Raw genomic sequence first — 144,179 nt, forward strand, 5'->3', positions numbered from 1 at the left:
TCTACAGCCATGACTGCATCGGTGGCTATTGTGTTATATAAAACGCCTTGTAAACTGACATGATGAATTCCAGTAAGTGCCTACTCAGTTGTACCAAGATGACACAACTGCCAAAGTGTTCCATTTTACCTTCTGCAGAGGGAAAAGTGATCTAATTTTGTAGCTGTGGCATTAATCAACAAGGAGATTTTTATTTTATTTTATTTTATTTCTCCTTTATTTAACCAGGTAGGCTAGTTGAGAACAAGTTCTCATTTGCAACTGCGACCTGGCCAAGATAAAGCAAAGCAGTTCGACACATAAAACAACACAGAGTTACACATGGAGATAAAAGCTGGCGGTCAATGTAGTGCCTTAATGTCAGTTAATCTGCCGAGGCCTGGCTGTCACTCGGTCACTTGGGGCTGGCTTGGGCCATAGGCCAATCAGGTCACACTCCACCTGATGTGATTCAATGAAAAACGCAGGGATTTGCCTGAGCTTTTTCCTCTTCTTCAACAAATAAACTAAACCGACTCAAATAAACCACTATTTGTGCTGCCCCTGAAAAGCCGAGTTACAGTAAAGAACCTGTGATGTCACGACCTGCCACCGATTTACACTAATCCACTCAATCCAGGAGGGAGACTGACTGGGCTACAACCAGGTCACCAGTGACTAGGTGTTGGGGACAGAGGGAGACTGGGCTACAACCAGGTCACCAGTGACTAGGTGTTGGGGACAGAGGGAGACTGGGCTACAACCAGGTCACCAGTGACTAGGTGTTGGGGACAGAGGGAGACTGGGCTACAACCAGGTCACCAGTGACTAGGTGTTGGGGACAGAGGGAGACTGGGCTACAACCAGGTCACCAGTGACTAGGTGTTGGGGACAGAGGAGGTAGTGCTCTTTCCTCCAACTGACAGTAGACTAATATGAGAATGGTACAGTTTGGCTATAATGTAATGTGTCAGCACTTTGTGTGACAAAGGGAGAAGAAATGGAGGGAGGAGGTTGCTTGTCATTTCCTCATTGCTGTCATTGGAGCACCAGTCTGCTCACATCAGCCTCATCAGTATTTAGACCTCATAATATGTGGATGTGTTATTTGCTTTGTGTAAGGATGGCTAGGACAACAGTGACCTGTGTATTCTGCAAGTAGGGTCCATCCATAGTTTTAAACTTTAATAAAATATACAATTGAACAAACATGACCAATATTCAGAAAAACAACAACCCCAAACAGCCATGTTATTACTGCCACGCCTAACTTTAGTGTACTCTAAAATCTCAATGTTAATCATGTAAGCTGGCTAATGAATTGATCCTACTATGTGAAATGACCATACTGACCACTGACTAAGGCTGAACACAGTGATGAAAGCAACTAATACTGTTACTGCCCCCTGCTGATACGAAGATGAACATTTGGCCAGTGTGATGTTTGTTACCTCTTGGATCAGGCAACTATAACACCACACACTACAAAGTGAAGATAATATCAGTTAAGCGTTGTATTATTTGGTCTGACAGGGACCGGACGACACAGATGGATGACATTATGCAGAACATGTAAAACAACATGGCATCAAGCTCTATGTAAGTTCAGACTGTGAGTACTGGTAGTGGATGAGAGCAGGAACCGAGTGGCCTCATCGCCCAGGACCTCTCCCCTCCTCCTGGGACTGAACACTGAGGAGGACGGGTCCATGAGGGAGACCGCCACCTGCCCACACCCACACCCTCCATCACCAGGCCTCCCTGCACAGACCCAGCCTACCTCCCCTCACCCTGCCTGCCAGCTGCCTCCTCAGCAGGTGCACATTACACACTAGGAAGTGACAGAGGGGCAGGCAGACCAGTGCAAAGCCCAGCATACACAGAGAGGCCACTATGGGAAACCCTCCAAAGTCCAGAACCTTGTAGATGTAAGGCTTCCCAATGAGGTTGGTGTAGCCAGCCAGCCAGTAGGCCACAGCAAACAGGATGTAGAGGCAGCTAATAAGGAGCTGGTAGAGATAGTGGGCAGGTGGCCGGGCGCAGCTGATAAGAGGAGGTCCAGAAGGGCCTGGGCAGTGTTGCCGATGTGCATGTTGAGGTTGAAGGGGGACAGAGGGTGGTGCTCCATGGGGGAGTCGAGACTCCAGTAGAGGAGGGACACAGTGAGGCAGAAGGCACACATCAGGCTGTGGAAGAACCACTGCAGTCTCAGGGAGATGGGGAGGGGGAAGGGACCTAAGGGCTCTGCTCCATTTCCACGCTCTCTAGTTTGGTCCCCTAAGAATGAAGAGCAAACATCAGTCAGTTCATTGTTTCGACCAGTAAATTCAAATGCAGCGTTGGCAGCCATATTACCTCCAGGACAGGTCTTTCTATGGTACCTGAAGTGGCACCTGACCAGGAGCGTGGCGCAGGACAGGTTACAGGAAACCACTAGGTGGTAGACCACCATCAGGCAGTCAGTCAGGTGGCTGAAGAAGATGAGCCACTTGGGATTGGAAAATGGCAGGCCAGAGTACATACACCAAATCAGGGTGTAAAGCAACATAAACATCCTATACAGCAGCCAGACCCAAGGGACTACGTCCCACTGTGGAGAGAAAGGGACTAGAAGACAGAGAGTGAGTAGTCTAATTTGAAACACAAAGACTACACCTGTTGCCCTTGGACAAGCTCGAAGACTCTAAGCCTACTCACAGAGGAGCATTATGTGGTGGTGCTGTGTCAGTGAAAATTAGACTGAGTAAATCAGTATGACTGACATCTGTCTGTCTGTCTGTCCATACAAACCTGTGGCTGCAGCAGGCGCTCAGGTCTAGAGAGAGAAAGGCAGAGTTCGGTCAGGTTAGCTCCTCCTTGATCTCCTCCTTCCAGCATCGTGTCCAGCTCAAACCCATATGGATCAAAGTAATAACAGGACAACCTATGCAGAAAGAGGATCAAAGGTCCCTTAAATCATCAACTCAAACAAGCCAAGGAGTGGTTTGATGCAAAACAGATACAAATCAAATCAAATCAAATCAAATGTTATTAGTCACATGCGCCGAATACAACAGGTGTAGACAGTACGGTGAAATGCTAACTTATGAGCCCCTAACCAACAATGCAGTTAAAAGAAATTACAGATAAGAATAGTAAATAAAAGTAACAAGTAATTAAAGAGCAGCAGTAAAATAACAATAGTGAGACTATATACAGGGGGGTACCGGTACAGAGTCAATGTGCGGGGGCATCGGTTAGTTGAAGTAATATGTACATGTGGGTAGAGTTATTAAAATGACTATGCACAGATGATAACAACAGAGAGTAGCAGCGATGTACAGTATAGTTTTGAATGTCCCGTTTGTAGTTTAATCTTCCGCATAGGTCATCAATTTTATTCTCCAAAGATTGCACGTTTGCTAGCAGAATGGAAGGAAGTGGGAGTTTACTCGATCGCCTACAAATTCTCAGAAGGCAGCCCGCCCTCTGGCCCCTTTTTCTCCACCTCCCTGTCACGCAAATCATGGGGATCTGGGCCTGTTCCCGAGAAAGCAGGATATCGTTCGCGTCGGCTCGTCAGAGTTGTGAAAGGAAAAAAAGTATTCTGCCAGTCCGTGGTGAGTAATCACAGTCCTGATGTCCAGAAGTTATTTTCGGTCATAAGAGACGGTAGCGGCAACATTATGTCCAAAATAAGTTACAAACAACGCAAAAAAACTAACAAAAAAACACAATCGGTTGGGGACACGTAAAACACCTGCTTTCTTCTCCGGCGCCAATCACACACCAGGTCTAGTCTTAACTATGTTTGCTGTCAGTATTCAGTGCTCATGACTTGGCCCAAGTTGAGACATTCCTGCCACCTTGGCTATTCCTGCATCATCTAATGAGTTATTACACTGATCTGTGTTACACTGTGACTGTTAAATCCAATATTAACCTGGTGCAAAACACAGACACACACATGCTTTTGACTTTGATGAATTGATTGTGGATATAATACTCCTAGTCTATCAAGAGGAAGCCAGGTGATATCACATATATGTATAAAACATCATTGTCTCCGGCATCAGGAGCCTGCAGAAATAGGGCTTGATTGTATGCTTAAGCACCAATGTTGCTGTTCCACTGCTCTCCATAAACTTAATCATGTGCATCCCACACCTGTATACATTCAAGGGAACCTCTATGTCTAGTAGTCCAACACCACAAAAAACAGGTTACAGTAATATCAACCACTAATAGAAAACAAGAGTTTTCCATTAGTCAAAACATTTCCATTAAGCACAATTTGTCAAACCCCAATGGAGGAATCACACCTGTTCTGGTGGGTACACTCAAAAGCCAGGTGAGGTGAGAGATGTAGTAGTGAGGAGTAACGTTGTGGTCAGGGATCCAGCACACAGTCCCAGGAGGAACAGCTCAGTAATGTCCAGTGAGTCAGACAGGCTCTGTGGAGGGGCAGCTCACATCACAGTACTCCTCCTAAGAACTCAAACTGCCTTATTAAATCATAGTGCCTATTTAGTCGCTACACTGAAGGAACAATTTAAAGCTCTCGAGACATAATGCAAAGGATTGACTATAGTGCTCATTGGCATACTGTAACTTGCAACATCTCTTCATGCGTCTGATTTGATTCTGTGAAAGGCATAGGATTCATCCCTATCCTTGTAATGAACAATATGCTCTAACATTTAAAGACCAGAAAACAAAAAGTGCAGTTCTATATGGAAGCACGCGAGTACACGTCAGGTTTAATTCTGATCTCTTTCAGATAAACAACTAGAGAGAAGCTCAGCACAGCCACATCTGTATTCTGTACAAACGTATTAACTATACAAACTGTACAGAATGCTAACGACAGCATTTTATACTGAACAAAATTATAAGCGCAGCATGCAACAATTCCAAAGATTTTACTGAGTTACAGTTCATATCCCTAATCTATGGATTTCACATGACTGGAAATACAGATATGCATCTGTTGGTTACAGATACCTTTAAAAAATGGGCCTCACAATGGTGCACCTGTGTAATGATCATGCTGTTTAATCAGCTTCTTGATATGCCACACCTGTGAGGTGGATGGATTATCTTGGCAAAGGAGAAATGCTCACTAACAGGGATGTAAACAAATTTGTGCACTACATTTGAGGGAAATGCATGTGGAACATTTCTGGGATCATTTATTTCAGCTGATGAAATATGGGACCAACAATACATGTTGCATTTATATTTTTGTTCAGTGTATATGGAAGGGAAAAAAATACAGTAAATGGACAAGAACTAGCTTGGCCTGTGGTTAATAGAATGCCTAATATCTTCATTATTTACAGCTGTTGTACATGGCCACAGAAAGGAAGAACAAATAAAGTAAACCAAATAAAACACTTAAATAACAAATGTACATGCTCCTCTTGTTCTTATCATTTTTACAGTGGTGGGGATAATGGGCAGGTAACAAGGGCATAGGGCTGAGGAAGGAGGGGACGGCTGTAGTCCCTGTTCATGCAAGCTCTATGAAGTGTGCAAAGATGGCCTTGAGTACGGTGTCCTTGTAGGTGTCCGATGCGAGGAGTTCGTAGTTGCTTCCCTTGGTGCCCAGGCATGTGCCCTTGGTCCGTAATGATGCCTGTGGGGAGAGGGCAAGAAGACGCTTATTAAAACAGACAGATTGGGATCAGGCACCCCTCAGGTACACCTGCTAATTGGCCACACATACAAACTCAACACACCGCCACACACCAACCCCATCTGCCAGGAAACAGCCCAGGGACATGGAACTACAGGCCATCTTTGCAGGTGAAAAGGCCTCTATAGTTTCTAGTTTTGTCTGACAGTGATGGGTGCAGTGATGCACGGCTGGTTGCGGCCCTGGCCCTTGCCCTCTTGCCAGCCCATTGCCTGCAGCATCTTGTTCCCAATGTTGTCATTAGTCAGACCGTCTTTGTTGGGCTGCTCGTAGTTCCTGTGTGTCAGGTGGTTGAGAAGAGATGGGAATTAATCAAATTATATTAATGAAATGTAATTCAGTTAGTTCTGTTTAATTGAATTGATCAAGGCTATAGTTGGACAATAACATATGTTAGGGGAATATGAGACCCTGCTTTTGAGATGGGGGGGACAGGAGGCTGATAGAATTTCTTCTTCTTGGGCACTGGTGGTTCAGGAACACCATACTTATCCCTTCTTTCAGCTGCTCTGTCTCTGTATTTCAGCAACACAGAGAATCACAGAATAATATCAACATGATACATCTCAGAGGTGTCATTGAATATCTCAACTTTCTAAAAGTCTCCCTGTGAATGGTAGAAATCTTCAAAGAGTATAGCCCACCTCTATATCTTTTCTCTCCAACTCCTCCAGCTCGGCATCCGATAGTTTGGATCGTCTGTGAATTTCCAAGTTTTGCTAAAACGATGAACAGAATAAAAAGGTTAATACCCCCCGGGAACTATGCAATTCACACATTTAAAAGGCACGACTAGTCTTGGCATGAAAGTGCAACAGAATGCATGTTCTCACCTTGTTTATGCTAAAGGACAACTGCATACCCTGAGCAGATGGCAGGGCTAAAAATAACCCAAAATATTTCCACCCAGACTCATAGAGATTAAAGTGTCATCCTGCTGCTTGCCATCCTGCAGGTCTGAAGCTGTTGGTGCCGCAGCAGGGCGTCTTCGCTAGGGAACTGCTTGAGACAGAGCAGACAGGCCAACTTCCTCCAGTCTGTCAGCCTGTCTGACCGCTCATCACCTCCAACTCCCTGATCTGGGTCTGCTGCCTCCTCTGGGTCACTGTCCCCACTGTAAACTGCCACCAGGCTACTCTGCAATACACACACAAACGTTTTACTACTAAGTGAGAACCATGCTACAGTACACAAGCCACTGGAGAATCGAGGGCTGGGCTTTCCAATAGGGCTAGATACACAGTAACAAAAAATCTCACCACAAGATGGCCTCCAAGGAGCTAAAAACACTCCTAATCCAAGCTGCAAATATATTTGTTTGCATCCTAAAACGCTTCATTGTCATTTAAAGGCATCCGCATGCTTCCCAGCCGAAACAGCTCAGAAGAGTTTGTACATATATTATAATGACATTTTGTGACGTTTTTGGACTTCGGTGAGGGATTTTTTCGGCTGTTCGGGGGCACAAAAATTGTTCTGGAGGCAAGTCGAAGTTCCAAGCCACATTCTACGCCCCTTTGTCAGTGACTGGTCAACAGTAGGGATTCTTCAATAAAGTCATTGTTGTCATTCAACAAGAGATGACTCGTTTTCATGCACATTTTTTAATTGAGAAATACTGCACCAAATATCTTAGTTAGATGTAAAATTGCGCAACTAAGATCTCCTCTGCAAAAACGTAAAAAATTATGACAGATTTCTTGAGTTATCTAAAATGAATTCTGACTATTTTGGGAAGTGTATACTGACTACGGTGTTTCAAAATGGATGAACAGTACTATTGCAACTTTTTTCTCATTTTAAGGGAGTCATGCTGACGCCTTAAGCCTCATCCTTACCTTGGCTGGGGTCTCTGGCTCTCCCTTCTTCACCAGCTCGTTCTTAACCAGCTGGGTCTCAAACCCTCCACCATGCTAGAGGAGCAAAACACACAACAGCTCATTGACATCACTGACACACTCATCATCGTATCAAACAGGTCATCATCCTTCACTGATCCAGGAACTGCTGCACCTTGACATAAGGGTTATAATCATAAGTCACTTTTTCTCAAAGAAGGTGGAGAAGCCTGTATTGGCAGCGGCAGCCTCTCTCCTGTCCTCATCCCTGTCCTGACCCAGGCCCTAGAAGCTGCTCTTGAAGCTCTCCTTCTGCTTGTTCAGTCTATTGGCCCAGCGCTCAATGTCTTTAGCTATCTGAGATGGTAGAGAACACTTACTATTCTGTAGCTCACTATAGGCACTAGTGCTTCAGTATGGGACTTCCCCCTGTCTGTCTGTCTGTCTGTCTGTCTGTCTGTCTGTCTGTCTGTCTGTCTGTCTGTCTGTCTGTCTGTCTGTCTGTCTGTCTGTCTGTCTGTCTGTCTGTCTGTCTGTCTGTCTGTCTGTCTGTCTGTCTGTCTGTCTGTCTGTCTGTTACCTGCTGGGCAGACTTGCTCTTGGGCTTGTCCTTTTTCTCCTTGGATTATTTGCTTGATGAGGCTTCTGAAGAGGCCTGTTCTCAGATGGAGTCTGCAGCTGTTGTGTGGTTTCTGCCGCTGCAGGGATGTAGGTTTGTGTCTCACTGTTCCAGTACAGGTACTGTTGGGTCTGGGAGTTGTAGTAGTACTACAGGGAGAAAGATATACATAATATATGATATATTATTCATGATCCATTTTCTAATAAAGCAGAAGTCTGTTAGGGTCATAGTACAGAACTGTCTGTGGATTGAAGTAGTACCCAGATGACTCATTGTATTGGTAAGCGGAGGTGTCAGGAACAACTAGTTAAAAACAACAACAACAAAAAATGTGTATTGAATCTCTGGGTATTCAATGTATGGTAAATTAGGTTCAAACATAATAGGGAATATGGATTCCCATCTTACCAGATGTGCTATCGGTGAAGTGAAAGAGGCAACTCCGGTGGGGGCTGCCAAGGTGGCTGCTGTTTTAAGTGAAGAGGTATCAACGCCGGAACTGGCAGCCTGTGCTGCTACATCAATCTGCCTAATTATTTGGTGTATTTGTTGGCGGGAAAACACCACCACCAAATGTTCAACTTGCTGGACTCATCATTATTGTGACAACACACAGTATTTCATGTACATCATATAGACTGAGCAGCATGTACATAACAAGCAGCATGAATGTTGATGTGAGCCATTAAGCCCTATTTGTATGGCAGGCTGGCTGAGGTGATGCTTTTAGACCTGTGTGGTCTGGGACTTAACCACACCTGCTTCTGTAGCGATCAGGGCCTTCACTCCTGGTGTAGCTGCCATTAAGATACACACACCATGTTAAGTCCACCATATCGATCAGACAGTTTTTGCTGTCTAAACTGTCAAAACTTGAATTTCTGGCAGAATAAGACATGTAGTTCATGAAATTATAAAGGCAATTTAAAGAAAGAAATCCGATTCATAAAACAAAACCATTGGTTCAGTCCATTGTCTACAAATGTATAAAAAAATGTAAAAACTGAAATATTACATATACATAAGTATTCAGAGGGGTGGATCAGCTTTAATATTGCGGAAAGATTGTTGCTTTCATCAATGTAATTGTCTGCATCATTTCCAATCCCCCATATATTTTTTGGGGTAAATATATATATATCCATATACATACATACCCACACACATATATCCTGGTGTAGCTGCCATTAAGATACACACACCATGTTAAGTCCACCATATCAATCAGACAGTCTGAGTCACTAGTTATAGTGTTAAGATGGACTGTGTAGTAGACATGGGTCTAAATGGATTTCTTTCCTCCTAATATTCAGTCTCCAGGAGCAGGAACACAGACTGGTCTCAATAACTAGACGTAACATAGTAAATATAAATCCGGGACACTCGAATTAGCTATCATGTGCTTTCATTCTTAAATATATATATCCATATACATACACATTCTTACATATTCACATACACATACGTATATCCATACTTTTTTTAGAATATACCTTTATTATTCCCCGCAAACCTACCACCCCTCCCCCAATTGGAGTAAACTAATAAACAATAACACTTAAGCTTCTACCTTCAATTTATACATTATACATTTTAAAGACACAATCTATTTTACAATAGTTATATTTTGTTTGTTTTTAGTCCTTCCTCTATTTCTGATGTCCATCCAGTTTGATTTCTATTTGTAACTGTGCTATTTCACAAAATTTCTGAACATATATACATTTTAAAGACCCCGTATGTTTTACATTGGTTATGTTGTTATTAGTCCCACCCTTCAGCTCCATTCAACCCCTCCCATCTATATCTTAACACCATCCATTTTGGATTTCAATTTGCCATATATTTTTCAAATGTGCTGTGATGCTTCACAAAAGTACTGAACCTTTCTATTCTCATAGCATCTACAGATTGTAAATTAAAGATAAACATTTTGGCGAAAATAATTTTGATATTATTGATTGGCTATGACTTTTCAAATCACCCAGTATTGCTATCTGCAGCGTTAGTTACTCAATACGTTGTTGAAGTACCTTTGGCAGCGATTACAGCCTTGAGTCTTCTTGAGTATGACGTTACCAGCTTGGCACACCTGTATTTGGGGAGTTTCTCCCATTTTTCTCTGCAGATCCTCTCAAGCTCTGTCAGGTTGGATGGGGAGAGTTGCTGCACAGCTATTTTCAGGTCTCTCCAGAGGTCGGGTTCAAGTCCGGGCTCTGGCTGAGCCACTCAAGGACATTCCGAGACTTGTCCCGAAGCCACTCCTGCGTTGTCTTGGCTGTGTGCTTAGGGTCATTGTCCTGTTGTCCTGAACCTTCTCCCCAGTCTGAGGTCCTGAGAGCTCTGGGGCAGGTTTTCATCAAGGATCTCTCTGTACTTTGCTCCGTTCATCTTTCCCTCGATCCTGACTAGTCTCCCAGTCCCTGCCACTGAAAAACATGCCCACAGCATGATGCTGCCACCACCATGCTTCACCGTAGGGATGGTGCCAGGTTTCCTCTAGACATGACGCTTGGCATTCAGGCCAAAGAGTTCAATCTTGGTTTCATCAAACCAGAGAATCTTGTTTCTCATGGTCTGAGTCCTTTAGGTGCCTTTTAGCAAACTCCAAGCGGGCTGTCATGTGCCTTTTACTGAGGAGTGGCTTCCGTCTGGCCACTACCATAAAGGCCTGATTGGTGGAGTGCTGCAGAGATGGTTGTCCTTCTGGAAGGATCTCCCATCACCACAGAGAAACTCTGGAGCTCTGTCAGAGTGACCATTCGGGTCTTGGTCACCTCCCTGACCAAGGCCCTTCTCCCCCGATTACTCAATTTGTCCGGGCGGCCAGCTCTAGGAAGAGTCTTGGTGGTTACATACTTCTTCCATTTAAGAATGATTGAGGCCACTGTGTTTTTGGAGACCTTCAATGCTGCAGAAATGTTTTGGTAACCTTCCCCAAAAGGGTACCCCAGAGCTCTACGGACAATTCCTTCGACATCATGGCTTGTTTTTTGTTCTGACATGCATTGTCAACTGTGGCATCTTATACAGACAGGTGTGTGCCTTTCCAAATCATGTCCAATCAATTTAATTTACCACAGGTGGACTCCAGTCAAGTTGTAGAAACATCTCAAGGATGATCAGTGGAAACAGGATGCACCTGAGCTCAATTTCGAGTCCCATAGCAAAGGGTTTGAATAATTAATATTTTTAATACATTTCTAAAAACCTGTTTTCATTTTGTCATTATGGGGTATTTGTGTGTAGATTGATGAGGGGTGAAAAAACGATTTAACCAATTTTAGAATAAGGCTGTAATGTAACAAAATCCAGAAAAAGGAAGGGGACTGAATACTTTCCGAATGCACTGTATATAGGACCCTCAGCTCTCAGCAAATGGTCACTTATACAGCAAATACACTGCTAAAAAAAATAAAGGGAACACTAAAATAACACATCCTAGATCTGAATGAATGAAATAATCTTATTAAATACTTTTTTCTTTACATAGTTCAATGTGCTGACAACAAAATCACACAAAAATAATCAATGGAAATCCAATTTATCAACCCATGGAGGTCTGGAGTTGGAGTCACACTCAAAATTAAAGTGGAAAACCACACTACAGGCTGATCCAACTTTGATGTAATGTCCTTAAAACAAGTCAAAATGAGGCTCAGTAGTGTGTGTGGCCTCCACGTGCCTGTATGACCTCCCTACAACGCCTGGGCATGCTCCTGATGAGATGGCGGATGGTCTCCTGAGGGATCTCCTTCCAGACCTGGACTAAAGCATCCGCCAACTCCTGGACAGTCTGTGGTGCAACGTGGCGTTGGTGGATGGAGCGAGACATGATGTCCCAGATGTGCTCAATTGGATTCAGGTCTGGGGAACGGGCGGGCCAGTCCATAGCATCAATGCCTTCCTCTTGCAGGAACTGCTGACACACTCCAGCCACATGAGGTCTAGCATTGTCTTGCATTAGGAGGAACCCAGGGCCAACCGCACCAGCATATGGTCTCACAAGGGGTCTGAGGATCTCATCTCGGTACCTAATGGCAGTCAGGCTACCTCTGGCGAGCACATGGAGGGCTGTGCGCCCCCCCAAAGAAATGCCACCCCACACCATGACTGACCCACCGCCAAACCGGTCATGCTGGAGGATGTTGCAGGCAGCAGAACGTTCTCCACGGCATCTCCAGACTCTGTCACGTCTGTCACATGTGCTCAGTGTGAACCTGCTTTCATCTGTGAAGAGCACAGGGCGCCAGTGGCGAATTTGCCAATCTTGGTGTTCTCTGGCAAATGCCAAACGTCCTGCACGGTGTTGGGCTGCAAGCACAACCCCCACCTGTGGACGTCGGGCCCTCATACCACCCTCATGGAGTCTGTTTCTGACCATTTGAGCAGACACATGCACATTTGTGGCCTGCTGGAGGTCATTTTGCAGGGCTCTGGCAGTGCTCCTCTGGCTCCTCCTTGCACAAAGGCGGAGGTAGCGGTCCTGCTGCTGGGTTGTTGCCCTCCTACGGCCTCCTCCACGTCTCCTGATGTACTGGCCTGTCTCCTGGTAGCGCCTCCATGCTCTGGACACTACGCTGACAGACACAGCAAACCTTCTTGCCACAGCTCGCATTGATGTGCCATCCTGGATGAGCTGCACTACCTGAGCCACTTGTGTGGGTTGTAGACTCCGTCTCATGCTACCACTAGAGTGAAAGCACCGCCAGCATTCAAAAGTGACCAAAACATCAGCCAGGAAGCATAGGAACTGAGAAGTGGTCTGTGGTCCCCACCTGCAGAACCACTCCTTTATTGGGGGTGTGTTGCTAATTGCCTATAATTTCCACCTGTTGTCTATTCCATTTGCACAACAGCATGTGAAATTTATTGTCAATCAGTGTTGCTTCCTAAGTGGATAGTTTGATTTCACAGAAGTGTGATTGACTTGTAGTTACATTGTGTTGTTTAAGTGTTCCCTTTATTTTTTTGAGCAGTGTATATCATAGGTCAGTCTCTGAAGTCATTTCTTTGTTAATTTGGGCTCTGATCTCCAAGACAAAATCTAGACTTGACGATTGTTAAAGCAACCTGATTGGTCTCTATACATCAGGTAGCATCTTGCATGTGAATAAACTCCACGAAGGCGAAACCTCTGCTTATACCTAGAGACAGCATCCAAATATAGATGGGAGTTGTGCTTTGGAATAACATTCATACTCTGTCACAATCTGCTTCACAACTCATTACACGTGAAACAGTGGGATATTTATTTTGAAGAGGGAAGATGACAGTGCTTGGACCACACTTGTATTATTGCGACTCAAAGATGATAAGATAAAATGTGATGTAAAATGTTTTAACAAACAGGGACAAGTTCCCACCCTCACCTGGTCTCACAATCTCATCTAAAAACAATCCACAAAACAAAAGACCCACTGGTTTAGGTGTGATGAAGGTTCCTTTGCTATGGCAAATATGATTGATATCGTAGACATGGTGGCGTGTGTAGGGTGGTGGTGCGTGTGGAGCTGAATGAATCGGAGATTCCAGACAACAACTCTCACATGTCCTCTTCTTCATCAGCCGGATATCCACAGGCTGGGATCCCTGCAGCTGCTCAAGAGCAGCCCAGATCTGAAACACAGGAGGGGGACTTTCAGTGGGCCATAGTTCACCATATTCAAGAGAGGTCACAGTCCACAATGTATGTTTCTTATTTTACACATCAATACAGCATATGGCAGCTCTTTTAAGCATGTATTATTAGTAGTTAAATCAACGTGTGGTTAGGAATATAGATGACCTATACACTAGGCTACCTGGGCGGCAGGGTAGCCTAGTGGTTAGAGTGTTGGGCTAGTAACCGAAAGGTTGCAAGTTTGAATCCTCGTGCTGACAAGGTACAACTCCGTCGTTCTGTTCCTAGGCTGTGTTGAAAATAAGAATTTGTTCTTAACTGACTTGCCTATTTAATTAAAGGTAAAAAAAATAAACCTACATCTTCCTCTTTGATCTGGAGGGACAGGCCTCTGAGCATGATGGCCTTGCTCTCCTCCTCCCCTCGCTCCATCTTGTTATCTTGCTGTTGATAATCGTCATCAGACAGATAGCCATCTTCAGACCTGTCACTGTTGTGATGCATTCGCCCTCTCTGCAAGAAGAACAGTTGTCAACTGAAGAGGGCATGCAAGACTACATAGGGGAACGACAACAACTCTTCTTGGAAAACAGCCCGCTGCATTTCAGATGTTGTTTTTTTATGAATGCATGCCCAAGGTCAATAAAATCTCCATGAATGGAACTAGATTCCTCACCTCAGGGTTGTCTCTATCTCTGCACTCATCATATCGGTCAGTGTCTCTCATCACTCCAGCTATGATCATAATCCCACTCTGGGTCTCTGTCCAGTCTTTCATGCCACTCTGGGTCATCTCGCCACCGGTCTGACTCTGCCCTCCCACTACGCTCACTGACCTCCCACTACGCCAGGCCTTAGAACATAAACACACAGGGTAACATTATTCACATTACGTATTCAGCTAATACATTCCTAGAAAATTGCATGTCCGAAGAAGGGTGCATTGCATCTAGACATTCAGGGGGTAGCTACCACACATCACCGTTTTCTTTTCCTACTCATTTAGCTCCAGAGTAAGGTATAAAGGTTGGGAAAAATCTCACCTCTTATCAGCTTCCATGTTTCACTGCTGAACAGCTACAGCCAAACTTACAAATAAATTGTGGGGACGCAACATTTATTTTGAAACGTCTATTGTTGAAAGGCCTACAAATAGTTCAAAACACAACTAGCTACTACTAGGGTGTTAGGTGACGTGATAAATAACAGAAGTTATGCGAGAATCCCCCCAAAAATGCAATAAACAAATCTGTTTTCACTAATTGTCAATAATTTTGTCATCAAAATACCTAATAAATCATTTGAAAATATTAATGTGGCAATTGTTACCCATGTCTAAAAATCCCAATACTGTACATTATGATATTTACGCAATATGAGCCCAAATATAAAGCAAGTGCCCTGCTAAGAAAGTTCAAATCTGTGGGAAAGGCCTTTTTGTGAAACCCCCGAAATCGGTGTGTTCACTTATGGTCTTTGTGATGGGTATTCCTAAACCTATCAGAGTAAGATCAATGTGAGATTGTATTGCCAAGAACTACGTCATCAGACATCTTTTGACAGGCAAATACATTTTTTTATTTAACTAGGCAATTAAGGTAAGATCAAATTCTTATTTACAATGACTGCCTAGGAACAGTGGGTTAACTGCCTTGCTCAGGGGCAGAATAACAGATTTTTACCTTGTCATTTCGAGGATTCAATCTAACAACCTTTTGGTTACTGGCCCAATGCTCTAACCACTAGGCTACCTGCCACCCCAAATACATGAAGCAACTTTTTATTGACAGGGTAGAGTTGATATTGCATAGGATTTTCCTTTCTATATTATATGTATGGACTTTAAGTTTATGTCAATCAATGCGGAAAGAGGAAAGCTTTTTGTTTTATTTTGTAAGGACTGCAACATAGATCTTGTATTCGTTCTAGAAACACATTCATGAAAAGAGAACTATAAATCTGGGAAAAATCAGTGGGGCAGTGACATTTTCTTGGCCCATGGGACTAATCATTCAGGTGGGGTTGCAATTTTAGCACACAATTTCAAAGGGAAGTTTTTGTTTACTCAAATGGACACCAATGGACACTGGCTAGTAGCATTCATCAAATACATGAACAGATTATTTGAGTTGTGTAATGTATAAGAATACTGTTCTAGTCCTTCAAATTACTTACTTCTAGAGGAAATTGAGGACATTTTTAAAAGTCTTCTGAGAAAATATCCATCCAGTCAGGTTGTAGTTGGTTGGTATTTTAATATGGTTTATTATAATGAGACTGATAGATTACCCCATAAAATCAAATCAAATTAAATCAAATTTTATTTGTCACATGCGCCAAATACAACAAATTGGTGAATTTCTGCCAAAGCCTGGACTTAATTGACATGTGAAGAGTAAAAAAAATCCTGGAGATAAACAGTACCCAAGGAGTAATAGAAATCGTTCACTACAATCAAGAATTGACTTGTGGGTGATAACCTCTAGTCTTGAGCCCAACACCGTAGAAGTAAAAATACTGCCTGCAGTTCTGACTCATCATAAAGTCATATGGCTGACTGTAAGAATGTGCAGTAATGATGATGAGAAATACTCTGGTGGCTATTGGAAATTAAATAACTAATTGTATTGCATGATGATTTAATTAAAAAAAAAAAAAAATCTAATTTCTGGCCTCCTGAGTGGTGCAGGGGTCTAAGGCACTGGTTCTCAATCCTGGTCCTGGGGACCCAAAGGGCTGCACATTTTTGTTTTTGCCCTAGCACTACACAGCTGATTCAAATTATCAACTCATTATGAGGCTTTGATGAATTGAATCAGGTGTGTAGTGTGAGAGCAAAAATAAAAATGTGCACCCCTTTGGGTCCCCCGGACCAGGATTGGGAACCACTGGTCTAAGGCACTGCATCACAGTGCTAGCTGTGCCACTAGAGATTCTGGGTTCGAGCTCTGTTGCAGCCGGCCGTGACCGGGAGACCTGTGGGGCGGCGCACAATTGGGCCAGGGTCGTCCGGGTTAGGGGAGGGTTTGACCGGCAGGGATGTCCTTGTCCCTTCACACACTAGCGACTCCTGTGGCGGGCCAGGTACACGGTCGCCAGGTGTACGGTGTTTCCTCCGACACATTGGTGCGGCTGGCTTGCGGGTTAAGTGGGCATTGTATCAAGAAGCAGTGTGGCTTGGTTGGGTTGTGTTTCGTACGGCTCTCAACCGGGAGTTGCAGCGATGAGACAAGACTGTAACTACCAATTGGATACCATGAAAATGGGGGTAAAAAGGCGTAAAAATATATATATTATTATAAATAAATAAATTAAATGACAAAATAGAAGAGAAAAAAAAGAAGAAAAAAATCTAATTTCTGTTTACTGGAATGTACAGTGAGGGAAAAAAGTATTTGATCCCCTGCTGATTTTGTACGTTTACCCACTGACAAAGAAATGATCAGTCTATAATTTTAATGGTAGGTTTATTTGAACAGTGAGAGACAGAATAACAAGAAAAAAATCCAGAAAAACGCATGTCAAAAAGGTTATAAATTGATTTGCATTTTAATGAGGGAAATAAGTATTTGACCCCCTCTCAATCAGAAAGATTTCTGGCTCCCAGGTGTCTTTTATACAGGTAACGAGCTGAGATTAGGAGCACACTCTTAAAGGGAGTGCTCCTAATCTCAGTTTGTTACCTGTATAAAAGACACCTGTCCACAGAAGCAATCAATCAATCAGATTCCACACTCTCCACCATGGCCAAGACCAAAGAGCTCTCCAAGGATGTCAGGGACAAGATTGTAGACCTACACAAGGCTGGAATGGGCTACAAGACCATCGCCAAGCAGCTTGGTGAGAAGGTGACAACAGTTGGTGCGATTATTCACAAATGGAAGAAACACAAAAGAACTGTCAATCTCCCTCGGCCTGGGGCTCCATGCAAGATCTCACCTCGTGGAGTTGCAATGATCATGAGAACGGTGAGGAATCAGCCCAGAACTACACAGGAGGATCTTGTCAATGATCTCAAGGCAGCTGGGAACATAGTCACCAGAAAACAATTGGTAACACACTACGCCGTGAAGGACTGAATTTCTGCTGCGCCCGCAAGGTCCCCCTGCTCAAGAAAGCACATATACATGCCCGTCTGAAGTTTGCCAATGAACATCTGAATGATTCAGAGGACAACTGGTTGAAAGTGTTGTGGTCAGATGAGACCAAAATGGAGCTCTTTGGCATCAACTCAACTAGCCGTGTTTGGAGGAGGAGGAATGCTGCCTATGACCCCAAGAACACCACCCCCACTGTCAAACATGGAGGTGGAAACATTATGCTTTGGGGGTGTTTTTCCTGCTAAGGGGACAGGACAACTTCACCGCATCAAAGGGATGATGGACGGGGCCACGTACCATCAAATCTTGGGTGAGAACCTCCTTCCCTCAGCCAGGGCATTGAAAATGGGTCGTGGATGGGTATTCCAGCATGACAATGACCCAAAACACACGGCCAAGGCAACAAAGGAGTGGCTCAAAAAGAAGCACATTAATGTCCTGGAGTGGCCTAGCCAGTCTCCAGAACTTAATCCCATAGAAAATCTGTGGAGGGAGCTGAAGGTTTGAGTTGCCAAACGTCAACCTCGAAACCTTTATGACTTGGAGAAGATCTGCAAAGAGGAGTGGGACAAAATCCCTCCTGAGATGTGTGCAAACCTGGTGGCTAACTACAAGAAACGTCTGACCTCTGTGATTGCCAACAAGGGTTTTGCTACCAAGTACTAAGTCATGTTTTGCAGAGGGGTCAAATACTTATTTCCCTCATTAAAATGCAAATCAATTTATAACATTTTTGACATGTGTTTTTCAGGATGTTTTTGTTGTTGTTCTGTCTCTCATTGTTCAAATAAACCTACCATTAAAATTATAGACTGATCATTTCTTTGTCAGTGGGCAAATGTACAAAATCAGCAGAGGAACAAATACTTTTTTCCCTCACTGTAGCTACCTCTAATGCAGAATATGGGAAATTGTCACGATTCCCACCGACGGTGGCGCCCCCTCCTGCTCGGGTGGCGCTCGGCGGTCGTCGTCACCGGCCTATTAGCTGCCACCGATTCCCTTTTGCTTTTCCCTTTTTTTATTTTAGACACCTGTGGTCAATTAGCCATTAGAGGGGCTATTTAGTTTAGCTGGCCCGCTCCTTGTCGTGCGGGATTAATTAATGTTATCGACTGTCTTGTTCGTGTCGGCTTGGCATTGTCGCACCTTGTATTTATTCCCCTGTGTTTGGGAACTTTGTTTTTTCAAAGTGTTATTAAAAAACAACACTCCCTGTGCTCGTTGCTTCCTGCGCCTCATTCCTAACAACCCAACTACCAACGCCGTTACAGAATCCCGCACCATCATAAAGGCATGGAATCAGCGGAAGCAGCGGGCACTCCTCTGCCCTCGATGGAGGAACGCGTGCTCCATCACACGACAGTCCTACATCGCATCGGATCGGCAATGGACCAGATGATGGAGAGGATGGACCGATGGTTTCTCCAGGGGTGGTCAGAGGAGTGTTCAGGGAGGTGTCTAGGAGTTTCCATAGGTGCCACGTCGGTGGAAAGTCCAGACCAGGTGTCCACCGTGCGCATTCCCCCTGAATACGCCGATTTGGCGATCGCTTTTTGTAAAAAGAGGGCGACTAAATTACCACCTCATCGACAGGGGGATTGTGCGATAGATCTCCAGGTTAACGCTGCGCTTCCCGGGAGTCACGTGTACCCCTTGTCACAGGAGGAGACGGCGGCTATGGAGACATATGTCACGGAATCCCTGGGACAGGGGTACATTCGGCCCTCCATCTCACCCACTTCCTCAAGTTTCTTTTTTGTGAAGAAAAAGGAGGGAGGTCTGCGTCCGTGCATTGATTACCGAGGTCTAAATGCTATCACGGTGGGGTTTAGTTACCCACTACCTCTCATCGCTACGGCGGTGGAATCATTTCACGGAGCACAGTTCTTCACCAAACTGGATCTCAGGAGCGCTTATAATCTGGTGCGTATCAAGAAGGGAGATGAGTGGAAAACCGCCTTTAGTACCACATCAGGCCATTATGAGTACCTCGTCATGCCGTATGGGTTGAAAAATGCTCCAGCCGTTTTTCAATCCTTTGTTGACGAAATTCTCAGGGACCTGCACGGGCAGGGCGTGATTGTCTATATCGATGACATTCTGATATATTCCGCCACCCGCTCCGCGCATGTGTCCCTGGTGCGCAAGGTGCTTGGTAGACTGCTGGAGCATGACCTATACGTTAAGGCTGAGAAGTGTGAGTTTTCCAAACGAGCCGTCTCCTTTCTGGGTTATCGCATTTCCACCACGGGGGTGGTGATGGAGTGTGACCGCGTTAAGGCCGTGCGTAATTGGCCGACTCCAACCACGGTGAAGGAGGTGCAGCGGTTCTTAGGCTTTGCCAATTACTACCGGAGGTTTATCCGGGGTTTTGGCCAGGTAGCGGCTCCCATTACCTCACTGCTGAAGGGGGGGCCGGAGCGTTTGCGATGGTCGACGGAGGCGGACGGAGCCTTCAAGAAGTTGAAGACGCTGTTCACCGACGCACCCGTGTTGGCGCACCCGGACCCGTCTTTAGCGTTCGTAGTGGAGGTGGACGCATCCGAGGCTGGGGTGGGTGCCGTGCTATCACAGCGCTCGGGTACGCCATCGAAACTCCGCCCCTGCGCTTTCTTTTCAAAGAAGCTCAGTTCGGCGGAGCGTAACTACGATGTGGGGGACAGGGAGTTGCTAGCGGTGGTCAAAGCTCTGAGGGTGTGGCGGCACTGGCTTGAGGGGGCTAAACACCCCTTTCTCATCTGGACCGACCACCGAAACCTGGAGTACATCCGGGCAGCGAGGAGACTGAATCCACGTCAGGCGAGGTGGGCCATGTTCTTCGCCCGGTTTAGGTTTACCATCTCCTATAGACCGGGTTCCCTGAATACTAAGGCCGATGTGCTGTCCCATCTCTATTACACGGAGGACCGGCCCATCGATCCAACTCCCATCATTCCAGCGTCTAGGCTGGTGGCACCAGTTGTATGGGAGGTGGACGCGGACATCGAGCGGGCATTGGTGTTGGAACCTGCGCCTGCGCAGGTGCCCGTGGGGCGCATGTATGTGCCACTCGGTGTTCGTGATTGTTTGATTCGGTGGGCGCACACGCTACCTACTGCGGGTCATCCTGGTGAGGCGAGGACAGTGCGGAGTCTAAGGGGGAAGTACTGGTGGCCCACCTTGGCTAAGGACGTGAGGTCCTATGTCTCTTCCTGTTCGGTGTGTGCCCAGAGTAAGGCTCCTAGGCATCTACCGAGAGGGAAGTTACAGCCCCTCCCCGTTCCACAACGACCATGGTCGCACCTGTCCATCGACTTCTTGACAGATCTTCCCCCCTCTCAGGGGAACACGGCGATTCTGGTGGTTGTGGATCGGTTCTCTAAGTCCTGCCGTCTCCTCCCATTGCCCGGTCTCCCTACGGCCCTGCAGACTGCGGAGGCCCTATTTACCCACGTCTTCCGGCACTACGGGGTGCCGGAGGACATTGTCTCTGATCGAGGTTCCCAGTTCACATCCAGGGTCTGGAGAGCGTTTATGGAGCGGCTGGGGGTCTCGGTCAGTTTGACCTCCGGTTATCACCCCGAGAGCAATGGGCAGGCGGAGAGGGTGAACCAGGAGGTGGGCAGGTTCCTGAGGTCGTATTGCCAGGACCGGCCAGGGGAGTGGGCGAGGTATATTCCCTGGGCTGAATTAGCCCAGAACTCACTTCGCCACTCCTCTACTAACATATCACCCTTTCAGTGTGTGTTAGGTTACCAGCCGGTCCTGGCACCATGGCACCGGAGCCAGACCGAAGCTCCTGCGGTGGATGACTGGGTCCAGCACTCCAAGGAGACCTGGAGAGCCGTCCAGGACTCACTAAAGGAGGCCAGTGCGCGGCAGAAGAGGAGTGCTGACCGCCACCGCAGTGAGGCGCCCGTGTTCGCACCGGGAGACAGGGTCTGGCTCTCGACCCGGAACCTGCCCCTCCGCGTGCCCTGCCGGAAGCTGGGGCCTCAGTGTGTGGGGCCCTTCAAAGTCCTGAGGAGGATAAACGAGGTGTGTTATCGGTTGCAACTCCCTTCCTATTACCGTATTAACCCCTCGTTTCATGTGTCTCTCCTCAGGCCGGTGGTAGCTGGTCCCCTTCACGAAGATGAGGTGCCAGAGGTCCCTCCGCCCCCTCTGGACATCGGGGGGTCCCCGGCGTACAGCATACGGGCCATTCTGGACTCGAGACTCCGGGCGAGGGGCCTGCAGTACCTCGTGGACTGGGAGGGGTACGGCCCGGAGGAGAGGTGCTGGGTGCCGGCGGAGGACGTCCTGGACCCATCTATGTTGAGGGATTTCCACCACCTCCGTCCGGATCGCCCTGCGCCTCGCCCTCCGGGTCGACCTCGAGGCCGGTGTCGGCGCGCTGCGGGAGCCGCGCGTCAGGAGGGGGGTACTGTCACGATTCCCACCGACGGTGGCGCCCCCTCCTGCTCGGGTGGTGCTCGGCGGTCGTCGTCACCGGCCTATTAGCTGCCACCGATTCCCTTTTGCTTTTCCCTTTTTTTTAAATTTTAGACACCTGTGGTCAATTAGCCATTAGAGTGGCTATTTAGTTTAGCTGGCCCGCTCCTTGTCGTGCGGGATTAATTATTGTTATCGACTATCTTGTTCTTATCGGCTTGGCATTGTCGCACCTTGTATTTATTCCCCTGTGTTTGGGAACTTAGTTTTTTCAAAGTGTTATTAAAAAACAACACTCCCTATGCTCGTTGCTTCCTGCGCCTCATTCCTAACAACCCGACTACCAACGCCGTTACAGAAATATTGGGAACTGCTGAAATTTGAAGGCATTACATTCCAGGCCAGAGAGATCAAGATATCCCAACTGGCGGATGACACCGTGAAAAATGTGTCACAAGTAAAATTAGCATTGGATATTGTGATGCAGTTCTCCAAAATCTCAGGTTTGGTATTAAATCCTTCCAAATGTGAGATGTTTATTCTGAAAGTAGCTGTCAATCCAGCAGATGGTAACATCTCTGAAAAAGATACTGTAACCTACCTCGGTGTAAAGATCATTCACAGTCTTAAGATTTTTGGTGATCTTAATTTGAATCCTGTAACTGAATCTATCAAAAGAAGTATCCTCATGGTTAGGGAGGGATATATGTCTTCAATGGAGGGTGCTTTTATCCAAAGCTGAGGGGCTATCTTGTGCATCCTATCTTTTTTCATCTACTGACATTCCCAAATCCACTTGCTGTACCTGAGATAGGCCATTGTACAACTTCATATGGAAAAACAAGCCACATAAGATAAACTGGGTTAAAAGGTACTTTAAAAAATCCTCATAGTTTCTGGAATATTATACCTCATTTGGTTAAGTTTGGAGGGCTTCATTTTTTACTACAATGTCCATATATTCTGGGTAAACTTCCTGTGAAATTGGTGGCCTTTCACAAACAGGCTTTAATGTGCTGGGCTTTTCTGTATTAACACAACTTTTCACTTCATACAGTATATGTTTTATATGGAATAATGGGTCTATATGACATAGAAACAAAATGTTATTTTACCGTAACTGGTTCTCGAAAAAACATTGTCCTTGTCAGCCAATGAAAAATGCACTCTTGCAACAGGACAGCCAGTGAAAAATGCGCTCTTGCAACAGGACAGCCAGTGAAAAATGCACTCTTGCAACATCTGCATAGTGCGGATCCCAGCCTATTGAATAAAAGTGGGGCTTTTGATACACTTAAAGGGGCAATCTGTAGTTGCTACATCCATTTTTGGATTTATAAATTATATATATTAATGTAAAGATATAATGTAATCATAATATTATATGTAGTAGAAAGCGATGGGTTAGAAGAAGCCTAAATAACCAACCCATAAAGTAAAATTTAACATCCATATTTGGCCAGCTATGTAAACTTTAACATTGGTTTATCCTGCAATAGATGTTCAATTGGTAACATACATTTGTGTATTCTTCTAATGCCTCTTAAGTGGAAAGTAATCGAAAAAGTAACTGAAAGGAATCAGATTACGTTACTGAGTTTGGTTAATCCAAAAATTGTGTTACTGATGACAATTTTGGACAGGTAACTAGTAACTGTAATGGATTACATTTAGAAAGTAACCAACCCAACCCTAATGACAACACAGCATGGTAGCAACACAACATGACAACAACATGGTAGCAACACAGCATGGCAGCAGCACAACATGGTAGCAGCATAAAATATGGTACAAATGTTATTGGGCACAGACAACAGCACAAAGGGCAAGAAGGTAGAGACAACAATACATCACGCGAAGCAGCCACAACTGTCAGTAAGAGTGTCCATGATTGAGTCTTTGAACAAAGAGATTGAGATAAAACTGTCCAGTTTGAGTGTTTTTTTTGCAGCTCGTTCCAGTCACTAGCTGCAGCGAATTGAAAAGAGGAGCGACCCAGGGATGTGTGTGCTTTGGGGACCTTTAACAGAATGTGACTGGCAGAACGGGTGTTGTATGTGGAGGATGAGGGCTGCAGTAGGTATGTCAGATAGGGGGAAGTGAGGCCTAAGTTTTCTAAATAAGCATCAACCGGTGGGTCTTGCGACAGGTATACAGAGATGACCAGTTTACAGAGGAGTATAGAGTGCAGTGATGTGTCATATAAGGAGCATTGGTGGCTAATCTGGCCGAATGGTAAAGAACATCTAGCCGCTCGAGAGCACCCTTACCTGCCGACCTATGAATTACGTCTCTGTAATCTAGCATGGTAGGAGGTGGTAGGTCTGGTGAAGTTCTCGAAGGCCGAGGCTTGCCCGAGGGTCAGGATAAAGATGAGTCTGTGACAGGAGTGAAGTTTTTGGAAAAAATTGACCCTTGTCTTTTGGCTGATCCATTTGTGGTTTAAGGGTGGGTGAAAACAGAGTTGGGTTCTGTGGAATCAGTGAGGGTAACCAGAAGTGGTCTTGTGATAATTGTTTGTGTTTCTGCTGGTCAGAGGGAGAAGGCGCTCTGCGATAAACGAATGGGGGAAAGAAATGTGAATTGTTTCGCTCTCAAGAAAAGGGCACTATTGAAAGGAGTGATTACTGGGGTAGCAGTAAATGTAAAAGTTGACCAACTGAAGGGGAAGATTCCCGCTGTTTGTGATGCTCATTGTTTGGTATGACGCAGACAGGGTGGCAAGAGTGGTGAAACAGAAGAGTCATTGTCTGTTCTTTTGAGTTTTGATGTTGAGTCTTTGCCCGACAAAGTGATGTTAGGCTATATAAGTTATCCTGTACATGCTTTTGTACCGAATACATTATGTTGTTACAGGTGTCAAGCTTATGGGCATGTTGCAGTAGTGTGTAGGAGGGAGGTTCCTAGGTGTGAGAAGTGTGCAGAAGGGCATGAGACAAAGGAATGTGTAGCATTCCTGAGAGGAGTGGTGTGAGTAGTAGATCTGTACCAGTACAGAGAGAGAGGCTAACAAGTGATATATGTTTCAGTAAGATTGGATTTTTAGCATTTATAGCAATGGTTATCAACTGTACTGAAGGTATGGAACATAAGTCACAGAGGCGGCAGGTAGCCTAGTGGTTAGAGGGTTGGACTATTAACTGAAAGGTTGCAAGATTGAATCCCTGAGCTGACAAGGTAAAAATATGTCGTTCTGCCCCTGAACAAGGCAGTTAACCCACTGTTCCTAGGCCGTCATTGTAAATAAGAATTTGTTCTTAACTGCCTTGCCTAGTTAAATAAAGTAAAGAAATATATTTTTAAAAACTTGGGGAAAATAGTGGTATGTGTTAATTGTAGGGGTGCCCATGGGGCTGGGGATCAGAAATGTCCTGTGTGAGAGGTTTGCATGGTTAGAATAGTGCAGAAGTTGTCATATGCTGATTCAGTGAACAAAGTAGAGGGGGGGGGGGGATCCTGAGAGGAGTGATGTGAGAAGTAGATCTGTACCAGTACAGAGAGATAGGCCAACAAGTGATATATGTTTCAGTAAGATTGGATTTTTAGCATTTATAGCAATGGTTATCAACTGTACTGAAGGGATGGAATATAAGTCGCAGAAAATTGAGGTTGTGGTGGCAGCTGCAGAGAAGTATTTAGGTATGCGAGACTTGACATCAGAAGAGTTACAGGGTGTGTTAAGTAGTGATGTCCCATCCTGTCAGGTTGTTGGCATGAGGTAGGACTAAATATATTTAAATAGTGGAGTAGGGTGTTGTTATTTTTATTTTCATTGTTTATTTTTGTAACAATTTGTGAGTATAGTGTTAGATGGTAGGGTATTTGTTTATTTATTTTTCAAGCGAAGTATAAGGGAATTGTAATCCAGTCTAGTAGGTGGCGGTAATGCAACATATTGGATGCCAACCACCATTAAACCTCATCGAAGAAGAAGAAGTAGCATGGGTAGGATGTGTGGTGGTTAATTTCTTTACTATCAAATGAGGAGAGACAAACGTATTACACAAGTCAGAGTTATACTTAAACTAAATCTTTATTAGTGAGAGCTTTGCAATAGCAATGGCTTGTCGAAGAATCACCGTTTCTGATGATCCGTTGAGAGCGGCGAGACAAAAGTACAAAGGTCTTTTATAGCCAAGATCCACCCCCTAGTCGACATAACAAACCACAGATGTTTTGAACGGGTCACAAGGTGAGACTTTTTAAATGAGAAAGGAGTATCCCGTAGCCAGAAAGCATTCGCTATAAATTATCGTTCTGCTTGGTCCCTAAGACGAGGTTACAATCTCGTTCCTGGCACTTCATAGCACAAAAACACCAACTCATCAAGAGGCAAAAATCAAATGTCAACTCCAGATACTCCGATCTCAAGTAAAATCCCTTCTTGACCCCACTCCTGGACAAGCTCACTGAGGGGAGTGAGCCTCTAGGTCATACACTAACCCAGGATAAGTGCAACATCAGAGATGATATACAATGGTTCCAGACACTACCACACACATCCCCCAATGCCAAAGGAGGGAGTGACTGGCGCACAGACATTGTGGAGACAAGTAATTGGTTCCCCATTAATCACGCCATCGCTTCACATGGTTTAAGAATAGGTAGACACATTCACATATGAAGACAATGTTCCCTCCTGTCCTCTTCCCTTTCTGATATTTTGCATAGCACCAGGGACATATGAAAGACAAGCCTGACCTCTACCCTCAATGGGCCCCAGGTGACTGAGCCCCAGCTGAGAGAAGAAGTGCAACTGCCAACACCAGAGTCCAAAGGGATACATTCTAATAACAAGTATATCACATAAGCATATTATGCAGATAAGACATCTTAATTATCTATGTTACACAACTAATTCTGATTCTTCCGCCACAGATGGTCATCTGAATCAGGGTTAGTTTGGCAGCTGGGGGGAAAGAGGAGCGATTACGATAAAGGAAACCAAGTCTAGATTTAACCTTAGCCTGCAGCTTTGATATGTGCTGAGAGAAGGACAGTGTAGCGTCTAGCCATACTCCCAAGTACTTGTATGAGGTGACTACCTCAAGCTCTAAACCCTCAGAGGTAGTTATCACATAGCTAAGGGATCAACCCTACTCCTCGGCCAGAACGTCCAGTGTGCGCTCTGAACGCTCCGATAGCAAAACGCTCTGCATTTACGAACTGACAACACTCTGAATTTACCTAAGATTTTCATAAGATGTCTAGCTAGTAATTTGTTATGCTAGCAAGAGATTGCATAGCAACAGCATCAACTTCCGGTAGACAGGCAAAATGCTAGTACGCTCAACTGAATGTATACCGTTCGTTTAAAATATACTAAAATGAACTAACAGTATGTAGTATATACTCATGTAATTTACAGTATGTTAGTATGGGTATTTGAACACAGCTACTGTCTGAAGCAGTTTGCAGAGGCAACGAACCGGGTGAGAAGCAGCGCTGCGCGGCATTGTCTGTATTTTGCCAGTGCGAGTTTCTTGAGTGATTGTTTTATTCTTTCAAGTAAAAACGACCAGAATACAGTGGCTACAGCCCTACAATCGATAAAAACATAGCCAAATACAACTGAATTGAAAATGTGCCCCATCTGTCTCTTCTGTGCCTAGGCAAAAATTATTTGCTGCAGTTTATCCTCCCATCACCAGAGTAACTCATCAACACCAAAAACAACATTACAATGTAACCCAGGTGTAGGCCTACCTTATAAGTAAACAATGTTATTAGACTAGTAGCATTCTGTGTTACAGTTCCGACTTAGCGAGAAGTGTGGGTCAGTGTTACGCTATGTGTGATGAGGTGGGGGTGCTATGTGAGTGTGTGGAGATGCTGAGAAGTGTATCTGTGTCAGGCTGTGTGTGTTGGCGGTGGTGTATTAAGTATATCATTTGCATAAAGTTGTATAAAAAGTTGTATTCTAATTTCATTCATTGTTTAAAACTCTCAGTTTTGCATAAAGCATGAACATGTGTTAATATGACCACCCTATCCTAAATTATTGGGCTTATTTTACTGAAATATGTATTCCTTACTGCCTAATTTGCATATGAAGTGCTTAATTTTGATTTGTATAATGCATTTTAATGTAATATTTTTTTATTTATTTGAATCATCTATGTGTTCTACATCAGCCCTGAAAACGTCATAACAATATGACCATCCTATCTTGAAATATTGGACAAAACATGTTGAATTTAAGTATCCAGACAGGTGATTTGGTACCATTATTGCCAAGGGATTAAGAGTAGGCTGTCACACCAGCCTTCGCTTTGGCTCCCCCTCCTGTCCAGCTCAGGCGTTCGGCGTCGCCAAACCTCTAGCCGCTGCTGAACCTACTGCTGGCAAACGCCCTTCACTCATCAACCCTGGATTTGTCTCGTCATCATTACACACACCTGGTTCCAATCCCCAGTCTATCACTGTATATATACTCCCTCTCCCATTTGTCATTGTCGGTCATTGTAAATGTTACTTGTTTTCCTGAGAGGAATCTCTCCTACTATTTCCTGAGTACTTTATATTTTGCACTTTGGGTTCGCCCTGTGCCTTTTCGTTTATGAAGATATATTTTGAGCACAACAGCATTTGGTTTTCGTCCCGCTTTGTTCTATGGTGTTTAAATAAATTCAGTAGTTCTAAGCCTGCAACATAGGCATTTTTCCATTGACCCAGTTATATTCGACAAAACCAATGTCAAAAAGAATATATTAATTGCTACATGTGTAATGGAAGTGGCAGGGGTGGATTTTACTTTCGTTAAACTTTCTTCATTGCGACAAATTATGATGTAAACCGTATTTCTTTTAAAGAAATTATAATTGCCGAATAATTTTGAAGGTACGCAGGGCACGTGATGTCATCGCGAAACCATAAAGCGCCACTCCACATTTAATTCTAAAGGCCTACTCTGCTTGCAGAATTATTTTCAACTATAACAATTGTTTCTTGAACCGCTTCACCTTACCTTTCTGGTTGGCTGGCAAGTTTCACTATCCAATTATTTCAGATGTACAGGAGTGAAAGTTTCACCATGGCACGGACCATGGCGATATTTTGCCACGTGAGAATTATTAGAATAGGTCAAATATTTGCCAATTATTGCATTCTATCCATTCAGGCTTTCACGGGCTACCTGAGACATGAAACAGATACAGTGCCTTCAGAAAGTATTCACAGCCCTTGATTTATTCCACACTTTGTGACACAGTCGGAATTCAAAATGGATTCCATATATTTTTTTCTCTCACCCATCTACACACATGTTTTCAGAAGTGTTTGCTCATATATTGAAAATGAAATACAGAAATATCACTTTTACATAAGTATTCACACTCCTGGGTCAATACATGTTAGAATCATCTTTGGCAGCGATTACAGCTGTGATTCTTTCTGAATAAGTCTCTAAGAGCATTGCACACCTGGGTTGTGCAATATTTGCACGTTATTCTTTCTACAATTCTTCAACTCTGTGAAGATGGTTGTTGATCATTGCTAGACAGACATTTTCAAATCTTGCCATAGATTTTCAAGCCGATTTAAGTCAAAACTGTAGCTAGGCCACTCAGGAACATTCAATGTCATCTTGATAAACAACTCCAGTGTATATTTGGCCTTGTGTTTTAGGTTATTGTCCTGCTGAAAGGTGAATTTGTCTCCCAGGAACTTCTGTTATGAGACACCACCAAGCTTGAAAATATGAAGACTGGTACTCAGTGATGTGTTGTTGTGTTTGATTTGCCCCAAACATAACACTTTGTATTCAGGATCTAAAGTTAATTTCTTCACCACATTTTTTGCAGTTTTACTTTAGTGGCATATGTATGTTTTGGAATATTTTTTATTTTGTACAGGTTTCCTTCTTTTCACTCTGTCATGTAGGTTAGTATTGTGGAGTAACTACAATGTTGTTGATCCATCCTCAGCTTTCTCCTATCACAGCCATTAAACTCTGTAACTGTTTTAAAGTCGGCCTCCCGAGTGGCAAAGTTGTCTAAGGCACTGCATCGCGGTTGCTAGCTATGCCACTAGGGATCCTTGTTCGAGTCCAGGCAGGGTCGCAGCCGGCCGCGACCGGAAGACCCGTGGGGAGGTTCACAATTGGCCCAGCGTCGTCCGGGTTAGGAGAGGGTTTGGCTGGCAGGGATGTCCTTGTCCTCTAGCGACTCCTGTGGCGGGCCGGGCATATGCACGCTGACACGGTCGCCAGGTGTACGGTGTTTCCTCTGACACATTGGTGTGGCTGACTTCCGGGTTAAGCGGGCATTGTGTGAAGAAGCAGTGTGGCTTGGTTAGGTCGTGTTTCGGTCATTCAAAAATCATGTTAAACACTTATTTATTGACCTTTATTTCAACAGGAAGTCATATTGAGACTAAAGTATATTTTACAAACGAGCCCAATATATACAACAGACAAGTATATATACACATTTGCACATTATTAGTAAAAAAATTCTTCAAGCTCTGTCAAGTTGGTTGTTGATCATTGCTAGACAGACATTTTCCAGTCTTGCCATCGATTTAAGTCAAAACTGTAACTAGGTCACTCAGGAAAATTCAATGTCGTCTTGGTAAGCAACTACAGTGTATATTTGGCCTTGTGTTTTAGGTTATTGTCCTGCTAAAAGGTGAATTTGTCTCCCAGTGTCTGTTGGAAAACAGACTGAACCAGGTTTTTATCTAGAATTTCACCTGTGCTTAGCTCTTTTCCGGGTTTTTTTATCCTAAAAAAACTCCCTAGTCCTTACCGATGATAAGCATATACATAAGATGATGCAGACACCACCATGCTTGAAAATATGACGAGTGTAGTGACGGGGCGGTGAGTCGGAAGCAGGTGAAATGTTTTAATAAAACAACAAAACCAAGCACACGACACTAAAATAAGGCAGTACACAAGAACAATACCAACTGGTGAGTAAAAATGGGAGAGTGACATATAAAGGGGAGGAAATTATTAAGGTAATGGAGTCCTGGTGTGAATCATAATGATTCAGACGTGACGTGACGAGTGAGTCCATGCAACTTATTATGTGACTTTTTCAGCACATTTTTACTCCTGAACTAATTTGCCATAACAAAGGGGTTGAATACTTATTGACTCGAGACATTTACATTTTTCCTTTTTAATTATAATTTTTTTTCTTCTAAAAACATGATTCCACTTTCATATTATGGGGTATTGCGTGTAGTCCAATGACAAAAAATATAAATGTAATCAATTTTAAATTCAGGCTGTAACACAACAAAATGTGGGAAAAGTCAAGGGGTGTGAATACTTTCTGAAGGCACTGTAGGTGGGAGGGCATACAGGCTGTTGCCAATTTATTAATGCATAAATTAAACCACTTCAACCACAAAATGTTTATTCGACACTGAATTGGATATCTTTTTCAGGTGTGATGTCATTATGTCCAGCTGTTTTGATCGGCACAAGATAGTTAATAAATGGAAACGCACCCTAGCAGGAAATTGTCCCGGGACAGGACTCAAAATTGGGGGACGGTGGAGGCTAGCTACTTTCCTTGAGAAAACAGGGGAGTGAATTGTGGTAAGATCATATATTTCGTGGGGACGGTGGAGTGGAAAGAAGCTACAAGCAGGAACTTCTGTTATGAGTGTGGGAACTTACTGCCTCTAACTAAGTTGCAGGAGACAATCTTATGTTCCTGCTGTGAGGAATGGAAGAGAAGAGAGAGGAAGAAGGCATTCAAGAGAATGAGGAAAGCAGAGGTTGAGGTTGAATTTGATGAAGATGGCGATAGAAAGGTTAGATGGGAGGGGGCGAAGATGACTGGTGGCAAGTACAAATAGAGTGAGCAGTACACCAGGTCAAATTCTGGAGGTGAAATGGAAGTGAATGATGGCTAATGAGGGCGAGTGAAGTGGAAGGTGTGCTGAAGAGCTCGGAGCCTGAGTCATGCATCGATGGACATGATAAAGAAGAATCTGGTTCAGTAGGAGTGACATTTTCGGAGAAAGTGGATCCTTGCCTTTTGTCGGATCCATTTGTGGTTTCAGGGTGGGTGGGAAAGGAGTTTGGTGCAGTTGAGTCAGTAAAGGTAAACTGTAGTGGACTTGTGATATTTGTGTGTGTTTCTTCCGCCCAGAGGGAGCAGGCGCTCTGTGTCACGCAACTCAGGCAAGATTGGTTTCTTACTTTTCTCTTAGGAACAGGGCGCCATTGAAAGGAGTGATTTCTGGGGTAGCGTTAAATGCGGAGGTGGAGCAATTGAAGGTGAAGATTTCTAGTGTTTGTGACACCCGCTGTTTGGTGCGACGCAGACCTGGTGGTGAGCATGAGGAAGTAGAGGAGTCACTTTCTGTCGTTTTGAGTCAGAGTCTTTACCTGACAAAGGCATGTTAAAAGCTCTAAAAGGATAACTGATATATCCTGTGACTGCGGTGTTTCAGGTGCCACATGTATGGTCATGTTGCAGCAGTGTGTAGGAGGGAAATTTCAAGATGTGGGAAGTGTGCAGGAGGGCAAGGGACAGAGGAATGTGTAGTTTTGGTGGAAAAAGTTGTGTGTGTGTGTCAACTCTAGGGGTTGGTGGAGGTCAAGCATGCCATGATTATGAAGATAGTATATTTGGAATCAGGGGTGGATGGAGAACAAAACACACATTTTTATTTATACAATTTTTAAAAAGATTTTGGAATTCAAACTTCAATAGCTCTTACACAAAGCATGCCATGACTATAGCTAGGGTTCCATCCAATAGCAAAAAAAGAAACGTTCCTTTTTCAGGACCCTGTCTTTTAAAGATAATTCGTAAAAACCCAAATAACTTCACAGATCTTCATTGTAAAGGGTTAAAACACAGTTTCCCATGCTTGTTCAATGAACCATAAACAATAAATGAGCATGCACCTGTGGAACGGTCGTTAAGACACTAACAGCTTACAGACGGTAGGCTATTAAGGTCACAGTTATGAAAACTTAGGACACTGAAGAGGCCTTTCTACTGACTCTGAAAAACACAAAAAAAAAGATACCCAGGTCATCTGCGTGAATGTGCCTTTGGCTTGCGGTTTTGTCTCACCAGGGGTGATGGTCGGATTCGTGTTTATCGTCGAAGGAATGAGCGTTACACCGAGGCCTGTACTCTGGAGCGGGATCGATTTGGAGGTGGAGGGTCCGTCATGGTCTGGGGCGATGTATCACAGCATCATCAGACTGAGCTTGTTGTTATTGCTGGAAATCGCAACGCTGTGCGTTACAGGGAAGACATCCTCCTCCCTCATGTGGTACCCTTCCTGCAGGCTCATCCTGACATGACACTCCAGCATGACAATGCCACCAGCCAGACTGCTCTTCTGTGCGTGATTTCCTGCAAGACAGGAATGTCAGTGTTCTGCCATGGCTAGTGAAGAGCCTGGATCTCAATCCCATTGAGCACGTCTGGGACCTGTTGGATCGGAGGGTGAGGGCTAGGGTCAATCCCCCAAGAAATGTCCGGGAACTTGCAGGTGCCTTGGTGGTAGAGTGGGGTAACATCTAACAGCTTGAACTGGCAAATCTGGCACAGTCCATGAGGAGGAGATGCACTGCAGTACTTAATGCAGCTGGTGGCCACACCAGATACTGACTGTTACTTTTGATTTTGACCCCAACACATTTCCATTTCTGTTAGTCACATGTCTGTGGAACTTGTTCAGTTTGTCTCAGTTGTTGAATCTTGTTGTGTTCATACAAATATTTACACATGTTAAGTTTGCTCAAAATAAACGCAGTTGACAGTGAGAGGACGTTTCTTTCTTTGCTGAGTTTATATGGAGGGTGCTCTAGCAAACAAACAACAGAGACCTGAGGACACCATCCAACCTGGAACTGAGTGAGTAGAGTTTGGTCTGATGCTATTTTGAAAGCGAAGAAGAAAAATAAAGTACATTACAATGATATATTTTACTTTATGGCAAATGAATGCTGAGTTAGAGCTGCCAGGCTTGGAAAGACAGACCAGATACAACTTCAATTAGCACTGAGGTGTGAAGTAAAAAGTGTTGAGGCCTTTGGGCCCAACAAGTGGCAGGAGTCTTTGAAGCACCCTTTGAAGCCCCCTCCTGCTGTTCAAAGACCATCCACTGGCATTTTCTACAAGAAATCTGCCTCCAAAATCAAAAGCTTCTCCCAAGTGGGAGTGACACCTACTCCTGCTGCACTGCTGCTTGGATTCCACCTGGCGATCTGTTCACCGTCTGCCCTGGCCTGTCTCACCATCTGGTACAGACAACCCCACCACACTTCCCCCCTCTCTCCCAAGCTTTCGCTCACCTCCAGCACACACGCACTGTTGGGGCGAGTGACTCTGAACTTACAATGGATAGCCCCAAGTCGTTATATATTATATTTTTTTATTGTGCATTTTGCTATTTGCCTCATGACTCCTGCATGCTTTGTTGACTATGAACTTCCTTGTTTACCCAACCGTGGGACAGACTGTTTGTTCCCACACTCGGGACTCACTCTCTATTGGTTACACAGACTTTTGGCCTACCATCCCATTCTAACCACCTCTCGCCGGCTTTGTATTCATGTTACCTGATGAAATTGCTGTACAATATGATCTTGTTGCCATCTGATGCACATTCAGATGTCATAAATCAGCACTGCAGAGCTCTCCCTGTCCTATGGCGTGCCTTGATTGTATTACTGTTGATGATATCTGGTAATGTGCATGTACACCCTGGCCCATCTACTGTTGCTAGCCCCAATTCTGACTTGTGCTCTGATATCTGCTTTACTGATTTCTGCTCTCGTAAAAGCCTGGGTTTTTTGCACGTTAACATTAGAAGCTTATTACCTAAAATGGATCAATTGAAGGTGTGAGTTCACAGCTCCAATCCAGATGTGTTGGTTATTACTGAGACGTGGCTATGGAAGAGTGTTTTGAATACTGATGTTAACCTTTCTGGTTATAACCTTTTTCGGCAAGGCCGGTCTTCCAAAGGTGGAGGAGTGGCAATCTTTACCAAGGATTACCTTCAGTGCTCGGTAGCCTCCACTAAGTTTGTCCCCAAACCATTTGATTTGCTGGTTTTAAGCATTAAACTTTCAAATAGCTCTTTGTTGACTGTTGCTGGGTGCTATCGTCCTTCATCAGCACCAGCCCGAACACCACCTGCCCTAAGCTCTCTCCTGGCCCCTTACACTAAGTCTGAATTTGTCCTGCTAGGTGACAAACTGGAACATGCTTGAACCACCCAACCAAGTCCTTAAGCAATGAGACTCCCTAAATCTTTCTCAGATTATTACCAATCCCACAAGGTATGACTCCAAACACCCAGAAAAGGCTACTCTCCTCGACGTTATCCTAACAAATAATCTTGATAGGTCTCAGTCTGGTGTTTTCTGTAATTGTCACCACTCCCGCCGAAGTCGATCCCTCTCCTTGTTCGGGCGGTGTTCGACGTCACCGGTCTTCTAGCCATCGCCGCTCCACCTGTCATTTTCCATTTGTTTTGTCTTGTTTTCCTGCACACCTGGTTTACATCCCCTCATTACTCTACATGTATATTATCCCCTGTTCCCCCCCATGTCTGTGTGTGGTATTGTTTTTTTACGTGTGTGACGCTTCAGGCTGGTTTTGTCAGATAGCCCATACCTGCCCAGCTGATAGGTGCATTTAGCAACGCGGTATGTTATAACCCGGCGCTGGTTGGTTATTTGTACCATTTTTGTGTATTTTGTGCACTATCGCTTTGTTCCTTGGGCCGGAGTGTTGTGACACAGTTAATTCGGCAGTTTTTTCTCTGCCTGAATAAAGTGTGCCTGTTCACTCATCTCTGCTCTCCTGCACCTGACTTCCTTCGACCAGTTGCGCACACTTTGACAGTAATGGCCTTAGTGGTCACTGTTTTACAGCCTGTGTTCGTAATGGCTGCTCAGTGAAATGACCTGTCCTGATTTGTCAGACGCTTGCTAAAAAAAACTTTAATGAGCAAGCCTTCCTTCATGAACTGGCCTCTGTAAAATGGTATCGAATCAGCTTGATCCCCTCTGTCGAAGACGCTTGGACCTTCTTTATTTATATTTTCAGTGATATTGTTAATAAACACGCCCCCATAAAGAATATGATAATTAAAAACAGTTACCACCCCTGGTTCGACCGTGATCTTGCAGAGTTACTCCACCTCAAGAATTGCATTTGGCGAAAGGCTCGGCACACGCTCACACTCAGGCTATCCGGAAGACCAAGGAGCAGTTCTCGCTCTGTGGGTCTAACCCCAAGAAGTTCTGTAAAACGGTTGAAGTCCTGGAGAATAAACCCTCCTCCTCACAGCTGCCCATGTCCCTTAATGTTGATGATGCGGTTGTTACTGGCAAGAAGCACATGGCTGAGCTTTTTAATCACCACTTCATTAGCCTATTAGGCTCTATGCATTATACCGCCTCCAACGTTCTAATTTACATCCGATCGGGTTGATGACTTCCGGAGCGAGTTCTGCTATTGTTTTTATCATTACTTTACTAGCTATCGTCTATGCATTTCTGACTGAAATAGTTCGCAATGACTACGTTTAAATTACAGCCCCGCAAAGGAGGTGCTAATGAACATTGTTCAGTGCCTCTGTTCAGTTTCTTCCAAATGTAATGGTATTGTGAGCTTCCGTCGTTTCCCGGTCGATGTAGAGCTCAGAAAAAGGTGGTTGGTGGCAGTACGTCGTGACAACTTTGCTGTCACCAAACACACAAAGGTGTGTAGTACACATTTCGTCGAAAGTGACTTTGTTGAGGGAAAAATTGGAGGGCGACAATACCTAAAAAGAAGTGTTGTTCCTACGGTCTTCGCGTGGAACTGGCACATTCAAAAGAGACCTGGTGTTTGGGAAAGATGACTGAAACCTGCTCCGACTGAGGGGGATGAAGAATAAGGTGCGCTGCCTGTGGACTGTGCCGTCTCTGATCCGGTCCAGACCATGGGCCAAGCCAGTGTAAATGTACATGTGTTTATTTGCTAGCAGCAAAATAATAATTTGTTTATCTACGACATGTATCAATCACTTGTTTTGTAGTGAATATCAGTTTGTGTGGAGCTTGTATTGGCTTTAATTAGGCAATGAGTAACAGGGGTGGGGGAAAGAAATCAAGTAAACACAGAATAGCCAGAATTCAAGATTGAATACAATGTTAGAGATGTGTAATTGATTAACTGAACTGTTGAACATTTGCTGAAATACATTTTTTAAACAAATCTATTCTACTGTAGATTTCTTCACAAGAACATCAATACTTATTTTTCATAAAACCACTAAACTTGGCACCCATGCAGGGGATCCATTCAGGTGCGAGATAGACACTTCTGCAAGTAGTGGTAAAAAGTGGTCAACCTTCTCTCTTATAGTTTTTTAAACCTGTAGATCTGTATATATCCTTTCAACTAGGATGTCCTCCTGTGTACAGATGACAAAGTCACACCAGCTACAACCTGTGAGAAGGATTTGACCTTGCACCTGCCAGTAGTAAGCATGAGATCTCTTCAACTTCAGCTCTCCATTCTGTAAGGGCAGTCAACATAACTTGGTACATTTGGGCACTTGACCTCTAAGAGTCCAAAGTGTGGTCTCACACTGGGATCAAATATGATTCCATCTGGAGAGGATCCTAACCACGGAGCATCTGGGTGCACTACGAAGCCACACGGAAAGAAGTTAACATTCTTCAGTGTGCAGTACTCCTGTACAGCCACTGGCTCCATGGCTAGCCCCCTCTTCATCTCCATGGTCTGCATACCAGATCCCTTGAACATCCGCTCACCTAGGTGGTCAGCTGAGGTCTCTCCCCGGACATGGCAAACCTCTCGGAAACGAGAGGATGTTAATCTCATTTTCCTGAGCTGATGCCATTCCGGGCTGCTGCTCTGCTCCCATGTAGCAACCTCGACTTTATGTGACATCTCGTAGGTTGTCTCTGATGCCTTGAGGTGGAACTGCTCCTGATGGCTAAGGACGTAAGCACACTGGGAAGCCTGAAGCCTGTAGCCATCTAATGGAAGTATTGGTGGAGAAGTGGCATCGGCAATCTTCACAATTTCACGGGTCTTTGGCTGTGGAAGCTGATAGGACAGAACACTGCCGGCTTGCACTGGCCCAAGGCGGACTCAACCAGGGGCACGTCAGCTGACATTTCCATTGTTGTCACAAGAGGGGCAGTAAGTGGAGAAAAGCTGGAATACGTTTCTGAGACGTGGAGAAGGTCCATGTCGGGCATGTATCCATTGAGTGCTTTGTAGAGAGAACTTCTGCAAAACATTTTAAAACCTTAACATCAGGTTGGAGAGATTACTATGACAAAGACTCATGTAAATTTTCCAGAAACCAGCACAAGCCCGAAAGTTCAAATAAAATGAATTAAAATATACAGATTTATAGATTATATATTTACCCCGAGTCTTTGTCCCAAACATTTGTCATTATCATCTGGATACAATCACAAGAAAATGTTTTCTAAAATGTTTCCATTCTAGGAACCTCCAACTTACCTTATTCCATCAGCACACGAGTTAGTAGGTTTACGGAACTCTATCCCATCAACCGGACCTGGTTTCACACCCTAATTAACAAGGATTTACTGTTACATAGGCTGAATACTTTTCAGGTGCATTTTTTAATGGATATTGATAGACTCACAAGTGTTCTTGGCTTGTGCCAACGCTGTTCTGTGTCTGTGCAGCTGTGAACTGGTGGTGCAGCAGGAATGTTTAATTGAGAATTGTGCGCTGTCTGGTAAAGAAGGGCCACCAGATGATTGCACAGAGCACTTCCTGCAACACAGGAGCAGTGGCTTTGGACCACTATCACTGGTACGGAGTGCTTTAACACCATCTGTGAAGATAAGTGAAGTGACTGAAGTGAGAAACAAGAATGATGCGGCCCATAAATAACAAACATAGTAGTGTCTAGTCTTATTAACTAAGGGCTCATTTAACTATACAGGAATAGATTGTGTCTCAGTAACACAATTACCAAACACTGCATCAACAGATCTTAACAGGTTATTTGGTAAAGTGGGCAATTCTAAATTGGGATTGGGACCCATCATTAATATCTATCTACTGATAAGATTAAACGTTGACACTGTCTCCAACACATTTTGACCATAATGACAGTGTCTCACAGGAGATGTTTAACAAGGTCCCTGGTAGCTATCTATAACCTTTCCCTACTCTCATGCTGTGTGGCTTTTCACTCTTCCTCATGGACCTGTGACAGGCAGCCCTCACGGTGATCTCCCCTGTCAATGTATCTTTGTTAGATACTGTGTAGAAGACATGAATAACAATTATTTTTAGCTAGCAAATACAGCTAGCAAGCATAACTTAACCAAGCTAACGAAAATACACACATTCTCAGGTAGATTCTGTCAACGTTACATCATTTTACGAAGTAACTAGCTAGCTACAGTTAATAGTTAAATTAGCTAGCTAATGATTGTAGCTAGCTAACGTTATATCTGTCACTGACTTGGTACTCACCTTCATAGTTGTCTATGTAGCTTCCTATATACATCTTGAACCCCTTTTCATTCTTGCTAGCTGGAGTCTTTGAGGCTGATTTAACAATTCGATGTACATCATTAATATTAATTTGAGGCAAGTCCTGAAGACACCTAGTAAAAAACTGCGACATAGTGGTAGTAATGTTATATCGTCGATAACAACTAGACTGACCGGAAATGCCACACCGATAGGAAGTGTGTTTAGAACGTTCGATCATGGAATGTGCATAAGGGCTATTGGATGGAAACCTAATGATTTTTTTTTCTACACAGAATATAATTTCAAATTATTGCTTGATGAATACCTTTCTGATGCATTTCAGCACAGGAGGCTGGTGAGGGGAGAACGGCTCACAATAATGGCCAGAATGGAGCTTGTGCTTGATGTATTTGATACCACTCCACTAATTCCGCTTTAGTCATTAGCACAATCCCGTTCTCCCTAATTAAGTTGCCACCAACCTCCTGTGCATTTCAGTCATTTCAAACCATGTTTCCTTCAGATTGAAATACTATCAAAAGTACTATCAGGCTGATTTGTAATAGACTGTCATAGTCCCAATTAAAAAAGTAAACATTGGCCTTCGATTACATGAACATTTTTACATGGTGGGGTCACAACGTTTTTTAAATCAAAATGGGGTCGCAGGCCAATACAGTTTGGGAACCCCTGACTTACCAGTTAAAAAGTATTGCTAATGGCCTGGCTTCCGTAGCCTGCTTTATAACAGTAACAATTAAAATATCTTAGAATATTTCCCTCTGCTTCCTTCTTTAGTTTGGGCCGGCATACAGCTAACGTCGTTAGCTATGTTGTGATTCCCAAGAAATGTTTTCATAATGCGGATTCTAGAATATATATTCACATAAAACTGTCGCCAATTGGATGGAAACCTAGCTCCAGAAATCACTAGCCAGTTTTCCTGATGTTTTTGAGACAATCAACACAAAATGTGCATCTTAGAGTGCAACATGCACCTAATGTTGTGTCAAATATTGCTATCCTTCTGTGGTTGTGTGGTCCAATGATATTTGGTGAATTGACTGGGACACTTTTTGACCCTCAAAATCATTTTGACCAAAATAGATGTTAATCAGTCCCTGTGGCATGGAGAGCAGGACACAAATGTATGGCTGAGGGCAGCGACCAGAGGCTATATTGGCAGATGTTATGTGTATGGAATAACTATGAACAAATACAAGTTGGTCTTGATAGTACACAGCCTATACTATATTCCAGTAACACCTTCAACCAGCCATCTATGAATGCTATCCTTGAGCCAAACACTCTTTCAAGCCACTACATCAAAAACATGGACAACTTACTTTTAAACAGTTTATTACATTTCATTTGAACAATGAGGGAAAACACAATTACAACAAGTGAAAGACATAAGTAGAATGACCACAGTTAAAGAGCTGACTATTCATTTTGGCACTCCCTCTTCCTGTGGCTCAAATTATCCTGGCTCAGCCAAAGAGGAAGGATATTTCTGCAATGCATATTCTTTAAAATCTCCATAGGGGTGGGTACACTCCTTCACATAATCACTTTTGAATTAACCTTATAAAATAAACTTTCCCCTATTAGGATGTTCTTAACTAGTTTTGATTTGCATAAATACATTATGTTAGTCTGTGATCAAATAAATACGATGCAGAGCTAGTGTGCAAAGTTTAAGATGGACTCTTTAATGCTATCCATTGTAACATTGTGGGAGATGCTGTGGTATTGTAGTCACCATCCAGCAGCCAAATACACACAGTGTGAAGTGTCTTTTGTGGTCCCACAGACCAAATACAAAACTGTAAAAATACATAGCTAGTTAAAAAAAAGGACAAACATGGAAATGGTCACAAATGTAGTTGTCAATCCTCAGCCAAACTGCAACACCCAGTCCAGCATACCATTGGTTTAGGTCAATGTCTCTCCTTTTGTGACCTAAACAGAAAAAGGGGGTTAGAGAACACATTATGATGACATCCAGTACTGTACAGGCAAAACAAACTGGAAACATTTCATGTATTTACAACATAGAATTAGAGTGGCAATTCTGAAACTTACCCTTGCTTCAATGTACTCAATTCTCCGCTCTAATGCTGTCAGCTTTTCGTTCAGGGTGGCCAAACGAGACCGGCAGGACATATCTAAAGCAAAGGAAATATATGTTCCACATATTTTCATTTCTGATCACATCAATGTTACTCATAAGAAAATATGGTTAATTGACTTTGAATAAAATTGCATCAATATCATAGGTTATGAAGATAATGCACATGTTCATAATCTCCCAAGTGTAGGCTAACTATTGCACTGTAGTTCAATAATGCAATCAATTTGTCTCAATTGACAGTATGCATGGGACATGTAGGTACCAAAGTACACAGTGGCTAGCTACGCCCTGTCCCAGTATCTCTGCGTTAGAGATGTTGATGATGATGAGTATGACGTGTGTCCTCTAACGCCCAGGAAGCATTAAACTCCCATTAGACAGCTCTGCAAGTGTTATAATCAAGGGTGTAGTGCTGCCAGAGCACGGAGGAGCGGCGCTCCCTCACCTTTTTCAATTTGAGAATACAGAGCTGGTAGAACTATTTCTGAAAAATGTATTTGATAATTAAATATAATTTATTTAGTATTTACCACAAATTACACAACACGATAAATTGACAAACTAAACGTATGTATAGCAAACTAGAGGTAGGTAAATGGTGGTTTCTTCCGTCTTCTCTCCGGCAGTGGCGACAATGATGAAGATACGCATGTGCACTGCGGAGGCCCGACGGAGGCTTGACCAGTTTAGCCAACAAAAAAAGGATCATAAAACTCCACGGAACCCCTCTTGCGCAGTGGAACCCAGAACGATATGTGACCATTTGGCTAGGGTGACACCGTTCTGCCGAGGACACCCAAACCAGAGTGGCCGCCACAAAGCCCAAAGAGCTTGACCCTCCCTGGAAGTTCCTGTAGCCCTGCTTGGGATATTTAGCCTATTGATTGAGACGCAGGGCCCATTCTAGCTTGGTATGGCAGGGTGGGTTAATGTGAATTGGGCCATGTTGGAGATAATGCAATTAGGTTATAGTTTATTGAGATGCATGAATACAATACACCAAAAGCTTGATTTTTATGGCAGTTTTTTCTTCAAGTAGTAATGATTTATGTTCACAAATTGGTCAATAGATTTGATGATTTAACGTATGCAAATAAATTATGAATTGATAGTTCACCTCTGTATATTGTAAATGGTGTTCAAGCTAAATCAAATCAAAGTTTATTTATGATACAGAAGTGTAAACTGCACAATACAATGCCTACTCGCAATTAAAGCGCTCTCCTCAAACAGTGCAACGCTACTTGTATTTACATTAGGCTATAGCCTACAAATAACTATACCACGTAGTAAAATCAAATTGTATTTGTCACATGCGCCGAACATAACATTCACCTTACAGTGAAATGCTTACTTACAAGCCCGTAACCAACAATTCCGTTAAGAAAATACCTAATAAAAAGCAAAAGGTAAGAGAAGAATAACACAATTAAAGAACAGCAGTAAATAACAATAGCGGACCTATATACAGGGGGTACCGGTACAGGGAGAGGTTGAAAATGTTAGTGAAGACACTTGCCAGTTGGTCAGAACATGCTCGCAGTACACGTCCTGGTAATCCGTCTGGCCCTGCAGCCTTGTGAATGTTTACCTGTTTAAAGGTCTTACATCGGCTGCGGAGAGCGTGATCACACAGTCGTCCAGAACAGCTGATGCTCTCAAGCATGTTTCAGTGTTACTTGCCTTGAAGCGAGCATAGAAGTAGTTTAACTCGTCTGGTAGGCTCGTGTCACTGGCAAGCTCTCGGCTGTGCTTCCCTTTGTAGTCTGTAATAGTTTGCAAGCCCTGCCACATCCAACGAGCATCAGAGCCGGTGTAGTACGATTCGATCTTAGTCCTGTATTGACGCGTTGCCTGTTTGATGGTTCGTCGGAGGGCATAGCGGGATTTCGTATAAGCTTCCGGGTTAGAGTCCCGCTCCTTGAAAGCGGCAGCTCTACCCTTTAGCTCAATGCGAATGTTGCCTGTAATCCATGGCTTCTGGTTGGGGTGTGTACATACAGTCACTGTGGGGACGACGTCCTCGATGCACTTATTGATAAAGCCAGTGACTGATGTGGTGTACTCCTCAATGCCATCGGAAGAATCCCGGAACATATTCCAGTCTGTGCTAGCAAAACAGTCCTGTAGTTTAGCATCTGCTTCATCTGACCACTTCTTTTTTTATTGATCTAGTCACTGGTGCTTCCTGCTTTAATTTGTGCTTGTAAGCAGGAATCAGGAGGACAGAATTGTGGTCAGATTTGCAAAATGGAGGGAGAGGAAGAGGTTTGTACGTGTCTCTGTGTGTGGAGTAAAGGTGGTCTAGAATTGTTTTCCCCTCTGGTTGCACATTTAGCATGCTTATAAAAATTAGGTAAAACTGATTTCAGTTTCCCTGCATTAAAGTCCCCGGCCACTAGGAGCGCCGCCTCTGGATGAGTGTATGGCGGTATACAGCTCATTGAGTGCGGTTTTAGTGCCAGCATCGGTCTGTGGTGGTATGTAGACAGCTATGAAAAATACAGAAACTCTCAGCAGATAGTGTGGTCTACAGCTTATCATGAGATACACTACCTCAGGCAAGCAAAACCTTGAGACTTCCTTAGATATCATGCACCAGCTGTTGTTTACGTATATGCATAGGCCCCGCTTCTTACCAGAGGCTGCTGTTCCGTCTTGCCGATAGAGTGTATAACCCGCCAGCTGTATGTTCTTAATGTCGTCGTTCAGCCACGACTCGGTGAAACATAAGATATTACAATTTTTAATGTCACGTTGATAGGATATACCTGCTTTCAGTTCCCATTTATTTTCCAGCGATTGAACATTAGCTAGCAGGACAGAAGGCAAAGGCAGATTAGCCACTCGTCGCCTGATCCTCGTAAGACACCCTGATCATTTTCCACAAAATCTCTGTTTCCTTCTCCAGTGAATGACGGGAATCTGGGCCTGGTCGGGTATCCCTCCCGTCCGACTCGTTGTTGAAAAACTCTGTCTAATCTGAGGTGACTAATCGTAGTTCTGATGTCCAGAAGCTCTTTTCGGTCATAAGAGACTGTAGCAGCAACATTATGTACAAAACAAGTTACGAACAAGGCAAAAAAAACTAACAAAATAGCATGGTTGGTTAAGAGCCGATAAGGCGGCAGCCAACCCCTCCGGTGCCAACTTCCAAAAAGAAGTCGTAAGACTATTAGGCTATACTGCAACAACAAAATAATCATGAACTGGCCGAATGGCAGAGCTATGATTCAGCTATCCTTCAGCACCACAAGTTGGTTCAACTTCTCTACCATCATTGCTCGATCCTTGCGCTGTCCTTTCAGAACCACTGGGCAAGTCCCTTAAGAACAAATTCTCATTTACAATGACGGCCTACCCCGGACGACGCTGGGCCAATTGTGCGCCCAATCACAGGCGGTTGTGCCTGGATTCGAACCAGGGACTGTAGTGACACCTCTTGCAGGATATATGATTTGATTGAAACAAAATACAAGAAAAGCTAATAGTTAACACGAACTGTGCTAATTTGCTCACGAAACAGTAATTCAAGAAGATCGAAATGCATAGGCTATTCCCATTAAAATAATTGAGATCAATCAAATTATCGAAACTGCATCTGCATGTCACCGGTAAAATTGAAAGAATTATCGTTTACAATTGACAGCGATGGCCTATTTTGAAATTAACTTGGTGTTTGAGGGTATTAAAAATATAAAATGTTGAAACTGTGTGGGCATAGGCAGACGTTGCAATCGTATGCATATTCTATAACAGGGCTCCCCAATCTGTTCCTTGAGAGCTACCATCCTGCAGGTTTTCATTCCAACCCTAATCTAGCTCACATGATTCTAATAATTAGCTGGTTTATAAAATGCATCAGGTTAGTTACAACTGGGGATGGAGTAAAAACCTACTAGAGGGTAGATCTCCAGGAACAGAGTTGCAGAGCCCTATTCTATAATATAGGTTTACTCAATACATTACATCGTCGGTACAAACTATTATGCACCGCCAATGTCAAGAGCTGTTGTAGTCTTCCGACCTGTGCGGATGCATGTACATTTAAGTTTGAAAGTACATACCGGCCTTAACGGTAGTAAATGGATAGTTACTAAGTGATACTCATTTGATGAGTAAGGAAAGTATTTTGACGTTAACGCTCGCTTCCTGGGCGTAGACGAGACATTTCATATACTCATCGTCGACATCGCACAGATACACCCCTCCTTAATAATGCAAGTTCACACTCGTTGCAAGCTGGTGCTAGCGATCCATTTTAGAACACACAGATTCAAAACCAGGGTTGGCTCACTTCATCTTATGTTAAGTTTCTACTACAACATGTATTTACAAAAGAAACATACTATCAATACATGCTCCACTGTCTGTTTCCTGGCAATAATTACAATTTCCTATTGGATGCTTTCTTATCGCACTGTATCGAGTCCAGTCAAATCTCATCGCAATTCAGCTAGCAAGCGCAGTGAACCCGTTTCATCAATTGCTCGATAAATTAAACGTTGTAGCCATAACATTGCAAGTATAATTCTTAACCCATGTTATACATAATAGTAAGAGAGTCGTACTGCAGGTATATTATTGCTGTCTTGGATGGAAACCAACTAACGTACTACGTTAGCCAAGAAGAACAGCAGGGCTGGACGTAGGTTAGGCCTTCACATTGATAGCCTTTTTGTTACTGTTGCCAAGTCATCTAGCTACTGAGTACTTACCGAAGGAATTTAGAAAATCTGCTATTTTCTTGATACTGCTCGTGATAACCTCAATGTATTCTCGATTTGCCCAGTCTTGGTGGATCTCCCTCTGCACAGGATCTTCTTGACCGGCCATTTTCTCTGTTTTGAGGAAGCTGTGTTAGCGCTAGCTACCAGCAGGTAGCGACAGTTCCCTGAAAAGTGAACTACTTCTTTGGTGGGATTTATCGGCATCCAACTTTATGGTGCATTATCGCTGCCTACTGTATTGGAGGTTGGGCCAGAGACGGGGAGAAACTAAATCCTACCTGCCTGCCCCGTTTCTCTTAAAATATTAACTATTTGAGACTGTATCTAATGACGTTCTACTCAATATACTCTTTAAACGAATGTCATGTATCCCCTTCATATTAGATCTATGCCTCTATTTCCCTATTACTGCCCACACTATCAATACATGCTCCACTGTCTGTTTCCTGGCAATAATTACACTTTCCTATTGGATGCTTTCTTATCACATTTAAAGTATTATTTAACCGTTTGTGTCCCACCCTTAATCTTGTAAAAAAATAGCCTCTCTTCTGTCCCTTCCTGCAATCTTTCCTGTCTTTCCTCTGTACTTGAAATAAATGCCTGCCCTTAGTATATCTATTCCGCTGCTCCTGCCATCTCTGCACCATGACTGTCCATATCAGACTTTTTGTCTCTGTCTTGCTAATTGAAGCTACAACATCAACATCCCCACTACTAAGTGCGTGTTTAGCCAGTACATCAACTGCCTCATTCCCCTCCACCCCCACATGGGCTAGGACCCAAGTAAATCCTATCTGTATACCCATCGGTCTAATCCTGCTATGGGTTTGTAGTACATCATAAAGCAGGTCCTGTCTGCTATTTGAGCTAAAGGACTGCAGAATCATCAACAATGCACATGAATCAGAGCAAATAACTACTCTGTCTGGCTTGACTTCCCCCACCCACTGCAAGGCCAACAGTATGGCCATCAGCTCTGCCGTGTATATATAGACAGATGATCTGTAATACGTTTCCTGACTGCCATCCCACATTCCTGCACTACAAATGTTGATCCAGTATGTCCTGTTCTTGGATCTTTTGAAACATCTTTGTAAATGGCCACAAAATCCTGATACAGTATCCAGGCGTCTATTAAACAAATCAGATGGATCAACTCCCTCCCTATCTTTCCCGTAATCTCTCCAACACTTCTAGATCAAATACTGGAGGCGGGAGTAGCCACGGTGGGTTCACAGGAATAGCTACTGTTGGACTAAACTCCCTTCCATACAGTCCCATCTCCTTCGCCTGGATATTACACACCCTCCCGAAGCTTGTGTTCTGTCCTCGCTCATGTTCCCAGCATGCCTGTAAAATCCCTTTCACAAGATGAGACACCCCATGTCTTGGGCTCCTGAGTGGCGCAGCGGTCTAAGGCACTGCATTTCAGTGCAAGAGGTGTCATTACAATCCCTGGTTCAAATCCAGGCTGTATCACAACTGCCCGTGATTGGGAGTCCCATAGGTACAATTGGCCCAGCGTTGTCTGGGGTAGGCTGTCATTGTAAATAAGAGTTTGTTCTTAACTGACTTGCCTAGTTAAATGATTAATTGCCAACTGCTGTCTCCTAATCTGCAGTAGCATATCCCTCATTTCCACCTGTAGTGCAGACACTGGGGAGGTCAAACGCCACTCTACATATTCTGAGTCCTTGCCCCTGTATGACACCTAACCTTTCCAATGAGGTTATACTGCCATAGTCTATTACAGATCGGATCAGTACAAGATACACGTTCCCCAATAAGGAACGCACATCACATTTAGCACCTTCTTACACTTTCCCACCACTCTGTGTGTTCTGCCCAGGTCAGCCTAGTGTCAAAGTACACCCCAAGGAACTTGAAGGCCCCCACCCTCTCCAAGTTTCTCCCATATAAGTTCAAGCATACCTTGAGGTATGCTTCCTCCTGGTAAAGAACACTGAGTTTTCGCTACAGAGAATCTGAATCCCCACATTATTGCCCACCGGTCTACCACAATTGCTTCCTGTATCTTCCTGACTATGTATGGCACATTTTTTCCCCTCTTTCATAAGGCCCCATCTTCTGAAAACAACAACCTCCTAACATCCGGCCGTACCTGACAGTAAACATCATTGAGCATGATTGAGAACAACAAAGAACTAATCGCGCTCCCCTGTGGTGTACCTTTATCCACCAGGTAGCTGCCTGATAGAGACTTCCCCAATCTCACCTGGACAGACCTTCCAAACAGGAAATCCTTTATCCAGTTGTACGTTCTTCCTGCTACTGCCATAATATCAAGCTTGATTAACAACCCCTCCTTCCACATCATATCATACGCCTTCTCCACATAAAAAAAGACAGCTACAAACAGTCTCCTTGTTCACTGAGCCTTCCTGACCTCTGCATCTAATCAGAGCACTGGGTCCATAGTTCCCCTCCCCTTCCTGAACCCACTCTGATGTGGCGATACTAGCCCCCACCTAGCCTTTCTGTAATCATACTTTCCATAACCTTACATACAGTAATGTTAAAGCTATTGGCCGATAGCTTGTTTGCCTCATTGGGTCCTTCCCTGGCTTCCGGATTGGTACCACTACTGCCTCCTTCCAGCTAACCTGGTAGTTTCCCCTTCTCCCACACTCTGTTGTACAACACCAATACCTTATCCTGTGCCTCTTCACTAAGATGGGCCAACATAACATAGCACACCTCATCTTTCCCTATTGCCCTATCATCTCTGCCTTGGTAAATGGTGCATTCAACGCATCATTTAAATCAAGTCAAATTGTATTAGTCACATGCGCCGAATACAACAGGTGTACACCTTACAGTGAAATGCTAACTTACGAGCCCCTAACCAACAGTGCAGTTTCCAAAATTATGGATGAAATAAGAGATACAAGTAACAAGAGCAGCAGCAAAAAATAACAATATATACAAGGGGGGGTACCGGTACAGAGTCAATGTGCGGGGTCAACGGCCAGTTGAGGTAGTATGTATTTGTAGGTAGAGTCATCAAAGTGACCATGCATAGATGACAACAGAGTGGCAGTGGTGGGGGGGGGGCAATGCAAATAGTCTGGATATCCATTTGACTAGATGTTCAAGAGTCTTATGGCTTGGGGGTAGAAGCTGTTTAGAAGCCTCTTGGACCAGTGTTATTTGCCTCGTAGCGAGCATAGAAGTAGTTCAGCTCGTCTGGTAGGCTCTTGTCACTGGGCAGCTTTCGGCTGGGCTTCCCTTTGTAGTCTGTAATGGTTTGCAAGCCCTGCCACATCCGACGAGCGTCTGAACCAGTGTAGTACAACTCGATCTTCGTCCTGTATTGATGCTCTGCCTGTTTGATGGTTCGTCGGAGGGCATAGCGGGATTTCTTATAAGCTTCCAGGTTAGAGTCCCGCTCCTTGAAAGCGGCAGCTCTAGCCTTTAGCTCAGTGCGGATGCTTCCTGTAATCTATGGCTTCTGGTTGGGGTATGTACAGTTGAAGTCGGAAGTTTACATACACCTTAGCCAAATACATTTCAACTCAGTTTTTCACAATTCCTGACATTTAATTCTAGTAAAAATTCCCTGTCTAAGGTCAGTTAGGATCACCACTTTATTTTAAGAATGTGAAATGTCAGAATAATAGTAGAGAGAATGATTTATTTTAGCTTATATTTCTTTCATCACATTCCCAGTGGGTCAGAAGTTTACATACACTCAATTAGTACTTGGTAGCATTGCCTTTCTGCCTGCAGCTATGGAACCCTGACCTGTTCACCGGACGTGCTACCTGTCACAGACCTGCTGTCCCAGACCTGTTCACCGGACGTGCTACCTGTCCCAGACCTGCTGTTTTCAACTCTCTAGAGACAGCAGGAACTCTCCTGCTGTCTCTAGAGAGTTGAAAACAGCAGATACTCTCAAAGATCGGCTATGAAAAAGCCAACTGACACTTACTCTTGTGTTACTGACTTGTTGCACCCTCGACAACTACTATGATTATTATTATTTGACCATGCTGGTCATTTATGAACATTTGAACATCTTGGCCATGTGCTGTTATAATCTCCACCCGGCACAGCCAGAAGAGGACTGGCCACCCCTCATAGCCTGGTTCCTCTCTAGGTTTCTTCCTAGGTTTTGGCCTTTCTAGGGAGTTTTTCCTAGCCACCGTGCTTCTACACCTGCATTGCTTGCTGTTTGGGGTTTTAGGCTGGGTTTCTGTACAGCACTTTGAGATATCAGCTGATGTAAGAAGGGCTATATAAATAAATTTGATTTGAAATAAATCCCTACTAATAAATCCCCCCCCCCCCCAAAAAAAAGAAACATCCCAAGCCCCCCAACCCATTAAACTTTATATCATGCTGAAACAACCCACCCTTGGGATTACTCAGCATGTCCACAACCATTTCAACAGTAACATCTGTTACCCCCAATAAATATTTGGCTGTATCCCCAATAACCTTCAACCTGGAATTTATGCTTTACACAACCCAAGTCATGTTAACCTTTACAATGAAAGCTACGAAGTTAACTTTATTCACTATTAAAGTATCCTTTGTCTCAGCACCTTCATGAGCGCAAGACTTCTGAACAGGTCTCGAAACCATGCAAGGACCAGCAGAAGCACCAGCACTGACATTAAGTCCACTTAGTACAGGAGCAGCCATGGAAGCGCCATCATTCCAAACTGTAGTTCCACCAATCTTTTTTACATCCCTTGCATACGATATAGAATCAGTCATGATGTATCTCTGAGCCTCTCTCTGCACGTGGCATCCACTAAATGTTGCACTATGTTCCCCCATCACAATAACAAGACTTAACCTCCACATTGCTCCCACATTCACAGAGAGTTCTATATGAAAGTCACATTAGCGGTTAATTAGCGGTACATTTTTTAGGGTTAATTATAGGAGAATATATTGATAAAAGTTACCGTGTCCCATAGAGATTTGCACGGTTATCAAAACGTCACGTCTGGGTAAACCTACACGAAACACAGACCTTGCATGAGGTAGTTCTAAAATCCCCTACGGAAAAATGAATGGTGCAAAAACGATTGGAACCATTTTCGGGTTTTACCGCTAGGTTTTATGGGTATTATGACGCGTCCACTGTGCCGGACTATAGACAGTACTTTAATTAGCATAGCAACGCCCGAGATATGTAACCACGACACAAGTCTTTGCCAAACGAAATAGCTACATTCGGTAAGATAAACATCAAACACGGCAGGGTTTTGTTTCCTAATCGGTTGAATCGTGTATTAATAGCTAGCTATAGCGTCCTTCAACCTACTCATTCGGCTAGCTAACAGTCAGTAGTAGCTAGCTTGCCAGCCAGCTCTTCTAGCCAGCTAAAGTACTGTTATTCTCTGTTTTTGGCAATTGGCAAGAATCCCAAGATGGTACATGTTAACAGTATAAGTTATATAGTTAGCTGGCTAGTTGTGCATTCACAAGTAGCTTGCTATACGACCAAATTGACAGTAACGTTCTGGCGCGTATTTGATCTAGCAACTGTAACGAGCTAACATGGTGGTGCCAGTGAATCAGTCAGTAAGCTAAAATATGCGATTCATTGTTCGCTAGCTAGCTAACGTTAGCAACTTTGGGAAACAGGAGTATATTGCTGCACTGTCCAGTTTGTTAGACGCCAAAATGCTTGTGCAATGCATTCACCAGGGCCCGGTTTCCCAAAAGTATCTTAAGTTAAAGCTAAGTTCGTCGTTGGGAAACCGGGCCCAGTTCTCTCGAAACATAGTGCTGATATTAACTTACTTCCATTTTCAAGATTTTGTCATATCAGAAGTTATTCCTATGATACCTGCTCTTAAACATGTTCTCTGTCTTATCACCTTGCTAGATATGGCTGAGCCGGAGCTTCTGCTGGATTCCAATATCAGACTTTGGGTGGTCTTGCCCATTGTCTTCATCACTTTTCTTGTTGGGGTGATTCGACATTATGTCTCCATTTTGCTTCAGAGTGACAAAAAGCTGACATTAGAGCAGGTATCAGACAGGTAAGGGTATTGTAAGCATGTAGCCCTGCCTAGATGGTCTGTGCATTGACCGTTTATAAAAAAGTATTTCAGTAGGGTAGGGTTAAAGTAGAAATGTCTTACCGTAAGTTTGTTTTTGACATATTCCTCTCCAATATTCAGCCAGGTTCTCATCAGGAGCAGAATTCTCAGAGAGAATGGGAAGTACATTCCAAAACAGGTGAGATCAATGTTGACCATAAAACACTGACATGCACTGTTTGACTCTTCAAGTGTAGGCTAGTTGCACTCAGACTTTGAGAATTCTCTCTTTTACTTCAGTCATTTTTGATGAGGAAGTTTTACTTCAATAATCAAGAAGATGGATTCTTCAAAAATACCAAAAGAAAGGTTGTTCCTCCCTCCCCAATGACAGGTGAGCATAAGAGAATCACATCATTCCTTCTCATAAAATCCTATTCTCATACCATGATAGGCAGGTATTGGGCCGTGTATCTCTATTAAACCCTGACACATGATATGGAGCATATTATTAGCGCACCAATTACAACTCAGTTTGTTTGCGATTGTACTCTGTAAAGCTACACTAACTGTTTCTTTGTCCAGACCCCAGCATGCTGACAGACATGATGAAGGGCAACGTGACCAATGTTCTTCCCATGATCCTCATCGGAGGCTGGATTAACTGGACCTTCTCAGGGTTTGTCACAAGTAAGTAACATCCTCCTCGCTCACTGCACTGAGACTGGGTTGTTTGGATGATGATTGTCACTAGAGTGCTTCGATATCAACTTTATTTTATGGTACAGAAATTTCCAGGTATTTACTAAGAAATTGCATGGTAAAATTGTTATTACATAGAAATAACCTATAAATAACAGTAGTATATAATTAAGTTAGTTTCTTTGCTATAAGCAGTTTATTCAACATTTGCACAGACTGTGGTTTTATGTAAATTGCCAAACTTACAATGTTCTCTAACTATTTTCTTGTTCCTCACAGCCAAGGTTCCTTTTCCTCTCACCCTGCGCTTCAAGCCCATGTTGCAACAAGGAATCGAGCTACTCTCACTTGATGCATCCTGGTTAGTTGAGGAAATACATACTTGTTAAATTATCTGAGTTCCGTGAAGTTAATATGGTAATATTGCCTCTGAGTCCTTTTGCTAGTGTAAGTATTGATGAAGTATAACCCCACCCTCATTTATGTTTTAAGGGTGAGCTCAGCGTCGTGGTATTTCCTGAACGTGTTTGGGCTGCGAAGCATGTACTCCTTAATTCTAGGACAAGATAATGGTAATTTTCATCCAACTTCATAATTCAGTTTAGTTTTTCCTGCAAAGGTTATTGATGCATGTGTTTCTGTAAACTAGATGTGACATTACATTTTACATTTACATTTGTCATTTAGCAGACGCTCTTATCCAGAGCGACTTACAGTAGTGAATACATACATTTCATTTTCATTTCATGCATTTAAAAAAAAAAAAAATTTGGAATCATAGTTTACAGAATCAAATACTTAAATACTTACAGCAGTATTTGTTATCAAAAGCAATAGACAGAAGGTCATTGACCTGATTTGAGGCAACAACAAATCATTTGGAGAATTGCGACTTCTAGTAGGCAAGCTGTCTTGCCTTGATTTGATAATAGGCATGTTTGCAACCATTCAGTGTCATGTCAGCAGCAAGGCTGGTTATAAATGGAACATGATTCCATAATGTAAACTATGTTGAAGTGGCAGGCCTCCAATTCTTCACAGTCCTGGTTTTGTCACTCTAAAGTGATATGAAATAACAAGAGTGTTGATGCTGGTGTAATGTGACACATGCAGGTGCAGACCAGTCCAGGATCATGCAGGAGCAGATGAGTGGTGCTGCCATGGCCATGCCTGCAGACACCAACAAAGCCTTCAAGGTAGAGTTGTCTACTCTTGATAACATTGACTTACTCTCCATGGTGAATTAAATTCCTACAGGTCCCAGCAGAATCATCTGACAGACAGATGTTTATTTCCCCTTTTTAGGCAGAATGGGAAGCACTTGAGCTAACTGACCACCAGTGGGCACTGGAGAATATTGAGGAGGAGTTGATGAGTAGGGAACTGGATCTGGATGGAATGTTCAGTAAGGAGTTACCAACGGGTATCTTCTGATTGCCAGTTCATTACTGCAGGGAACCTGCCACTGGACAACATTTTAGTTTTACTTAAAGTGGCTGACTTTGAGTTTTTATAGGAAATGACATAGAGAATGATGTCTACATTAATTTCAGTGCCATCATTGTCCATTTAACTTTAATTGGAGATTAGTAGTAGACTAATTAACAGAAAACATTATAGTACCAAGTTCAATTAATACTTTTAACTATTTGGAAGATTCAGTGTCAGCTATGTAAAACTCATTACAAAAAAGGATTATAGTAATGGAAAAACTTAGAAATAATGTATTGTCAAAAACAAAACATTTAAAAGGTGAATGAAAATGTGTTGTATCACCACTTTGAATTATGTTTGACCTTGTAGTCTGATTCTACCTATCTGCGATTTGTTTGGTCATACTTGTTGGTTATTTGTGAGCTTGTCGTAAAAAAAAAAAAAGAAGAAGAAAAAAAGGTTTTAATATTATTAGTAACTCAACTCATTTGTAAGAGTTGGCTCTTAGCAACATAAGACAACTAGGCATTGAATTAAAAACAACAACAATTAAACATGGTCATTGCTGATGATTAAATTCCAGTTAACAATCTTTTATCATTCCTCTTTGAGTTTGTTTGCAGCATCCTGTCATGGCTGACATGAGGCAAATCTAGACATTGGGTGCTGGAAAACTACTGTTTGTGATAGTTTTATGCAATGTGTTATTTTTAATATTTATTTCTCCAATTTATTTTTAACATTTCCCTTGTGCTTTTGTATAAAGACTGTTTTGACTAAATCGCAGTGGAGTTTTATTCCCTCTTAATTGCAAAGAGACACACGGAACCCAGTTGTCATGGCAACGGCTTGGCACCTTTCTGATGACAGCAAACACTGAAGGCATCATTTAGCTATCTGACTGTCGTGAACTTTTAATCTAAGAAAATTAGAAGCAAAGTATTTGCAAAGTATTTGCCCTCTACCGTCGAGCTCCAGCAACTTTCTGCGGTTTCTACGAGATATCACAGCCACAAAGTCAAAATTGGTTAGGGTTAGGTTTAAATATGAATTTTAAGAAAATTTATTTAGAAAATAGGGGGGTTAATGACTTTGTGGCTGTGGTAACTAGTGATGACCCCCCCCCCCCCCCCCCCCAGATCACGGAAACAGCAAGTCTCACCAACATTGTGGTGCTCGTGCATCCGCGGTTCTTCTACTGCGCGTTCACGACTCCGGCTCACTCACTGCATGATGGCGGAGGGAGGCGGACCCGAGTCGGGTAGCGCGGCAGACCCCGACCCCGAGTCTGTAGCCACTCAAATACCGACACCTTCAACCGAGAGTCAAAAACAGAGTATCGGAACACTTCTCAAAACAACTCTACGAAAGAGCGACGAGTGGTAAGGAAGTGTTTTGAATGTAACTTTAGCAGCTAGACAATAGCTACGGTAATGTTAGCTAGGCTAGCTACTTTTCAGTTCATGGGAACTAACGTTAGCCAGCTAGCTAGCGAGTAGCATAGGCCTGTCAGAGACGGGTAAACCGGTTCCTATTGCATTGAACGGGAAATCGTTTGATTTGTGGAGTTAGTTGGGCCAGAGTAGACATGTGACTAACATTAACAAATTTACCTTTCTTCTCACCCGATAGTTACTGTAGCTAGTTAACTAGCTAGTTGTACTTAGTTAATAACTAAGGTTAGCTAGCCGGCAAACTATCCAAGCGAAGACATTGCGCAAGTTAACTCTGTCTACTCACATTAGCTTGCTAGCCGGCTAACTAGTTACGACATGACGAGGTGTAGTCAAAAGGCCCCTGTTCAATGCGATAACGAGTGACTGCGAAGTAATGTTATCTAGCTAACGTTAGCTATTTTACAAGCTAGCTAATGCTTTGTCATTGAAACGGGATAACACCCAGCGACTGGCCCTCTCAGATGTTCAGTTGCCAAGGCCACAGGTTTCCAGTTAAGATCTTTGCAAGGTTTTAACTTTAACTAGCCATATCCATACTGAACAACAAGGGACGGGAAACAACCAATGTGGGCTTAGTAGAGCTAGGCTAACCAGACGGGCACTACCAGTACATGCGACTATTAAACACTGAATCCCTGAACACGTTGTCATGAGACAGCAAGCTGCCGGGTCATAACGTTGTGTTTGTTATGGTACATGCATCTAGATAGCTAAATTCACAACATGTGTATTTAGGTTAAGTGAGCAATCGTTTTAGTTGGGATCGATGGCAAGTTTGATATGCTTTTGGGGCAAGGCTACAGACAACTTCGATTGTTTTGGCCTCCGAGTCTTTCTAAACAGGGTAATGTCAGCAGGGTAGGTGTTTTTAGCAACGCAGGTGTACAGTGCCTTCAGAAAGTATTCACACCCCTTTACGTTTCCCACATTTTGTTGTTACAGCCTGAGTTTAAAATTGATTACATTTAGATTTTGTCTCATTGATCTACACAACACCCAATGATGTCAGTGAAATTTTGTTTGTATAATTTAAAAATAATAATACAAAATGAAAAGCTGAAATGTCATGGATGAATAAAGTATTCTACCCCTTTGTTATGGTAAAATTGTATCATATGTTGCATGGACTCATTCTGAGTTGAATAATAGTGGTTAACATGATTTTCGATTAACTAATCCATCTCTGTACTCCACACAAACAATTATCTGTAAGGTCCCTCAACCGAGTAGGGAATTACATTTTAGTCATTTAGCAGACGCTCTTATCCAGAGCGACTTACAATACTGAGTGCATACATTTCATTAAAAAAAATTTTTGTACTGGCCCTCTGTGGGAATCGAACCCACAACCCTGGCATTGCACACACCATGCTGGCGTTGCAAACACCATGCTCTACCAACTGAGCCACAGGGAAGGCACAGATCCAATCACAGGGAAATGCACAGATTGAACCACAAAGACCACAAAGCACAGATTCAACCACAAAGACCAGGGAGTTTTTTTTCAATGCCTTGCAAAGAAGGGTTATAAACAAAATAAAAAATAGATGCTGAACATCCCTTTGAGCATTGCAAAGTTATCAATTTCACTTTGGATGGTCTATCAATACACCCAGTCACTACAAAAAAACTCAGTTGCCAGAGAGGAAGGAAACTACTCATGGATTTCACCATGAGGACAATGGTGACTTTATAACAGTTAGTTTAATGACTATGATAGGAGAAAACATTGTGGATGGATCAACAACATTGTAATTACTCCACAATGCTAACCAAATTGACAGAGTGAAAATAAGGAAGCCTGTACAGAAGAAAACATTCCAAAACATGCATCCTGTTTGTAACAAGGCGCTTAAGTAACACTGCAATGAATGTGGCAAATAAATGTACTTTTTGTCCTGAATACAAAGCGTTATGTTTGGGGCAAACAACACATCTCTGAGTACCACTCTTCATAATTTCAAGCATGGTGGTGGCTGCATCATGTTATGGGTATGCTTGTCATCAGCAAGGACTAGGGTGTTTTTGGGGGGGAGATAAAAAAGAAACGGAATAAAGCTAAGCACAGGCAAAATCCTAGAGGAAAACTTGGTTCAGTCTGCTTAATGCTTTCCAACACACACTGGGAGACATTCACCTTTCAGCAGGACAATAACCGAAAACGCAAGGCCAAATATTCACTGGAGTTGCTTACCAAGACGACTTTGAATGTTCCTGAATGGCGTAGTTACAGTTTTGACTTATCTGCTTAAATCTATGACAAGACTTAAATGCCTGTCTAACAATGATTAATAATCAACTTGACAGAGCTTGAAGAATTTAAAAAAATAATTATGGGCCTATATTGAACAATCTAGGTGTCTGTTCACATTAGCTTGCTAGCCGGCTAACTTGTTACGACATAACGAGGTGTAGTCAAAAAGCCCCTGTTCAATGTGATAACGAGTGACTGCGAACTAAAGTTAATTAGTTAGCTATTTTACATGCTAGCTAATGCTTTGCCATTTGAACTGGATACCCTAAAAGACTCAGCTCTAATCGCCACTAAAGTTGCTTCGACAAAGTATTGAATACTCTACGTAGTGAATACTAATACAAATGAGATTTATGTATTTAATTTTCAATACATTTGCATACATTTTTAAAACATGTTTTTACTTTGATTATGGGGTATTGTGTGTAGATGGGTGAAAACCTCAAACGATTTCATCCATTTTGTAACACAAAATGTGTAAGTATATGAATACTTTCTAAAGTCACTGTATTTACATACACTAGCATTGGTTTAAACTGTATTGGGTTGCACAAAAACAGTTAGTGGGAAGCGAGAAGTTAAATACAACTCCATTTCAACTTACTGTGCCGGTGGGCAGGATTGTTGGGAATTTGAGGCAAAATATCTAAAGGATGGTATTCATAAACATACTTTCCAGACGTTGGTGTGTTGTAGACCCACTCCCTCTGCTTACCTCATGAGCTCCCAAGTGGCACAGTGGTCTTAGACACTGCAGTACCTGTTTTGAATCCAGGCTGCATCACATCTGGCCGTGATTGGGAGTCCCATAGGTTGGCACACAATTGGCCCAGCATCGTCCGGCGTAGGCCATCATTGTAAATAAGAATTTGTTCTTAACTGACTTGCCTAGTTAAATATAAAAACATGTAAAAAATAAGTCCCCCACAAGTTGTTCCTTTTTTGTATTCATATGATCTACGTGCAGGACTTTTATTTTGACATGAGGTAAGCAGAGTCAACAGACCCACGTTTGGAAAATCTGTTAATACGATCCTTTAGATATTTTGTCTGAAATTCCCCCATTATAATGAACAACTCTTCTGCCCACTGGCACAGTAAATTGAAATGGAATTCAATTTAACTTCTGGCTTCCCATTGGATGTCTTTGTGCAACTCAATACAATTGAAAGCAACGCTAGTGTATGTAAATATACTGCGTTGCTAAATGCACCTAGCCCATAGCTGCCCAGCTGATATCTGACAGACTATGGCTGCATTTACACAGGCAGCCCAATTCTGAATGTATTTTTTTTTTGCCACCAATTGGTCTTTTGACCAAAAAGATCTGGTGTTTTGTCAATAATTGCACAAAAGATCAAAATTGGCCTGGCTGTGTAAACAGAGCCTAGTATGCTGACTCCTGACCTCATTTTAAACACAGCTGAGATGGGCATTGTAAAGGCTTTAGTTGCATTACCATGTGTCTCATTTAAAGTACACCTAGCTAATTTAATCACTAAGTTCTCAATTCTAATAAGGGTTCTTTAGAAATAGTGTCCCTTGCCTGGACTTTGGACCATGTGTAATCCTGCTAACAAGCTTATGCGTTGGAAGGGATTCTTACTTGAGATTAAAGACATCCTAGCTCACTGTTACTATATGTGAATGTGACTTAGAGCGCAAGACAGTTTGTTTTGGAATTGCATAATATGTTGACAGATGAATACTAACCAGGTTTCCATTCAACCTTTTTATGCAAGTAAAGTACATGTCGGATAAATGTCATGACGGGCCTGATGGAAAAATAACGTTTTTTTGGTAAACTTTCCAAATGCCGAAAAAACTAAATACGCTAGACAAGGTGGCATCCTTTTTGTGTCAGTAAACTCAATGATGCAAGAAATGTTGGTGTAAAGGTTTTTTTAATGCACAAATATTGACATAACATTCATATCGAAGTAAACTTTGAGTCACACGATGACGTGTGGTCCTCCCACTAAGATGAAATAAGTTATGATCACCTTCAGGGTGGTGAAAGTGCAACGTGTAGAGCTTGATGCTCCTTTCCAATAAATATTGACGGTCTTATTCTGGTGACATGATGCTTTTCTGCCGTTTGAAGAAAAAAACCATCTTGCTCTTTTGTCAATAAAAGTCTCATGTAGGCTTTACGTGAGTTTTAGCCATTGGCACGCACAAAGAGCTGTTGGCTAGAGCGCATGTGCCAATACCAGAGTGGGCACACTCGCTATATAAAGCAAACATTTTTGTGAGAAAACCATCGGAGTTGAAAATGCGATGGAAACCCATTTTAACTACACTGAACAAAAATATAAACGCAACATATTTGGGTTCATGAGCTGAAATAAAAGAACTCGGAAATGTTCTATACGCACAAAAAGCTTCTCTCATGTTGTGCACAAATTTGTTTACATCCCTGTTAGTGAGCATCTCTCATTTGCCAAGATAATCCATCCACCTGACAGGTGTGGCATATCAAGAAGCTGATTAAACAGCATGATCATTACACAGGTGCCCCTTGTGCTGGGGACAATAACACAATGCCACAGATGTGGCAAGTTTTGAGGGAGTGTGCAATTGGCATGTTGACTGCAGGGATGTCCACCAGAGCTGTTGTCGGGATTGAATGTAATTTCTCTACCATAAGCCGCCTCCAACGTCGTTTTAAAGAATTTGGCAGTACGTCTAACCGGCCTCAACCACAGACCACACGTATGGCTTCATGTGGGCGAGCAGTTTGCTGATGTCAACGTTGTGAACAGAGTGCCTCATGGTGGCGGTGGAGTTATGGTATGGGCAGGCATACGCTACTGACAAAAACACAATTGCATTTTATCGATGACAATTTGAATGCACAGAAATACCTTGACGGTATCTGACCAACCGATGCATACAGTGCATTCGGAAAGTATTCAGACCCCTTCACCTTTAACACATTTTGTTACGTTATAGCCTTATTCTAAAATAAAGAAAAAAACGATTTAATCTATCTACACACACTACCCCATAATGACAAAGCAAAACAGACATTTTGGCAAATTTATTAAATAAACTGAAATCACATTTACAAAAGTATTCAGACCATTTACTCAGTGCTTTATTGAAGCACCTTTGGCAGTGATTACAGCCTCAAGTCTTCTTGGGTATGACGCTACAAGCTTGGCACACCTGTATTTGGGGAGTTTCTCCCATTCTTCTCTGCAGATCCTCTCAAGCTCTGTCAGGTTGGATGAGGAGCTTCGCTGCACAGCGATTTTAAAATCAAATTTTATTGGTCACATACACAAGTTTAGCAGATGATTTTTACGGGTGTAGCGAAATATTAGTGTTTCTAGCTCTAACAGTGCTGTATTATCTAACGAGTAATATCTAACAATTTCACAACATATACCCAATACACACACATTTAAGTAAAGGAATGGAATTAAGAATATATAAAATATGTGGATGAGCATTATCAGAGCGGCATAGACACAATAGAATAGAATACAGTAAATACATACGAGATGAGTAATGCAAAATATGTAAACATTAAAGTGACTAATGTTCCATTTATTAAAGTGGCCAGTGACATAGACTTTATATATATATATATATATATATGCAGCAGCCTCTGTGCTAGTGATGGCTATTTTAACAGTCTAATGACCTTGAGTTAGAAGCTGTTGTTCAGTCTCTCGCTTCCAGCTTTGATGCACCTGTACTGACCTCACCTTCTGGATGTTAATGGGATGAACAGGCAGTGGATCGGGTGGTTGTTGTCCTTGATGATCTTTTTGGCCTTCCTGTGACATCGTGTGCTGTAGGTGTCCTGGAGGGCAGGTAGTTTGTCCCCCGTTATGCGTTGGGCATACCACACCACCCTCTGTGCGTCTGTAAAAGTTGGTGAGGGTTTTAGGTGACAAACCATTTTTTTTCAGCCTCCTGAGGTTGAAGAGGCTCTGTTGCGCCTTCACCACACTGTCTGTGTGGGTGGACCGTTTCAGTTTGTCAGTGATGTGTATGCCGAGGAACTTGAAGCTTTCCACCTTCTCCACTGCAGTCCCATTGATGTAGATAGGGGGGTGCTCCCTCTGCTGTTTCCTGAAGTTCCACGATCATCTCCTTTGATTTGTTGACGTTGAGTGTAGAGGTCGACCGATTAATCGGAATGGCCGATTAATTAGGGCCGATTTCAAGTTTTCATAACAATCGGAAATCAGTATTTTATATATATATATATTATTTTAGAACTTTATTTAACTAGGCAAGTCGGTTAAGAACACATTCTTATTTTCAATGACGGCCTAGGAACGGTGGGTTAACTGCCTTGTTCAGGGGCAGAACGACAGACTTTTACCTTGTCAGCTCAGGGATTCAATCTTGCAACCTTACGGTTAACTAGTCCAACGCTCTAACCACCTGCTTTACATTACACTCCACAAGGTTACGCGAATGCAGTAAGAAGCTACGGTAAGTTGCTAGCTAGCATTAAACTTATCTTATAAAAAACAATCAATCAATCATAATCACTAGTTAACTACACATGGTTGATGATATTACTAGTTTATCTAGCCTGTCCTGCGTTGCATATAATCGCTTAGGTACACGTTGATCCAACCATAAACACCAATGCCTTTCTTAAAATCAATACACAAGTATATATTTTTAAACCTGCATATTTAGTTAATATTGCCTGCTAACATTAATTTCTTTTAACTAGGGAAAATGTGTCACTTCTCTTGCAAACAGAGTCAGGGTATATGCAGCAGTTTGGGCCGCCTGGCTCGTTGCGAACTGTGAAGACTATTTCTTCCTAACAAGACAGCCGACTTCGCCAAACGGGGATGATTTAACAAAAGCGCATTTGCGAAAAAAGCACAATCGTTGCACGACTGTACCTAACCATAAACATCAATGCCTTTCTTAAAATCAATACACAGAAGTATATATTTTTAAACCTGCATATTTAGCTAAAAGAAATCTAGGTTAGCAGGCAACATTAACCAGGTGAAATTGTGTCATTTTGCGTTCATTGCACGCAGTCAGGGTATATGCAACATTTTGGGCCGCCTGGCTCGTTGCGAACTAATTTGCCAGAATTTTACGTAATTATGACATAACATTGAAGGTTGTGCAATGTAACAGGAATAACGTTTTGTTTTCGAGATGATAGTTTCCGGATTCGACCATATTAATGACCTAAGGCTCGTATTTTTGTGTGTTATTATATTATAATTAAGTCTATGATTTGATAGAGCAGTCTGACTGAGCGATGGTAGGCAGCAGCAGGCTTGTAAGCATTCATTCAAAATAGCACTTTCGTGCGTTTTGCCAGCAGCCCTTTGCAATGCATTGCGCTGTTTATGACTTCAAGCCTGTCAACTCCCGAGATTAGGCTGGTGTAACCCATGTGAAATGGCTTGCTAGTTAGCCGGGTGCGCGCTAATAGCGTTTCAAACGTCACTCGCTCTGAGACTTGGAGTAGTTTTTTCCCTTCCTCTACATGGGTAAAGCTGCTTCGAGGGTGGCTGTTGTCGATGTGTTCCTGGTTCGAGCCCAGGTAGGAGCGAGGAGAGGGACGGAAGCTATACTGTTACACTGGCAATACTAAAGTGCCTATAAGAACATCCAATAGTCAAAGGTATATGAAATACAAATCGTATAGAGAGAAATAGTCCTATAATAACTACAACCTAAAACATCTTACCTGGGAATATTGAAGACTCATGTTAAAAGGAACCACCAGCTTTCATATGTTCTCATGTTCTGAGCAAGGAACTTAAACGTTAGCTTTTTTACATGGCACATATTGCACTTTTACTTTTTTCTCCAACACTTTGTTTTTGCATTATTTAAACCAAATTGAACATGTTTCATTATTTATTTGAGGCTAAATTGATTTTATTGATGTATTATATTAAGTTAAAGTAAGTGTTCATTCAGTATCGTTGTAATTGTCATTATTACAAATAAATAAATAAAATGGTGGGGAAATCGGCCGATTAATCGGTATCGGCCCTTTTGGGGTTTTTGGGCCCTCCAATAATCGGTATTGGTGTTGAAAAATCATAATCGGTCGACCTCTAGTTGAGTGAGAGGTTATTTACCTGGCACCACGCTCCAAGAGCCCTCACCACCTTCCTATATGCTGTCATTGTTGGTCATCAAGCCTACTACTTACTATTATGTAGTCTGCGAACTTGATGATTGAGTTGGTGGCGTGCTTGGCCACGCAGTCATTGGAGTACAGGGCGTACAGGAGGGGGCTGAGCACGCACCCTTGTGGAGCCCCAGTGTTGAGGATTATCGTAGTGGAGGTCTGGTTTCCCATCTTTCAGGTCTCTCCAGAGATGTTCGATCTGGTTCAAGTCCGGGCTCTGGCTGGGACATTCAGAGACTTGTCCCAAAGCCACTCCTGCGTTGTCTTGGCTGTATGCTTAGGGTCAATGTCCTGTTGGAAGGTGAACCTTTGCCCCAGCCTGAGGTCCTGAGTGCTCTGTAGCAGGTTTTCGTCAAGGATCTTTCTGTACTTTGCTCCGTTCATCTTTCCCTCGATCCTGACTCGTCTCCCAGTCCCCGCTGAAAAACATCCCCACAGCATGATACTGCCACCACCATGCGTCACCGTCGGGATGGTATTGGCCAGGTGATGAGCGATGCCTGGTTTCCTCCAGACGTGACGCTTGGCATTCAGGCCAAGGAGTTCAATCTTGGTTTTATCAGACCAGAGAATCTTGTTTTTCATGGTCTAAGAGTCCTTTAGGTGCCTTTTGGCAAACTCCAAGCGGGGGTGGCTGAGGAGTGGCTTCCGTCTGGCCACTCTACCGTAAAGGCCTGATTTGGTGGAGTGCTGCAGAGATGGTTGTCCTTCTGGAAGGTTCTCCTATCTCCACAGAGGAACTCTGGAGCTTTGTCAGTGACCATCAGGTTCTTGGTCACCTCCCTGACCAAGGCCCTTCTCCCACGATTGCTCAGTTTGGCCGGGCGGCCAGCTCTAGGAAGAGTCTAGGTTCCTAACTTCTTCCATTTAAGAATGATGGAGGCCACTGTGGTTTGGGGACCTTCAATGCTGCAGACATTGTTTTGTGCCCTTCCCCAGATCTGTGCCTCAACACAATCGTGTCTTGGAGCAACGTGGACAATTCCTTTGGCCTCGTGGCTTGGTTTTTGCTCTGTCATGCACTGTCAACTGTGGGACCTTAAATAGACTGGGGTGAGCTTTTCCAAAACATGACCAATTAATTGAATTGACCGGCGGTGGACGCCAATCAAGTTGTAGATACTTCTTCACACGGATGATCAATGGGAACAGGACACACCGGAGCTCAATTTCAAGTCTCCTAACAAAGGGTCTGAATAATTATGAAAATACAGTGTTTCTGTTCAAAAAAAATGTACGTCTAAATCTATTTTCGCTTTGTCGTTATGGGATATTGTGTGTAGATTGAGGAAAAACATGATTTAATCCATTTTAGAATAAGGCTGTTGCGTAACAATGTAGTAAAAGTGAAGGCGTCTGAGTACTTTCCGAATACAGTGTATCTATATTCCCAGTCATGCGAAATCCATAGCTTAGGGCCTAATACATTTATTTCAATTGACTGATTTCCTCATATGAACTGTAACTCAGTAAAATCTTAGAAATTGTTGGATGTTTCCTTAAAATGTTTTTTTTAATTTTTATTCTGTGATATTTTTTTATTTGGTACATGGGAATTTAACAGCAAAATGTATTTTTACATGCACTACGTCATCATTCACAGACTTATCTGCAAGAAGTCAATTTGATTGAAACATCTCTGGTTTAAAAATGCGCATATTGTTTTTATGCAGATTTTGGAATATTCACTTGATAATCTGTCGCCAATTGGATTAAAACCTAGCAATTGTTAGACATAATTTAGAAACTAGTGGCACAGGTTGTCTGCATGCAAGGCAAGTTTATGTAAAACATTTGTTTTACCGTTATGTGATATACATTTTATCCTGCAAGTTATCATTCCACCCAATACAGTAGCACTTCTTTTTGCAGGTTTCTGATTGATAGTCGGTGGTTCAAGCAGTGGAAGAAATATGTGGGATTTGACAGTTGGGATATGTACAATGTTGGAGAGCACAGTCTCTATCCCGGCCCTGTTGACAACTCTGGCCTGTTCTCAGGTAATGCAGGCATCATATTCACTTCCACAAAATGTCACATTGTATTTTAATCTGTGTGTAGGCCTGTGTGTTTTCTTTTGTCTCTGCTGTGAGCATGATTCTAATAAGTGCAAAACTAGTTATAAACGAGCACTCTAAATACTTGATGTCATAAACTTACCTTGACACTCTCTTTCTTTCTCCTTAGACCATGAGACCCAGATCCTGAAGGAACACCTTATAGATGAGCTGGACTATGTCCTTGTGCCCACTGAGGCGTGGAACAAGTTTGTCAGCTGGTATGGTTGCCTTGAGGGCCAGCGTCCCATCGTCAGAAAGGTGATACCATTTAAAATGTATATTTTCACCCTTTTGCTTTAGTCTCTCTCTTTAACCTTGCTCTTTTTGTCTAGGTGGTTGAACACGGCATGTTTGTCAAGCACTGTAAAGTGGAGGTCTATCTGTTGGAGCTGAATTTGTGTGAGAATGACAACATGGACAATGTGGTCACACGTCATTTCAGCAAAGCTGACACTATAGGTGAGAGAGAACACTGTACTATGAGCCAGAGAACAAACTGACGTGTGAACTAACTAGATATGTATCATCTTCAGCCACTTCTGACTTTTAATTAACTAAATATTGTGTGTGCCCTGTCCAGACACCATAGAGAAGGAGATGCGGTCACTATTTGAGATCCCAACGGGGAAGGAGACTCGACTGTGGAACAAGTACATGAGCAACACGTACGAGCAGCTGAACAAGCCAGACAGCACCGTACAGGATGCTGGTCTCTTCCAGGGCCAGGTAGAGTACTGTCTCCACCCCAACACCCAAATCCACTCACTCACTACTAGGACACACACAGCTAGAACTAGACCCTTTGCCCACTGGCACTTTCTTCATTAGACACACCGCACACGTGAATATTTTTGAGGGGAAGCTGCAGTGGTGTCGTCACTTATAATCTCATTAACAGGGTTCGCTTGAGGTGCTTAACTTCTATGGGCTAGGTGGGACGCTAGCAGTGAAATATCAGGGCGGCAAATTCAAAAACAACAAAATGTTATAATTCAACTTTCTCAAACATACAACTATTTTACAGTATTTTAAAGATGCACTTCTCCTTGATTTAACCACATTGTCCGATTTCAAAAAGGCTTTACAGCGAAAGCAAAACATTAGATTATGTTAGGAGAATACATAGACAAAAATAATCACACAGCCATTTTCCAAGCAAGGACATGTCAATAAAACCCAAAACACAGCTAAATGAAGCACTAACCTTTGACGATCTTCATCAGATGACACTCCTAGGACATTATGTTACACAATACATGTATGTTTTGTTTGATAAAGTTCATATTTATATCCAAAAACAGCATTTTACATTGGCGCGTGATGTTCAGAAAATGTATTCCCACCAAAATGTCCGGTCAATGTACATATCAATTTACAAAAATACTCATCATAAACGTTGACAAAATATATAATAATTATTTAAAGAATTATAGATAGACTACCCCTGGATGCAACCGCTGTGTCAGATTTTAAAATAGCTTTACGGAGAAAGCACATTTTTCAATATTCTGAGTACATAGCTCAGCCATCACGGTGAGCTATACAGACACCCGCCAAGTTCGGGGCAACCTAAACTCAGAATTAGTATTAGAAATATTCTCTTACCTTTGCTGATCTTCGTCAGAATGCACTCCCAGGACTGCTACTTCCACAAGAAATGTTGTTTTGTTCCAAATAATCCATATTTATGTCCAAATACCTCCGTTTTGTTCGTGCATACAGATCACTTATCCAAAGGCATAACGCGCGAGTGCGGAACCAGAGACGAAAAGTCAAAATGTTCCATTACTGTACTTAGAAGCATGTCAAACGCTGTTTAAAATCAATCTTTATGGTATTTTTAACGTAAAATTGCGATAATATTCCAACCGGGCAATAGCGTATTCATTCAAGGAGAAAAAGAAGGAACAGCGTGCTCGCGTGACTGCGCATGTCCTATCCCTTTGTTGCCAGGCAGTCCACTCAGAAACTGAGCTCCTATACTCTGCCCAGTGACAGGAGAATGCTCACACCACTTTCTGAAGGCTTTAGACAGCCAATGGAAGCCTTAGGAAGTGCAACGTAACCCCACGGATACTGTAGTTTCGAAAGGGACTAGAAAGAACTACAATTCTCAGATCCTCCACTTCCTGGTTGACTTTTTCTCAGGTTTTTGCCTGCCATATGAGTTCTGTTATACTCACAGACACCATTCAAACAGTTTTAGAAACTGCAGAGTGTTTTCTATCCAAATCTACTAATAATATGCATATTCTAGTTTCTGGGCCAGAGTAGTAACCTGTTTAAATTGGGTACGTTTTTCATCCGGCTGTGAAAATACTGCCCCCTAGCCCAGACAGGTTAAAGTACTTGAATTTGGCACTTTGAAATTAAAATACTGGAATACCTTGATACTTTAAAAGTACTTGAATTAAAATGAGAGAAGAACAGAAAATCATCTAATCTGAAAAATATTAGGAAAATGTATTGGTTTTACGAATACATTTCCAGGCAGACTGCCAAATTTGATTTCGTCAGGTGTTTTTCACGCTCTGCTTGTCAGGCTCATTCCACTGCCACTCAGTCAGGCAGGCAAATAACTGACTGACTACGTGCCCCCAAATGTCACATCATAGCTAAAATGCCGGTCAAATGTACATTCAATCCTGCCTTTTGCGCCTATGGGAAATTTCTGGGATCTTTTATTTCAGCTTATGAAACATGTGACAAACACTTTACATGTTGCTTTTTATACTTTAGTTCAGGATAGTTTACACCTTTTTTTTTTTTACCACTACATCACTGGACCCAACCAACCCACACCGTGTAAGGTGCAAAAAATGCGTCAGACATTGCGAGCATAGGTGAATCGGCCCTGAAGGTGGAATGACACAGCGCTGCATCTTTCGTAGGCACCAGTTCTACATTGTGACATTGTACTTTTTCTCTACAGAGCTTTTTTGCCTCATTCAAAGGGCGCCCGCGACATTCCGCTTTATCAAGCAGCAGCCGTGCTCCTGCTGTTCTGGTGGCCGTTCACATGCCATTTTCCTCATACAGCCCACCCACCCTTCTCCTGACCGGCTACATTAAAGCTACCAGTCTGAAGCAAGATGGTTTTTCATTGCTATTATGTAGTATTTTCCCAAATTCCCAATGAAAATACAATAGTCATTAAGCTGGAATTGTGTAGAAATGCGAGTAGGAAATGTGTTTTCCCGTAGGCATGTCCCAAAACTCTGCTCGTCACTACTCAAATTACAACATCATCAGTACTGACTTACCACTCATGTATGTAGTGAAACACGTATTATTGAGTAGAACTTGTAAGGTAGTGATTAATAGTAAGTTATCATTTTTCATGAGTTTGTGGCGACATACTGACATTTGGTGGCGACTAGAAACAATTGCATAATAGGAACTATTACAAATTGATGGTCCTTGAAATTAATATTAGTGCTTGAAAAAGTACTTAAGTCCTTAAATTTGACTTGCAACTGTGTACGAACCGTGCATCAGTTTTTCCCTCCCAACAGTTGAAATTTCATCAAGAGGTTGTTTTGCTCTTGGTTATGTTATCCAGCAGCGATTAACTCTAATATTTGAGTATGTTATGACAGAGTTGTTGAAATCAGCTGGGTTCAGCACGGCTCTCACTGGTGTGATGCCCACACAGGTGCTCGTGATTGAATGCAAGAACGAGGACGGCACGTGGCCCAGACAAGCCTCCCATCCAAAGTAAGTCTATCGTTATATGGTTACCCATCCTCTATTCTAGGACTTTGACTAAGGTTGCAAAGCGACACTATATTACTGGATCTTTCGAAGTTTATCAGTAAACTACTAGAATTTTGTTATCTTTCAAGGATTTTATGTTATCTAGCACAAGACGTCTAGTGGCCATTTTGGGTACTTCAGATTATCACAGGGGTCTGTAATATTATCTTTAGCCTATTACATGTAAAATGTAAGAAATAATTACGATTTTTAAATAAAAAAGAATAGAATGACAAAGCTGTAAACATTATCCTAAATATAAACCATCAACATAGTGAAACCCATTGGTGTTTTAATATGGGGGTTTCAGCATGAAATAACCTTGACATTTTTTTACACATACTGTTTTTACAATGTCAGTATGTATTTGTTTTCAATGTTTTGGCCCCAAACTGGTGACGGGTGTGAAAAGTGAATAGTTGCAGAGTTTATTGAAAATGATGCCATTGTTAATATTTTAATTATTAGGCTATTTTCTTTTGAACCATACTAGATACCGTCTTGAACCGTCTACTAGAAACTCATGGAAAATATCAGACAAAAAAAATTAATACTATATATGAATACATTTTCAAAAAGTTTTCCAAGTATAAATTATGATAGATTGTCATAGATTTTCTGTTTATTACAAAAATTACAGAAGATTCCCGTAACTTTAGTAAATTACCGGTAGCTTTGCAACCCTACTTGTTGACTAAAATGGCTTAAATTGTCACATTTACTATTTTCTCTGTCTGGTAGGCTTGAGCAGTATACTGTATACCAGGGTATTTGGTAATAGCCACGAGATAGTTTCAACGGTATTGAAAAACCTTCTTTGAAGTGTTAATATTTGTAGCTACTTTTTGAAGTAAATACCTGTAGTCAACTTGTGCAATATGTTAGGAGATAAAGAAGATCATGTTCTTTATTTTATCTGTCACATTATTTTACATTTACATGAAGCTTGCCATAGTTCCCCAGAACAGTTGAGCCAGTCATGTTTGTTTGTAAATTGCACAGTGGGAAAAAGTGGGAGCAGGTGAGTCCAGCTGTGTATTGACAGAGGTTGCTATTTATATAGAAAGTAAAGTGTTTTATTTACTTCAATAGTCTAATCAGGGATGTGCAGCTATAGTTTTCCTTTGCAGAAAATACTTTAGTGCAACACATTTGGCAGATAATAGCTTCATTTTCATCAGATGACAACCGAAGCGCAATAGTATTTGGCTGTCAGCCATCCAAGTAAGTGAGCTTACAATGAAAAAGCAAGGTCTTTTCTGCAAAAACTATGCATGACCATCATATTTCCAATGTTTTATCATAGAAAGAATGTAGCGGACTACATTTCCTAAAGTTTTGCTGACAGAGAAAAGTAGGCTGACTACACCAAAATGCAGCAATATATTTCTTATACACTTTAGATTTTTTCCCTCGTGGAAAAACACAATTCCCTTAAGTTTAACTTGCTAGTTATCAAAGTAAGTGACTTAATTAATAAGGTGACGGGGCATCAAATTGTGCTAGCTTTCTGCCGTGTTTCAGAAGTTGATGTCCTTTTGGATGGGTTAACTGTACAGCTGGTGCTGCCATCTTGGTTTTCTGTGTGTTTTTTTTTCTTCTCCTCTCTGTTCTTGGCCTGACTGCTCCCCCCACACAATCTCTCTCGTTCACATTTGCTTGTAAATGTCCAAAATTACATTCAGAGCTGGATTGCCTGTCTTTGCCATTTGTTTATTTTAGTTTGCTCTTGTAAGCATATTTAGCTAGCAGCCCCCATAGAAATGAGCTTTTGTGCTAACTTTGTTAGCATTCTGGTAATAGACATCCAATGGGCTTTTTAGCATTTCAGGCGCCCCCTTGTGTACTAAAACGGTAATACCGTAATTCCTGGGATGAGAGAAAAACTATATGAAAATCTGGATACCACCCAACCCTAATGTTTGAATGCAGAAAATAGTATATATCAAATAATGTGTCTGAAACTTTTCCAGTAAGTCTATGTTCATGTTATTCAGATCCAGTACAGCTACATCCAGGAATTTCACTACTTCTCCAAAGCTCTCTTCCAACTCGTCGGCAACCATCTCCTCAACAGTAACAAATGGGGACAGCAGCAGCAACTCTGGCTATACACTGAACAACAGCACCTCCTCTGGCAATAGGCAAGCAAACTGTATTTTTATCACTATGCCACAATATGCAGTCACTGGGATATCACTAGCCAGTCAGACCAAGTCAATGGAGTCCCATTTACACTACCGGTCAAAAGTTTTAGAACACCTACTCATTCAAGGGTTTTTCTTTATTTTTACTATTTTCTACATTGTATGAAATAACACATGGAATCATGTAGTAACCATATTTTATATTTGAGATTCTTCATAGTAGCCACCTTTTGCCTTGATGACAGCTTTGCACACTCTTGGCATTCTCTCAACCAGCTTCACATGGAATTCTTCTCCAACAGTCTTGAAGGAGTTCCCACATACACTGAGCACTTGTTGGCTGCTTTTCCTTTATTCTGTGGTCCAACTCATCCCAAACCATCTCATTTGGGTTGAGGTCAGGTGATTGTGGAGGCCAGGCCATCTGATTCAGCACTCCATCACTCCCCTTCTTGGACAAATAGCCCTTACACAGCTTGGAGGTGTGTTTGGGGTCATTGTCCTGTTGAAAAACAAATTATATTTCTACTAAGTGCAAACCAGATGGGATGGGGTATCACTGCAGAATGCTGTGGTAGCCATGCTGGTTAAGTGTGACTTGAATTCTAAATAAATCACCGACAGTGTCACCAGCAAAGCACCATCACACCTGCTCCATTCTTCACGGTGAGAACCACACATGCGGAGATCATCTATTCACCTACTCTGCATCTCACAAAGACACAGCGGTTGGAACCAAAAATCTCAAATTTGGACTCATCAGACCAAAGGACACATTTCCACCGGTCTAATGTCCATTGCTTGTGTTTCTTGGCACAAGGAAGTCTCTTCTTCTTATTGGTGTCCTTTAGTAGTGGTTTCTTTGCAGCAATTCGACCATGAAGGCCTAATTCACGCAGTCTCCTCTGAGCAGTTGATGTCTGTTACCTGCACTCTGTGAAGCATTTATTTAGGCTTCAATTTCTGAGGCTGGTAACTGTAATGAACTTATCCTCTCCTGCAGAGGTAACTCTGGGTCTTCCATTCCTGTGGCGGTCCTCATGAGAGCCAGTTTCATTGCGCTTGATTGTTTTTGTGACTGTACTTGAAGAAACTTTCAAAGTTCTTGAAATGTTTCGTATTGACTGACCTTCATGTCTTAAAGTGATGATGGACTGTTGTTTCTCTTTTTTGAGCTGTTCTTGCCATAATATGGACTTGGTCTTTTACCAAATAGGGCTATCTTCTGTATAGGGCTATCTTCCTTGTCACAACACAACTGATTGGGTCAAACGCATTAAGAAGGAAAGAAATTCCACAAACTTTTTTAAATTGAAATGCATTCCAGGTGAAACTGGTTGAGAGAATGCTAAGCGTGTGCAAAGCTGTCCTGAAGGCAAAGGGTGGCTATTTTGAAGAGTCTCAAATATAAAATATATTTTGATTTAACACTTTTGTTTTTGGATACTACATGAATCCATATGTGTTATTTCATGGTTTTGTTGTCTTCACTATTATTCCACAATGTAGAAAATAGTCCAAATAAAAAGCCTTGACCGATAGTGTATGTTTCGGAATATTTGTACAATCCATTGATGTTTGACCTGTTAAACACTGGACTCAACCTTACTGTTTCTACAGATTGGGAGGTTACAATTCATACAGCTCCTCCTACAACTACAGAGAGTCACCATCCCAACCTGGCCTCTGTGGTCTCAGTAACCTAGGCAACACCTGTTTCATGAACTCCGCTCTCCAGGTACCACACACACACACAAACACAAGGTCTGTGTGCAAACTCACATTAGCTTATACTGCACAAAGAATTCATATGGACTCCACAGCAGCTATTGGGTCCTGTAAAACTAAATTAAACTCAGTCCATAGCCGCCTGTGCCTTTTTTTAATAGCTTGGCAATGGCACGCATTACAGCAAAGAAAAGCCTTTTTCAAATAAGTAAACACCAGTCTAAATGAATTGTTTACGAGTTTACCATGAATTGTTTACTTGGTTTAATGTTTGATTTGTTACATTAAATAATTCCGTAATGACACAAAAATTATGGCAATCATCCGTTATTATCTCCAGTAAGAAACTGCTAACAGCTGAGAACGGCTAGCTAACTGGCAAGCACAAAAACAGTAAACGTCTTCGGGAGTAAAGAGACCCCCCCCCCCCCCCAAACCTGACAGTGTGTAAATGCTAACACATTTAATGCAGGAAAGAAATGCATTTATTAAAATGCTGGAATTAAACAAATCAAATGTCACTTGCTTCGTAGACTAACAGTGAAGTGCTTTCTTACAGGTCCATTTCCAACAATGCAGATTTAAAGATGAATAAAAAAATATCAATAGTCACACGAGAAACAAGTACACAGTGACTATCTTTGCTTATTTGAGCTGTTCTTGCCATAATATGGACTTGGTCTTTTACCAAATAGGGCTATCTTCTGTATACCACTCCTACCTTGTCACAACACAACTGATTGGCTTAAATGTATTAAGAATGAAAGACATTTCACAAATTAACTTTTAACACGGCACACCTGTTAATTGAAATGTACTCCAGGTGACTACCTCATGAAGCTGGTTGAGAGAATGCCAAGAGTGTGCAAAGCTGTCAAGGCAAAGGGTGGCTACATTGAAGAATCTCATATAAAATATATTTTGATTTGTTTTAAAAAAAAATGTGGGTTACTACATGATTCCATATGTGTTATTTTATAGTTTGTCTTCACTATTATTCTACAATGTAGAAAATGGTAAATGTAAAGAAAAACCCTTGAATGAGTTGGCGTGAGCAGGCAAGCAGAACCTCAAGACTTCCTTATTATTAGAGATTGCACATCAGCTGTTGTTAACAAAGAGACACGTGCCCTCGAGTTTACGAGAAGCTGCCGTTCTGTCCTGCCGATGCATACAAAACCCAGCTAGATTTATGTTAACCGTGTCCTCGTTCAGCCACGACTCCGTAAAGCATAGGATATTACAGTTCTTCAGTTAACTATGCAAATTAGCAAAAGCTGTGTGCTTTAAGGAAATAGAAGCCGGTCTCTAATAAGCTCCCGTTTGGATCAGTGATTTAAGCAAATTAACGCCTGACTATTAATTTAAGTTTCAGGATATGTCTTGCTATAGAGCATATTTCCCTTGTCTAAGACATCCAATTATCCCTTGTCTAAGACTGAGCTGTACTTACCTCTCCAAATCAGTTGATGGTGTGGAAGAGCAGGCCACAGACTCTCAGGCTTAGACAGGCTCTCTGACTCTCACACACACACACACCAAACAAGGTTTGAGCTGTATATTTCCCCTTTATTCACCTCACTGTTTTGTTGCAGTGCCTGAGCAACGCGTGCCCTCTCACTGAGTACTTCCTGAATGACCAGTATGAGGCGGAGATCAACCGGGAGAATCCATTAGGAATGAGGGGGGAGATCGCAGAGGCCTACGCAGACCTGGTCAAGCAGATGTGGCTTAGCCGCAGCAGCTATGTGGCTCCCCGCACCTTTAAAGTGAGCAGCACCACGGATACATGAGACTGAATTTCTATAGGTTACTGCAATGTAGTCCTCTTGTAGTGCACCTTCCTCATCCTCTTTTTGACCAGTAGATTTTCCAATTCAGTCAGTTACCAGTAGATTTATCCAATAGTCAGTTACTAATTTACGAACTCATTGCAGACAGCAATGAGCATGAAACACTCTGTCATAATTACTATAACACGTGTGATTAACAAGCTGCACAGTCTGCTAACCTCCACCCTGTGTTCCCCCTCTATCTCAGACTCAAGTGGGTCGCTTCGCACCCCAGTTTTCAGGGTACCAGCAGCAGGACTCCCAGGAGTTGCTGGCCTTCCTGATGGACGGGCTCCATGAAGACCTGAACCGCGTTAAAAAGAAGCCTTACCTGGCTCTGCAAGATGCAGGGGGGCGGCCAGACGAGGTACACATACGCACACAATCTTGGTGATGCTAGAAAGGAGGATTTCCCATAGCATTGTCATTAAGTCCTATTATGTTTGTGATCACCTCTGTGCAAATCTCTTAACAGTTTTTTTCCCCCCTTCTGAATGACAGATTGTAGCGAAGGAAGCATGGACTAATCATCGCCTGCGCAATGACTCAGTCATCGTGGACATATTCCATGGCCTGTTCAAATCCACTCTGGTGTGTCCAGAGTGTGCCAAGATCTCTGTGACTTTTGACCCATTCTGCTACCTCACACTCCCTCTGCCCATGAAGAAGGACCGCACTATGGAGGTGTTCTTGGTCCGCATCGACCCCCAGTCCAGACCCACGCAGGTAACACACACACATACACTGGATGGGTGCTGCTTTTCCCCCTCAATGTAGTTACACTGTCATTATTATAACAATCTTTTTTTGTTTAATAAGGATTTCACAAAAGGACATGACAAACACAGAGTAATATAAAACCAGACAATGATATCAGACACACCAAAAACAAGAGAACTAATAAATAATAGCACCACTGCTATACCCCATTATAAACTTACTTTAGATACAGTTCACCTTTTAAGGCCCATTTGACCAAGCAATGAAAGGGGCCCCAAGTATATTCAAAGTAGTTTATCCAGAAGCGAGTAAGAAACTCTCTCATAGCCGGCCAGCTGTGCTATGGTACTGGCCCGTTCATCAAAGGGAGGGGGATCTTCTTTCTTCCAATGCCTTAAGAGTAAGCACTTGGCTGTTGTGATGGCCAGGATAAGCCATCTCTTTTCAAAGGAAGTGAAAACATGGGCTCAACAGCTGAAGATGAGGACTAACATATACAGTTTTACTGTGATCAGGAACGTTCATAATTAATAACCTCAAAATCAACTTGTTGTATATTATTCCACCAATCTCTTAGCGCTGGACATGACCAGAGTATATGTGTGTTAGAGGCATCATCACCTTTACATCTCCAACATCGGTCTTCTGGTATTAACTTTGTGGAGTCCAATTGAATAAATGCGTTTACCATTTATTTATACATAGTATTCAAATTAGACATGCATGATTTCCACTCTTCGTGGGATATATGTAGAGCCAGATATTTTGCCCATTTGTACTTTAACCTTATTTAAAGGATCAGACAATTGCTCCTGTAACAGATTATAAATTATTTATTTTATTGGGCTGGCTATGGGACAGGTAAGGGTGCTTCCCAACCATTTTGACAAATAACTTTGTAGCAGGAGGTGTCTCCAATATTCATTATGTGGCAGCTTATATTTCTCAGTAATTTGGGTAAAGCTTAAGAGTTGCTTAGAATGCTCATCAAATAGATCTAACTGATAATTTATTCTGTACCTCAAAAATGTATTACATCCAATTAGGATACTCTTTTTGTGCCACAGAGGAGATTCATAAAGGTCCCTTTTTATCTTACCCCACAAGGTTCTAGTGTTTGTAACAGTGGGGTGATTGTTCAGTTGTGGTCTTACTGTGCCAAAAATTCCAAGCCAGGCCAAAATCTGGTACCAGCCTGGTTTAGCCCCTCCCTTCCAACATGGCAACCAAATACTGATATGTTAGACATTGAAAGTAGTACTTCCTGAAGTTATGGAGACCAGATCCACCTTTTTTGGGGGAAGACTGACTTATATAAAAAAATATATGTTTTATACCTAAACTGCTGAGAGTTACCCCAAAGAAAATCTAGAACATGCCTGTAAATATCTTCAAAGTAATAATCTGGGATATATAGAGGGATATTACAGGTGCCAGCATCATGTTAATAGAATACATTTTACCCCATAATGAAATATATATATTATATGACCATCTAGCAAAGTCCTTCATTTTTAGAAGAAAGGGTTTCATATTCTCTCCAACAATATCCCTGTGGCTGGGTGTTATTAGAATGCCAAGGAATCTGATACTCTTAGTGGACCATCTACACTACCATTCAAAAGTTTCTAAGTGATCCCAAACTTTTGAACGGTAGTGTACATTTCATAATAATATTCTTAAACACAGCCTCAGACAAAACATTAATTAGTTTAAACCTGGGCTAGTTGAATTTCCTTAAAATATAGTGTCTGTGTATGGTTCATGTTCTGAGGTGCCCCTATTGTGTTTCTGTTTTCGCGATGAGGTCTGCAAAGTAAATAAGATATTTGCATATACTCATTGAGTCATTGAGGTGGTTCTCAAAACCAGACCAGTTTTTTAATGGGGACCTAGAAACAGAGTGGTCTTTGTACATACTGCCGTGATGCCTTCGATTTCAGAGTGGACCGCGGTTCACCGACGGAGGTCATACCATCTATGTGTCTTAAGTCAAAATATTTGTCTCTCTCCATCCTTCTCTTTCTCCCTCTTCATCTCTTTTTTTTCTCATCTCCAGTACCGGGTAGTGGTCCCCAAGCTTGGCTCAGTGACAGACCTGTGCAGCGCCTTGTCCCGGCTTTCTGGAATCCCTGCTGAGAATGTGAGAGCTTTACCCTTTATGTGCTGCTAGCTGAATAAGGGCCATTGTACTTTTAGTCTCTCTTTTTACAGTCCCTGCCTGGCATTTGTACACATGTCCTTTATGGTTGTGTGCTCATGATGACATTTTTGTTGTGACTTGATAGGATTAAAATTATCGGTCAGTAGGCTTGGCGATACTCTGGCATATATTTCAAAATTTCAATACAGTAAAAAATTTAAATAGGGGGGATTTGGGGCATCCACGCCTCGTGTTAAGATCAAGCTTCTTGGTTACAGCAGAGACATTCTAGCCTGACTACCAGTCTCTTTAGCGAACAGAGACCTGGCCTTTCTGCCATCTTCAAATATCTTCTATCATTAATGAGCTCGAGGAGATCAGAAGAGTTGATCCTGATTCGATAACCCTCAGCTATTCTCCAATCACAATGATTATCCAAATATTTGGACTATATCACCTTTTTTTTTTTTACTCTCCACAGAAGAGGTATCAGGTTTGCTAAGCAACCGTTTTTTGTTTGTCCACACAGCACGTCTAAATTCTGAAACTAAGGGTGCATTCGTAAATTCACTCTGGCTATCTACTCCGATTTCAGAGCACTCTCATCTGAGTTGTGCCAGAGTGCAGAATAACTGATGAATTTACGAACGCTCAACACCTGTTGAATATGGCCGGTGTCAGTAAACGTTGGCAAAAAAAGCGTAATTAAATTGTTGGCAGCACCACAGCTACAGTCCCCAATGCTATGGATAACATGAAAACAGCTTAACCAGCTCTGCTAGGGCAAGTAAAATTGTCAGAGTGAGGTGTTTGGAAGTAGCTAGCCAACATTAGCCAGTTAGCTTGGGTGCTTGACTCTCTTTGTGCGGTCAGAACTCTCGGATCAACCCTTCTCCTCGGCCAGAGCGTCCAGTGTGTGCTCTGAAAGCTCCGAGAGCGAAACACGCTGAATTTACGAATGGACAATCTGACAGCACTCTTAAATTAACAAACGCCCAGAGCGCACTCTAGCACTCCAGATTGAATTACAAACAATCTAAATTCATATTGCAATTCCAACCACAAAACCTATTTGCATTGATTTTAAGCCTCAAAATACAACATCTTGCCAATCTAACAGCTAAATATTTGTTTTTGACATTGTTATAATTCTAATTCTATTTTTAAGGTTCCACATGTTGCCATGGAAAATATTAATGTTATTTCTAACAACCAATGAGCAACTCTGCCGTATATCCAGCTGCATATTACATGTTGAGATTGCCGAAATGCCAGTCTCTTTGGCAATGGCATGGAGTGGCAAGGAGTGGAACGTTAGCTAAAGACGGGTGCCCAGACTAGAGAAATTCACACACCAAAAAAAAGAAAGATAGCTTCCGGTAATACTATATACCTCAGTATAGTATAGAAACGGTATGAAAATTTGGATACCACCCAACCCTATCGGCCAGTAAATGTGTAGATTAAGTTAAAATGATTTAATGCTTTGTAGCCTTTTTTCAATTGTGAGGATAACATTTTGTCCCACTGACGGGTCTGATAAAGGGACTCCAGTTGAGAGGAAACCATAAATGCTCCCTCCTGTCTTCCTAGATGGTGGTGGCTGATGTTTACAATCACCGGTTCCACAAGATCTACAGACGAGACGACGGACTCAACCAAATCATGGAGAAAGATGACATATTTGTGTAAGCCTGGTCTCTTCTCTTGCACTGGAAGATAACATATTGAACAGTGGTTGGGTATGAGCAGATGTCAAACAGTATCTTTATTGTCCCAGGGAAATTAGTTTACAGAATAACCACTTACAGTGCCTTCAAAGTATTCACACCCCTTGACTTTTTAACGTTTTGTTGTTACAGCCTGAATTTAAAAATTATTAAATTGAGATGTTGTGTCACTAAGGGCTACACAGATAATACCCAATAATGTAAATGTAATTTTGTTTTTAGAAATGTTTACGAATGAATTAAAAGCTGAAATGTCTTGAGTGAATAATTATTCAACCCCTTTGTTATGGCAAGCCAAAATAAGATCAGGAGTAAAAATTTGCTTAACAAGTCACTTAAGTTGCATGGACTCATTGTGTGAGCAATAATAGTGTTTAACATGACTTTTGAATGACTGCCTCATCTCTGTACCCCACACATACAATTGTCTGTAAGGTCCCTCAGTCGAGCAGTGAATTTCAACCACAAAGACCAGGGAGGGTTTCCAATGCCTCACAAAGAAGGGCACCTATTGGTAGATGGGTAAAAAACAAAAAAAGCAGACATTGAATATCCCTTTTAGCATGGTGAAGTTATTAATTACGCTTTGGATGGTGTATCAATACACCCAGTCACTACAAAGATACAGGTGTCCTTCATAACTTCGTTGCCGGAGAGAAAGGAAACCCCTCAAGGATTTCACCATGAGGCCAATTAAAACAGAGTTGAATGGCTATGATTAAGAGAACTGAGGATGGATCAACATTTTAGTTACTCCACAATACTAACCTAAATTACAGTGTGAAAAGAAGGAAGTGCATCCTGTTTGCAATAATGCACTAAAGTAAAACAAAAAAATGTGGCAAAGAAATGAACTTGATGGCCCGAATACACAACACATCAGCGTACCACTCTTTTATATTTTCAAGCATGGTGGTGGCTGCATCATGTTATGGGTATGCTTGTCAGGAGGTTCTTTAGGATAAAAAGAAACGGAATAGAGCTAAGCAGAGGCAAAATCCTAGAGGAAAACCGGGAGACAAATTCACCTTTCCGCACGACGGTAACCTAAAACACAAGGCCAAATATATGCTGGAGTTGTTTACCAAGACAACATTGAATGTTCCTGAGTGGCCTAGTTACAGTTTTAACTTAAATCTATGGCAAGACTTTAAAATGTCTGTCTAGCAACAACTAACTTGACAGAGCTTGAAGAATTAAAAAAATAATAATGTGCACATATATTACAATTCAGGTGTGGAAAGCTTTTAGAGACTTAACAGTTGTCAGTCTTTCTGGGTATCGCTGCCAAATGTGATTCTAACATGTAATAACTCAGAGGTGTGAATACTTAAGTAAATTAGATATTTCTATTTCATTTTCAATACATTTTCCAAATTTTTCCAAAACATATTTGTGCTTTGTCATTATGGGTTATGGTGTGTAGATGGGTGAGGAACATTTTGTTTTTATCCATTTTGGATTCAGGCTGTAACACAACAAAATGTGGAATAAGTCTAGCGGTATGAATACTTTCTGAAGGCACTGTACAATATCCACCACAGATACAAAATGTGTTAAAATCATTAAAAAGGAACACCCTAAGTGTGCTACTGTATCATTCTCCATGTTTGTGGTCCAGGTATGAGGTGGCGGAGGAGGACAGGGAGAGGATGAACCTGCCTGTGTACTTCAGAGAGCGCCACTCCAAACACACAGGCGGCTCCACGGGCACCATGCTGTTCGGCCAGCCCCTCCTCATCACTGTTCCCCGGCAGAACCTGGCCGCTGACATGCTCTACGAGAAGGTGCTGGAGAGGATTGGGTGGGTACGCTGTCTGTCTGTGGGCCTGCTTTTGTTTCCACTTCTGCTCATATGTACAGTATGCAGCAAATAGACTTGAGATATTGAACATGTACTTAGTGTGCTAAATGTGGGAATAGCACGTGGCAAAACTTTAACGTGCGATATTTACCCACTGTTTTCCCGTTCCAGGCGCTACGTTAATCGCGCTCAGAGCTCCACCGGTGAGGGGAGGGCGAACGCCTCTGCCTCCTCGGCCAGCTGCAGCCTGGCAGCTGAGTGCGCCGCAACATCCTCCAATCACAACACTGCAGGGAGTGGTAGCCCCCTGTCAGAAGGGCCGTCCTGCAGCTCCAGCAACGGCAGCAACCACTCCGGGACCTCCAACAGGTCCAACGGGAATGGTGTGTGTGAGGGTAAGCAACAACATGGATCCGAGTGCCCCAGCAGCAGTAAAGGCAGCACCGTTATTTACATCTCATACACCTATTGGTTTCCTTATTATCCCATGATAAATTATGTGTACTAAGCACATTTTAGTTTTGCATTCATGTACAAGTGCAATATTTAATTGCCACGGGCTAACATGGCTTGTGTGAATCCGATATTGGGATTTCAGACGTGTGTGTGTGTGTGTGTGTGTGTGTGTGTTGGTTCCAGGTGAGGAGGAGGCCATGGATCACCAGGTGAGCCCGGAGCCAGAGAACGGACAGTCGGGGGAGGAGGAGGAAGCCTCAGACCTGGAGAATGGCCCTAAAACCAAACAGTGCTCCAGCACCCCGCCCAAACTCTTCTCCTTCAGCATGGTCAACTCCTACGGAACGGCCAACATCAGTCCACTGCCTTGTGACGGAAACTTCCTCAAACTCAATAGTTAGTATTCAGTCTTGCCTCTGGCTTTTCAGTGTTTTGACCAGTTACAAGAGGAGAAAATGTCTTGAAATAAATGTTTTAAACTTTTTTAGTTAAAGTCAGGTGGTTAAAATATGTTGGTTGAGTTGCCATTAGAAAACCGGCTTTCGATGTGTGTTGAGGGCTGACCAAACCTCATCTCCTCCATAGCACATTCCACAGTGGCGATTGACTGGGACTCGGACACAAAGAAACTGTGTTACGACGATCAGGAAGCAGAGGTCAGTACAGTTTCAGTTGACTTGGTTAGGTTGACCTGAAGCCCTTTTATTAATGTCAAAATTGGGATGCCAATCTGTCTATACAGTGTGTATCTGTCTGTGTGACTCAGTCCTCTATCCTCTGTGTGTACTGTAGGCCTATGAGAAGCACGAGAGCATGCTGCAGGCCCAGAAGAAGAAAGCCACAGTGGCTCTGAGGGAATGCATGGAGCTCTTCACCACCATGGAGACACTAGGAGAGCATGACCCATGGTGAGACCTGGCGCAAGAGAAACAGGCCTTCATTACTCTACTCACTAAATCATTGAAACCACTACTTTATAATGTTGTTTTGTGTGTTTTTGTCTGTTTCACTGATATCAACGATGCCTCACCTTGTCCTAACAGGTATTGCCCCACCTGTAAGAAGCACCAACAAGCCACAAAGAAGTTTGACTTGTGGTCGTTGCCTCGCATCCTGGTGGTCCACCTAAAGCGTTTCTCCTACAACCGCTGCTGGAGGGACAAGCTGGACACTGTGGTGGACTTCCCTGTCAGGTACAGACAGCACTATGCCAAGAGGTGGAACTGTTCTGACAGATACGTGTCCTCTTTTAGTTTAGTTTATTTGCACACATAGAAAGAGTTTGTAACAGTAAAAGTCCAGCTATTGGGGATATAAAACTGTGATGGGCAGTAGGTGCCTCTTTTTTAGAATTTTTTCAAACAATGATGGGGATAGCTTGGCAAAATCAGTTGGGAGTGAGTGCCAGATTATAGAGCCTCTGTAGGTAATTCAGAATTGGTTGTTGAATGTGGGTGACGTAGATGTTGTCTGTTTCTTGTTGAGTACTTATTGAATTTATATGTGGTGGTGAATTAGAAGAAAGGGGGTAAAACTGATTTTAAAGAGCCGTAAAAAAAAGGGGCAACTTTTAAGAGTTAATTTTATAAATATTCAGGAGTTCTCATTTTTTTTTAAGTCATATGCAGTATGGTCTAGGGAGGGGCATAAGTAATCCGAGTATTCGAACCAAGTCAAAACTCAATCTTTACCAGATATTTAAAAAAATACTGAAACTATTTTGTCAATGTTGTCTTGAAGACAACTTTAATTTGCTTTGACTCTAGTGTTCCATTTGTACATGTGCGTTTGCGGGACACAGCAATAAGTAAGCTAAGCATCACAAAGTTCTGCTCCCTAAATTCCCTTTCCCCTCCATGTCCGACTCACTCAATTGTGTTCCGAATGCTGCCCTACACATGCGTGCTGTGTGCGCTTACAGAAATAAATGTCTATAAAAATGAATCTAACTGATGGGATACACAAGCTACATTCCTTGACAAATGACGACAGTTTTACAAATTCAAAATGGACTGGTTGACTGAAGTAGGGAAATATGTGTTCCAACATGGGGATGAATTATGATTGTATCAGTTTTGGAATAATTGCACCCCCCCAAACAACATAAAGGTTCCACAATAAAAATAATCAAAAACATTAGTTTGATAAAGACTGAGCATATTTTCATCAGAATCATTAATACTCACCACACAGATGTCCTGGCCATAATTCATTCCCATGCAGTGTTCAATGTAGAATTGTTCATCTATTTAGAAATTCCAAGGAACAGGCATAATAAACTCAATTGAATGTCTGTATATCGAAAAGAAGACCAATTTTGGTTTGTAACCCTGACAAATGTCTTTCAACTTGCCGTTTCAAATGATCACTCTTTGAGAAAAACTATTCCAGACCCGAGATCCAAATGACTTCGCACTATTTCATTCTGTTATACACGTTTTTGTTTTTTTCCAAGTACGCAGATAAAAAATCTGCCCCGTACTCGAACAGTGCAAAAAGGTAAAATGCCCATCCCTAGAATGGTCTCTAAAACCGGCAGATGTTATTATTCTTACAGAGTGTTTCTGCAGGTGACAGATTTAATAGTAGTTTGGTATGGTGTGCTGGCCCATATAATGTTAAGTAACTGATGAACAGGAAGATCATTATGTAATAGAGACAGAGAAGTGCTTCTGTTTATGAGATATCTAATTTTGCCAAGTATCCCTGCATTTTTGCTGATCTTGGGGGTTGTTTTTGTGTTTCCATGACAATTCATCAATCAAAACACCAAGAATGCGTGTTGTACTGGCTGGATCAACAGGTATATTATCAAAATAGACACCTATATAGTCTCTCTTGTATTTTCTGCTCTTTGGACCAGATAGTAAAACATTTGTTTGTTTTAGATTCAGTGATAATTTGTTGATTTTTAAACCACTCTTATTCATAAATTATTCACATTAAGATGGGACATTGTCTGTGCTCTTTATTCTTTGTACTTTGAGAGGTCAAATTATGAAAGCATCCTTTTGATTTTGTAGTCAACTTTTATGGACCGACGGTATTGACAGCTTTTACACTAGAGGGTGCTGGTTTGCTAGATATGTCAGAAAAAGGTCTTTGTCCATTTGAGGAAATCATGGTCACATATTTGTGAAGTGTGTCTTAACTGTCAGGGAATTTGATGTCACGCTCCAACAGACAAAGAGCATATATGGTTATAATTACATCCGGTAATAACTGCTCACAAGGAAATTTCACAATCACAAAAAAGCCCTTTCAACTAAACCAGTTTTATTTTTTGTATGTATTTTCCATTAGCAGAATACCCAAGTTATTCCCCAGGTGGTGACATGAAGCCAGTGAAATGCTGTGCCGTGGTATAAAAGCAACCTGTGTGGAGGTTGTCTCGCTGAATGCCTGGGAGCCTCCCTGTTTTCACTGACCCCTTCTGAGTCCCATTATCCAGCAAGAAGTAGAACTAAATGTTGCTGACATAGACAACCACTGCTGCGTCCAAGAACCTGACTCATGCTTACTGAGGATGTTTGAGACAGACGGAGCCATCTGTTGTACCTCACCCCTCTCACCATCATATCAGCTGTAGTACTGGCTGACCATCATCCCCCCCCCCCCCCACACTGGGTTCAGTGCTGATGACATGTCCAATATGAATCACATTTGATATAATAAAAAATGGCTTTCTGTACAGCCCTGTGCTTATGTTTCTAGCTGTCAGTTATTAAGTTATTGTCTATGGGTGTAAAAGGCAGGTTTTGCTGATGACATGTCTTCTCTCTCCACACAGGGACCTGAACATGTCTGAGTTTGTGTGCGACCCCAAGGCCGGCCCCTATGTTTATGACCTCATAGCAGTCTCCAACCACTATGGAGGAATGGGAGGAGGCCACTGTGAGTAATGTTTGCCTCTGCTAGCAACACCCTGGTCAGGTCCATCCTTATTGCAGACCTAGATAATGAGATACACAGTACACGCATACTACCCCACCCACATTAATGACACAATCAGCTCTCACTTTGTTACATTTCAAATTACTGTTTACCTGGGAAATAGTGCTGAGCGATTAGTGCTTTTTGAGGTCGGTTCAGATTCGATTATTTAAAAAATCACGGGTTTCGGTTTGAACAAAAATGTAACATTAACCCACATAATGCATAGTGCATTTAAGTGCTGTAACACAGAATCAAACAATTAATAAAAGTCCCATGGTGGTAGTGACTGCCCATTTACTGTTTATCACTTATTAACCATCATTTAGTCACATTCTATTTGTTTGTTTTATTTGATGACTTTATTTAATTCCAAGTCACCTCATCTCTATAGAGCTGCTGCCTGACAAAAATCACAATTTTATTAGTTCTTCAATGTAAATAAGGCATACTTTTATGACTGCTGAATACCATCTATTGATCACTTAGATAGTGTATCTCCAGGTAGATGGCTCGCAAAGCAACTGCTTTCTACCCCTCTCGATCGCATGTGTTTGTCTCTTCTCTCCCTCTGTGTCTGTCCACAGACGAACAAGTAGGCGCGCAATGGATTATGGTCATTGTAGTTAATTACCATGTTACCTGCGCTAAACTATGTAGAATATTGGCCTGTTGGAAACTACAACTCCATACTACATCGCACAGTTTGGGCTTGATCTGATTTATCTCTGGAGAAATTGTGCATTGAACTCATAGAAAGAAAAAAATGAATTAAACTGAGCCACAGTGCCCTGTGGCTCAGTTGGTAGAGCATGGTGTTTGCAACGCCAGGGTTGTGGGTTCGATTCCCACGGGGGACCAGTACAGGGGGAGGGGAAATTTCAGTTTGCTCAAACCTTTTCGTGTGTTTTAGCCAAGCTCTTGTTTGGTGACTAACCAGGCCTGCTAGTGGAAACCAGTTCATCAGATATTCATCCTAGCTCAACTTTAGTCCACCATGACCATAGTTTTATAATGTTCCTCCAATATCTTGTACCTACAGACACAGCCTACGGCAAGAACAAAGCTGATGGGAAGTGGCATTACTTTGATGACAGCAGTGTCTCAGCTGCCTCAGAGGATCAGATTGTGGTGAGTGAGCCACCTCAAGCCTTACTTTCATGTGTAACTCTGTATATGGCTTTTTAGAAAATCTGATTATGTATATACATTTCTATGACGTGGGACTCGTTATTACCCGTTTGAAAGCTATACACCGAGTATACAAAACATTAAGAACACCTCTTTCCATGACAGACTGACTAGGTAAATTCAGGTGAAAGCTATGATCATTTATTGATATCACTTGTTAAATCCACTTTAATCAGTGTAGATGAAGGGGAGGAGACAGGTTAAAGAGTTTTTTTTTTTAAGCCTTTAAGCCATGTGCGCTGAATACAACAGGTGTAGACCTTACAGTGAAATGCTTGCTTACAGGCTCCAACCAACAGTGCAATAAAACATTTTTTTTTTAAGTTATTAGGTGAACAATAGGTAGGTAAAGAAATAAAAAGACAGTGAAAAATAACAGTAGTGAGGCTATATACAGACACCGGTTAATCGGGCTAATTGAGGTAGTATGTACATGTAGATATGGTTAAAGTGACTGCATATATGATAAACAGAGAGTAGCAGTAGCATAAAAGAGGGGTTTGGCAGGTGGCGGGACACAATGCAGGTAGCCCGGTTAGCCAATGTGCGGGGTCACTGGTTGGTTGGGATAATTGAATGTATAGTTAAAGTGACTATGCATATATGATAAACAGAGAGTAGCAGCAGCGTAAAAGAGGGGTTGTTGGGGGACAGACAATGCAAATAGTCCGCGTAGCCATTTGATGACCTGTTCAGGAGTCTTATGGCTTGGGGGGAAAATCTGTTGAGAAGCCCTTTTGTCCTAGACTTGGCACTCCTGTACCTCTTGCCATGCGGTAGTAGAGAGAACAGTCTATGACTAGGGTGGCTGGAGTCTTTGACAATTTTTAGGGCCTTCCTCTGACACCGCCTGGTATAGAGGTCCTAGATGGCAGGCAGCTTAGCCCCAGTGATGTACTGGGCCGTACGCACTACCCTCTGTAGTGCCTTGTGGTCGGAAGCCGAGCAGTTGCCGTACCAGGCAGTGATGCAACCAGTCAGGATGCTCTTGATGTTGCAGCTGTAGAATCTTTTAAGGATCTGAGGACACATGTCAAATCTTTTTAGTTTCCTGAGGGGGAATAGACTTTGTCGTGCCCTCTTTACGACTGTCTTGGTGTGTTTGGACCATTCTAGTTTGTTGGTGATGTAGACACCATGGAACTTGAAGCTCTCAACCTGCTCCGCTACAGCCCCGTCAATGAGAATGGGGGCGTGCTTGGTCCTCCTGGCCATGCAGTCCCAGGATCCTTGGCTTAGTGATGAGCTTTGAGGGCACTATGGTGTTGAATGCTGAGCTGTAGTCAATGAATAGCATTCTCACGTAGGTGTTCCTTTTGTCCAGGTGGGAAAGGGTAGTATGGAGTGCAATAGAGATTGCATCATCTGTGGATCTGTTTGGGTGGTATGCAAATTAGGGTGAGTCTAGGGTTTCTGGGATAATAGTGTTGATGTGAGCCATTACCAGCCTTCCAAAGCACTTCATGGATGTGAGTGCTACAGGTCTATAGTGATTTAGGCAGGTTGCCTTCGTGCTCTTGGGCACAGGGACTATGTTGGTCTGCTTGAAACATGTTGGTATTGCAGACTCAATCAGGAACATGTTGAAAATGTCAGTTAAGCACATGCCTGGAGCACATGTCCTGGTAATCCGTCTGGCCCCGCAGCCTTGTGTATGTTGACCTGTTTAAAGGTCTTACTCACGTCGGGTACGGAGAGCGTGATCACAAAGTCGTCTGGAACAACTAATGCTCTCATGCATGTTTCAGTGTTGCTTGCCTTGAAGCGAGCATAGAAGTTATTTAGCTTGTCTGGTAGGCTCGTGTCACTGGGCAGCTCGCGGCTGTGCTTCGCTTTGTAGTCTGTAATAGTTTGCAAGCCCTGCCACATAAGACGAGCGTCGGAGCCGGTGTAGTACGATTCAATCTTAGCCCTGTATTGATGCTTTACCTGTTTGATGGTTCGTCGGAGGGCATAGCAGGATTTCTTATATGCTTCCAGGTTAGAGTCCCGCACCTTGAAAGCAGCAGCTCTACCGTTTAGCTCAATGTGAATGTTGCCTGTAATCCATGGCTTCTGGTTGGGGTATGTACGTACAGTCTCGATGCACTTATAAAGCCAATGACTGATGTGGTGTACTCCTCAATGCCATCGGAAGAAGAACAGGATGTGGTAGTAGGTGCCAGGCACACTGGTTTGTCAAGAACTGCAACTCTGCTGGGTTTTTCATGCTCAACAGTTTCCTGTGTGTATCAAGAATGGTCCACCACCCAATGGACATCCAGCCAACTTGACACATCTCAATATTAGGAAGGTGTTCCTAATGTTTGTTATACTCAGTCTGTTGTTCCATGTGTCCAGTGTTTATTATTTAATAACGTCAGCATTGATGAAAGCTCCCATTGACTTCCTGTCCTTTGGTGTTGTCAGTGTTGCTGCAGTGTAACACTATCCCCACCTCTCCCCTTCACAGACAAAAGCAGCCTACGTGCTATTTTACCAACGCAGAGATGTGGGCGACGTCCCTGCCAAGCCTTCGCCTTCTGCCTCTCTGGGGGGTGCCACCGCTGAAGCAGCCGATCACATGGATACCAACTGAGCAGCGCTGATGCTCAGGGACATGCACTGAAGCAAAAAATAATGACAAAAGAGATACTTTGATGCACACACCAAGCTACTTCAGTGACATAAGACTTCTCAGTCAATATTATTAACTCCCCCCAGCCCTGTGTTTTATTTTATTTTATTTTGCTCATACATCGTCACAAAGAGCCAAAAAGCCTTGTTGGATGCGTGACCCGCGAGACTTCCTCCCGGAGCTGGTGGCCTGCTGATGTATGAAACCTAGTTTACTCGTTTGGAAAGAATAAGGGGAATAGAAGGCAAAGAATCCTCTCACTGGACAAACAGAATGTTAGATGTGCCCTGAAATGCATAGGTATTATTAATACAAACTTTTCTCTTACCCACTAGAAAGGTACAAAATAAAAAAGCCAAATGAGCATCTTGTTTTTACCAAAGTGTTCCAAATTGTACATCGTAAAGAACTGTACCAACTTCACTGACAGACTGGGGGAAAGAGAAACCTGTCCTTGAGTTGTCTCTGAGTGGTATCTGTGATGATAACCCTCCAGTGCAGGGGTGAATTTATGCAAAGTTGTATTTAACATTGAGATATGCACACAATTCAACACATGACACTGATGGATCCTGTGACCTTCTACCTCCTGTGAATGGATCCAGTTAGAAAGTCACACTGGATGTGTTCCCTCTACACACTCACAGAAACATACACACTCAGGCCCTCTCATTTTAGTCTTCCTCTGGGTTGGCTTGCAGGGCCTGTGTCCACAGTAGATAGTGTTTAATTGATCAAGGTCCTGTTTACTGGGCCTTGATGTAAGCCGTGGCAGAGGCTATTTATTTTCATAGACATGAGTTCAGTCAGACCTTAGCGCCTGCTCTTTATGAAGCCCAACATGCTAACTCTCTCATTCATACACTGCCCTCTGTATTTATTTGGACAGTGCAGCTAACATATGTAAATTTGCTCTATTTTCCAGCCTTTTTGATTTGAGATCAAATGTTTCATGAGGCAACGGTACAGAATGACACTGATTTTTTTCGTACATCTGTTTTATCATTTAGAAATGAAAGCACTGAGTCTAGTTTATTTCCACAAGTGCACAAATTCATTTATAGCATGTTAAAGTAGTCAAAAGTGTAGTATTTACTGGAGTAGAGAGCCAAATGTACAAATGTTTGCTTCACTGTCCAAATAAATATTGTGGGTAGTGTACCCCTTTCTCTCTGAGAAGTCTCATCCTGATAAAGGTGTGCTGCTCCCCCTCGTCACACAAAAGCAACAGCGGCCTTTTAATCCTGCAACCTGTTTAAAAAGGAGGCACTTTTAGTTTTACTTTAGTCACATCTGGAATTTTAAATATGTACGACATGTGGTGAGGCCCTGACCATTCGTACATTTCTGGATAATATTACTGTACTTTCAAAGAAAATTTGATTGCTGACTGAATGGACCCCCTCGACTGCCCCGCTATGACTTATCCTTAGGCTACCTGTCCTGTATGGTATTACAGTCCTGCATTGAAATTGCTTTTGTTTTTTCTTAAAAGCACACTGCGTGATGCAAAATGTGATGTGTATGAAAGAGGTGCTAAATTTATGAAACTTGAAATTGTTGCTGTTCATAAGGCTCCTATCCGTTAAATAGAATTTGGACAGCAATAACTTAAAGGCGTCCTCAGTGTGTTTAGGACTGCAGGCATCTGTGTTCTCCCACCAATGGACTTTCAGACAACCAATCAGCTGTTAAATAAAATATGTTGGTGACGTGACAGCTTGCTCATCAATGGATGGAACAAGGACTCCTACAAATCGGTCTGCTTGTATGTTGTTGGACTGTTGCTACGTAGCTCTATATTCTTAACTGACACTTTAATGTGTCCCATTGAGTAGTAGTAGTAGTCTTCAGTAATAGCTGTTCAACTTGTGAGGGCTAGTGGTGGCAACACAATACATGATGGCAGGAACCAGTGTCTCTGATACCACTTACCCCAGATTCAACACCCTGACCTTACCGTAATATTTCTCTACGTTGCCAAGTGTCTTGTAAAGGTTCATACAAGTCGCCAGTAACCGGAGCTGTACAGTATATGGCTCTGCCAGTAACTACTTCATGGATCAATTTCCCATAAGATAAATTCTAGCTCTGTGGCATTTGTCTTGTTCTTTTTCCATGTGGCACAACAGCATGTAAATGTCTTTGGGACTGCAGATGTCATACTTGCTGGTCAGTCCATTTCTGATTATGCCCTCATAAGATGATTACATGATTAATATAACCATATTTATGCCAATGAATAGACAATCTTTATATATCTGTAATTATTATTCTATAGTAAATGAAAAAGACATCCAGCTGTCCAAAACAGATTTGATTTTAAAGTTTATTTTCTTTACAATCATCATGAGAAACTTAGCCATTTGAGCTTCAATTTGCTGTCAAATATCTTGAATAGATCTAAATATCAAATCAAAGTTTGTTTCCATACACAAATTTGCAGATGTTACCGAAGGTGCAGCGAAATGATTATGTTTCTAGCTCAAACAGTGCAGTAATGCCAAGCAAAACAATACACATAATCCAAAAAAGTAAAATTAAGAAATATAACGAGCAATGTCAGAGTCCGGAATATAAATATATATATATATATGACAGTATCAGAATAGAAAAGGTGTGTACAGCAGTAGTTATATAGAATGGGCCATGACTATAATACAGTATGTACATATGAAGTGGGTAAAACAGTATGTAAACATTATTAAAGTGACCAGTGTTCTATGTACATAGGGCAGCAGTCTCTGAGGTTCAGGGTTGAGTACCGGGTTGTAGCCAGCTAGTAACAGTTACTAAGGTTCAGGGCAGGGTACTGGCTAGTGGCCACTGTAATAATCACACTATTTCAAAAATAGGTACATTACTGTTCTAGTATTAATCATATTGCCAATATCTGCAATATACATTTTTAATGGAGAATTACTTGGAATGAAAATACAATAAAGACTGGAAGCCTAAAAGGGTGTCTAGTTTGGGCTGGTTGCTTTTCAGAACAGTAAGAATTGGAAAAAACGAGCTATTGCATCACAGACATTCTTGCTTAAATTACTAGTGTATTGCGTAAGTACATACAGTTATTCACCATATCCTTAGGCAATAATGTGATGCAACCTGAAATTGCATCCATTTCCTTGGTGTTTTTTTACACAATTACTTCCTGGAGTCGTTGAATGGACTAAACAAATGGCATTCAAAGCATCTAAGCAAATAAACATCTTTCAGGACAATTTTCCTTACTGTGATGTGGTTGTCTCACCTAGCTATCTTAAGATTAATATGCTAACTGTAAATTGCACTGGGTAAGAGCATCTGCTAAATGACAAAAATGTAAATATCAGGATATCCCCCCCCACTCAAATGGTGCTATAAATTCTCAAAAATAAAGTTCAAAATCTACTGCCTGTTCACACAGCCACACTGGTAGCCTTTTTTGGTTGTGTTCCAGATGGGAACTGGCGAGGTAATCCTGCTATGATTCATTGACATACTTATTTCTAGGTCAGCCTCAATGATTCAGAATGTCATTCACCGGACTACCTGAACAGCCTTATTTTGCCTGTCAGAATGACTTGCACTTCCTCGCCTGGCTATTCTGAGAGAGAAAAAAAATCCCCTTCTCTTTCAGCCTTTTTGGCTCAGGTGCACATCTAGAATCAGCAGCTTCCCCTCCCCCAATCCTTACCTTAACCATAAGTGGGGAAAATGTTAACTGACAAAAGATCAGCATTTAAGGGCAGCTACAGCACATTTTCGCTCATGCCACACTCACATTTGACCTGAGCATTAATCACATGAAACTCCTGTAAAAGACTGAAGACAGACAACACAAAAGGGAAAATCATTTATTGGGCAACTTCTTACATTGAAACACAGTTGTGCTTTACATGGGCCAAATGCAACTTATGTTAAGTCTTTTACATTTCATCAGACATCCCTCTCACAAAAGGCTTGGTTTCAATGGATGCCTTCATTTAATAAAAGTTCAGAACACAGCAGCATTTTGCATATGAGAGCACAGCACATGATTTGAAAAGATAATGGGTGTGCTGCTGTCACACAGAAGCTAATCTTGTAAGGAGGAGGAAGTATTTGTTGAATGGGGAGCTGTTGAAAGTTGTTTCTTTTTTTAGTTATGGCCAAGCACATTTCCCAAAGTGTGACAATACTTTATAATTTGAAAAGCCATTAAACTCATTGACATGATTTCCACTCCCCACCATTGCTTCTGTGTGACCAGCACTGGAACAGTTTAGTTAGCTGTATTGAGAAGCTCCTTGATGTCACCCTCAATGTTGCTGGTAAGGAATCTCCTGCCATAACGCTTGAATGGCTCTCCGGCTGGCCCAATGAGGAACTTCTCAAAGTTCCAGGCGATGTCAGTCCTGCAGACGGGACTCCAGATGATGCACTTGGGGTCATTCATTAAGGCCATGGGCTCATCACTTGGGAATGGCAGCTTCTCCTTGAGGTACACAAACAGGGGGTGGGCGTCCTTCCCATTCACATCCACTTTCTCAAGGAGCTGGAACTTCGGCTCAAAGCCATTTCCCGGACGGACATACTTTAAGGACATCAGGATCTCTTCGTTCTTGCAGTTCTCCTGCAGGAGTAGATGGGAAGAATATGTAACATGTACAGAAAAGTGTTAGATGTTTGATCTCAAAAGTGGCCTAATATCAAGGTGAGTCCATTGTCAAAAGCCATAGCTAGAACCCTAAATAAATTGGATGGACACCATCTAATGTCATCATTGATAGTGCCCATCTTTCCCCTTCATTGGGAATTGAGACCAGGCCTATAGCTACATGTAAGGACACTGAAGCCCAACCTTGGTATTTTTTTCCCGACCCATGGCAAAATTAGTAGAATTGCGTGAAATAACTCATTCAATTGCCTTTGCTACTGCATCCAAAGTGATAATGGCTGGGTCATTTTTACTTGTTTTTGCTGTTTTCAAAATAGAATGACTTTTTAAATTGTATAGAAATGGATTAGTCCTAAATTAGCTTACATTTTCTAAAACTGGATGGGGGGGGGGGGGGGGGGGGGCTATGATGAGAGCATACAGTGACATTAGCCCATATTTAGAATGATAAGAAAATGCATCCCCTCTTACCTGATGTCCGAACTGATTGCAGGGCACCCCCAAAATCACTAGCCCCTTGTCGGCGTACCGTTCATGGAGCTCATTCATCTGGGTGTAATCCCTGGTGGTCGTGCCTCAGAGAGACGCCACATTCTCGATCAGCACCACTTTACCCTGAAGAGACGAGAAATTAAACAATTCTCCTGTAAGGAGCTTTGCTGTCAGGTCGTAGAACATCTTACATACAGCCATTTACCTCGTGAATGTCACTCCCCGCTTCTGTCTGCGAAAATGCTCTATTGGACTTTTTATACAAGGTATCAACACGGAAATGGGAGGTACTTCATGAACATTTTAGGGACGGTCTAGAAATATTGGGATATTTTGTATTAAAATCGCACGAGTATGCGTTATCCAGGACAAACAACTATGTACACTTGAATAATACAGTGCGATACAAATGATAACGACACCCCTTGGACGTCTAAAGTAGAGACAAAGATTTTTATAACTAAACCAAGATAGACTACAGCTTGTCGTTTCCATTGGGAACAAATGAGTCATAGTGGGCAGAACAAGCAAGGAGGTGGGCAGAGCCAAGCACGCGCAAGCGATATCCTATTGGCGCGTTCTAGTATATTTATCTGCATATTTCCGTTAGGTAACGCTTACTATGTGAAGTGCGCATGTGCAATAGCTCCATTCGCCTTTGCACTCCTAAACAGCGCAATTAAAAAAATAACTTTGCAAAGGGTGAAGTCTACAAAACTTTGTCAGTTCGTTCATAACATATTCTCGTTTTGGGAACAGAAAACTGTATTGAGATGAAATGTTTAATTGATGAGAAGATTTGCAGAATGTCGGCCAAAACACATCTGTTCCATCTTCTCCCACGGCCCCCAGTGGGCTTCCTCTCACTACCATATTTGGTAGTGAGTGGAAACGCCAACCGGGTGCCTCGCATTTACACATCCAGTCAAATATCTGTACCATTGTTCTTTCTGTGTTAGAGACCGAGTAGACGGCTAGAGGTTCACTGGTTTCACAATATTGCTACTGTCTTGACTTTATACAAGGTCCCTCACTGCATTGCTGGGAATCTGCCCTGTACTTTGAAGAGTTGCTCTCACCAATTCTTACAGTACGTATCATTCTCTAAAATCCTTCCTAAGTAAGTAAAATGAACAAATTATTGCAGGCCACGCTTCCGTGAAACATCTGTGTAATTTACAATCTATCAGTTTAGAGAGTTAGCTAAAGTTAGCGAATTAATAATTGAGTAACACGATATTCGTTTTATACTTGCGGCTACTCAACCTCTACGGGATTAGTGTGTGTGTGTGTGTGTGTCCCACCCCCGGGACGGTTGAGCTAATGTAGGCTAATGTGATTAGCATGAGGTTGTAAGTAATTAAAAAAAAATCCCAGGACATAGACATATCTGATATCGGCATAAAGCTTAAATTCTTCTTAATCTAACTGCACTGTCCAATTTACAGTAGCTATTAGAGTGAATGAATACCATGCCATTGTTTGAGCAGAGTGCACAATTATGAACTTGAAAATGTATTAATAAACCAATTAGGCACATTTGGACAGTCTGATACAACATTTTGAACATATATGCAATGCTTCATTGGATCAGTCTACACCGCTGCCATCTAGTGGCTAAAATCGAAATTGTGCCTGGGCTGGAATAATACATTATGGCCTTTCTCTTGCATTTCAAAGATGATGGTACAAAGAAACAAACAAAAAGCTCATGTTTTTCTCTTTGTAATATCTTTTACCAGATCAAATGTGTTATATTCTCCTACATTAATTTCCACAAACTTCAAAGTGTTTCCTTTCAAATGGTATCAAGAATATGCAAATTCTTGCTTCAGGTCCTGAGCTACAGGCAGTTAGATTTGGGTATGTCATTTTAGGTGAACATTTTTAAAAAAAAGGGTCAGATCATTAAGAGGTTTTAACCGAATTTAGCCACTAGACAATTTCTCAACCCAACAATAGCAGAGTGGCTAGCTAGCTAGTTCCATCTATGTACTTACGAGAACAAATTGGGTCAATAACATTGCGGACTATAAAATGGCTAACTAACCATGAACTTTATCATCATGTCATCATCCAATCATTTATCTTTTTTTGTAAAAGGGAAGGTGCCGGAAACAAAAAGTGAGCGCAAGAGGTATAGGATCAATATCATGCCAAATTTATTGTGAACACACAGCATGCATTTTATATTTGTGTATCATGATCTGTACAAATAAGAACCAATCCACAAATGTAAATCACCAATCCACATATCTAAATCACTTTTCACAAATGTAAATCACTTTCCACAATGTAAATAACTTTCCACAATTATAAATCACTATCCACAAACGCAATTCATTATCCACAAACAAACACCTTTTATTTGTATTTGTAAATCAATATATCACATTAGATTTTTTTTAAGAACTGCAGATATGCAGGTCATTTCCAAGGGCCTTAAGTGAAATGACTGCCATAAAGATTGGCACATAGGAGAGATATGCGCAAACATGGCAGATATGGCAAACCTGCAACTCCATATTTGGAAGCGCTTAGGTCACCTGACTTTTGGCGGGGATTTGACGACAAGAAAATACAAAAGTTGTCATGCGTAGAAAGCGATTTGTAGTCATAGAAAAAAAGTTTGTATCCGTAGAAAGCGATTTCTATACGTCGCTGGTAGCCTCTCGTTCGGCCATGTTGATGCTTGCCTTTCAAGGCTGCAGAAATTATAGTATGATAACCATAATATGTTAATCATAGTACAGTCCCTTGCCGAAAGTATTTATCCCCTTGGCATTTTTCCTATTTTGTTGCCTTACAACCTGGAATTAAAATAGATTTTTGGGGGGTTTGTATCATTTGATTTACACAACATGCCAACCACTTTGAAGATGCAAAATATTTTTTTTTGTGAAACAGACAACAAATAAGACAAAAAAAAACAGAAAATTTGAGCATGCATAACTATTCACCCCCACAAGTCAATACTTTGTAGAGCCACCTTTTGCAGCATTTACAGCTGCAAGTCTCTTGGGATATGTCTCTATAAGCTTGGCACATCTAGCCACTGGGATTTTTGCCCATTCTTCAAAGCAAAACTGCTCCAGCTCCTTCAAGTTGGATAGGTTCCTGCTGGTGTACAGCAATCTTTAAGTCATACCACAGATTCTCAATTGGATTGAGATCTGGGCATTGACTAGGCCATTCCAAGACATTAACATTTTTCCCCTTAAACCACTCGAGTGTTGCTTTAGCAGTATGCTTAAGGTCATTGTCCTGCTGGAAGGTGAACCTCCGTCTCAGTCTCAAATCTCTGGAATGCTGAAACAGGTTTCCCTCAAGACTTTCCCTGTATTTAGCCCCATCCATCATTCCTTAAATTCTGACCAGTTTCCCAGTACCTGCCGATGAAAAACATCCCCACAGCATGATGCTGCCACCACCATGCATCACTGTGGGGAGTTGTATGGCATTGAAGCTCGTCTGGAGGATAGTTAACACAGTGTCCAAAGCAGGGCCAGAAGTATACAGAATGGTGTCGTCTGCATAGAGGTGGATCAGAGAATCACCAGCAGCAAGAGCGACATCATTGATGTATAAAGAGAAAAGAGACTGCCAGAGATCCAGACAACAGGCCCTCCGATTTGACACACTGAACTCTATCAGAGAAGAAGTTGGTGAACCAGGCGAGGCAGTCATTTGAGAAACCAAGGCTTTTGAGTCTGCCGATAAGAATGTGGGGATTGACAGAGTCGAAAGCCTTGGCCAGGTCAATGAATACAGCTGTACAGTATTGTCTTTTATCGATGGCGGTTATTATATCGTTTAGGACCTTGAGCATGGCTGAGGTGCACCCATGACCAGCTCGGAAACCAGATTGAATAGCGGAGAATCTAAAGCCAAGGTGTGTGGAAACACATATTGTAGGCTACAATATGAGGAGGAAATTATAGTCCTAAAAATGCTTTCCAGATTCACTGACTCATGCCACGTTTACATTGTGACGTATTTCATTACCCTGTACGTCATTTTCATGGAGTCTTGCCCGGCTACAGAATGGACAAGTGTAGTGTTTGTAACGTAAGGTGGAGGAGAGCCTGTCTCGTCAGAGATCGCATTTACTTTCGGAGATTGAACAATATTACCTTTTTTAAGGTGATAATAAAACATGTTTTGTTTAGTTTTGTAAGCGGTGCGTAACTGGCTACAGGGAAGTCAAGCGCAGGAGAGCAGAAATGGGTAACAGCCGGAGGACTTTAATGATGCAAAAACCAAACTGCACCCAGAACAGCAAAATCCGGGTTGAAATAACCCGTCGCACACCAGTCTGAAATGTACAAAACACTTACAACAAACAATTCCACACACAGACATGGGGGGGAACAGAGGGTTATACAGTGGGGCAAAAAAGTATTTAGTCAGCCACCAATTGTGCAAGTTCTCCCACTTAAAAAGATGAGAGAGGCCTGTAATTTTCATCATATGTACACGTCAACTATGACAGACAAAATGAGGAAAACAATTCTAGAAAATCACATTGTAGGATTTTTTATGAATTTATTTGCAAATTATGGTGGAAAATAAGTATTTGGTCACCTACAAACAAGCAAGATTTCTGGCTCTCACAGACCTGTAACTTCTTCTTTAAGAGGCTCCTCTGTCCTCCACTCGTTACCTGTATTAATGGCACCTGTTTGAACTTGTTATCAGTATAAAAGACAAATGTCCACAACCTCAGTCACACTCCAAACTCCAATATGGCCAAGACCAAAGAGCTGTCAAAGGACACCAGAAACAAAATTGTAGACCTGCACCAGGCTGGGAAGACTGAATCTGCAATAGGTAAGCAGCTTGGTTTGAATAAATCAACTGTGGGAGCAATTATTAGGAAATGGAAGACATACAAGACCACTGATAATCTCCCTCGATCTGGGGCTCCACGCAAGATCTCACCCCGTGGGGTCAAAATGATCACAAGAACGGTGAGCAAAAATCCCAGAAGCACACAGGGGGACCTAGTGAATGACCTGCAGAGAGCTGGGACCAAAGTAACAAAGCCTACCATCAGCAAGGGCATTGAAGATGAAACGTGGCTGGGTCTTTCAGCATGACAATGATCCCAAACACACCGCCCGGGCAACGAAGGAGTGGCTTCGTAAGAAGCATTTCAAGGTCCTGGAGTGGCCTAGCCAGTCTCCAGAACTCAACCTCATAGAAAATCTTTGGAGCGAGTTGAAAGTCCGTGTTGCCCAGCAACAGCCCCAAAACATCACTGCTCCAGAGGAGATCTGCATGGAGGAATGGGCCAAAATACCAGCAACAGTGTGTGAAAACCTTGTGAAAACTTACAGAAAACGTTTGACCTGTGTCATTGCCAACAAAGGGTATATAACAAAGTATTGAGATAAACTTTTGTTATCGACCAAATACTTATTTTCCACCATAATTTGCAAATAAATTCATAAAAAATCCTACAATGTGATTTTCTGGATTTTTTTTTCTCATTTTGTCTGTCATAGTTGAAGTGTACCTATGATGAAAATTACAGGCCTCTCTCATCTTTTTAAGTGGGAGAACTTGCACAATTGGTAGCTGACTAAATACTTTTTTGCCCCACTGTATACACGTCAAGTGATGAGGGAATGTAAACCAGGTGTGCGGGAAGACAAGACAAAACAAATGGAAAATGAAACGTGGATCGGCAATGGCTAGAAGACCAGTGACGTCGACCGCCAAATGCCGCCTGAACAAGGAGAGGAACCGACTTCGGCGGAAGTCGTGACAAGTTTCTTCAACTTGTTTCTCTAACGTTATCGCAAGTCAAACTAGCTTTCCCTGCAGAGCAGCTAGCTAGCTAACAGCTAGGCTAGGTTGAAGATCCCGTTGTAGCTAGCAACCTCCACCTAATAATTATCATCAAAAACAAACATCATTACCATCCTCTTCGGTCCTGGACTGAACAAGATGCAAAGTTAGAAAAATGTCCAAGGGTGTGCAGTCCATCTCACAATGGAGCCTTCAACTGCAAGGGGGCATTGCGTTTACACTCCATTGTGGAGGTCCCCAATGAAATGCATGACATCCGGTGCAACTTAACATAGTGCTTATGGGTAACGCCGTATGTCCACCAAATGGCATGAGTTTTGCAGTATGTTGTTTTTTCTGGACTAACATTTTCTGTACTTGATGCACATGTCCTTCGTAAGGCTGCAGAAAGGTTTGCAACATGGAGAAGGTCATTTTCGCTGTCTCTGGGTTCCCTGCCATGTTCGACCAAAGCGCCAATTTCTACCGGGACCTCCATGCTAAAAATGCTGCATGGAGACACAATGCCAAAATGATTGGATTACCTGCTCAGTTGAATGTGAATAATTAGCTGTAAAGTGGAAGCTAGGTGCCGGCAATTTCTTAGCTAAGCTATCTATACTGAACAAAAATATAAACACAACATGTAAAGTGTCTGCCATCTGCCCTGTACAGTTGAAATCAGGATTCATCTGTGAAGAGCACACTTCTCCAGCCTGCCAGTGGCCATCAAAGGTGAGCATTTGCCTACTGAAGTCGGTAATGACCCTGAACTGCAGTCAGGTCAAGAGCCTGGTGAGGACAACAAGCACGATGAGCCCCAACGCAGCTTTGAGGACTGCTCCATTGACAATTAATGACTTCCGTCGGAACGCAAAGAGCCTCATTTACATTTCCCATAAGCACCATTATGTTGTGCCAGATGTCATGCATTTCAATGGGGATGTCGACAACAGAGTGGAATCCAAACACCCCCTTGCGGTTGAAGGCTCTGTTGCGAGACAGACACTGCATATTTTGATATTTTAAAAACTTTGCATCGTCTTCAGTCCAGCCAGAGTCTATCGAAGAACAGGAAGTTATCAAACCACAGAAGAAGATGAAAATATGTGGTTTTCACTGATGTCTTTATGGGATAGCTATCAAATTGTAAACCATTACACATTCCTATAAGTGAGTACTATTTTAATAGTAATGTTAAGTAATACAATGTGTTAAGCCAATTATATTATATGAGTGTTGCCTCCAGTTTAATTTTATTGTGATGGTAATGATGTTTGTTTTTGATGATAGTTGCTTACTACTGGTTTCTTCAACCTAGCCTAGCTTTTAGCTAGCTAGCTGCTCTGCAGTGCAAACTAGCTTGACTTGATATGAGGTTAGAGAAACAAGTTGAGGAATAAGTAACTAAACAAAACATGTTTTATTATCACCTAAAACAATATATTGATCCTGCCTTGAATGAACAGGTCATGTTTTGGAATCTCCCAAAATAAATGCGATCTCTGACAAGAGACAGGCTCTCTTCAATCTTACATTACAAACACTACAGTCGTGGCCAAAAGTTTTGAGAATGACACAAATATTAATTTTCACAGTCTGCTGCCTCAGTTTGTATGATGGCAATTTGCATATACTCCAGAATGTTATGAAGAGTGGTCAGATGAATTGCAATTAATTGCAAAGTCACTCTTTGCCATGCAAATTAACTGAATCCCCATAAAACATTTCCACTGCATTTCAGCCCTGCCACAAAAGGACCAGCTGATATCATGTCAGTGATTCTCTCGTTAACACAGGTATCAGTGTTGACGAGGACAAGGCTGGAGATCACTCTGTCATGCTGATTGAGTTCGAATAACAGACTGCAAGCTTCAAAAGGAGGGTGGTGCTTGGAATCATTGTTCTTCCTCTGTCAACCATGGTTACCTGCACGAAAACATGTGCCGTCATTATTGCTTTGCACAAAAAGGGCTTCACAGGCAAGGATATTGCTACCAGTAAGATTGCACCTAAATCAACCATTTATCGGATCATCAAGAACTTCAAGGAGAGTGGTTCAATTGTTGTGAAGAAGGCTTCAGGGCACCCAAGAAAGTCCAGCAAGCGCCAGGACCGTCTCCTAAAGTTGATTCAGCTGTGGGATCGGGGCACCATTAGTACAGAGCTTGCTCAGGAATGGCAGCAGGCAGGTGTGAGTGCATCTGCACGCACAGTGAGGCGAAGACTTTTGGAGGATGGCCTGGTGTCAAGAAGGGCAGCAAAGAAGCCACTTCTCTCCAGGAAAAACATCAGGGACAGACTGATATTCTGTAAAAGGTACAGGGATTGGACTGCTGAGGATTGGGGTAAAGTCATTTTCTCTGATGAATCCCCTTTCCGATTGTTTGGGACATCCGGAAAAAAGCTTGTCCGGAGAAGACAAGGTGAGCGCTACTATCAGTCCTGTGTCATGCCAACAGTAAAGCATACTGAGACCATTCATGTGTTGGGTTGCTTCTCAGCCAAGAGAGTGGGCTCACTCACAATTTTGCCTAAGAACACAGCCATGAATAAAGAATGGTACCAACACATCCTCCGAGAGCAACTTCTCCCAACCATCCAGGAACAGTTTGGTGATGAACAATGCCTTTTCCAGCATGATGGAGCACCTTGCCATAAGGCAAAAGTGATAACTAAGTGGCTCGGGGAACAAAACATCGATATTTTGGGTCCATGGCCAGGAAACTTCCCAGACCTTAATCCCATTGAGAACTTGTGGTCAATCCTCAAGAGGCGGGTGGACAAACAAAAACCCCACAAATTCTGACAAACTCCAAGCATTGATTATGCAAGAATGGGCTGCCATCAGTCAGGATGTGGCCCAGAAGTTAATTGACAGCATACCAGGGCGGATTGCAGAGGTCTTGAAAAAGAAGGGTCAACACTGCAAATATTGACTCTTTGAATCAACTTCATGTAATTATCAATAAAAGCCTTTGACACATATGAAATGCTTGTAATTATACTTCAGTATTCCATAGTAACATCTGACAAAAATATCTAAAGACACTGAAGCAGCAAACTTTGTGAAAATTAATATTTGTGTCATTCTCAAAACTTTTGGCCATGACTGTACACTCAAATATTTTTTATAACTAACCCAAGATAGACCAGAGCGTTTCCAATGGGAGCAAATGAATCATAGTGTGCAGAATATGCAAGGATGTGGGCAAAGCCAAGATCGAGCTAATGAGATCCTGTTGGCTTTTCTAGAATTTATTTGCATATTTTCTTTAGGGAACGCTTACTCTATGAAGTGCAATGTGCAATTATTCAGTTCACCCTTGCACTCCTAAACAACACACCTCTTTAAAACTTTGGCAAAGGGTACAGTCTACAAAACGCAATCCACTCTGTTTGGAACCGATTCTAGTTCTGGAAATAGATAACTATAAAGCGATCCAACGCTTCATTGATGAGAAAATTTGCTGAATGTCGGCTAAAATCCATCTCACTCCATCTTCTCCCACAGCCGGCCACTGGGCTTCCTCTCGTCGCCATGTTTGGTAGTGAGTGGAAAAGCCAACCGCACATTTATACATCCGGTGAAATATCTGGCTTATTGTTTTATCTATGCTACACTTGTCTGTTTAGTAGTGGGGCAAGACTCCGTGAAGATGACATAAGGTGTAATGAAATACGTCACAATGCGTATGTGGCATAATGTGAATGAGGCTTCACCCAATGATGAGCAGCTCACTCGCCGGTTATGGCCGATGTGTTTGTGCCAAAAGCCTATATCTCTCTTGTTTTACTTTGTAAAACAACGTTTGGAAGTTTATCGAACCCACGCCAGTGTTGTGGGTTCGTTTCCCACGGGGGCCAGTACAAAAAAAAATATGTATGAAATGTATGCATTCACTACTGTAAGTCGCTCTGGATAAGAACGTCTGCTAAATGACTAAAATGTAAAATGTAAAATGTGTATAGCCTATAGCAGAAAGATTAGTCTTCTCTTTTCATCAGGAGCCACACGGCCACCATTGGTCTCAAACATAGGTTACAATGTTGCGAAAAACATCTGGCTCAAATTAAGCACTGCATCCAGTTTCTTTCAGCCTGAGCCTGTGTGAACAGGTAGTAAGTTACATTCAAACCAAACCATATTTGAGGAACGCTCAACTCCGTTCTCTGATATCGAGGCAGAGTTGAGTTTTGAGAACTGGTCGCGGAATTTGCTTGCAACAACATTGAGTCACCATCAGATGATTCTTGTAAATGTGTCAATTCTGAAAACGCGTACCTGTACCTAAGTTTGTCCTGTACAACTGCGGTCTATCTACAGAGTGCTGAAATTAATATTTGAATAAAAACTTTTATCTAATACAACCACCAACTTTTTCACCATTTGTGTTACTCAACTCAGCACGAATGTGCATGTGCCAATTGAATCTCAGCTTACATAGTAAGTAGTACTAGCAACACAAATGAGGAAAAGGTCAGTGGTTGTATTCGCTGAAAGTTTTATTAAAAGTATGCATTTTAGCATCCTGCGAAGGACCACTGTTGTACAGGAAAAACATAGGTAGCTACAGGTAAGCGTAGCTTACATAGCAACATGAAGGTGATTCCATGTTGTTGCTTGCAAATCTCACGACCAGCTATCAAAACTCAGTTCCACCTCGATATAAGAGAATGGAGTTGAGCGTTTCTCAGCTAACCAAACCATTGCCCTGTGGGCAGACCCAGCACCAGGATAAAGTTAATAAGGGGGCAGTTGAAATTGGCAAGGTGGCAAACATTTTTGGGGTTCTTGCAATGGAATTATATTGAATGACACTTATATAATCATGCTATACCACAATAAAGATAAAGTTCAAATGCAGAGATTCCGAGATCATTGAGTGTTTGAAATCTGTAGCCTCTGCTGCGCTGTATCAGCACAATGGACAGCGCCATACAGCTAGGCCGTTTTGGTAATGAATATAGGCTACAAGTTATGGCAATTCACATTACAAACAACCTATGTGAATGCAGCAGTACACACAGCTGTCTTACCAAAATAGTGCAAACTAAATTCATAAAGTAGTAGCCTAGTTATTCATGCATGCAAACAGTTCAGCAACACGTGGTGATATGGCACAATACATTTTTGTGAATCAAATTCGACCCACGTAATCATTTAAGCAATGCCAGCCTACCATAAACATGTTTCCAAAACATACAGTTCCATTTAAAGCAACAAAAACCAATAGGCTACCAAGAAGACCATAATATAACGTAGCCTATCTATTTATATATACTGTATGTAGCTATACCCAGGGGCGTCATTTGTGTTTTTGCATTGGAATTTTATTAAATGCTGCTTATACCATAATAAAAACAAACTTTAAAAAATGCTTTTGACCAAGAAGTGACAGGTTCAATGGAACGAAATATCAAGACCATATCTTACAATGTTCTTGTAAGATCCCCCTCAAATACCAGTTGGGTTAGTTGAGCTTTCTTCGGGTGTATTACGCCTCTTCTCTGCTGACTGAAAATGTTTGTCGAAGTGGATCATTTGTTCTCGCATTTAGCTGTGGACTCCCCAAAAGTCAGTCCATGTTTCAGTGCAGTAAGCACGATCGGGATAGCGAAGAGAGGCCCAGAAAATCATTGCAGGATATCAAGTGGGGTCCATTTGTCCTCATTGGATCCAGAGCGGGCGACTTCGGTCTGCAAGAACTGGCGAGCAACACTAAACTCAGCTTCCACCAAAACACACCAAGACAGTCATGAAGAGGGCACAACAAAACTTACTCACCCTCAGAAGACTGAAAAGATTTGGCATGGGTCCTCAGATCCTCAAAAAGCTCTACAGCTGCATCATCGAGAGCATCCTGACTGGTTGCATCACTGCCTGATATGGAAACTGCTCTGCCTCCTACCGCAAGGCACTACAGAGGGTAGAGCGTATGGCCCAGTACATTGCTGGGGCCAAGCTTCCTGCCACCAAGGACCTCTATACCAGGCGGTGTCAGAGGAAGGCCCTGTAAATTGTCAAAGACTCCAGCCACCCTAGTCATAAACTGTTCCGTCTACTACCGCATGGCAAGCGGTACCGGAGCGCCAAGTCTAGGTCCAAAAGACTTCTTAACAGCTTCTACCCCCAAGCAATAAGTCTCCTGAACAGCTAGTCAAATGGCTACCCAGACTAATTGCATTGTGTGTGTGTGTCTCCCTGTTACGCTGCTGCTACTCTCTGTTTATTATCTATGCATAGTCACTTTAACTGTACCTACATGTAAATACTACCTCAATTACCTCTACTAAGCTGTACCCCCGCACATTGACGATGTACTGGTACCCCCTGTTTTATAGCCTTGCTACTGTTATTTTACGGCTGCTTTAATTTTTTACTTAACACATATTTTTCTTAAAACTGCATTGTTGGTTAAGGGCTTGTAAGTTAGCATTTCACTGTAAGGTTGTATTTGGCGCATGTGACAAATAAAAATTGCTTTGATTTGATTTGAACTGTTTTGCTTAGATCCAGAAGTGGTTTCACCTTATTCATATCTAGAAAGTAATGGCTCTCTGGGTCAAGGGCACACAGGGCCTACACCAGTTGGCTGTTGCATTCGCTGAATCTTTCAGACATTTCACCAATGACAGCATCCAACGTGCTGAAGAACAGTCTTATACACTCAGTCTCTTCTCCTCTGTCCTGCTGGCCTACTGTACTGTCCACCACGTACTGCTGGAAATGTGTACGTACATAACATTGTCGTTTGCTTGGAGCTGGTGGTGCGTCAGTGCCACTGGCTCTGCACTGTGCCCAAATGGCTTCAAACCCACTGTCGCATCTTAACATCTCGACAAACTCCAACGCACTGCGGACCACTTTGACTCCAGTGTAAAGATCCGTTGCTTTTGCCTGGAGTAATTGGTTTGGAGGATCAAGAAGACTGAGGATTCTGTGGAGCATGGTGGCTGTAAACTTAAAGCTGGGGACCGTCACTGCCTTCAGAAGCCCTATTGCCTCCACTCTTACTTCTGTGTTGTACAAACGCATGTGTTTTCCCCTGCTTTTATGGAAACCCAAAGGAGTCCTACCTAACCACCCAGTGGCTTTCTATAGCCCCCCTACACACACTGCGGTGCACCCTGTTCATTGCGCTGACACGGCGCAGCGGAGATACAGATTTTGCACCAACCTGTCACTCAATCTCACTCACATATCACACTTTCACAAAATGCATGAAGACATGGCTAAAGGTCAATCAGATTTGTGAACATAATCCCTAGCTGTGTATTGCCGCTTTCCATGTTGTCTGTTGTCTGTAGCTTGTGAGGTGTGGAAACACTTTGTTGTTTTTATGGATTTTGTCTTGTTGCTTTTTGTTCTATGTTGCTCTGTCTGTATGCTACATCTTGCTTGTCCTATGTTGCTCTGTCTGTATGCTATGTCTTGCTTGTCCTATGTTACTCTGCGTGTGCTCACTGTTCAATGATTGTCTATATTGTAATTGTTTTTAATAACCTGCCCAGGGACTGCGGTTGAAAATTAGCCGGCTGGCTAAAACCGGCACTTTTACTGAAACATTGATTAATGTGCACTGTCCCTGTAAAAATAAAATAAACTCAAACTCAAACTCAATCATTAAACTTTTTTGCTATTTTATATAGAGACATACAACTAAAACTGTGGGGGATAAAGTTTGAACTGAAGGGCTAAGCCCCCTTTAGTCCCCTTGTGGAAATGGGCCTGCCTGTGGATGACCTCTTCATTTGTCTCATTCCATTTTCCAGAAAATGATGCGCAAGAAGAGACGCCCCTCTGTGGAAAAAAGTGAAAGTGCTGCTCCACAGGGGGGGGCAAGTAAGTAATTTCAGTCCTTCAGGCTCTCAAACAAACAAGGAAACCAGACTGTGTCTATTGACTTTGTATGTCTCATGAGAAATACACAAACTAGCTAGTGTCAGTCAGTTCATTAGGGATACATCCCCATCTCATTCAGAACCCAAGAAAAGTAAGACCACTGGGCATCAGTCCAAGGCCACTACCCAGGAGGACACCAATAATGACTCTGTCTTTGGTCAATTTCTGTGTGTGGGCTGGTGTCATCTTGAGAAAAGGCAGTATATCCAATGAAATTGGTAAGAAAGACACACACCCTCAATAGTCATTCATCAACATATTGACTAATTATTGTTCTTAACTGGCAATTGGTGGATAATGCATCATTATATTGCTTTGTAAGCTGTAGAACAAATGGTTTTCCTAAAGAGACTCCAGCAACGACTGAAAAAGAGTCCCAGATACCCCGGTGTGAGTATGTTTCCAAACTGTCTTTGGCATTGCACATTCTATAAAGCGTGATGCCTGATCTTCTGACCTTGATGTCTAACAGATTGTCCAGGAGTTCATCAAAGGACTGGAGCCTCACATTGAGGATCCTGAGAGGTTCAGGAACTGTCTCCTCCCTGTGTACCATGCCTGGCCGATGGGACCTGCAGGTAACGCCACAGATCACACAGACCCAAGGGGAGCAGGGCACCTGGCTCTCTCAAATTCTCTGAAATGTTTGCTCAGTGGCAGTAGAGAATTAGAAAATTGTTCCATGGAAACATCACTTTGTGTCCTGTCTGTGGTCCAGCTCTGTCAGCTCATTTCAGGAGAGTCTGCTGTGCATGCTGCTGGGGATTGAGATGCTGCAGGTTTGACAGCCTCTCTCGATGCAAAAACACATTGGCCTAAGTAGTGTTGGGGTCTTTTTCTGTCATCGGCCACTGGATGTGAAATTCAAATATGACCACAATTTTGTAAAGCCTTTCCTGTTTTCTTTTTGTTGTAGACTTGTCATTAACACTATGACAGCAGATCTAACCTATACTCTACACTAATTCCATCTGTATATTCCCGCTAAGTAGCAAGGCTAGACTGACTTTCCTCAAACCTCACTGTAACCTGTCACTACAGGAGTATCAAGGCATAAGGCGAGACCCAAATGCAGACACAGGAGGCAGATGGTTGGAGTCTTACAATGTTTATTAATCCAAAGGGTTAGGCAAGAGAATAGTCGTGGACAGTCAAAACCAGATCAGAGTCCAGGAGGTACAGAGGGGCAGACAGGCTCGTGGTCAAGGCAGGCAGAATGGTCAGGCAGGCGGGTAAAAAGTACAGAAACAGGCAAGGGTCAAAACCGGGAAGACTAGAAAAATTATAATGCAAAAAGCAGGAGAACGGAAAACCACTGGTTGACTTGGAAACATACAAGACGAACTGGCGCAGAGAGACAGGAAACACAGGGATAAATACATTGGGGAAAATAAGCGACACCTGGAGGAGGGGGTGAAGACAATCACAAGGACAGGTGAAACAGATCAGGACATGACAAGGAGTTAGCAGGTAAGCTGATGCAGCTGGTTTCCATTCCACACACACACACACACACACACACAGTCTGTCCATTTATTGTTGTTTCTGGCTAAAGCTCTCATTGGGGATTCAATAAGGCTAGAATTACACTCTGTGTTGGATCTGTTCAATAAGTAATGGGATGTTCACAGCTCAGGGCTGTAACAATTATGCTATTGACTGATTGCCTCTGTACTTACAGTTATTCTGAGGCTCTTAACAAATGAGATCAAATGGCTTGTTGATTGATAGCTGCCTTTAGAGCTAGAGTACTTTCTGGCCTTTGAAGGTGGTTGTTCATCTATTTAAACATACGTGTACATTTGCTTTGTATCTACAAACTGCTCCTTTACTTCAAAGATATCCCAAAAATCAATACATTACAACAATACAGAGAATATTTCACACCTCATAATGTTCATTTGACTTAAATGTGTGGTGTCTCTGTGGTCCTGTGTGTCAGGTGTGTGTGGCTGTCATGGCCACCCTGTCTGCTGTCCAGCTGGAGGACCTGCCGTTGTGGTAAAGTTCATCCTGCACTCCATCTCCTCCTTAGATGCCCTAGAGGTCAGAGGTCACACACAGTGGCATCACTGTCACTGCAAGTAGTCTTGCACTTTTCTTTCTAATAACAAAAACAAAGACTACACCTATGCTCTGTAAACACAAAGCTTTGAACAAATGAAAAGTGCCTCACAAATAGTTTTTTTGTGACCACCACACAACATTTTCCCCATGACAGACCCCAATCTGCTTTATGATGATGATGATGATGTGTTTGTCTCACTGAGTGGTGCGGGGTTCTCTGTGAGGTATCAGGTGTTGTGTGACCTGCGTAAGAAGCTGGATCTGGAGCTGTGTGTTCTCCCTCCAGTGCTGCAGGCCTCTCAGATCCGCATGAAGAACAAGGGACAAAGGGGCTGCTCTAACAAACTTAAACACCAACACACTCCCATCACCTCAGAGCACCAGTGTATACTATTATGAATCCACAGAACACTCGACCTTCACTCAGATTATACATTTGCAATTATTCAAAACGGCAAGGCCACTTGTCTTAGTTTCTGGTCTCATTTTGCCACCAGGTCCTGCAACACCTCAGCATCCAGCAGCAGTCAGGACAGTGTTGGAAGGCATCAAGTTTTTTATTTTATTTTTTATTTCACCTTTATTTAACCAGGTAGGCCAGTTGAGAACAAGTTCTCAATTACAACTGTGACCTGGCCAAGATAGAGCAAAGCAGTGCGACACAAACAACATGGAGTTACACATGAGATAAACAAACGTACAGTCAAAAACACAATAAAAAAGTCTATATACAGTGTGTGCAAATGTAGTAAGATTAGGGAGGCAATAAATAGGCCATAGTGGTGAAATAATTACAATTGAGCAATTAAACACTAGAGTGATAGATGTGCAGAAGATGAATGTGCAAGTAGAGATACTGGGGTGCAAAGGAGAAAAAAAAGAACAATATGAGGTTGAGGTAGTTGGGTGGGCTATTTACAGATGGGTTATGTACAGGTGCAATGATCGGCAAGCTGCTCTGACAGCTGATGCTTAAAGTTAGTGAGGGAGATATAAGTCTCCAGCTTCAGTGATTTTTGCAATTCGTTCCAGTTATTGGCAGCAGAGAACTGGAAGGAAAGGCGGCCAAAGCAGGATTTGGCTTTGGGGGTGACCAGTGAAATATACCTGCTGGAGCGCGTGCTACGGGTGGGTGCTGCTATGGTGACCAGTGAGCTGATATAAGGCGGGGCTTTACCTAGCAAAGACTTATGGATGACCTGGAGCCAGTGGGTTTGGCGACGAATATGTAGCGAGGGCCAGCCAACGAGAGCATACAGGTTGCAGTGGTGGGTAGTATATGGGGCTTTGGAAACAAAATGGATGGCACTGTGATAGACTACATCCAATTTGCTGAGTAGAGTGTTGGAGGCTATTTTGTATATGACATCGCCAAAGTCAAGGATCGGTAGGACAGTCAGTTTTACGAGGGTATGTTTGGCAGCATGAGTGAAGGATGCTTTGTTGTGAAATTGGAAGCCGATTCTAGATTTAATTTGGGATTGGAGATGCTTAATGTGAGTCTGGAAGGAGAGTTTACAGTCTAACCAGACACCTAGGTATTTGTAGTTGTCCACAAACTCTAAGTCAGAACTGTCCAGAGTAGTGATGCTAGACGGGCGGGCAGGTGCGGGCAGCGATCAGTTGAAGATCATGCATTTAGTTTTGCTTGCATTTAAGAGCAGTTGGATGCCACGGAAGGAGTATTGTATGGCATTGAAGCTCGTCTGGAGGTTTGTTAACACAATGTCCAAATCAGGGCCAGAAGTATACAGAATGGTGTCGTCTGCGTAGAGGTGGATCAGAGAATCACCAGCAGCAAGAGCAACATCATTGATGTGTTCAGAGAAAAGAGTCGGCCCGAGAATTGAACCCTGTGGCACCCCCATAGAGACTGCCAGAGGTCCGGACAACAGGCCCTCCGATTTGACACACTGAACTCTATCTGAGAAGTAGTTGGTGAACCAGGCGAGGCAGTCATTTGAGAAACCAAGGCTGTTGAGTCTGCCGATAAGAATGCAGTGATTGACAGAGTCGAAAGCCTTGGCCGTCGATGAATACGGCTGCACGGTATTGTCTTTTATCGATGACGGCTATGATATTGTTTCAGACCTTGAGCGTGGCTGAGGTGCACCCATGACCAGCTCGTGGAAAAGGTACGGTGGGATTCGAAAGACTTTAGAAAGGCAGGGTAGGATAGATATAGGTCTGTAACAGTTTGGGTGTAGAGTGTCACAAATGTCAACCAATCGGCATTCCCCAATGCACCGTGAAACCTGTGCCGCGCGGCAACAAAAGCAATGACCATAAACGCACCCAAGCAGCACAGGAAAAAAGACATCAAGCTATGATGAATAAAAGAAAACCTTTACCAGACGATAACTATCATCCTTCAAATATAAAATAGGGACAAGTAGTTAAACAATCACCATCCTCCTGAGTTCGCCCTCCCCCCAAAAATATTATATATACACATGTAGCAACATACACAACTGTAAAGCTATCAGCATGCTGGCAATTAGGCGGACAGCCAGTGAGTACCTTATCCCTGCCTCTGTATCACTAATGCTAGCATACAACTCTAACAATAAACAAGCCAGCAAACATATTAGTAGCTAAAATTCCCTGAAGTAATATAAACAACATACATTACTACATACACTCATGTTGGAGTCATTAAAACTCATTTTTCAACCACTCCACAAATTTCTTGTTCACAAACTATAGTTTGGCAAGTCGGTTAGGACATCTACTTTGTGCATGGACCAAGTAATTCTTCCAACAATTCACTGTATCACAATTCCAGTGGGTCAGAAGTTTACATACGCTAAGTTGACTGTGCCTTTAAACAGCTTGGAAAATTCCATAAAATTATGTCATGGCTTTAGAAGCTTCTGATAGGCTAATTGACATAATTTCAGTCAATTGGGGGTGTACCTGTGGATGTATTGCAAGGCCTACCTTCAAACTCAGGGCCTCTTTGCTTGACATCATGGGAAATCAAAATAAATAAGCCAAGACCTCAGAAAAAAAAATGTAGACCTCCACAAGTCTGGTTCATCCTTGGGAGCAATTTTCAAATGCCTGAAGGTACTACGTTATTCTGTACAAACAATAGTACGTAAGTATAAACACCATGGGACCATGCAGCCGTCATACCACTCAGGAAGTAGACGCGTTCTGTCTCCTAGAGATTAACCTACTTTGATGCGAAAAGTGCAAATCAATCCCAGAACAACAGCAACCTTGTGAAGATGCTGGAGGAAACAGGTTCAAAAGTATCTATATCCACAGTAAAACGAGTCCTATATCGACATAACCTGGAAGGCCATTCAGCAAGGAAGAAGCCACTGCTCCAAAACCGCCATAAAAAAGCCAGACTACGGTTTGCAACTGCATATGGGGACAAAGATCGTACTTTTTGGAGAAATTTCCTCTGGTCAGATGAAACAAAAATAGAACTGTTTGGCCATAATGGCCATCCGTATGTTTAAATGTGAAGGGGGAGGCTTGCAAGCCGAAGAACACCATCCCAACCGTGAGGCATGGGGGTGACAGCATCATGTTGTGGGGGTGCTTTGCTGCAGGAGGGACTGGTGCACTTCACAAAATAGATGGCATCATGAGGGAGGAAAATTATGTGGATATATTGAACCAACATCTCAAGACATCCGTCAGGAAGTTAAAGCTTGGTTGCAAATGGGTCTTCCAAATGGACAATGACCACAAGCATACTTCCGAAGTTGTTGCAAAATGGCTTAAGGACAACAATGTGTTTGTCAATGGCCATCATCAGTGAATCCATGTGACACACACCTGAGGAGAGTTTGGAGAGTCTCGTTGTCTTTGGGTCCTCTTTGGTTCTCTCTGTCTCCGCTCGTAGTCCCCCACTCCTGGCACAGGAACTGCCGGGCTAGGGTTGCTAGAGGCAGAGACTGTTATATACTGAACAGATCCTCATTGAAAACAAATGCAACTTTTCAGAATATAATTACATCTTTGGAATTGATTGGATTGAAATGGAATTGATCCTGATACAGTCCATTTTACTGTTGCATCAATCCTATAGACATTGATTTAGTGTGTGTCTTACCAGTCTGCTCCCTGTATGTAGCCTGGTGCCCTCCTCTCTCAGCCACAGTGGTGAGCAGCTGGGAGAGACACAGAGCTATGCTGAGGCTGGGCACTGTACTGCGGAAGTTCAGCAGGTACTCAAAGCTGTGTCTGAAGACCAGAGAGATAAGGGAGAACCGCTTTACCATACTTGTCACACACACAACACTGGCTGTGATCTGACAGGGAATGTTTCACCTCTCAATTGATGAGCTGGTCCAAGGTCAGTTCCCTCTTTCAGGCGGTCAGCCAGCACTCCCAGAGCTCTCTTCAGCAGGCAATGGCCATTGGGTGTCAGTATACCACAGACACTGGAAAGGGGAATTTACTTTATAGGGGAGACCCAACCATCTTGTAACCTCATTTATTGTAGCTCTTCTCCTGCTATTGTGGTTTCCATGCTCCCACTGGCTGTAAGGTGAATAATACTATTCTGAGTGTTCATGGTGTTTTTGTTCCCTTCTCCTCCTCTCTGTAATATTTACCTGGAGCACACTGATGATGTTCTGAAGGCAGTGGAGGAGATAGCTGGAGAGGGCATCCCTGAGCTCCTTAACGCAGCAGCCAAAGACGCCAGCTCTAGAACTTAGCCCACGCTCAACAGGTAGGTCCTGGTACATATGCGTTCAACTACCACTATCTCTCCTGACCTCTATAAGCCCATACGAGTGGTTACAGGTGACCCTCCCCCCCCCCCCCCCCCCCCATAAGTGGATGATGGGAGAGCTTGAGAAGGCTGTGAGGAAGATTCCCCGTCAGGCACAGTGACAGCACTGAGGTATACCAGTTACACAACTGGACACATACACAGACAGGCACAGAGGAACTGCCAGTGGAGCAGAGCAGATGCAAGCTAGCTGGCTAGTGGGCGCTAGTAGACGTTGTGCAGTGACTATAATACGCTTGTGTGTGACTGCATACATTCAGCAAGCATTAGTGCATACTCTGTGTGATTTCTAATGGGACATTTACCAATTTCTGCGTCCAGGTGAAGAGTGAGAAGCTGCTGACATGGAACCTGGCTGTCAGAGACTTCCACACCCTGGTCAACCTAGTCAAAGTACTGATTCTGTTTGCACTAGGAGCTTGTCATGAGTGGGTTAACCCTTATTCAAACACATGATGTGTCTAGTATGTGTAATGATTGTTCAGTTCACTATGGAAGATGTATTGCTGGAAATAGCATTTAAATTACTGTGCCCACGCCAAACGAGAAGTGTGTAAACATTCCCCCGGGTGTTCTGCCTCTCCAACACACACTCTGGCTGGAGGGAGATCAAGCCATCTGTCATGCTCTACTGGCTCCATGCCGCATGTGTGCAGGGGTGTGTGTGCATGTGGATGGGCTCTCTGCTGGCTGGGTTTGGGTGTTGAGAAGCTAGAGGTAGTGTGTGTATTCTAATGTGTTGCCTCCATCTTCTCCTTGCCAGATGTTTGACAACAGACCTGTGCTCAATGTGTGCCTGAAGGTGAGTCTCAGTACATTGACACTGGCTCTCGCTGCCTCAGTGTCAGACAGATTCCATAACTATTATATTACCTGTCTTTTTATGTTGTTGTTGTTACTAGTATGGCCGTCTTTTCCTGGAGTCTTTCCTGAAGCTGGGGATGCCATTGTTGGATTTCAGTTTTAAAAAGCACAAGATACAATACAAAATACTGAGGGGAAAAATACTAGAGAGAATGGTTTATTTAAAATTCAATAAGGCAACATTACACGGTGTTAATAGCAGCTAATGCTGAATTATTTGACACAATTTACAATAGTCATCAATACATAATACACAAGAAATCCATCAACACAATAAAATCTACACTACCGTTTAAAAGTTTGGGGTCACTTAGAAATGTCCTTGTTTTTGAAAGAAAAGCACATTTTTTGTTCATTAAAATAACATCAAATTGATCAGAAATACAGTGTAGACATAATGTTGTAAATTACTATTGTAGCTGGAAACGGCAGATTTTTTTTTTTTATGGAATATCTACAGAGGCCCATTATCAGCAACCATCACTCCTGTGTTCCAATGGCACGTTGTTAGCTAATCCAAGTTTATCATTTTAAAAGGCTAATTGATCATTAGAAAACCCTTTTGCAATTATGTTAGCACAGCTGAAAACTGTTGTTCTGATTAAAGAAGTAATAAAACACTTTTTTTCGTTACTTCATGATTCCATATGGGTTATTTCATAGTTTTGATGTCTTCACTATTATTCTACATTGTAGAAAATAGTTAAAATAAAGAAAAACCCTTGAATGAGTAGGAGTGTCCAAACTTTTGACTGGTACTGTATGTGTAACTGATAGACGCACAAACACACTACATGTTAATGTTTTTAAATGTATGTAAATTGCAAAGTCTTTTGTCTGTAATGTCTTTTTCTTTATGTGTCGGACCCTAGTAAGACTAGATGTCACCATTGGTGTTGGCTAATGGGGATCCTAATAAATCAAATCAAATAGATGCCTTTGTGTTGCAGGGTGAGGAGATCCTCTCTCAACGCTCAAAGGGGAGTTATGAAGAGGAGGAAGGCTCGCTGCTGCCTCAGGAGCAGTCAGAAGATGAGGTACTGGCCATAGTGAACTTATGAAGCTACTGAGTTAAATGTCATTTCTAAAATAATTTCTCTCTTTGTTACATATTTGATTGAAACACTATTCTAAATTCCCACAAGGAAAACAGACAAAAGCTTTTATGTGGCATTTTATAATCTTTCATTTTCTGCAAGCTTTGTCTATTGAAATCAAATCAAATTGTATTTGTCACATGCGCCGAATACAGTGAAATGCTAACTTACAAGCCCTTAACCAACAATGCTGTTTTTAGAAAATACCTAAAAAAGAAAGCGTAAGGGATAAGAATAACAAATAATTAAAGAGCAGCAGTAAATAACATTTGTGGGGCTATATACAGGGGGGTACTGGTACAGAGTCAATTGGTCAATGTGCAGGGGCACCGGTGTCGAGGTAATTATGTACGTAGAGTTATTAAAGTGGCTATGCATAGATAATAACAGAGAGTAGCAGCAGCGTGGGGGCAATGCAAATAGACTGGATAGCCATTTGATTAGCTGTTCAGGAGTCTTATGGCTTGAGGGTAGAAGCTGTTTAGAAGCCTCTTGGACCTAGACTTGGCGCTCCGGTAATCTCAAGAAGAGTTTGATTTGTAGAGGATCCTTATGTAGTGAATATTGAGGTTTACAGACAGCTGTAAGGGAAATGGGAAGCTGTGTGTAACACTGGGCTGATAAGATACATTGTACTGTTTTTGTTCCTAGCTAATCATTACTGGCTAGATCCAGAAAACAACAGTGAGGCTTGTTCAGGCGCACTGAGCCATGTTGTTAGACAGTAGCATTCTAGTCTACACTAAGGGGGGTAGAAAGTAACAGTGAGTGGGCTAACCCTTATTCAAATACCTATATGTACAATACGTACAATACAGCATCCTTCTAAAACACTGCTCAGTTTGTTTATCACACATAGCTACTTCCCCAGCTTCCTCTGCTTGCAAAGTGAGACCTTTGTGTCAACAAACTCTAACCTTGCATAACCCATATCCCTTTGCCCCCTCAGATAGGAATAGGTCAGGGAGAACCAAGACAGGATTCCTAGTGCGTTGCTGCCATTGAGAAAATTGACATTAGGGGATATCTGTGGAAGGAGGGGTCACTATGTTAGTGGATGTTCAAAACGATGCAAACAGCATTAGAGTGCTGCATTTTTTTCAAACACAAATGTCTGAGGCTGAGAAAGGGTATCTTTTGAAATTATGACGTTTCGGAAAGCTGTTGAGTGCAGAAAGGGGGTTAGAAGGATTACTTTATCCTATCCTAGGTATTCCTTAAAGAGGTGGGGTTTCAGGTGTCTACGGAAGGTGGTGATTGACTCCGCTGTCCTGGCGTCGTGAGGGAGCTTGTTCCACCATTGGGGTGCCAGAGCAGCGAACAGTTTTGACTGGGCTGAGCGGGAACTGTGCTTCCTTAGAGGTAGGGAGGCGAGCAGGCCAGAGGTGGATGAGCGCAGTGCCCTTGTTTGGGTGTAGGGCCTGATCAGAGCCTGAAGGTACGGAGGTGCCGTTCCCCTCACAGCTCCGTAGGAAAGCACCATGGTCTTGTAGCGGATGCGAGCTTCAACTGGAATCCAGTGGAGAGAGCGGAGGAGCGGGGTGACGTGAGAGAACTTGGGAAGGTTGAACACCAGACGGGCTGCGGTGTTCTGGATGAGTTGTAGCGGTTTAATGGCACAGGCAGGGAGCCCAGCCAACAGCGAGTTGCAGTAATCCAGACGAGAGATGACAAGTGCCTGGATTAGGACCTGCACCGCTTCCTGTGTGAGGCAGGGTCGTACTCTGTGAATGTTGTAGAGCATGAACCTACAGGATCGGGTCACCGCCTTGATGTTAGTAGAGAACGACAGGGTGTTGTCCAGGGTCACGCCAAGGTTCTTAGCACTCTGGGAGGAGGACACAATGGAGTTGTCAACCGTGATGGCGAGATCATGGAACGAGCAGTCCTTCCCCGGGAGGAAGAGCAGCTCCGTCTTGCCGAGGTTCAGCTTGAGGTGGTGATCCGTCATCCACACTGATATGTCTGCCAGACATGCAGAGATGCGATTCGCCACCTGGTTATCAGAAGGGGGAAAGGAGAAGATTAATTGTGTGTCGTCTGCATAGCAATGATAGGAGAGACCATGTGAGGATATGACAGAGCCAAGTGACTTGGTGTATAGCGAGAATAGGAGAGGGCCTAGAACAGAGCCCTGGGGGACACCAGTGGTGAGAGCACGTGGTGCGGAGACAGATTCTCGCCACGCCACCTGGTAGGAGCGACCTGTCAGGTAGGACGCAATCCAAGCGTGGGCCGTGCCGGAGATGCCCAACTCGGAGAGGAGGATCTGATGGTAAAAGTAAATCCGGAACACTCCAATTAGTATGATATGTTACGTTTGGTATGGTTTTGTAAGACAGGTGGTTACAAAAGTGGGGTGGGTGGGTAGGGACATAACACAAATGCCTTGCAACCCAAAGGTTGCGAGTTTGAATCTCATCACAGACATCTTTAGCTTTTCAGCTAATTAGCAACTTTTAACTACTTATTACTTTTTAGCTACTTTGTAATGACTTAGCATGTTATCTAACCCTTCCCCTAAACGTAACCCTTTTAGCTAACCCCTCTCCATCCCGACCATAACCCTTTAACCAAACTCCTAAACTGAACCCTAACCTTAACCCTAGTGCCTAACTCCTAGCCTAGCTAACATTAGCCAACTAGCTAACATTATCTACCTAGCTAGAATTCGTAACATATCATACGTTTTGCAAATTTGTAACATATAATACGAATTGTAATTCGTAACATATAATACGAAATGGGGGAAGGACATCCACAAATTAACACATTCATTATGAAACATATCATATGCTGTATGGAGTGTCTCGATTTACGTACAGAATAATAAAAAATGCTCCGAAACCAAGTTGCAGCAGGCCTGGCTACAACTCTGATGATAGAGCTAAATGTACGCAATTGTTTTGCATGGAATAATCAGAAATATGTAGTTCTGACTACGCTCTTCAAGAGGTGATGCTATTAAAACCAAATAGTTATCATATATAATGTGACGTACTCAAATACATACAATATACAAGTTAGTCTTGTTCCCAGTATCACAAGCTTGATTGATTACCTGAAACTGTAGTAGATAATGCAATGGGCTCATTTGAGTGGTAAGGCGAAAACAACCAACTGTAGACGGAAGTTGAAGAGTGAAGTTGGGGGAGGTGAAAGTAGTACACTAACCACATTTCCATCCAGTTTTGCTAGTAAAGTCATACATTATAAAAAAAATCACGACAGCTGTGGTGGAAAAAATACGTTTCGGTAGAATTTGATAAATGCCAACAGAAAATTTGTTTGCTCGACATGGTGGGATCTTTTTGTGTCTAAAATTAATATTGCGAGAAATGTCGGTGGAAACTCCTTTATACACAAATATTAATATAATAACCATCATATTGAAGTTAACTTAGTCACATGATATGGTGATATGGTCCTCCCACATGGTCCTCCCACGACTCAGGAAACCAAGTAGTTTATAAGGATACAGATGAAATGATGTATGATGAACTTCACAGGGTGGTGAATGTACACAGGGATCTTGATGCTCCATTACAATAAATATCGAGGGTCTTATTCTGGTTACATGATGATCGATGCTTAAATATTCTGGCTCTTATCCATAATAATCTCATCATGTAGACTAGAGCTGTTGGCTACAGCGCATGTGCCAAAACCAGAGTAGGCACATTTGCTATTTAACTCATCAGTTTCGTGACTAAACTATCGGTAGAGTTGAAAATGCGATGGAAACATTTAACTTTCGATTTTGAAAACTTCAGTGAAAAGTACATTTTGTGTGCTCTGTCATCATGCACAGATTTTTTCCAACAACAAGGCTAAGTGCAACATGGCAGTGTTGCCATTGTTTATGCGTTGTTCATGTCAAAATAAATGTCTCCAATCCCCATAAAACACTTACAAACTGAAAATATGTGTGTACATTGTACAATCAATTAGTGAGAAAGTGAGCCTCAAATATCACATCAATTTGTACACAACCATTGAGGCAAAGTTGGTTCTGGTTTCAGTTATGTTTGTGTGGGTCAAACAAAACACCATAATGATTGGTTGAAAAAAACTCCCACAATGCAGGCGATGGCTGAAGGATGAAGTTGGTGAAGAGCAACTGCAGAAACTTGCAGTTGACTGTAGTGAAAACTTCTTGACCTTTGATCAAAATAATTTTTGTAAAGTTCATGCAGTCGACACGTAGGTGCAAGTCTGGCATTTTTTATCCCCATAATGAACATTTTGAAAGGCGGTGACCTACAATGACAAAAGTGATCCGCTCAACACGCCCCATGTACGCATCTCTATGGTCAAGGAACCTACGAAGTTTACACAACCATAGAGTGTAACAGGATGCGGTTGTAGTCTCGTGGTAATATATTTTAGCTACTTTAAAATAAATGGCACCTGGACTAGCCAACCAGCCTATTGATAGTGTAATAATAATTCTCACAATAATGCACAAATGTTGTGTTATTTTATGAATATAGCTTCGTCGAAAAGAGACACCCCTTCATACGAGGCTAGATGGTTTATCCGGGAAGCATGTTCATGTGTTTAGGGAAATAAACGGTGTTAGGCTATATAAGGCTACCGTCCTAACACAGATGGGCAATGAGCCAGATATCTCACCGGATGTATACATGTGAAGCATCCTGTTGGCGTTTCAACTCACTACCAAATATGATGAGAGGAAGCCCAGTGGCTGGCAGTGGGAGAAGATGGAGCGAGATGGATTTTGGCCAAGATTCTGCAAATGTTCTCATCGATGAAACATTTGATCTGCATATAGTTTTCTGTTTCCAAAACTAAAATTGGTTACAAACAGAGTGGTCTGCGTTTCGTATAATGTACCATTTGCCAAAGTTTCAAAAAAATTACGATGTTTAAAAGGAGTGCAAGGGCGGGGTGAGTTACTGCACATGCGCACATCAGAGTAGGCGTTCCCTAACGAAAATATGCAAATAAGTTCTAAAACGCGCCAATAGGATCTCACTAGCTTGTGCTTGGCTCTGCCCACCTCCGTGCTTGTGCTGCAGACTATGATTAATTTGCTCCATTGGAAACGACAGGCTCTGGTCTATCTTGGGTTAGTTATAAAAATCTTTCGTCCTACCTTCAGTTATCACGGAAAATCGTATGAATACAAACAACAGTTGTACGGATTATTCTCGTTTTTACATCACAAGCATCTTCTTTTCAAATATCGGGGATATCTTATTCATGACGTTTGCGCTTTGTAGTTTGTAGACTGTCTGCTAATTTGTACATTCCGAGGAGGCTCTTCTTGACACTACATATAGAGCTTGACATTGTCAAAACAGAACGTTTCACTTGGAAGAGGTTGAGTTACATCAGTGGCACCAGTGTTAGTGTAGAAAATGTCTGACTCTATTATTTTAGCACTGATAGTGTTTCTCATCTTATGTTTGATTGTAACGGTGGTTGCAGCTGTTGTGTACTCTGGGCTGTTCACTGAGGTCAATATCAAGACAGGGTCGCCTTATATCAAAAACGTTACTATTGCCTACAAACTCCATAAAGGACCTTATAAAGACTGTGGTGCAGCCTTCACAGAGACTGTCAGTATTGGGCCAAAGCTCAATACCATCCGTGTGTCCTATGATGACTCCACAGAGGTAAGGCACCTGAAGAGAGAGAGAGAGTGTGTGTGTGTGTGTGTGTGTGTGTGTGTGTGTGTGTGTGTGTGTGTGTGTGTGTGTGTGTGTGTGTGTGTGTGTGTGTGTGTGTGTGCGTGAGAGAGAATAACTTATATAAATAAACTGTCCTCACTTTCAGATGATTTCTCACTGGCCACTCTTTTCAAAGGGACATGCCTTGAATCCAGAGAGCTGAATGTGAATTCTGATTTGGGAGCATTAATAAAGTCAGCTGTACAATGCCACGTTGCACAGCTGATGATTTCCCCCTTATTGTGGTTCCAGTTTACTTTGGCATTAGCATACAACTGTCTCATAAATGTCAACGAGATGGGCAAATCCTCCCTCCCATGGGTCAGATGAGAACTGAACTTATGACACTAAATATAGTCTAGTCTAGTAAGTACACTCTGACTAGTATGAATGCAGTTCTGTTCATTTTCATTTATAGTGCTTGTGGGGAATTTCTTCTGACACAGTGGCTGTAAGAACAAAGTGTCTGAGGGTTGTTCCTAGGCCAGTGTCAGGCCTCCTTCTCGATGCCCCACTGTTTAGAAATTTTACACTGCAACAGTTCGTGGAGTATCATTGTTACATCCTTGTTAATCTTTTACTATACCTGTACTGTAATGCACCACCTGTAAAAATACAGCTGGGAACTGTATTTTAATGGATTCAGTCCTTACAAGAGCCTGGGTGTTTAGTCAACAAGCTGTGGCAGCCACACAACAGCTGCCTGTTAGATAGGATCTCAGTACACATCTAGGCTAACTGATGATAAGGGCTGAACACAGGCTGGGAGGTGAGTAGGATGGACTGGATACGCTCATGTGACCCAATGGTAATAGGAGCAGACAGGCTACAAGAGAAACAGGTTGAAGATTACATTTGTGATGTGAAATTCCTGCAAGACCAGGAGTGAAAGTAAGCCAGAACGGTAGGGCGTACCGGCAAAATAAATAGTTGGGGTACACCGTACTGGTAAAACATGAGCCTATCACAATAATTAAAACATACACTGAGTGTACATAACATAATGAATATGTAATGAAAAGAGCATGAACTGATCAGGTGAATCAAGGTAAAAGCTATGATCCCTTATTGATGTCTCTTGTCAAATCCACTTAAATTAGTGTAGATAAAGGGGAGGAGATGGATTTTGAGAAGCCTTGAGACAATTGAGACATGGATTGTCTATGTGTGCCAGTCAGAGGGTGAGTGGGCAAGACAAAAGATTTAAGTGCGTTTGAATAGGGTATGGTAGTAGGTGCCAGGCACACCGGTTTGAGTGTGTCAAGAACTGCAATGCTGCTAAGTCTTTCACATTCAACAGTTTCTCGTGTGTATCAAGAATGGTCCACCACCCAAAGGACATCCAGCCAACTTGACACAACTGTGGGAAGCATTGGAGTCAACATGGGCCAGCATCCCTGTGGAATGCTTTCGACACCTTGTAGAGTCCAGGCCCTGATGAAATGAGGTTGTTCTGAGGGCAAAAGGGAGGGGTGGAACTCAATATTAGGAAGGTGTTCTTAATGTTTTGTACACCTGGTGTATATTCCAAGAAAACTGTAGGCTATTACCCTATTTATCATTACTGCATGTCAGTCGGATGAAAAATGAGCAAATAGACTTATTACTTGTGGAATATGTTCCAAAATGTGGTGTGGTTCAATGATAACACTGACATTTTGTCGAGGCTAAGATGAGTGGTCGAGACAGTTGCCCGCAGACAGAAGTGTACGCATCAATTCAGGTTACAAGACATGTGTAGGCCTAATGAATAACAATCACCAAATTTCATTCAAAACACTTTTTGGTGATTGTTATTCATTAGGCCTACACATGTCTTGTAACCTGAATTGATGCGTACACTTCTGTCTGCGGGCAACTGTCTCGACCACTCATCTTAGCCTCGACAAAATGTCAGTGTTATCATTGAACCACACCACATTTTGGAACATATTCCACAAGTAATAAGTCTATTTGCTCATTTTTCATCCGACTGACATGTGGATGAAATTTGAGAGTGTAGTAGCCTAGTAGTTGGAATAGTAGACTAACTGAAGTCTGGACACTGACTCAGATTAGGGCTGGGCGGTATACTGTATTTTATGATATTCTGGTATTGATGCAGGGACCGGTTTGGGTTTTTACTCTACCTTCTATACCAGTATTTGAATATTTAGTTTGTTAAATGTGATATGCCATGTGTAATGTCAATTTTTATAGTTTACTTCGCTACTTGAGTCATCTCTCTCCGCTCTTTCTCTCTGTGCTACTTTCCACACAGACCTAGCCACGCCCCCTGTCACTCAAGGAGCGCATTTGAATGTTCCTCAACCACAGACACTTGCTTTCAGTCTGCATGGTCAATGCAGCACATGCAAAGTGAAAACAGCATTGTTATCAACATTGTTGCTTCTTAATATAAATCCACAAGCGTTCTATAATGACATGAGTAGTTTGTGTTTCTTACATCAGCAAACAGCAAGTTTGTCTTTTCTTAGCAAGTTGCCCTAAATCTTATGAGATGCTAATTGCTACCTAATAAATATACTAAGAGCAAACGTAGCTAGCTAATACAGCCTGATAATACCAGTGATGGTGTAGACCTAAATCAGCATGTTGTTTGTGCAACAGTATCTTCTAAATCAAAGAGGAATATGCAAAGCAAAAATATGTTAGCTACATGAAGTAGTTATGAGAAACCATGCAATGTAGCCAAAGCTTATAGGGTCCCCTAGGAAACACTTATCAACACTTTAGTTCCTACCCTGTCACAATAACTCCTCCCTGGAATTTTAATTTGTTTTCATCTCAAACAACACTGTATTCAAAGTGCCCACTATTATATTCTAACTATAGAATTAGAAAAGTCATTATATTTCCATGATTCCAACAGTTTTGCTCTAATTCGCAAGTCAAATCGCAATTGCAACATATGGTCAAAAACAAGTCCTTGATTATTTGCCCATATCGTGCAGCCCTACGTGGCAGTGTGGAAATTCTCAATTGAGCAGTGGTGTAAAAATACTTTCAAGTACTACTAAAGTAGTTTTAGTTTGGCATCTGTACTTTACTTTACTATTTTTATTTTTAATAACTTCACTACATTCCTAAAGAAAATACTTTACTTTTTACTCCATTCATTTTCCCTGATGCTCGTTACATTTTGAATTTTTATTTTATTTATTTCACCTTTATTTAACCAGGTAGGCTAGTTGAGAACAAGTTATCATTTGCAACTGTGACCTGGCCAAGATAAAGCATAGCAATTCGACACATACAACAACACAGAGTTACACATGGAATAAACAAAACATACAGTCAATAATACAGTAGAACAAAAGAAAACTAAAAGTGTATATACAGTGAGTGCAACTGAGGTAAGTTAAGGAAATAAATAGGCCATGGTGGCGAAGTAATTACAATACAGTAATTAAACACTGGAATGGTAGATGTGCAGAAGATGAATGTGCAAGTAGAGATACTGGGGTGCAAAGGAGCAAGATAAATAAATAAATACAGTATGAGGTAGGTAGATAGATGGGCTATGTACAGGTGCAGTGATCTGTGAGTGAATGCTTAGCAGGACAGGAAAATGGTCAAATTCACACATTTGTCAAGAGAACATCCCTGGTCATCTACTGCCTCTGATCTGGAGGACTCACTAAACACAAATGCTTTGTCTGTAAATGATGTCTGAGTGTTGGAGTGTGCCCCTGGCTATCCGTAAATACAAAAAAAAACAAGAAAATGGTGCCATCTGGTTTGGTTAATATAAGGAATTTGAAATGGTTTGATACTTAAGTACATTTGATCAATTACATTTACTTTTGATACTTAAGTATATTTTAAACCAAATACTTTTAGACTTTTACTCAAGTAGTATTTTGCTGTGTGACTTTCACTTTTAATTTAGTAATTTTCTATTAACACATCTTTACTTTTACTCAAGGATGACAATTGGGTATTTTTTCCACCACTGCAATTGAGTGCAGGAAATGCAGAAATAATAAGTGCTGAAATTTGTTTTAGTTGAAGTTGAATTGAACAGTATTAAAAAAAATCAGAGTGGAGAAAGACTCATTGAAATCACTTAGAATTTTTATTTTATTTTTTATTTCACCTTTATTTAACCAGGTAGGCAAGTTGAGAACAAGTTCTCATTTACAATTGCGACCTGGCCAAGATAAAGCAAAGCAGTTTGACAACATACAACAACACAGAGTTACACATGGAGTAAAACAAACATACAGTCAATAATACAGTAGAAAAGTCTATATACAATGTGAGCAAATGAGGTAAGGGAGGTAAAGGCAAAAAAGGCCATGGTGGCAAAGTAAATACAAAATAGCAAGTAAAACACTGGAATGGTAGATTTGTAGTAGAAGAAAGTGCGAAATAGAAATAATGGGGTGCAAAGGAGCAAAATAAATAAATAAATACAGTAGGGGAAGAGGTAGTTGTTTGGGCTAAATTATAGATGGGCTATGTACAGGTGCAGTGATCTGTGAGCTGCTCTGACAGCTGGTGCTTAAAGCTAGTGTGGGAGATAAGTGTTTCCAGTTTGAGATTTTTGTAGTTCGTTCCAGTCATTGGCAGCAGAGAACTGGAAGGAGGGATGGCCAAAGGAGGAATTGGCTTTGGGGGTGACCAGAGAGATATACCTGCTGGAGCACGTGCTACAGGTGGGTGCTGCTATGGTGACCAGTGAGCGGAGATAAGGGGGGACTTTACCTAGCAGGGTCTTATAGATGGCCTGGAGCCAGTGGGTTTGGCGACGATTATGAAGCGAGGGCCAGCCAACGAGAGCGTACAGGTCGCAGTGGTGGGTAGTATATGCGGCTTTGGTGACAAAACGGATGGCACTGTGATAGACTTCATCCAGTTTGTTGAGTAGGGTATTGGAGGCTATTTTGTAAATGACATTGCCGAAGTCGAGGATCGGTAGGATGGTCAGTTTTACGAGGGTGTGTTTGGCAGCATGAGTGAAGGATGCTTTGTTGCGAAATAGGAAGCCAATTCTAGATTTAATTTTGGATTGGAGATGTTAAATGTGAGTCTGGAAGGAGCGTTTACAGTCTAACCAGACACCTAGGTATTTGTAATTGTCCACATATTCTAAGTCAGAACCGTCCATAGTAGTGATGCGGGCAGGTGCAGGCAGCGATCGCTTGAAGAGCATGCATTTAGTTTTACTTGTATTTAGGAGCAGTTGGAGGGCATTGAAGCTCATCTGAAGGGTTGTTAACAGTGTCCAAAGAAGGGCCAGAAGTATACAGAATGGTGTCGTCTGCGTAGAGGTGGATCAGAGACTCACCAGCAGCAAGAGCGACATAATTGATGTATACAGAGAAAAGAGTTGGCCCAAGAATTGAACCCTGTGGCACCCCCATAGAGACTGCCAGAGGTCCGGACAACAGGCCCTCCGATTTGACACACTGAACTCTATCAGAGAAGTAGTTTGCTTTGGCCAGGTCAATGAATACGGCAGCACAGTATTGTTTCTTGTCGATGGCAGTTACGATATTGTTTAGGACCTTGAGCGTGGCTGAGGTGCACCCATCACCAGCTTTGAAACCAGATTGCATAGCGGAATGTACAGTTGAAGTCGGAAGTTTACATACACCTTAGCCAAACACATTTAAACTCAGTTTTTCACAATTCCTGACATTTAATCCTAGTAAAAATTCCCTGTTTGTTGTCAGTTAGGATCACCACTTTATTTTAAAAATGTGAAATGTCAGAATCATAGTAGAGAGAATGATTGATTTATTTCAGCTTTTATTTCTTTCATCACATTGCCAGTGGGTCAGAGGTTTACATACACTCAATTAGTATTTGGTTGCGTTGCCTTTAAATTGTTTAACTTGAGTCAAACATTTCAGGTAGCCTTCCTCAAACTTCCCACAATAAGTTGGGTGAATTTTAGCTATTGTTTGTACAGATGAATGTGGTAACATCAGGCATTAGGAAATTACTCCCAAGGATAAACCAGACTTGTGGAGGTCTACAATCTTTTTTTCTGAGGTCTTGGCTAGTTTTCTTTTGATTTCCCGATGAAATCAAGCAAAGAGGCACTGAGTTTGAAGTACATCCACAGGTACACCTCCAATTGACTCAAATGATGTCAATTAGTCTATCAGAAGCTTCTAAAGCCATGACATATTTTTATGGAATATTCCAGGCTGTTTAAAGGCACAGTCAACTTAGTGTATGTAAACTTCTGACCCACTGGAATTGTGATACAGTGAATTATATGTGAAATAATCTGTCTGTAAACAATTGTTGGAAAAATGACTTGTATCATGCACAAAGTAGATGTCCTAACCGACTTGCCAAAACTATAGTTTGTTAACAAGAAATTTGTGGATTGGTTGAAAAACAAGTTTTAATGACTCCAACCTAAGTGTATGTAAACGTCCGACTTCAACTGTTTGTGTTGACACCCTAGGATTTATCAGTACTCATAAAGGAAATGTAGAACCCTTAATTATTCAAAAACGAAAAATATCGTCATACCGTCCAATTTCAAAAAAATGACCTTGATATATTTTTGCAATATCTCCCAGCCCTACCTCACATTTTTATTTGATTTATTAGGATCCCGATTAGGGGACGCCAATGGCGACAGCTAGTCTTACTGGTGTCCGAAACATAGTGAATAATATATTCAAGACAAAATCATTTCCAATTTAAAAACATGAACATGGGGTGTGTGTGCATCTATCAGTCAGTACTTACACACAACAAGTAGGTCACATTGGGGAGAGGGGATGTGCCTTCAGGTGTTGCTTTATTAGCTTTTTTAAAACAAGGTTTGCTGTTCACTTGCCCTATGTAAGATGGAAGGGAGTTCCATGCACTCATGGCTCTGAATAATATTGTGCGTTTCGTTGAATTTGTTCTTGGGAACTGTGAAAAAACCCCATGGTGGCATGTCTGGTGGGGTAAGTGTGTGTGTGTCCGTGCTGTTTGTAAGTTGACTATGCAAACAATTTGGAATTTCCAACACATTCATGTTTCTTATAAAAACAAGAAGTGACGGTGTCAGTCTTTCCTCAACTCTCAGCCAAGAGAGACTGGCATGCGCAGTATTAATATTAGCCCACTCTGTTCTGGGCCAGCTGCAGCTTAACTAGGTCTTTCTTTGCAGCACTTGACCATATGACTGGACAATAAAACTTGAGCCCACAGGTCTTGCTTTGTGGAGAGTGGTGTCAAAAAAACAGAACATCTCTTTATTACAGATAGACCTCTCCCTATCTTTACCACCATTGAATCTATATGTTTTGACCATGACAGTTTAACACAAAGTAATTTAGTCTCCTCAACTTGTTCAACAGCCACAATATTATTTTTGGATGCAATGTTCAGACATTCACAGAAGTAGCTACAGCATAACACAATCATACAAACCGGAAAATGTAGGCTACATTTGTCATAGCGCTAACTGAGGAAAGATTGATGTAACACAAGCGGTCATAATTTTATAACTCTCGTCTGACAGAAACAACATTTTGAATTAGTTAATAGCAATTACTATTTATAATTAGTCACATAACAGGTGAGCTCACCAATGATCGAAATAATTGATAGAAAAAAACGCTTTCTAGAAATCGAAAATAATTCGACGATGGGTAGTTTGTGCCATGTTTGTTTTTTCACATCAACCAAATATGATAATAAGAGGAGATGATGAGTTTGGTCTGTTTATAGTATGCATGTTGAAGGGGGTGTGTCGTCTATGATCATTCACTTCCCTTTATTCACTTTCGGAAGTTTACCCGAAAGATGAGTGAACCATTCCTTTCCCTCCTTTTGTTATAACATCTTTGTTCTGAGAGATGTTTATGTGACACCCAGAATGCATTGTATAATGTCAACAAACATGGCGCCACACGTAGCTGGCAAATAGCTTAGCATTAGCTCATTATAATCAGTACAAACTTCAAAAAAGTATTTTACACACACCATAGGTGTCCATTACAATCTATGCTATAATCGGAATGCATTATTTGTCATCAGTACTTGAAAATGTGAATTAAACTAAGTACATTATGCTCTATACTTACTGTATGTGCCTACAGTAGAAATGATACACGTTATTGTCACGGGAATTTCCGAATCCCAACGATAATAATTAACAATCAATAAGCCTTGACTAATCCCCAAGGTTTGTAAGACACTGGGTTAATAATAATTAGGCAAGGACTCAGTTTTCTGCAAAAGGTCTGTTCAGTTTATTCAGAGAACGTTCTGAAGTATATTACACAAAGAAGTTAATTTTATGCTCCCTCCCCGCTTACGCACATACCTCCACACAAACCGTAGATATCCTACGCACACCCATACACACGAACAGTAGGTGAATAGAATCCTTCCCCGGACTTCTCACCACTGTTAATCACTATCTAGCGCTGCCTGTTCCTTTCCCCCGAGATTAGGGGGACCTTGAAGGCTACCCTGTTTCTTCCAAGCCTCTTCAGGTCGGGTCACACACACGTCTACAGTTCCCTTAGTCTAACTAACACACACACACACACACATTTCCCTTCCTCCCGGGTCTTCTACTAGACCTTATGGGCCTTTCGTTCAGTACTTTAATTATTCATTACACATGCTACATAACTATTAATTACTAATCAGTATGATTAATTTACCTTTATTATATAATTCCCTTATCAGTTATACAGAAAATAAGGAACTTACTTTGATAGGAACGTACACATGTCCAAAGTTATTATTTGTAAGGAAAACAACAGGGAAGGCAATGCGAGCGCCAGCCAGAAAATGTATGTGAATTAATGAGAAGGCAGGAACCCACCTCAATTCAAACTGTTGATCGAAAATACAACTTGTTCGAAAATAATTTGAAATTGACAAGTTGAAACAGCTTATAGATAATTAGCAGGCAGCGCCAGTTAACTGTCCTGTTGCGTAATAATCACATTTTGGAACAGTGAGTGCATTCTGACATCATGTGCATGAAACCGCTCACTCTGGGGCGACCGTTAGAGATACACTGCTCAAAAAAATAAAGGGAACACTTAAACAACACAATGTAACTCCAAGTCAATCACACTTCTGTGAAATCAAACTGTCCACTTAGGAAGCACCACTGATTGACAATACATTTCACATGCTGTTGTGCAAATGGAATAGACAACAGGTGGAAATTATAGGCAATTAGCAAGACACCCCCAATAAAGGAGTGGTGCTGCAGGTGGGGACCACAGACCACTTCTCAGTTCCTATGCTTTCTGGCTGATGTTTTGGTCACTTTTGAATGCTGGCGGTGCTTTCACTCTAGTGGTAGCATGAGACGGAGTCTACAACCCACACAAGTGGCTCAGGTAGTGCAGCTCATCCAGGATGGCACATCAATGCGAGCTGTGGCAAGAAGGTTTGCTGTGTCTGTCAGCGTAGTGTTCAGAGCATGGAGGCGCTACCAGGAGACAGGCCAGTACATCAGGAGACGTGGAGGAGGCCGTAGGAGGGCAACAACCCAGCAGCAGGACCGCTACCTCCGCCTTTGTGCAAGGAGGAGCAGGAGAAGCACTGCCAGAGCCCTGCAAAATGACCTCCAGCAGGCCACAAATGTGCATGTGTCTGCTCAAACAGTCAGAAACAGACTCCATGAGGGTGGTATGAGGGCCCGACGTCCACAGGTGGGGGTTGTGCTTACAGCCCAACACCGTGCAGGACGTTTGGCATTTGCCAGAGAACACCAAGATTGGGAAATTCGCCACTGGCGCCCTGTGCTCGTCACAGATGAAAGCAGGTTCACACTGAGCACGTGACAGTCTGGAGACGCCGTGGAGAACGTTCTGCTGCCTGCAACAACCTCCAGCATGACCGGTTTGGCGGTGGGTCAGTCATGGTGCGGAGTGGTATTTCTTTGGGGGGCCGCACAGACCTCCATGTGCTAGCCAGAGGTAGTCTGACTGCCATTAGGTACCGAGATGAGATCCTCAGACCCCTTGTGAGACCATATGCTGGTGTGGTTGGCCCTGGGTTCCTCCTAATGCAAGACAATGCTAGACCTCATGTGGCTGGAGTGTGTCAGCAGTTCCTGCAAGAGGAAGGCATTGATGCTATGGACTGGCCCGCCCGTTCCCCAGACCTGAATCCAATTGAGCACATCTGGGACATCATGTCTCGCTCCATCCACCAACGCCACGTTGCACCACAGACTGTCCAGGAGTTGGCGGATGCTTTAGTCCAGGTCTGGGAGGAGATCCCTCAGGAGACCATCCGCCACCTCATCAGGAGCATGCCCAGGCGTTGTAGGGAGGTCATACAGGCACGTGGAGGCCACACACACTACTGATCCTCATTTCGACTTGTTTTAAGGACATTACATCAAAGTTGGATCAGCCTGTAGTGTGATTTTCCACTTTAATTTTGTGTGACTCCAAATCCAGACCTCCATGGGTTGATAAATTGGATTTCCATTGATTATTTTTGTGTGATTTTGTTGTCAGCACATTGAACTATGTAAAGAAAAAAGTATTTAATAAGATTATTTCTTTCATTCAGATCTAGGATGTGTTGTTTAAGTGTTCCCTTTATTTTTTTGTGCAGTATATTTGGATCTCATGTATGAAAAGGTTAAGGGTTTAATGACTTCTTTAGTTGTGGTTGCTGATTTGTATATGGTTGAATCATCAGCATACATGGACACACATGATTTGTTTAATCCCAGTGGCAGGTAATTGGTGAAAAGAGAAGTGGGCCTAGAGAGCTGGCCTGTGTTACACCACACTTTACATGTTCAACATTAGAGAAGCTTCCATTAAAGAAAACCCTTTGAGTTCTATTAGATAGCACTGATTCTACGATATGGCAATCTGAGGTTGAAAAGCCATAACACCAGTTTTCTCAACAACAGGTTATGGTCAATAATATCAAAGGCTGCAATGAAATCTAAAAGTACAGCTCCCACAATCTTCGTATGATCAATTTCCTTCAACCAATCATAGAATGGACCTATCCCAAAATAAATAAATGTTCATTCTGAACAGAACCATCTTTTTTTTTTCGTTCCGTTACATAGGTCCGACCTGAAGTTGAGTTCTGAACCGGTTCGAACCCCAAAAAAGTGACGTTTTATATCGTTCCATTTTAAACCTAAGATTTGTATTTACATTTAGCTTAATATTAAATTACTTCACCAATCAGTGCGGATAGAGTATCTTGCTATGGAGCAGGCAAGCTACTGGACAGATGAGTGTAGGGTGCAAGATGCAACAGAAATTTTGTGGGGAGAGAGCGAGAGACGATGGAGGCTTTTCTTGAAGCACTGGTAATCTTGTTGTTATGACATGCATTATCTGAATTAGGCCCACAGAATTATACCAACTGAGGAGTGGCTTCTATGAAGGAACTTTTCATGTCTGAACTTCAAAAAGTTGGCTAGCTAGCTAACAAGCTAGCTAGCTAACAAGCTTCTGTGTGCAGAGTGGCACTTAATAAATCCAATTTGAAACAAGACCTATAGTACCTTTTTAATTAGCATTGAAAAAGTTAATCCAGTCTTTAATAAAAAAAATCTCTCTAATTTTTGAATCACGCTTGTAACGTCAGTAGGCTACAATAGACTGTGTTTCAGGGGGAGGGGCAGGTAGCCTACACACAGAAGCACTGGCAAAGATTTTCAGCTGGCAGGCAGGCAGACACTGGAATAAGTTTCTGAGTGACAGAGTGAGGGTATTTGTGGGACTAGAAAAAAATGGTCAGAACATTATTAACCGGTTCCCATGCTTTTAAAATAACGGTTCTGTTCCCAAACTGTATAGATCACTTTCATTCTGATTCTGTTCCTCAACATTTTTTGTTCATTTCTGGTATTCGGTTTTGTTCTCTGAACCGGTTTCAACCCCTGCTTCAGACAAATGCAATTTAGCTGGTACATATTTAAATGTTTATTGGATTGAAACTTTTACTTCTAATTACTACCACAAAGATGGCCTCCGGTCCACCTACCATCGAATATCAACTTAAATGATCATGTCTATTCTATGATCTATATTTCTATGATTTCAATAGGTTTCCTATGGAGGATTAAAACAGCAGATATTCCCATTCAAGTCAACCTTCTCTGATGTGTGACATCAAACTGTCTTTGTGGTAAAGAATGTAAGAGGGGCACTGCACCATCTTGTGGACTGGCTGCGCCACTATGTAATCATTGTCCAGGCACCACACTATAATAGAGTATTTTTGCTCTAGATTGCAGGAAATGGCAGTTACATGTTCAACAACGGGAGTCCAAAGGGGGGCACTTGGTCACGTCCCTGACCAAGGCTCTTCTCCCCCGATTGCTCAGTTTGGCCGGGCGTCCAGCTCTATGAAGAGACTTGGTACTTCCAAACTTCTTCCATTTAAGAATGATAGAGGCCACTGTGCATCTGCACACACACTGAAGCAAAGACTTTTGGAGGATGGCCTGGTGTCAAGAAGGGCAGCAAAGGAGGCACTTCTCTCCAGGAAAAACATCAGGGACAGACTGATATTCTGCAAAAGGTACAGGGATTGGACTGCTGAGGACTGGGGTAAAGTCATTTTCTCTGATGAATCCCCTTTCCGGAAAAAAGCTTGTCCGGAGAAGACAAGGTGAGTGCAACCATCAGTCCTGTGACATGCCAAAAGTAAAGCATCTTGAGACCATTCATGTGTTGGGTTGCTTCTCAGCCAAGGGAGTGGGCTCACTCAAAATTTTGCCTAAGAACACCTCCATGAATAAAGAATGGTACCAACACATCCTCCGAGAGCAACTTCTCCCAACCATCCAGGAACAGTTTGGTGACGAACAATGCTGGAAAAGGCATGATGGAGCACCTTGCCATAAGGCAAAAGTGGTAACTAAGTGGCTCGGGGAACAAAACATCAATATTTTGGGTCCATGGCCAGGAAACTCCCCAGACCTTAATCCCATTGAGAACTTGTGGTCAATCCTCAAGAGGCGGGTGGACAAACAAAAACCCACAAATTCTGACAAACTCCAAGCATTGATTATGCAAGAATGGGCTGCCATCAGTCAGGATGTGGCCCAGAAGTTAATTGACAGCATGCCAGGGTGGATTGCAGAGGTCTTGAAAAAGAAGGGTCAACACTGCAAATATTGACTCTTTGCATTAACTTCATGTAATTGTCAATAAAAGCCTTTGACACTTATGAAATGCTTGTAATTATACCTCAGTATTCCATAGTAACATCTGACAAAAATATCTGACACTGAAGCAGCAAACTTTGTGGAAATTAATATTTGTCATTCTCAAAACTTTTGGCCGAGACTGTACAACCCAGGTGTGCAAATCTCTTCGAGACTTACCCAGAAAGACTCACCTCTTCCAATGGTGACTCTAACATGTATTGACTCAGGGGTGTGAATACTTATGCCAGTTAGATATTTCTGTATTTCATTTTCAATAAATGTGTAACATTTTCTACAAACATGTTTTCACTTTGTCATTACGGGGTATTGTGTGTAGATGGGTGAGTTTTTTATTTTTATTTAATCCATGTTGATTTTAACATAATGTGGATTAAGTCAAGGGGTAAGGAATACTTTCTGAAGAAATTCTGTCAGTTATTCATTTAGGCAACTGGTGTGTAACACATTAACCTGTCGGTCTATTTCCTTGTCATTCTGTCTGTCTTTTTCTCTCGTTCTCTCTTTCTTTCTTTCTCTCCTGCTTGCGCTCTCTCCTGCTCTCTCTCTCTCCTGCTCGCTCTCTCTCTCTCCTGCTCGCTCTCTCTCTCTCCTGCTCGCTCTCTCTCTCTCCTGCTCGCTCTCTCTCTCTCTCCTGCTCGCTCTCTCTCTCTCCTGCTCGCTCTCTCTCTCTCCTGCTCGCTCTCTCTCTCTCCTGCTCGCTTGCTCTCTCTCCTGCTCGCCTGCTCTCTCTCTCCTGCTCTCTCTCGCGCTCTCGCGCTCTCTCCTGCTCGCTCTCGCGCTCTCGCGCTCTCTCCTGCTCGCTCTCGCGCTCTCGCGCTCTCTCCTGCTCGCTCTCGCGCTCTCGCGCTCTCTCCTGCTCGCTCTCGCGCTCTCGCGCTCGCTCTCGCGCTCTCGCGCTCTCTCCTGCTCGCTCTCGCGCTCTCGCGCTCTCTCCTGCTCGCTCTCGCGCTCTCTCCTGCTCGCTCTCGCGCTCTCTCCTGCTCGCTCTCGCGCTCTCTCCTGCTCGCTCTCGCGCTCTCCTGCTCGCTCTCGCGCTCTCCTGCTCGCTCTCGCGCTCTCCTGCTCGCTCTCGCGCTCTCCTGCTCGCTCTCGCGCTCTCCTGCGCGCTCTCGCTCTCTCCTGCTCGCTCTCGCTCTCTCCTGCTCGCTCTCGCGCTCTCCTGCTCGCTCTCGCGCTCTCCTCTCCTGCTCGCTCTCGCTCGCTCTCTCTCTCCTTCTCGCTCGCTCTCTCTCTCCTGCTCTCTCTCTCTCTCTCCTGCTCTCTCTCTCTCCTGCTCGCTCGCTCGCTCTCTCCTTCTCGCTCGCTCTCTCTCTCCTGCTCGCTCTCTCTCTCCTGCTCGCTCTCTCTCTCCTGCTCCTGCTCTCTCGCTCGCTCGATCTCTCTCTCCCGCTCGCTCGCTCTCTACCGCTCGCTCGCTCTCGCTCTCTCCCGCTCGCTCGCTCTCGCTCTCTCCCGCTCGCTCGCTCTCGCTCTCTCCCGCTCGCTCTCTCCCTCTCGCTCTCTCCCTCTCGCTCTCTCCCTCTCGCTCTCTCCCTCTCGCTCTCTCCCTCTCGCTCGCTCTCCCTCTCGCTCTCTCCCTCTCGCTCGCTCTCCCTCTCGCTCTCTCCCTCTCGCTCGCTCTCCCTCTCGCTCTCTCCCGCTCGCTCTCGCTCTCTCCCGCTCGCTCTCGCTCGCTCTCCTGCTCGCTCTCGCTCCCCTGCTCGCTCTCGCTCCCCTGCTCGCTCTCGCTCTCCTGCTCGCTCTCGCTCTCCTGCTCGCTCTCGCTCTCCTGCTCGCTCTCGCTCGCTCTCCTGCTCGCTCTCTCTCTCTCTCTCTCCTGCTCGCTCTCTCTCTCTCTCTCCTGCTCGCTCTCTCTCTCTCTCTCCTGCTCGCTCTCTCTCTCGCTCTCCTGCTCGCTCTCTCTCGCTCTCCTGCTCGCTCTCTCTCTCTCTCCTGCTCGCTCTCTCTCTCTCTCTCCTGCTCGCTCTCTCTCTCTCTCTCCTGCTCGCTCTCTCTCTCTCTCTCCTGCTCGCTCTCTCTCTCTCGCTCCTGCTCGCTCTCTCTCTCTCTCTCCTGCTCGCTCTCTCTCTCTCTCTCCTGCTCGCTCTCTCTCTCTCTCTCTCCTGCTCGCTCTCTCTCTCTCTCTCCTGCTCGCTCTCTCTCTCTCTCTCTCCTGCTCGCTCTCTCTCTCTCTCTCCTGCTCGCTCTCTCTCTCTCTCTCTCCTGCTCGCTCTCTCTCTCTCTCTCCTGCTCGCTCTCTCTCTCTCTCTCTCCTGCTCGCTCTCTCTCTCTCTCTCTCCTGCTCGCTCTCTCTCTCTCTCTCTCCTGCTCGCTCTCTCTCTCTCTCTCTCCTGCTCGCTCTCTCTCTCTCTCTCTCCTGCTCGCTCTCTCTCTCTCTCTCTCCTGCTCCGCTCTCTCTCTCTCTCTCTCCTGCTCCTGCTCTCTCTCTCTCTCTCTCTCTCTCCTGCTCGCTCTCTCTCTCTCTCTCCTGCTCTCTCTCTCTCTCTCCTGCTCGCTCTCTCTCTCTCTCTCCTGCTCGCTCTCTCTCTCTCTCTCTCCTGCTCGCTCTCTCTCTCTCTCTCCTGCTCGCTCTCTCTCTCTCTCTCTCTCCTGCTCGCTCTCTCTCTCTCTCTCTCTCTCTCTCCGCTCGCTCTCTCTCTCTCTCTCTCTCTCCTGCTCGCTCTCTCTCTCTCTCTCTCTCCTGCTCGCTCTCTCTCTCTCTCTCTCTCCTGCTCGCTCTCTCTCTCTCTCCTGCTCTCGCTCTCTCTCTCTCTCTCTCTCTCTCTCTCTCTCTCTCTCTCTCTCTCCTGCTCTCTCTCTCTCTCTCTCTCTCCTGCTCTCTCTCTCTCTCTCTCTCTCTCTCGCTCTCTCTCTCTCTCTCTCTCTCTCTCTCTCTCTCTCTCTCTCCTGCTCTCTCTCTCTCTCTCTCTCCTGCCCTCTCTCTCCCGCTCGCGCTCTCTCTCCCTCTCGCTCTCGCTCTCGCTCTCTCCCGCTCCCTCTCGCTCTCTCCCGCTCTCTCTCTCCGCTCTCTCTCCGCTCGCTCTCCTGCTCTCTCGCTCGTCTCTCTCGCTTTCGCTCGCTCGCTCGCTCTCTCTCTCCTGCTCTCTCTCCTGCTCTCTCTCCTGCTCTCTCTCCTGCTCTCTCTCGCTGCTCTCTCTCCTGCTCTCGCTCGCTCTCTCTCTCCTGCTCGCTCGCTCTCTCTCTCCTGCTCGCTCTCTCTCTCTCTCCTGCTCGCTCTCTGCTCTCTCTCTCTCCTGCTCGCTCTCTCTCTCTCCTGCTCGCTCTCTCTCTCTCCTGCTCGCTCTCTCTCTCTCCTGCTCGCTCTCTCTCTCTCCTGCTCGCTCTCTCTCTCTCCTCTCGCTCTCTCTCTCTCTCTCTCTCCTGCTCGCTCTCTCTCTCTCTCTCTCTCCTCGCTCGTCTCTCTCTCTCTCTCTCCTGCTCGCTCTCTCTCTCTCTCTCCTTGCTCGCTCTCTCTCTCTCTCTCTCTCCTGCTCGCTCTCTCTCTCTCTCTCTCTGCTCTCTCTCTCTCTCTCTCTCTCTCCTGCTCGCTCTCTCTCTCTCTCTCTCTCCTGCTCGCTCTCTCTCTCTCTCTCGCTCGCCTGCTCGCTCTCTCTCTGCTCGCTCTCTCTCTGCTCGCTCGCTCGCTCTCTCTCTCTCCTGCTCGCTCTCTCTCTCTCTCTCTCTCCTGCTCGCTCTCTCTCTCTCTCTCTCTGCCTCGCTCTCTCTCTCTCCTGCTCGCTCTCTCTCTCTCTCCTGCTCGCTCTCTCTCTCTCCTGCTCGCTCTCTCTCTCTCTCTCTCTCTCCTGCTCGCTCTCTCTCTCTCTCTCTCTCCTGCTCGCTCTCTCTCTCTCTCTCTCTCTCCTGCTCTCTCCTGCTCTCTCTCTCTCTCTCCTGCTCGCTCTCTCTCTCTCTCTCTCTCTCCTGCTCGCTCTCTCTCTCCGCTCTCTCTCTCTCCTGCTCAGCTCTCTCTCTCTCTCTCTCCTGCTCGCTCTCTCTCTCTCTCTCTCTGCTCGCTCTCTCTCTCTCTCTCTGCCTGCTCTCTCTCTCTCTCTCTCCTGCTCGCTCTCTCTCTCTCTCTCTCTCTCGCTCTCTCTCTCTCTCTCTCCTGCTCGCTCTCTCTCTCTCTCTGCTCTCTCTCTCTCTCTCTCGCTCTCTCTCTCTCTGCTCGCTGCTCTCTCTCTCCGCTCAGCTCTCTCTCTCTCCTCGCTCTCTGCTCTCTCTTACTCTCTCTGCTGCTCGCTCTCTCTCTCTCCTGCTCGCTCTCTCTCTCTCTCCTCTCGCTCTCTCTCTCTCTCGCTCGCTCGCTCTCGCTCTCTCCTGCTCGCTCTCGCTCTCTCCCTGCCTCGCTCTCTCCCGCTCGCTCTCTCTCTCCTGCTCGCTCTCTCTCCGCTCGCTCTCTCTCTCTCGCTCTCTCGCTCGCTCTCTCCTGCTCGCTCTCGCTCTCTCTCCTGCTCGCTCTCGCTCGCTCTCCTGCTCGCTCGCTCTCTCTCCTGCTCGCTCTCTCGCTCTCCTGCTCGCTCTCTTCTCTCTCTCTGCTCGCTCTCTCTCTCTCGCTCTCTGCTCGCTCTCCTGCTCGCTCTCTCTCTCTCCTGCTCGCTCTCTCTCTCTCTCCTCTCGCTCTCTCTCTCTCTCTCTCCTCTGCTCTCTCTCTCTCTGCTCTCTGCTCTCTCTCTCTCTCTCCTGCTCGCTCTCTCTCTCTCCTGCTCTCGCTCTCTCTCTCTCCTGCTCGCTCTCTCTCTCTCGCTCCCTGCTCGCTCGCTCTCTCGCTCTCTCCTGCTCGCTCTCTCTCTCTCTCTCTCCTGCTCGCTCTCTCTCTCTCTCTCTCTGCTCGCTCTCTCTCTCTCTTCTCCTGCTCGCTCTCTCTCTCTCTCTCTCCTGCTCGCTCTCTCTCTCTCCTCTCCTGCTCGCTCTCTCTCTCTCTCGCTCTCTCCTGCTCGCTCTCTCTCTCTCTCGCTCTCTCCTGCTCGCTCTCTCTCTCTCTCTCTCTCTCCTGCTCGCTCTCTCTCTCTCTCTCTCTCCTGCTCGCTCTCTCTCTCTCTCTCTCCTGCTCGCTCTCTCTCTCTCTCTCTCCTGCTCGCTCTCTCTCTCTCTCTCTCCTGCTCGCTCTCTCTCTCTCTCTCCTGCTCGCTCTCTCTCTCTCTCTCTCCTGCTCACTCTCTCTCTCTCTCTCCTGCTCGCTCTCTCTCTCTCTCTCTCTCCTGCTCGCTCTCTCTCTCTCTCTCTCTCCTGCTCGCTCTCTCTCTCCTCTCTCCTGCTCGCTCTCTCTCTCGCTCTCCTGCTCTCTCGCTCTCTCTCCTGCTCTCTCGCTCGCTCGCTCTCTCTCTCTCTCCTGCTCGCTCTCGCTCTCTCTCTCCTGCTCGCTCTCTCTCTCTCTCCTGCTCGCTCTCTCTCTCTCTCCGCTCGCTCGCTCTCTCCCGCTCGCTCGCTCTCGCTCTCTCCCGCTCGCTCTCGCTCTCTCCCGCTCGCTCTCTCCCGCTCGCTCTCTCCCGCTCGCTCTCTCCCGCTCGCTCTCTCCCTCTCGCTCTCGCGCTCGCTCTCCTCTCGCTCTCGCTCTCTCCCGCTCGCTCTCGCTCGCTCTCATGCTCGATCTCGCTCCCCTGCTCGCTCTCGCTCTCCTGCTCGCTCTCGCTCTCCTGCTCGCTCTCGCTCTCCTGCTCGCTCTCCTGCTCGCTCTCTCTCGCTCTCCTGCTCGCTCTCTCTCGCTCTCCTGCTCGCTCTCTTTCTCTCTCCTGCTCGCTCTCTCTCTCTCTCCTGCTCGCTCTCTCTCTCTCTCCTGCTCGCTCTCTCTCTCTCCTGCTCGCTCTCTCTCTCTCCTGCTCGCTCTCTCTCTCTCTCCTGCTCGCTCTCTCTCTCTCTCCTGCTCGCTCTCTCTCTCTCTCCTGCTCGCTCTCTCTCTCTCTCCTGCTCGCTCTCTCTCTCTCTCTCCTCGCTCGCTCTCTCTCTCTCTCTCTCCTGCTCGCTCTCTCTCTCTCTCTCTCCTGCTCGCTCTCTCTCTCTCTCTCTCCTGCTCGCTCTCTCTCTCTCTCTCTCTCCTGCTCGCTCTCTCTCTCTCCTGCTCGCTCTCTCTCTCTCCTGCTCGCTCTCTCTCGCTCTCTCTCTCTCTCTCTCTCCTGCTCGCTCTCTCTCTCTCTCTCTCCTGCTCGCTCTCTCTCTCTCTCTCTCTCTCCTGCTCGCTCTCTCTCTCTCTCTCTCTCTCCTGCTCGCTCTCTCTCTCTCTCTCTCCTGCTCGCTCTCTCTCTCTCTCTCTCTCTGCTCGCTCTCTCTCTCTCTCTCTCCTGCTCGCTCTCTCTCTCTCTCTCTCCTGCTCGCTCTCTCTCTCTCTCTCTCCTGCTCGCTCTCTCTCTCTCCTCTCCTGCTCGCTCGCTCTCTCTCTCTCTCTCCTGCTCGCTCTCTCTCTCTCTCTCTCCTGCTCGCTCTCTCTCTCTCTCTCTCTCCTGCTCGCTCTCTCTCTCTCTCTCTCCTGCTCGCTCTCTCTCTCTCTCTCTCTCTCCTGCTCGCTCTCTCTCTCTCTCTCTCTCTCTCTCTCTCTCTCTCTCTCCCTGCTCGCTCTCTCTCCTTCTCTCTCTCCTGCTCTCTCTCCTGCTCGCGTCTCTCTCTCTCTCTCCTGCTCGCTCGCATCTCTCTCTCCTGCTCGCTCGCTCTCTCTCTCCTGCTCGCTCTCCTCTCTCTTCTCCTGCTCGCTCTCTCTCTCCTGCTCTCTCGCTCTCTCTCTCTCTCCTGCTCGCTCTCTCTCTCTCTCTCTCCTGCTCGCTCTCTCTCTCTCTCTCTCTCCTGCTCGCTCTCTCTCTCTCTCTCTCCTGCTCGCTCTCTCTCTCTCTCTCTCTCCTGCTCGCTCTCTCCTCTCTCTCTCTCCTGCTCGCTCTCTCTCTCTCTCTCTCCTGCTCGCTCTCTCTCTCTCTCTCTCCTGCTCGCTCTCTCTCTCTCTCTCTCTCCTCTCGCTCTCTCTCTCTCTCGTCTCTCCTCTCGCTCTCTCTCCTGCTCGCTCTCTCCTGCT

At 43.1% G+C, this 144,179-nt stretch overlaps 5 protein-coding genes, 1 long non-coding RNA gene and 1 pseudogene across 8 annotated transcripts in view; 3 read left to right on the plus strand and 4 right to left on the minus strand.

The window, feature by feature from the left end:
- Positions 1-5,448: 5,448 nt before the first annotated feature.
- LOC106583144 (uncharacterized) lies at positions 5,449-38,007 on the minus strand. Its single transcript, XM_082967495.1, has 12 exons — positions 37,828-38,007; positions 14,416-14,592; positions 14,100-14,252; positions 13,666-13,735; positions 13,499-13,506; positions 8,128-8,262; positions 7,495-7,569; positions 6,602-6,793; positions 6,302-6,375; positions 6,097-6,183; positions 5,803-5,932; positions 5,449-5,596 (listed from the first exon to the last, which is right to left on the minus strand). The coding sequence occupies exons 1-12, from the start codon at positions 38,005-38,007 to the stop codon at positions 5,471-5,473; spliced, it is 1,407 nt and encodes a 468-aa protein (XP_082823621.1). The 3' UTR covers positions 5,449-5,470.
- A 75-nt stretch (positions 38,008-38,082) lies between these two features.
- On the minus strand, positions 38,083-39,923 carry LOC145862625 (uncharacterized). The gene is made up of 4 exons (XR_014382170.1): positions 39,733-39,923; positions 38,888-39,082; positions 38,740-38,810; positions 38,083-38,499 (listed from the first exon to the last, which is right to left on the minus strand). It is a non-coding gene; the product is annotated as an uncharacterized LOC145862625 (long non-coding RNA).
- A 1,154-nt stretch (positions 39,924-41,077) lies between these two features.
- On the minus strand, positions 41,078-47,037 carry LOC106583191 (putative protein BRICK1). Its single transcript, XM_014167096.3, has 3 exons — positions 46,588-47,037; positions 41,821-41,903; positions 41,078-41,697 (listed from the first exon to the last, which is right to left on the minus strand). Exons 1-3 carry the CDS (start codon positions 46,703-46,705, stop codon positions 41,671-41,673), a joined length of 228 nt encoding a protein of 75 aa, XP_014022571.1. The 5' UTR covers positions 46,706-47,037; the 3' UTR covers positions 41,078-41,670.
- A 4,621-nt stretch (positions 47,038-51,658) lies between these two features.
- On the plus strand, positions 51,659-55,542 carry LOC106583189 (ER membrane protein complex subunit 3). The gene is made up of 9 exons (XM_014167094.3): positions 51,659-51,813; positions 52,469-52,625; positions 52,767-52,824; positions 52,926-53,019; positions 53,211-53,315; positions 53,607-53,688; positions 53,820-53,899; positions 54,441-54,523; positions 54,633-55,542. The coding sequence occupies exons 2-9, from the start codon at positions 52,471-52,473 to the stop codon at positions 54,759-54,761; spliced, it is 786 nt and encodes a 261-aa protein (XP_014022569.1). The 5' UTR covers positions 51,659-51,813; positions 52,469-52,470; the 3' UTR covers positions 54,762-55,542.
- A 397-nt stretch (positions 55,543-55,939) lies between these two features.
- Positions 55,940-92,451, plus strand: LOC106583188 (ubiquitin carboxyl-terminal hydrolase 4). The gene is made up of 22 exons (XM_014167093.3): positions 55,940-56,143; positions 66,490-66,617; positions 66,805-66,935; positions 67,010-67,136; positions 67,258-67,403; positions 70,333-70,394; positions 72,431-72,577; positions 74,201-74,318; positions 75,904-76,077; positions 76,349-76,507; positions 76,642-76,866; positions 78,920-79,003; positions 80,597-80,691; positions 82,355-82,537; positions 82,709-82,932; positions 83,177-83,389; positions 83,579-83,649; positions 83,786-83,901; positions 84,037-84,186; positions 86,784-86,887; positions 87,969-88,057; positions 90,570-92,451. Exons 1-22 carry the CDS (start codon positions 55,992-55,994, stop codon positions 90,693-90,695), a joined length of 3,024 nt encoding a protein of 1,007 aa, XP_014022568.3. The 5' UTR covers positions 55,940-55,991; the 3' UTR covers positions 90,696-92,451.
- A 2,111-nt stretch (positions 92,452-94,562) lies between these two features.
- On the minus strand, positions 94,563-96,361 carry LOC106583190 (glutathione peroxidase 2-like; annotated as a pseudogene). 2 transcript variants are annotated; one of them, XR_001323460.3, is made up of 3 exons: positions 96,077-96,361; positions 95,851-95,994; positions 94,563-95,334 (listed from the first exon to the last, which is right to left on the minus strand). The product of XR_001323460.3 is annotated as a glutathione peroxidase 2-like, transcript variant X2 (transcript). The 2 variants fall into 2 exon arrangements; XR_001323459.3 differs by having other exon boundaries at positions 95,851-96,267.
- A 27,032-nt stretch (positions 96,362-123,393) lies between these two features.
- Positions 123,394-144,179, plus strand: part of LOC106583187 (testis-expressed protein 264 homolog) — a 159,127-nt gene continuing 138,341 nt past the window's right edge. Inside the window, exon 1 of the mRNA XM_014167091.3 lies at positions 123,394-123,999. Within this exon, the coding sequence (XP_014022566.3) occupies positions 123,742-123,999 (258 nt within the window). The 5' untranslated portion in view covers positions 123,394-123,741. The remainder of the gene's footprint in view (positions 124,000-144,179) is intronic.

Source organism: Salmo salar, chromosome 22, assembly GCF_965601325.2.
Source record: "Salmo salar chromosome 22, fSalSal1, whole genome shotgun sequence".
Classification (NCBI taxonomy): domain Eukaryota; kingdom Metazoa; phylum Chordata; class Actinopteri; order Salmoniformes; family Salmonidae; genus Salmo; species Salmo salar.

Bases quoted from the DNA above. Each gene is read 5' to 3' on its own strand.
- LOC106583144 (XM_082967495.1), bottom strand. From the start codon at position 38,007: ATGTTCAAGGGATCTGGTATGCAGACCATGGAGATGAAGAGGGGGCTA. The intron at 14,593-37,827 runs GTGAGACCACAC...TTATGTTCTAAG, and splicing joins GAATCATATTTGATCCCAGT to GCCTGGCGTAGTGGGAGGTC. The intron at 6,794-7,494 runs GTAAGGATGAGG...TGTGTATTGCAG, and splicing joins AGCCAGAGACCCCAGCCAAG to AGTAGCCTGGTGGCAGTTTA.
- LOC106583191 (XM_014167096.3), bottom strand. From the start codon at position 46,705: ATGGCCGGTCAAGAAGATCCTGTGCAGAGGGAGATCCACCAAGACTGG. The intron at 41,904-46,587 runs GTAAGTACTCAG...CCTTTGCTTTAG, and splicing joins AGATTTTCTAAATTCCTTCG to ATATGTCCTGCCGGTCTCGT. The intron at 41,698-41,820 runs GTAAGTTTCAGA...TTTTCTGTTTAG, and splicing joins TTGAGTACATTGAAGCAAGG to GTCACAAAAGGAGAGACATT.
- LOC106583189 (XM_014167094.3), top strand. From the start codon at position 52,471: ATGGCTGAGCCGGAGCTTCTGCTGGATTCCAATATCAGACTTTGGGTG. The intron at 53,689-53,819 runs GTTAGTTGAGGA...TTATGTTTTAAG, and splicing joins CTCTCACTTGATGCATCCTG to GGTGAGCTCAGCGTCGTGGT. The intron at 54,524-54,632 runs GTAGAGTTGTCT...TCCCCTTTTTAG, and splicing joins ACACCAACAAAGCCTTCAAG to GCAGAATGGGAAGCACTTGA.
- LOC106583188 (XM_014167093.3), top strand. From the start codon at position 55,992: ATGATGGCGGAGGGAGGCGGACCCGAGTCGGGTAGCGCGGCAGACCCC. The intron at 56,144-66,489 runs GTAAGGAAGTGT...TTCTTTTTGCAG, and splicing joins CTACGAAAGAGCGACGAGTG to GTTTCTGATTGATAGTCGGT. The intron at 67,404-70,332 runs GTAGAGTACTGT...ATGCCCACACAG, and splicing joins CTGGTCTCTTCCAGGGCCAG to GTGCTCGTGATTGAATGCAA.